The 121896-nt window shown below is 43.0% G+C and overlaps 1 protein-coding gene across 1 annotated transcript; it reads left to right on the top strand.

Annotated features, from left to right (window-relative positions):
- The first annotated feature begins 11380 nt into the window (after positions 1-11380).
- CYTH2 (cytohesin 2) lies at positions 11381-91799 on the top strand. The gene is made up of 12 exons (XM_073602766.1): positions 11381-11615; positions 45281-45428; positions 46267-46333; positions 56260-56378; positions 58929-59009; positions 63064-63176; positions 63798-63946; positions 66850-66961; positions 75426-75502; positions 79144-79215; positions 79314-79468; positions 86181-91799. The coding sequence occupies exons 1-12, from the start codon at positions 11597-11599 to the stop codon at positions 86290-86292; spliced, it is 1224 nt and encodes a 407-aa protein (XP_073458867.1). The 5' UTR covers positions 11381-11596; the 3' UTR covers positions 86293-91799.
- Positions 91800-121896: the final 30097 nt, after the last annotated feature.

Raw genomic sequence — 121896 nt, 5'->3', positions numbered from 1 at the left:
TCATTGATGCTGCCTTTGTATCGAAGCACTCGATTCCACTGCAGTTGCGTGACACTCCACTTGCCATTGAGGCTATTGATGGGAGACCCCTACAGCCTGCCCATGTGACTCATGAGACGGTTCCGTTGTCCATGGCCTTAGGGGCTCTTCACCATGAGATAATCCAATTCTAAGTTATTTCCTCACCTACATTTCCACTGGTTATTGTTAATCCTTGGTTACAGAGGCACAACCCCTCTTTTGATTGGCTCTGTGCTGAGGTTCTCTCCTGGTCACCACAATGCAGTAAGACATGCTTCCAGAAGGTAGCCAAAGTCCTGTGCACCTCTTCATTCTCCTCCCTGCCGGAGGAGTACCACAATTTTAGTGATGTCTTTGACAAAGGTCAAGCCGGTAGTTTGACTCCACACCGGCCGTATGATTGTGCAATTGACCTTCAACCTGGTACCATACCCCCTCGTGGCCAGGTTTACCTTTTATTGGTCTTGGAGGATAAGGCCATGGAGGAGTATGTTGCAGACGCACTTTCTCGAGGTTTCATCCGCAAATCCTCGTCCCCTGCTGGTGCTGGTTTTTTCTTTGTGAAGAAGAGAAGTGGTGAAGTTGTATTGATTATAGGGGTCTCAATCGTTTCACGATTAAGAATGATTCCGTTGATTACAGAGTTATTTGACCGTCTCAAAGGAGCAACGGTTTTCACGAAGCTTGATTTCAGAGGGGCATACAATCTTGTGAGGATTAAGGAGGGCGACGAGTGGGAAACTGCGTTTAATACCAGAACAGTCCATTATGAGTACCTCGTAATGCCTTTTGACCTTTGTAACGCCTCGGCAGTTTTCCAGGAATTTATTAATAATGTCCTCCGAAATTTGTTGCAGTTATGTGTGGTGGTTTATCTCGATGATATCCTCATATTTTCCAAGTCCCTGGAGAGCCACCACACAGATGTATGTTGCGTGCTTCAGAAACTAAGAGAGAACAAAAAAAAAAAAAAAAAACTAAGATAGAACAATCTCTATTGTAAATTGGAGAAGTGCGAGTTCCATCGTGAACAGGTTAATTCCTGGGTTATGTCATTTCTACTGCTGGTTTTTTGATGGACCCAGAGAAACTTTCAGCAGTCCTACAGTGGCCCCGACTTGTGGGTTTAGGTCCTCTGCAGTGTTTCCTGGGCTTTGCCAACTTTTATTGGAAGTTTATTCGTAACTTCTCATCTCTGGTAAAGCCCCTGTTTAATATGACCACAAAGGACGCTAACCCACAGAGTTGGTCTCCGGAGTCCATTAAGGCCTTTGAGAGTCTCAAGGCTGCTTTTTTTTCTGCTCCTGTGTTTGCACATCCTACGTTACCTTTTATCTTTGAAGTTGATGCTTCTGAGACTGGTGTTGGTGCCCTTCTGTCTGAATGTCCTACCTCTGAGAGCGCTTTGCATCCTTGTGGCTACTTTTCAAAGGAATTGTCACCTGGGGAGTGCACTTATGAGATTGGTGACAGAAAGCTATTGGCGATCATTTTAGCCCTGAAAGAATGGAGACATCCCCTCAAAGGTACCACTGTTCTGGTTCTCATTCTTACTGACCATATGAATCTCACATTCTTGTCTGAGGCTAAACGCCTCTCCCCCAGAAGGGCACGATGGGCTCTTTTCTTGTCAAGTTTCAATTACATTGTCTTATTCTTACCCAGTACTAAGAATGTAAGGGCTGATGCCTTGTCACAACAATTTTTCTCCACTTCCAAGTTGGAGATGGTTCCGGTTCCTGAGATTCTTCCTGAACGTATTCTGGCTACAGTTTGCACCAGTCTCACTTCTTTGGATGACAACATTCTTGCTGTTCAGGTCCATGCTCCTCCTGAGAAATCTTGTGACCGCTGCTTTGTCCCAGAGAGTCTCCGTACTGCCGTGCTCCAGACTTACCATTCTCCCAAGGCTGCTGGCCACCCTGGGAAGAATCAACTCTTTTGGGCCAATTCTGGTGGCCTAGTCTACGCGCTGATGTAACCGCCTTCGTAGCTGCCTGTTCAGTGTGTGCTCAGAGTAAGACTCCACAACATCATCCTGTGGGCCTCCTACAACCCATACCCAATGGAGAGATGCCCTGGACCCACCTGTCTATGGATTTCATTGTGGAGTTACCCAACTCCCAGGGCAACACAGTTATCCTTATGGTGGTTGACCGGTTCTCGAAAATGTCTCATTGTATTCCACTTAAGAAGTTGCCCACCTCTAAGGAACTGGCTTCCATTTTTGCTCGGGAGATTTTTGCTTACATGGGCTACCCAAGGTGATTGTCTCGGACAGGGGTAGTCAGTTTGTGTCCCGGTTCTGGCGAGCCTTTTGTGCACAGTTTCAGCTTGCTTTTTCCTCTGCGTATCACCCGCAGTCTAATGGGGCCACAGAACGAGCCAGTAAGTCCTTGGAGCAATTCCTATGTTGCTATATTTCTGACCATCATAACAACTGGTCAGACCTTTTACCAAGGGCAGAGTTTGCTCACAACAGTGCCTTGAATTCTGCTTCCTGATTGTTCCCATTTATGCCGAACTATGGTTTCCAACCTTTCATGTTGCCTAACTCATTTGTTCCGCAGAGTATTCCTGCGTTAGAGGAGCATCTCCGTGGTCTTCGTTCCACTTGGGCACAAGTCCAGGAGGCTTTGCGACATGCTAATGATAGGTACAGACTCCATGCTGACTGCAGGCGCCTGCCCGCGCCTTCCTACCAGGTTGGGGACAGGGTCTGGCTATCATCTCGCAACCTCCAACTTCGTGTTCCCTCACTGAAGTTCGCACCTCAGTTTATTGGCCCTTTCCGTATTCTTCACAGGATTAACTCAGTGGCTTACGCATTAGACCTTCCTTCTAACATGCATATTTCAAATGTATTTCATATCTCCTTATTAAAACCTTTGGTCTGCAACAGCTTTACCACCTCAGTGCCACGTCCTCACCCTGTACAGGTTGACAGCCATGAGGAGTATGAAGTACAGTCCATCGTTGACTCCCGTAGGTTCTGTTGGCGCATACAGTACTTTGTGCATTGGAAGGTGTATGGTCCGGAGGAGCGCTCTTGGGTCTCATCCTCGGGACCTACATGCCCCTGTCTTCCTCCGTGATTTCCACTTTCCCTCAAGCCTGATGGTCCTTCAAGGGGGAGGGGTCGTTGAGGAGGGGGTACTGTAAGGGCTGGGCTCAGCCCTTCCTTCTCAGAGCTGGCCGCTCAGCTGTCGGCTAATTGCCAGCTCCTATCTCTCCACAGTTGCTCAGCTGCTGATGATATCCTGCTCGTCAGTCCTACCTACTTAAGCTGTCCAGTCCAGAGGTTCTCTGCCCTTTGCCTTGGTCAACATCACAGAAACTATCTCCTGTGATCCTGTTCAAGACTTGCTTTGCTGACATCCCTTCTGGCTCCAGATCCTGCTTGCTGTTCCACTACATTGATCCCTGACTTCTGGCTTGGCTGACTATCCGTTCTGGTTACTGAACTTTGGCTATGTTTTGACTATGTTTGTTCTTTTAACTTTTTTTATTAAACAAGTGTGATTTAACTGTACTTCTGTGTCGGCCTGATTTCATGGTTTCTGACAATCTGCAATCTAGCCTATATATTTTCCAACAACATTTCTTTTAATGAGATTCCTTTTGAGGCTGTCGAGAGTGAACATGGTAGTCATATCCATTCCTCCATTTTGACATTGAGGGCCTTGAGTTCTCATGGCCATTCATCTCATGAGACAGAAACCAATGCCCCTTTGCACATATGCAGGCTGTGGCTGCAAACAGGATGACTGATAGGGGAAGCTTGAGAACCTAGCCTGCTTCAGGATGATCTCTACCTTGTGGAGTGTGAGAAGGCACTTTACTAACAACATCTATGCCAAAATCTGGAACAAGTTTGCGTTATTTCTCAGCAGAGCGAGATATTGATACTACTGCACTGGTGACAGCTGTTCTGGACTTCTTGTAGACCAGATTAGACATGAGCCTTAGCCTATATTCCTTGAGATTGCAAGTGTCGACTAGGTTGGCAATAGCAAGGCTTAAATGTGCCAGAAATCCTTTTGTTCGTACAAACTTTGAAGACAGTCAGGAGGTTTCGACCGCCACGAAAGAGGATTTTTCTCAGTGCAATCTATCGGTGTTGCTGGATTACAAATCACTTCGATCAGTTGCGCCAACAGAACAGTGTTCAGTTTGTGACATTACCTACTAGGCAGTATCTATCGCAAGATCTTCAAGCAGAAGGATGTCTGAGATTCAAGCTCAGAGAGCTTCAGAAAAAGATATTTCTTTCCAGAAGGAGTAGACTTGTATCTGGTAGATCATCTTGTATCAAGGGTAGCGATAGTCTTCCATCTAACAGTCATCTGGGCATTGCCTAACTTCCCAGAGGATCACTCACGAGGGCCATGTTCTCAGTATAGTAATGAAGGGTGATGGCCGTGTTCTCAGTATAGTAATGAAGGGTGAGGGCTGTGTTCTCAGTATAGGAATGAAGGGTAAGGGCCGTGCTCTCGGTATTGGAATGAAGGGTAAGGGCAGTGTTCTCAGTATAGGAATGAAGGGTAATGGTCATGTTCTCAATATAGTAATGAAGGGTAAAGGCCAGGCCCGGACTGGCCACAGGGCCTCTCAGGCTGGATATCCTAAGAAGAGCGGCCTGTTGTACAGCGAGAGGTAAGCGGCGACCATGGCCTGGACAGGGTTAACACAGACTGTGGCCGCCGCTCGCCTCCTGCTAAGTGGCCATGCCTAAAGCAGGGCCAGTGTCAGCAAACTAGGAGGTGCAGAATAAAATGGGGAGATGGTACCTGTGACACACAGGAAGTGCCTGCAGGAGAGAGACACCTCATGGGCCGGCCGCTGGAGCTATAGCTGCACTCAAGGGACAACAGCCCTCTTGTCTAACACCGGTCGGCACATCGTGACAGCTGCACAAGGAGGAAGGTGAGTGCATTGAACCCTAAACTAATCCAGTGTGTGTTACAGCCAAAGTCACACTCTGTACCGGTGGGGAAAGGGCTGGTCTGGGGCTGTCTCTTTTGCTGGACTGAGGCTGTCTCTCTGCTGGTCTCGGGCTGTCTCTTTGCTGGTCTGGGGCTGTCTCTTTGCTGATCTGGGCTGTTTCTTTGCTGGACTGAGGCTGTCTCTTTGGTGGTCTGGGGCTGTCTTTTTGCTGGTCTGAGGCTGTCTCTTTGCTGGATGGGGATGTCTCTTTGCTGGACTGAGACTGTCTCTTTGCTGGTCTGAGGCTGTCTCTTTGCTGATCTGGGACTGTCTATTTGCTGGTCTGGGGCTGTCTTTTTTCTGGTCTGAGGCTGTCTCTTTGCTGGATGGGGATGTCTTTTTGCTGGACTGAGACTATCTCTTTGCTGGTCTGAGGCTGTCTCTTTGCTGGTCTGAGGCTGTCTTTTTGCTCATCTCGGGCTGTCTCATTGCCGGATGGGGATTTCTCTTTGATGGATTAGGGATGTCTCTTTGCTAGTCTGCGGCTGTCTCTTTGCTGGATGTGGATATCTCTTTGCCATATGGGGCTGTCTCTTTGCTTGATAGGGGTGTCTCATGGGATTAATAACCCATCACCAACCACCCTCGCGAACGCCCACCCCCATCTCCGCCCTTCCATTTCCCCCCCAGGGATTGGGCTACCCAGTCTAAAATGCGCCAGTCCGGGCCTGGTAAACGCTGTATTCTCAGTATAGTAATGAAAGGTAAGAGCCATGTTCTCAGTATAGGAATGAAGGGTAAGAGCTGTGTTCTCAGTATAGGAAGGAAGGGCTCTCAGTATAGTAATGAAGGGTAAGGGCTCTGCGTATAAAAATGAAGGGTAAGGGCTCTCAGTATAGTAATGAAGGGTAAGGGTTCTCAGTATAGCAATGAAGGGTAAGGGCTCTCAGTATAGGGATGAAGGGTAAGGGCTGTGATCTCAGTATAGGAATGAAGGGTAAGGGCCGTGATCTCAGTATAGGAATGAATAGTAAGGGCTCTCAGTCTAGTAATGAAATGTAAGAGCTCTCAGTATAGGAATAAAGGGTAAGGGCTCTCAGTATAGGAAGGAAGGGTAAGGGCTCTCGGTATAGGAAGGAAGGGTAAGGGATCTCAGTATAGGAATGAAGGGTAAGGGCCTTGTTCTCAGTATAGGAATGAAGGGTAAGAGCCATGTTCTCAATAGTATAGGAAGGAAGGGTAAGGGCTCTCAGTATAGTAATGAAGGGTAAGGGCTCTCAGTATAGGAATGAAGGGTAAGGGCTCTCAGTATAGTAATGAAGGGTAAGGGCTCTCAGTATAGGGATAAAGGGTAAGGGTTCTCAGTATAGGAATGAAGGTTAAGGGCTCTCAGTATAGGAATGAAGGGTAAGAGCTGTCAGTAAAGGGATGAAGGATAAGGGCCGTGATCTCAGTATAGGAATGAAGGGTAAGGGCTGTGATTTCAGTATAGGAATGAATGGTAAGGGCTCTCAGTCTAGTAATGAAGTGTAAGAGCTCCCAGTATAGGAATAAAGGGTAGGGGCGCTCAGTATAGGAAGGAAGGGTAAGGGCCTTGTTCTCGGTATAGGAATGAAGGGTAAGGGTCCTCAGTATAGGAATAAAGGGTAAAGGGCTCTCGGTATAGGAATGAAGGGTAAGGGCCTTGTTCTCAGTATAGGAATGAAGGGTAAGAGCTGTGTTCTCAGTAGTATAGGAAGGAAGGGTAAGGGCTCTCAGTATAATAATGAAGGGTAAGGGCTCTCAGTATAGGAATGAAGGGTAAGGGCTCTCAGTATAGTAATGAAGGGTAATGGCTCTCAGTATAGGAAGGAAGGGTAGGGGCTCTCAGTATAGGAATGAAGGGTAAGGGCTCTCAGTATAGGAATGAAGGGTAAGGGCTCTCAGTATAGGAATGAAGGGTAAGGGCTCTCAGTATAGGACGGAAGAGTAAGGGCTCTCAGTATAGGAATAAAAAGTAAGGGCTCTCAGTATAGGAATGAAGGGTAAGGGCTCTCAGTATAGGAATGAAGGGTAAGGGCTCTCAGTATAGGAATGAAGGGTAATTGCTCTCAGTATAGGAATGAAGGGTAAGGGCTCTCAGTAGAGGAAGGAAGGGTAAGGACTCTCAGTATGGGAAGGAAGGGTAAGGGCTCTCAGTATAGGAATGAAGGGTAAGGGCTCTCAGTTTAGGAAGGAAGGGTAAGGGCTCTCAGTATGGGAAGGAAGGGTAAGGACTCTCAGTATAGAAAAGAAGGGTTAGGGGTCTCAGTATAGGAAGGGTAAGGGCTCTCAATATAGGAAGGAAGGGTAAGGGCTCTCAGTATAGGAAGGAAGGGTAAGGTCTCTCGGTATAGGAATGAAGGATAAGGGCTCTCAGTATAGGAAGGAAGGGTAAGGGCTCTCAGTATAGGAATGAAGGGTAAGGGCTCTCAGTATGGGAAGGAAGGGTAAAGGCTCTCAGTATAGGAAGGAAGGGTAAGGGCTCTCAGTATGGGAATGAAGGGTAAGGGCTCTCAGTATAGGAAGGAATGGTAAGGACTCTCAGTATAGGAATGAAGGGTAATGGCTCTCAATATAGGAAGTAAGGGTAAGGGCTCTCAGTATAGGAATAAAGCATAAGGGCTCTCAGTATAGGAATGAAGGGTAATTGCTCTCAGTATAGGAATGAAGGGTAAGGGCTCTCAGTATAGGAAGGAAGGGTAAGGGCTCTCAGTATAGGAATGAAGGGTAAGGGCTCTCAGTATAGGAATGAAGGGTAATTGCTCTCAGTATAGGAATGAAGGATAAGGGCTCTCAGTATAGGAATGAAGGGTAAGGACTCTCAGTATAGGAATAAAGGGTAAGGGCTCTCAGTATAGGAATGAAGGGTAAGGGCTCTCAGTATAGGAATGAAGGGTAATTGCTCTCAGTATAGGAATGAAGGATAAGGGCTCTCAGTATAGGAATGAAGGGTAAGGACTCTCAGTATAGGAATGAAGGGTAAGGGCTCTCAGTATAGGAATGAAGGGTAAGGGCTCTCAGTTTAGGAAGGAAGGGTAAGGGCTCTCAGTATGGGAAGGAAGGGTAAGGACTCTCAGTATAGAAAAGAAGGTTAGGGGTCTCATTATAGGAAGGGTAAGGGCTCTCAATATAGGAAGGAAGGGTAAGGGCTCTCAGTATAGGAATGAATGGTAAGGACTCTCAGTATAGGAAGGAAGGGTAAGGTCTCTCTGTATAGGAATGAAGGATAAGGGCTCTCAGTATAGGAAGGAAGGGTAAGGGCTCTCATTATAGGAATGAAGTGTAAGGGCTCTCAGTATGGGAAGGAAGGGTAAAGGCTCTCAGTATAGGAAGAAAGGGTAAGGGCTCTCAGTATGGGAATGAAGGGTAAGGGCTCTCAGTATAGGAATGAAGGATAAGGACTCTCAGTATAGGAATGAAGGGTAATGGCTCTCAGTATAGGAAGTAAGGGTAAGGGCTCTCAGTATAGGAATAAAGCGTAAGGGCTCTCAGTATAGGAATGAAGGGTAATTGCTCTCAGTATAGGAATGAAGGGTAAGGGCTCTCAGTATAGGAATGAAGTGTAAGGGCTCTCAGTATGGGAAGGAAGGGTAAGGGCCCTCAGTATAGGAATGAAGGGTAAGGACTCTCAGTATAGAAAGGAAGGGTAAGGGCTCTCAGTAAAGGAAGGGTAAGGGCTCTCAGTATAGGAAGGAAGGGTAAAGGCTCTCAGTATAGGAATCAAGGGTAAGGACTCTCAGTATAGGAAGGAAGGGTAAAGGCTCCCAGTATAGGAATCAAGGGTAAGGACTCTCAGTATAGGAAGGAAGGGTAGGGGCTCTCAGTATATGAATAAAGGGTAAGGGCTCTCAGTATAGGAAGAAAGGGCAAGGGCTCTCAGTATGGGAAGGAAGGGTAAGGGCTCTCAGTATGGGAAGGAAGGGTAAGGGCTCTCAGTATAGGAATGCAGGGTAATGGCTCTCGGTATAGGGAGGAAGGGTAAGGGCTCTCGGTATAGGAGTGAAGGGTAAGGGCTCTCAGTATAGGAATGAAGGGTAAGAGCTCTCAGTATGGGAAGGAAGGGTATGGGCTCTCAGTATAGGAATGCAGGGTAGGAATAAAAGGTAAGTGCTCTCAGTATAGGAATGAAGGGTAAGGGCTCTCAGTATAGGAGTGAAGGGTAAGGACTCTCAGTATAGGAATGAAGAGTAAGGGCTCTCAGTATAGGAATGAAGGGTAAGGGCTCTCAGTATAGGAATGAAGGGTAAGGGCTCTCAGTATAGGAATGAAGGGTAAGGGCTCTCAGTATAGGAATGAAGGGTAAGGGCTCTCAGTATGGGAAGGAAGGGTAAGGGCTCTCAGTATAGGAATGAAGGGTAAGAGCTCTCAGTATAGGAATGCAGGGTAAGGGCTCTCAGTATAGGAATGAAGGTTAAGGGCTCTCAGTATGGGAAGGAAGGGTAAGGGCTCTCAGTATGGGAAGGAAGGGTAAGGGCTCTCAGTATAGGAATGCAGGGTAATGGCTCTCGGTATAGGGAGGAAGGGTAAGGGCTCTCAGTATAGGAGTGAAGGGTAAGGGCTCTCAGTATAGGAATGAAGGGTAAGAGCTCTCAGTATGGGAAGGAAGGGTATGGGCTCTCAGTATAGGAATGCAGGGTAGGAATAAAGGGTAAGTGCTCTCAGTATAGGAATGAAGGGTAAGGGCTCTCAGTATAGGAATGAAGGGTAAGGGCTCTCAGTATGAGAAGGAAGGGTAAGGGCTCTCAGTATAGGAATGAAGGGTAAGAGCTCTCAGTATAGGAATGCAGGGTAAGGGCTCTCAGTATAGGAATGAAGGTTAAGGGCTCTCAGTATAGGAATGAAGGGTAAGGGCTCTCAGTATAGGAATGGAGGGTAAGAGCTCTCAGTATAGGAATGAAGGGTAAGGGCTCTCAGTATAGGAATGAAGGGTAAGGGCTCTCAGTATGAGAAGGAAGGGTAAGGGCTCTCAGTATAGGAATGAAGGGTAAGTGCTCTCAGTATAGAAATGCAGGGTAAGGGCTCTCAGTATAGGAATGAAGGTTAAGGGCTCTCAGTATAGGAATGAAGGGTAAGGGCTCTCAGTATAGGATTGAAGGGTAAGGGCTCTCAGTATAGGAGTGAAGGGTAAGGACTCTCAGTATAGGAATGAAGGGTAAGAGCTCTCAGTATAGGAGTGAAGGGTAAGGGCTCTCAGTATAGGAATGAAGGGTAAGGGCTCTCAGTATAGGAATGAATGGTAAGGGCTCTCAGTATAGGAATGAAGGGTAAGGGCTCTCAGTATGAGAAGGAAGGGTAAGGGCTCTCAGTATAGGAATGAAGGGTAAGAGCTCTCAGTATAGGAATGCAGGGTAAGGGCTCTCAGTATAGGAATGAAGGGTAAGGGCTCTCAGTATAGGAATGAAGGGTAAGAGCTCTCAGTATAGGAATGAAGGGTAAGGGCTCTCAGTATAGGAATGAAGGGTAAGGGCTCTCAGTATGAGAAGGAAGGGTAAGGGCTCTCAGTATAGGAATGAAGGGTAAGAGCTCTCAGTATAGGAATGCAGGGTAAGGGCTCTCAGTATAGGAATGAAGGTTAAGGGCTCTCAGTATAGGAATGAAGGGTAAGGGCTCTCAGTATAGGATTGAAGGGTAAGGGCTCTCAGTATAGGAGTGAAGGGTAAGGACTCTCAGTATAGGAATGAAGGGTAAGGGCTCTCAGTATAGGAATGAAGGGTAAGGGCTCTCAGTATAGGAATGAAGGGTAAGGGCTCTCAGTATGAAAAGGAAGGGTAAGGGCTCTCAGTATAGGAATGAAGGGTAAGGGGTCTCAGTATGAAAAGGAAGGGTAAGGGCTCTCAGTATAGGAATGAAGGTTAAGGGCTCTCAGTATAGGAATGAAGGGTAAGGGCTCTCAGTATAGGAGTGAAGGGTAAGGGCTCTCAGTATAGGAGTGAAGGGTAAGGGCTCTCAGTATAGGAATAAAGGGTAAGGGCTCTCAGTATAGGAAGGAAGGGTAAGGGCTCTCAGTATAGGAGTGAAGGGTAAGGGCTCTCAGTATAGGAATGAAGGGTAAGAGCTCTCAGTATAGGAGTGAAGGGTAAGGGCTCTCAGTATAGGAATGACACATGAACACGCTCCGTCGTACATTACACTGGGATCCACCTCAACTCAACTATTCCTGACTAATTCCAACAGCATTTCCTTTCACTATCGCCCGGAGTGCGCTCCGCCCTCACACCCATCAGGGAATGTGATTGGTCAGTGTCCTCTCCCTCAAGCACTGCTGCGCCCTCTGATAAGGAATCCGGCCTCTGATAGGGAGCCATGCCTGTCTATCACAAACGAAAGCACAGCCTCGAAACAAAGAGGTCCTATAGGACCGCCCACATTCCGCCCGGCCTGTTCTATGACCGGACTCTGGATAGGCGGAGGCCGCTGTCGGTCAGGGCAGTGGGTGGGATTGGAGAGTGGCTGCTAAGAAGCCAGTGGGTGGGATATGGGTAAACGGGGAGCTGGGTGTGTGTTCCGATGAATGTCGGCCGCTTTGAGGAATATTATAGCCGTTGTGCTTGAGGGGACATCGGTGAGGGGGATATCTGGCGGGGAGGTGTGATTGTCTGCCGAGTCGTTGGCCCCCATTTCTTTCAAAATGGACGAAACCATTTACGGTAAGTGGGCTACGGAGAGCACCAACAAAACGGGGTTATGGGGTGTGTATGACTTAGTGAATGGTCAGGTGTCCTTGTACGGACTCTGTTCCCGGGCAGAGCGCAGAGTGCTCCATGTTGGTGTCGGGGAGGGGTGATACTATTGTGTGTGGAGAACGTTCCATTTGTTCCTGGAGGGGGGAGGGTAATGGTGCAGTCCTGATGTGGTGAGGGAAGGCTGAGCGCTGTAACCGGCTAGCACACCTGATTGTGGGGGGGGCGGCTCGGGAACCCTGAGTATGGAGGACACAGTCCTCCCATCACAGAACCCCCCCACCCCATGGCTCCATCCGGTCCCAGCAGTCAGTGTGTGATCATGGCTGCTGTACAGACAGTCCACTGTGTCCATAGAGCATACACCTCAGCCAGTCCTGCCTCATAACCACTGACCCCAGTCATCTCTGTTAGGGGTCCTTCTCCTGAGTGGCTCATCACCAGGGGACTTCTTGCTTTACCACTATGGGCCCCCCCCCCTGTTTGCAGGTGATGCCATGGCGAAGGAAGGGGTCCCTTCTCGGGTTGATCACCATGGCGAAGGAAGGGGTCCCTTCTCGGGTTGATCGCCATGGCGAAGGAAGGGGTCCCTTCTCGGGTTGATCGCCATGGCGAAGGAAGGGGTCCCTTCTCGGGTTGATCGCCATGGCGAAGGAAGGGGTCCCTTCTCGGGTTGATGGCCATGGTGAAGGAAGGGGTCCCTTCTCGGGTTGATGGCCATGGTGAAGGAAGGGGGTTCTTCTTCCTTGGTAATGCCATGGAGAAGAAAGGGGTACCTTCTTCCCAGGTGTTGGCAAGAGAAGAGGGGTCCTTCGCCTCGGTTGACCTCCATGGTGAAGGAGCGTTGCCCTACTCCTGGTGACTGCCAGTATAAAGGGGCTTTATGGACCACTGATGTTAGGAAACCACACGTCTTTCTTTTTAAGGTTTATTCCCTACTGTTGAAAATAATGTGATATAGTGATATCACCCCGGTGTCATTTGTACAGAGTACACCACATGCCTTTTTTCTTATTCCTGTATCTCCACTTCCTATTCACACTAACATGCCGGTTCTAGTGTTTGCACCCATGCGATCTGATTCCTGTCCGAATTTGCAGTTCCCACTGCGATATGCAAACTGATTTGGGGGTGTCATTAATTTTTAATTGACACTCCCAGCAGTTTGCAGGGAGACATGTGATGCGGGAACCCGCAGTGGATTCGCAGGGTTTCCACATCGCTGCAGTCACAGTGTGAACCAAGCCTTGCACACAATTGTTTATTACGTGTTACCTTTCTGCCAGGAGGACCCAACATTTATTACATCAGTACCGCCTGGAAGGGCCCTCAAGCCGGCCGTAGACAGTTTGAATCTCTGCCGGTTCAGCAGGAACCAGCTGAGACTCGAACCTTGTGTGGGCAGGCTGAATGTACCCAAGTTAATCCATCAAATTAGGTACAAACAGCCTGCCTGATTTTACATGCGATTATCGCTAGTGGCTGTTATAGCCGCTACCAATAATCACTGTGTTCTCCCGGAGGGGTTGGCTTCCCCTGCTGGGAGAACACAATGGCTCGGTGGGAGGGTTTCTCCTGTCAGCACTGTCTGTGTTGATGGAAGAATCAAGCAAATTTCTTTCCTGTAACCCGGGGTTGCAAGAAAGAAATTCACTCTGTCTATGGCCGGCCTTATACTGTGTAGGGTCGGGTGTTATCGGGATCTGCTCTGGTAGTTTGACCAGTAATGATGGACATCTTTCTACAAAAGACTGCTAGCATTAGGTGCAGTAGGGACTTGTCTTTGGACGGCAGAGACAAAAGGCAGCTTTTCCCTTTTTACATTTTAGCCAGATGATGCCAGCAGAGGGATGTTACTTGTGGGGATAGAAGTAGAATGCCTACAGGCTCCGGTAATGAAAATCATCCCTGTTTTGTTGCACTTTCACAAGTTTCTATGTGTACTATCAATAATCTTGCCTTGTCACGTGCTGTCGTTGTCATCAGTAGGCCCTATTACAAGGATCAATGCATGACTTGTGCCAGTGTGCCGCACAGATACAGAACTAGAACTGCACACGATTAATTGTCAAGAATAGTTATCACATTTATTTATTTTTTTTTTTTTTCCTGTTGCGATCTTGACAAAAATGTTTCATGATTCTTGCTATGTAAAGAATTCTCTCTGCACTTCTGAAGCCATCAAAAGAAAGGAAGAAAAAAAAATGGGCAGTCTGCCAAGAATCACAACCTTCTTAGCAGTGGAACTAAGTCTAAACATTGTAACGATTTGCCAAAGGAATACACTTTGTGTGTAAGTGAGGAAAGTTTAACCACTTAAACACTAAACCTTTTTCTGACATTTGTTGGTTTCAAGTTAAAATCATATTATTTTTTTTTTTTTTTTGCTAGAAAAATTACCAAACATAATAAAAAAAAAAAAATATATATATATATATATATATATTACATTTTTTTTCTTTTTTAGTAGAGAATAAAATGGTGGTTGTTGGAATATTTTGTCACACTGTATTTGCGCAACGGTCTTTCAAATGCAATTTTTTTGGGAAAAAATTACTTTAATGAATTATAAAAAACTAACCAGTAAAGTTAGCACATTTTTTTTTTTTTTTTTTTTTTTTTTGTATAATGTGAAAGATTTTATGACGTGGGAATCGTGATCCTTTTTGTTCTAAGCAAAAAAATTGTGATTCTCCTTTTGGCCAGAATCGTGCACCTCTAGCTAGAACCATTTAAAACAGTGGCTAACCTGTGTGCGCATTGACATAATAAAAGCGTAGATGTAAATGGGCTTTAAGCCCCTCCTACACTAGCCCTCCTTCATGTAAGCTCAATCTCTCATTTTCATTCTTGCTGCTTTTGCAACAATATTCGCTACAGCAGCAGATGATGCACCATGGGATCTGTGGAATTCAACTCCATTTTCTATGGAAAGCTTTCAGGTTGCTTATATTGTGGTTTCACACAAACTTGTAATTTTTAAAGTGGAACTGTAGGCAGTTTTTTTCATTTCGGGTAGGTAAGGGAGGGTTATAACCCCTGTAAGATTTAGCTATCTATTATTTTTTTTTTTTTTTTTTTTTTTAACCGTTCGTGTCTCCTTTGGGAAAACTGCCATCGCTTCCTGTCCCATAGCTAAAACAGGAAATGAGAAGAAAGCACAACAAATTAAGGAAATCTCTTAAGGACCAACAGGTGACCAAAACTAGTGTGTCCCCATTGGAAGATTTCCCCTTTATTACTGTCCTGGGGGCAACCCAAAATTAGGGATTTTTTTTTCTTTTACATTCACTTTCAATGAAAACAGGACAGATAGAGAGGGTGAATTTCCCTAACTGAGGCACAGTCACCAATATTGAAGCGGAGTTCCACACAAAAATGGAGCTTCCGCTTTTCGGAACCCTCCCCCCCTCCGGTGTCACATTTGGCATCTTTCAGGGGGGAGGGGGGTGCAGATACCTGTCTAAGACAGGTATTTGCATCCACTTCCGGCATAGACTCCCACGGGAGTCTATGCCTCTTCCTGTCCCTCCGCGCTGTCTGCTGGGAAACGCACAGCTCCCAGGAGATAGCGGGGACCAGTTACGATGCGCAGCGCGACTCGCGCATGCGCAATAGGGAACCGGGAAGTGAAGCCGCAATGCTTCACTTCCTGATTCCCTCACCCAGGATGGCGGCGGCAGCTGCCGAGAATCGAGCGGGTTATCGGCGTCGGCTGCCGACATTGCTGGACCCTGGAACAGGTAAGTGGCCATGTATTAAAAGTGCAGTATTTGTAGCTGCTGGCTTTTAATTTTTTTTTTTTTTTTTTAGTTTATGTAGCTGGACCCCCTCTTTAACCTAATTGGTGCTCTAATTCATCTCCACTCTGTCCAAAAGTTAAAAAAAAAAGTGGTGTCTTTAGTTATACTTTAGCATGGAATTTTGGGTCTTCAGCTAGCTGAAAAATTGTTTGGGTTCAAGTAATTAGGGAGTGCAAAGAACAATTCTAAGCAAAGGGCAGCTAAGTCAGAGTTCACTTTACTGTTGTCAGAGCATGAGATACATTTTAATTGGTTGCTGCCCATGCCAACTTTTGTTAAGCTTGTTGACGCTGTTTAGCAGCCTACTCATTTTTCATTGTGACGTTTATTGCATTGCATTGTATGTATATGTATTGTGCATTACTAGGGGAAGGGAATGTTCCCCCAGAGTTGTATTGTTTGAATAGTGCTAACGTTTTGCGGAGAATGTGAACCTCCTATTGGGTACACATAATAATCTTCATTACAACATGGTTATATTGTGCTTCATTTGATACGAAATAATTGAAACTGCACCAGTTCGATGATGTGTCTATACTCCTCTCCCTCAGCCCTGACTGCCATATGAAGTAGGATCGTGTCCTGACTTATCATTTGTGTGCATGGGACAAGGATGACGCGCATGTGTTGTGTGCCGCCGCTTAGAATAATTTAAAGGGGTGTTCCACACTTTAAAAAAAAAAAAAAAAAAGAGAAAAAGAGTATGTTGTCACAATTTAAATATGGGTGGAATATGAAACCTGCTGTGAAAGGTGGACTTGGACTTATTTTATTTCAGGTACTTATATAGCGCCGTCAATTTACACAGCGCTTCACATATACATTCACATCAGTCCCTACCCTCAAGTAGCTTACAACCTAAGGTCCCTAACACACATTCATACATACAAGGGCCAATTTAGACAGGATCCAATTAACCTACCAGCGTGTATTTAGAGTGTGGGAGGAAACTCGCACAGGGAGAACATGCAAACTCCAGGTAGATGGCATTGAGGTCGGGATTCGAACCAGCAACCTTTTTTGCTGCTAGGTGAAAGTGCTAACCACTACACTACTGTGCCGCCCACTTGTTAATCTGTCTCAGAAGTACAGTTCCTGCGGGCAAGGTATCACAAATCTACCACATGGTGAGATAACTGCTGGTACCAAAGTGTGTACATTAATACTGAGAGGGCCTGACCCAAGCCATGTCCATAAAGTCGAAGAAGTACTGTAACTGAAAAGACAGCAAAGACATCCAGCAGAATACTATTTTGTTGCACCAAAATATTCTTGGGGCTTAGGTGGCCCATATGTTGGTCCATTTTTTTACGTTCAGCCTACAGTTAAATGAAAAACTGATCTGATTCCCCCCATCCACACATTTTAAGTTTATGGGGGAAGCCTTCCACTGAGCTATTGTATTCTGACAGAGGGGAGACTTCCCCACCACTAGAATACCGTATATACTCGAGTATAAGTCAAGGCCCTAATTTACCACAAAAAAATGGGAAAAACGTATTGACCCGAGTATAAGACAAGGGTGAGAAATGCACAGCTACTGTAAGTGGAAAAGAGGATCAACAATACCCATTTGCAGCCTCACTGTGCCCATTTGCAGCCTCACTGTGCCCATTTGCAGCCATAGTTCCCCCGAACTTCAAACTCGGTAGTTAAGGGTTCCTAGCAGCAGCTCTGAACCCAAAGGGTCCCGAAATGACATTGCTGCAGATGGACACAGTTGACCGACTTTGGGGCCCCGTATCTCGGGGCCACTTAGTGCTAGGAACCCCAAATTTGGTGTGCAAACCCAGTGGAACTAGCACCATAAAATATCCAAGTGCACCAAGTGGCCCCGAGATACAGGGCCCCAAAAATCGGTTCAGAAAATGTCAAGCACTTTTCTGCAGCAGAGAATGACATTTTCCGAACCGATTTTGGGGCCCCGTATCTCGGGGCCACTTGGTGCTAGGAACTCCAGCTTTGGATATGTTGTGGTACCAGTTCCAGCACCAAGTGACCCTGAGATACAGGGCCCCAAAGTCGGTTCGGAAAATGAATTTTTTTTTTTGCTGCAGAAAAGTGCTTGACTCGAGTATAAGTCGAGGGGGGCACTTTCAGCACACAAAAATGTGCTGAAAAACTCGACTTATACTCTAGTATATACGGTATACTGATCAGCGCTGCAGGCAATAGCCTGCAACGATGATAAAGCAGGTAAAATCAGACAGGGCGGTTGTACAGAGGTTGATTGACTTCTGTATAACCACAGTGCCCATAGGTGGATTGAAATTTGTCCAGTCCCTGCTGAACTGACCAAATTTTGATCCTTGTATGCCAAGCCTTACTGCACTTTGCACATTCTAGTTGCTCTTGGTAGATGATCTTTGAACAATATACATCCTTATTGAACAAGTCCTTGGTGTGATGCTGAAGGAAGGGTGTTTTTGCTTATGGTTAGTGTGTGTGTGTATATATAATGTGTGTTTAGTATTTTTAGCTTTGATGGTTGAAATGCCGCATACTGGGTTGAGGACTGGTATCACCCATTGTATGCTTTCTGTAAAACATTGGTGCGATAATGAGTTCCCCTAACAAGCATACCTACTTCATGTCTTGCCACCTCGCTGATTAGTTTACCTTGCAGTCTGGTATTCTCATGTACTCGTCTCTTTGGCAATTAGTTTTTTGCCTCCCCAATCACTCAGGGGAGAAAAGGTGCAGCTGTGTATAATTCGTGCAATCATTATAGCACTCAGATGTATAATATACCCCGAGGCTGTATAAAATAAACAGTATTACAAAATATTCCATAGTGATTCAGAAAACCAAGACGTTTATTGGCACCCGGGGAGCTGTGTCAGTATCTGGAAGCATGACCCAACCAGATTGTGCTTACATGCCCGTGTGCTCCAGGGTAGGAAGTGGTGAACTTCAGTGGATACCAGTAATATTTCTGACGTCAGGTTATGTAATCTTGCTCTTTGCAGCAAAGTAGTTAAAGAACATTGTCTCAATTTTCCTGGCAGCTGGGTCTGCTGGGATTTGAACTTAAAGCATTTGTTACTCCAACATTTCATATTCCTCATTTGTGCTTGCAGTACCATGTACTGGTATGAGAAAATATCCTGTTCTCTTTGTTTTGCTTCCTTTGTGTAAAATCCCTGGTGTTTTTGCCAGTCCTTCTGCTTTCCTATTAAAAACTGACCACACTAAGCAGGAGAGCACACTGCTCAGTTCTCTAGCTGTGCTAGGAACTATCCAAACAAAAATAATTTGCCCCCTTATCACGTGATCAGCTGTCAGCCAATGACAGCTGATCACGTGTGTAAACAAAATTTTGGTAATCCATTTTTTCTTCTCACGCTGACAGCGTGAGAAGAAAAAAATGCCGATCACCGGCCATTGCCACCTGCCAGTGCCACCTATCATCAATGCCCACGAGTGGTGCCAATCATTGCCTCATCAGTGCCACCTAGCAGTGCTGCCTTTCAGTGTAACTTATCAGTGCCCATCACTGCCACCCATCAGTGCCCACCAATGCCACCTATCAATGCCCTTCAGTGCCACCCACCAATCAGTGCAGCCTTATCAGCATACATAAATGAAGGAGAAAAATTACCTGTTTGCAAAATTTTATAACAAAATATATATATTATATTATATATAATTTTTTTAACAAAAAATAAAAACCGCAGAGGTGATCAAATACCACCAAAAGATATCTCTATTTGTGGGGAAAAAAATGATAAAAATTTAATTTGGGTACAGTGTTGTATGCCCAGTAAGCAAGTGGTTAAAGAAGAAGTGTGGGGTTTGGCTTTTTTCCGAATCTTCGATGTATGCAGCATAGGTCCAAAGTTGCATCTGTCCTCCCTGCTGGCTGTAACACTGAGAACTGATGCAATCAAACACTGCCGATTGCGCTATTGTCAGGGCTCCCTGAGCAGAGAGCTGGTGACTGTCAGTCACTGTTGTCTGCTCACTGAGAGGCGGATCCCAACTTCATTGTCACAATCTTGCCTGAGCGTGGACCGGCTCTGTGGTGTCAGCGGGCTTTAGCCCACTGTCTGCTGAAAATGGGTCACAGGAGTGCAGAATAAACTGCACTCCGCGACCGCGCAACTATCAGTTAAAGCGACACAGTGCCGAATTGCAAAAGGTGCTCTGGTCAGGAAGGGGGTAAATTCTTCCGGGGCTGAAGTAGTTAAGGAAAAAAGGGTTTTGTCTGAACACACAGTTTAAAAAGGTTGTAAACCTCTCTGTGGAAGTTGTACCTCTAGGTAAGCCTAGAATAAGGCTCACCTATAGGTACTGTAAATATCTCCTAAATGTGCGCTGTTTAGGAGCTATTTACTGTGATTTGTGCCAATGATATAATCGGTGCATTTGCTGTGAAGAAACGCCCGCCCCCCCCGTGCCGTTTCTTCACAAGCGAGTGCCATGACTGGCGGCACATGCGCGGGAGTAATGTCACACAGCTCTGACCAGTCTCAGAGCCGGAGTCCGCGGCCCTGGAAGGAAGAGGGGCGACCATGGATACGGCCTCCAGGGGGACAGAGAGGGCTTCGTTTTGTAGGTAAGTTTCACATAATGTGCTAGTATGTGACGCCTACTAGCACATTATGATTTTAATCTGCAGGGAAAAAAGAAAGAAGTAAAACCCATCAGGGTTCCTCTTTAAGGCTCCATGCACACTGGAGCTGATAAACTGCAGTTTATTGGAGTTTTTTGGCTTTTTTTTTTTTTTTTTTTTTAAAAAGCCCATAAACTCCATTCTATGTTATCCTATGTGTCCATGCACACATGGACGTTTTTTAACTTTAATGAGCAGTGGAGTTTATGGGCTTTTTTCTGAATGCCAGAAATTTGCGTTCAAAGTGCCGTTTTTCACCGCTAAAAAAAAGCTAAACGCGCATTAATTAGCGTTCGGCATTCTATTTATTCAATGCATTGTGTGAGTTTGGAATGCATTGTGGGATTTTTGGAGTGTCCTCTGTGTATTTTTATTAAAAACGCCCATAAACGCTAACGCTAAAAAACGCTAGTACAAAACGCTGTTATAAGCACGTTTTTCAACCTGTATTTTCTGCCAGCAATCTGGCATCCAGAAAAAGTGTTTTTGAGCTTCAGTGTACATGGCGTAGACAAGTAAAATTATTTTTTTTTTTTTTTTTTTTTTTTTTTGCTGAAAAGCTGCAGATTATTTTTTTTTTTTTTTTTTTCCTGACCTAATTCCATATTGTCTGAAAGGATTTCGGAGTGAACGTTTACTCATAAGACTTATTTTGTCTGTGGGTGGTCTAAAACCATCATATGACCAAATGTTCTGTCTGGGCTGTAGGATACCAGACAGGGATTAGATGAATTTTCAGCTCTGGGGCTCATCCGCAACCATTGTGGCCTTACCTGGCAGTTTTCGGGTGCAGACATTTCTGACCCCTGCCAAGTGCTCTGCAAATGTCCGCTCTGAAAACGTGTGTAGAGCCAGATGGCTTAGTTCAGGCAATGCTAATGATGCCCGAAACAGTGCGTTCGCCTACACTGGATCACATAGTACAGAAGTACCATGCAATCCAATTACAGCACATTTTTAAAAGTAGTGCAAGCTCTACTCTTGGTGCAGTGCAATTTCAGCTTATTCAAGTGGATGAGCTGAATACGCGCTGTACTCAAATCACACAGGAAAGCAAGTATTTTCCTTTGTGATTCCTGGTGTGAACCAACCCTAAACGCAGGAGGTCCATGTGCATGAGGCCTTAATGCTGCGTGCCGGAGGAAAGGGGTGAAGTCCACGTGCCCGCCATATCGAGAAATTCAGTATTTCCTGGGGGATCCGATGGGGCATGTCAGTGGGTGGGGAATTGTTCTTTCAATAGAACTTGTCAGTTTGCCCTAAGGCTCGGTTCACACTGGGACGACTTGGGATCCGACTTGTCGCCCCTCAAGTCGCCCCAAGTCGCCCCAGAAAGAGATTCACATGAGAGTGAATGGGAGCGTCTTAAATGACACTACTGAAGTCGCTCCGACTTCAGAGCGTACTCCCTGTACTACTTGGATCCGACTTGGTAGGCGACCTGTACCATAGAAATCAATGGAAGTCGCCTCCAAGTCGGATCTCTCTGTAAAGTCAAGCGACTTTGCAGGGAAAACCCCTCCCTCCCCCCCTCCCTCCTAGAGAGCTGATTGGCCACAGGCAAAGTCGCCTGTCATGCAGGCGACTTCAAGTCGCCTTGTAATTTGCTAAAGTCGCGTCGAAGTCGCGTCGAAGTCGCGTCGAAGTCGCGTCGAAGTCGCCGTGCAAAGTCGCGCTGAAGTCGTGTTGCCCCAGTGTGAACCGAGCCTAAAGGGCCAAGGTGTTGGTCTCTTTTAAGACCACTATTGTGTTTGGTCATTAATATGTGGAATATTTCAGGAAACTCTACAGACCTGTTTCTGTAACAGTGATCTGATGGCTACACCCACAGCTCAGGTATTGCTTTGTCATTTGTTCAGGAAAACATTGCTTTTGATATTTTAAGCAGATAACCCTTCCTATAATACATATTGTATAACGCTATTACCAGTAAAGCTTGAACAGATTAGATTCTTTGTTTTCACGTGTAACTCCTAGTTTAGGTCAAGTTAGAAATGTGAAATTTTACATTTTTAAAGGAGGGAGCTATAGAGTATAGGGTCAGTAAGTTCTGTGATATTTATAACATTCACCATAAAGTTGAAATTGTACTAAATGTAAGGTTCGCTTAAATGTGCCTTACAAAAAAGCAACTGTGTTATGGAAAATTGTACTTCTATGTACCTTTCCTCCAGTTTTTGTGGTACAGAGGGAAACCTCAATGTACCACCGTGCCAGGAACATCTTCTGAGTGAGATGTGGGCTACTCTACTACATTCACCTGATCTTGCCATAAGGAGAATGACTTCAACTTTGCCTAGGTGCTGTAGGGTGAAGCTGGAGGAAAGCAGAGTATAGGACAGTGATGGTGAACTTTGGAACCCCAGATGTCTTGGAACTACATTTCCCAAGAAACTAATGCATGCTGCGGTGTAGTTCCAAAACATCTTGGGTGCCAAGTTTCGCCATCACTGGTATAGGATCTAACACCCTTTATTGCTCCTTCTCTCAGCAATTCGCAAGTTTACCTTGAAAGTTTTTCCAATCTGCCTGGATACAGGGACCCTTTCTCATCACCATCTCCAGTTTGCCTCGAATTACCAATTGACAATTAAAGTCAGCCGGTTGATGAAAATAAAAGCAAAATCCAGCCAATGGAGAATTGAAGGAAGGTAGAAAGAAATTATGTTGTCAAGTAGAGCTGCATGATTCTGGCCAAAATGAGAATCACGATTTTTCTGCTTAGGATAAAATGATCACGATTCTCGTGACCTAAAATCTTTCACATTATACAAAAAAAATTGGACTTTTACTTGTTTTAGTATTTTTTTTTTTTTAATTCATTAAAGTAATATTTTCCCAAAAAAATGCATTTAAACGACTCCTGCGCAAATATAGTGTGACATAAAATATTGCAACAACCACCATTTTATTCTCTAGGGTCTCTACTAAAAAAAAAAAAAAAAAAATTTAAAATGTTTTATGTGTGTATATGTTTGGGGGTTCTAAGTAATTTTCTAGCAAAAAAAAAAAAAGATTTTAACTTGAAACCAACAAATGTCAGAAAAAGGTTCAGTGTTTAAGTGGTTAAACTTCCCTCATTTACACACCAAAGTGTATTCCTTTGACCTACAGGACAAATCATTACAATGTTTATGCTTAAGTTCCACTGCTAAAGAATGTTGATTCTTGGCAGACTGCCTGTTTTTTTTTTTTTTTCTTTTTTTTGACTGTTGGCTTTAGCATTGAGAATTCTCTGCATAGTAAGAATCAGGAAATACTTTGTCAAGATCGAAACGGGAAAAAATTGCGATAACGATTAATCATGCAGCTCTGTAAAGTTTTATTTTTATGGCTGCTGTCTAGCAGAAGAGCTGTGGAATGAAAAACAAAAAAAATAGGGGGTGGTTAAAGTGGAACTACACTGCATCTGAGCACCACAAATCAAAAACGCTTACAATTAGTTTTTTAATATCCAAAGCAAACTCACCCATCCATCATCCATGTCTCTATGCTTTATTTTGCTGAAAAATCACTTTGAAAACCACGCTCCTAGCTTTTCTGGCAGCGGCCATCTTAAGCAAGAGTAGATGATTATTGTAGCATTTACTTCCTGGAATTTACCTGACCTTAGCTCAGGCATGCAGACAGGAAGTTGTGCTTAGCTGAGAAAATCCCTCCTGAAGACTTCTGGGATGTGACTTTTTCCTAGACATGGAAACCAGGAAGTAACTGAAGAAATGTAAAGTTTAAAACCGGTACATATTAAATGCGTTCCTATCTATTTACTAATGCTAGCAGCATAAGGATTAAAACTCGTCAATGTTCACTGAGAAAGTAAAGTTCCATGTTAAGCACCTGTGTGTTTTTTTTTTTTTTTTTTTTTTTCTTTTGTGTGTCACTTTGGGGAACTTTCCCTTGTTACTGAGATGCAGCAAGGAGTAGATTTAGATGAGAGCCGTTTAACCTACCAACATATTTTTGGAATGTAGGAATAAAGTGAAATGCCCGGAGGAAACCCATGCCAACACAGGAAGAACATGCAGATGGCGTCCTGGCCGAGCTTCCAACAAAGGACCCTATTACCATAAGGCAGAAATGCTAACCACTAAGCCATGGGGCTGCTCATGGCTGTCTTAGAATGTGTGTAATCATTATAATTATCAATGTGTATATCTTTTATATTGTTCTTGACTCGGAACTTTGAGACGTTTTGACTCAGAGTAGTTCCTGTATTTTTAGTTGAGGCAGTTCCCCTGCATTTCCTGTCTAAATCCTTTCCAATCCTTCTTCTGCCAGTAAATGACACAGTAGTATTTGTTCCCACCATATGAATCATTTTAGGAAAACCAGCAGTTTGAAACTTACATTGCTTCTCTGGCAGTGTCAGAGGATGTCGGTTAGTTAGGACAAGAACATCTTTGGCCTATTAAAGGCTCATTGGTGAAAAGAGATGTTATATATAAATGTCTTCTATTTATAGTCATCAGTTAGTGAGCTATGCTGTAAATATCTTGGATAATGTCTGTAACCCCCTCCTAGGTCTTTCAGATCTGAATGGATATTTCCTTCACATGAAGCCGTCCTCAAGTAAAGAGTTGAAGAGGATAGTGAAATGTTCATAAACAAATGAAATACAAGTTTATCCGCTTGCGGACCGCCTACCGCACATTTACTGCGGTGCGCGCCCCCTACCCACAAGTGTACGTGATCCAGCGCTTCTGGGTAGGGGGTGCGCCCCTGCCACCCCAGCTGTGCTGTCATTCACAAGAGCACAAGCCAATCAGCCGGTTCCGATGATTTATGGCCAGAACCTGAAAGAATGACAGAAAAGTGCTCTGTCTTGGTAAACAACACAGGACTCTCTACAGACAGCGGTGATGTACAGTTTTTTTTTTGTTTTGTTTTTTTTTTCTTTTTCCTGCGAAGTAGGGATTAAAAACCACCACGTTGTTTAGTAAACATTATAGGCAAACCATTTTTAACCCCTTTCCAGCCAGTGGCGTTAGTACAGTGACAGTGTATATTAGCACTGATCACTGTATTAGTGTTACTGGTGATGTCAGTTCCCCCTAGCGTCAGTTAGTCAGATTGCCTGCTGCACTATTGCAGTCCCGCTATAAGTCGCTCATCGCCACCATTACTAGTATAAGAAAAATAAATAAAAATTCCAGGATATATCCAGTATAGAGGTGCTATAACATTGACGCAAACCAATCACTATACACTTATTGGGATTTTTTTTTTCTTTACCAAAGGCATGTAGCACAATACATAATAAAAAAAAATATATATAAATTCTAAATATAAAAAATGGCCTGGTCATGAAGGGGCTAAAATCTTCTGGAGCTAAAGGGGTAATAAGCCTAGTAATATGAAAAAATTCATCCACCCCCCTCAGTGCCCACTGCTTATAAATCATCTTTTTACATTAAAATACTGCCACTATATACCTTTTTGGCTGATCTGTATAGCATGGTCACATAATAAACTGCACGGTTTGCTGAGTGTTCAGGTAGGATGAGATTTCCACTATAGCCAATGATGTCCTCATGCTGTTATTGGAGGCGGATCATCCATCAATCAAGATGTGACATCCCAACCACTGTGTTCTTTTTTTAGTTACTGGACATGGAGGAGGGAGGGACTGGGCTGTCATTTAGGATCTGTTGTCTGTATACACGCCCACATGTGTGATGTCAATATCATGTGACCTGAAAAGCTCAGCTCAACAAGGAAATATTCTCTCCAGCACTGGAGGCCAAACTGAGCATGTGCAGGGAGAGCACTCTGTTTATTATCTGGCCTTACCCAGAGAGACCCTGCAGGAGGGGGTGGATCTGTGCATATAGGATCAAAGCCTTTTTACACAATGCAGAGGATTAACCCCTTAAGTTCCACAGTGAGTGAGTATAACAATCATGCTATTCTGCATATACAGACAGATTTTACTGTTGTGGGTTTAGTAACACTTTAACCACTTCAGCCCTGGAAGGATTTGCACCTTAATGACCTGGCTATTCCCCCCCCCCACAAATGGCGCTTTCTTTTGGTGGTATTTGATCACCTCCTGTGTTTTTATTTTTTGCGCTATAAAAAAAAAAAAGCGACAATTTTGAAAAAAAAAAAAAACTTAACTTTTTGCTATAATATCCCAAAAATTTTTTTTAAACAAATGTATTCATCAGTTTAGGCCAATATATATTCTACATGGTAAAAAAAATCTGCAATAAGCCTATATTGGTTTGTGTCTACAAAATAGGGGATAGATTTATGGCATTTTTATTAATTTTTTTTTTTTTCCTACTAGTAATGACGGCGATCTGTGGTTTTTAGTGGGACTGCAACATTGTGGCATACAGATCGACCACTTTTGACACCAGTGACATTTATACAGTGATGGAGCTAAGGCCCCTTTCACACGAGGTGGATCAGCTTCCACGGAGTCCGCCGGCTCAGCGGGAGATCAGTCCGTTGATCTTCGCTGAGCCGGCGGATGACAGGTCCCTCTCTGCTCACTGAGTGGGGAGGGGCTTGTCAGGCGCCGCTGCCGCCTATGGAGGGATCGGATGAAAACGGACATCGTGTCTGTTTTCATCAGATCTCATCCGATCTGCCAGCGACGGATCTGGACGTAGGGCCATCCGTCTGCTTTTAGCGGATCGGACCGGGTCGGATGTCAGCGGACATGTCTCCGCTGACATCCGTCGCTCCATAGGCTAACATGGAGCGCCCGTTCAGGTCCGCCGTCAAAACTGACAGGCGGACCTGAACGGTCCGATTGTGTGAAAGGGACCTAAAAATAGCCACTGATTTACTGTATAAATATTACTGGCGGGGAAGGGGTTAACACTAGGAGGCAATCAAGGGGTTAAGTGTGTCCTAGGGAGGTATTTTTAATTCTGGAGGCAGTGTAGTGACTGGTAGTGGAGAGACAACGCTGTATCTAATCACTAAGAACAGCAGATTCCTCTCCCCCTCTCCCTCTCCCTCTCCAAGTAGGACGGTGGTTATATACGTTTATCTGCAAAAAAATGTTGACTGAAAAACCTTACGCTTTGCCCTTTTAAATCGAAGAGTGCCTTAATTTCTCTATCACCTAGTCTATACTTGGCACCTCTTCAGACCTTGGATCCTTGGTTTGTTGCATTTATGCACATCATTTTTTTTTTTTTTTTTTCATAGGGATAATGTGCCTATTGTTAATGCAGCCTATTTATTTGAATGGGCTGGCAATGCACCAAAATATAAAAAAAAATTATTTCTCAACAGACATTTTGGCAACATGTGTGCTGCATTGCCATAGTTTGTTGGGGTACCATTCAAAACCAGAATATGTAATGTGCATTGCTATAATGCACTTTACTAGAAAGGGGAGAATGGGGCCCCATAGGTTCAGTTGTTTCTGGAGAAGGACATTATTTATTTATTTTTTTTTTATAAGTCATAATGTGTGTTTACATGCAGAAAGTGGTAAGCTGGCCATACATGGGTTGAAATTTTGATCCATGTATGGGTTTTCTCCAATCCCACGGGTAAACTTGCTTCTCATATAGCATGGGAAGCGGATCTGGGAATGAAAATTGAGGCGAAGGACTGGGCTCGATGGTCAGTCACAGTGCATAAGGGGTTCCTTTATATGATGCTAGTTGAAGATGATTACAAAGTGCTTTCCTGCTGGTACTTGGTTCTATCGAGACTTGCAAAATGTATCCTGATGCATCACACTTCTGTTTTTAAAGGCTGCAATCAGGAAGGCACCATGTATCATGTCTGGTGATCTTGTCCGAGGACCCATTGTTACTGAATTAGAATCCTTATTTCTCAAATTCCATCAGAGGTCTTAATATTGCTAAAAATGCCAAGCTGGTGCTCTTTAGTGACCTCTCAGATGGAACTCCTGGGCACATGCCCGCTCCCTAACTTTCTTTATTCTTCTGGTGGCCAGGATGACAACTTTACTGGATTATATTTTCCACTAAACATTAGCCAGTGTTTTAAACGATAAACAGGCTGAATTTGAGAGGGTTTGTAACCCTTGGTTTAAAGCGGGGTTCCACTAAAATTTTTAACTTAATCTTACCCCCTTCAGTTAATTGCATAGGTGTTCAAATGCTGCACGAAAATTTTTTTTATCGCTGTAATTACCTTTATATTGTACTTTATTGTGGCACTTCCTGTCTCTCCTCCCATGGGAGTAGGCGTGTTTATTGCCTTTCCCCGGCCCTGCACTGTCTCCTGGGAGCTTAGTGTCAGGCTTCCCAAGATTCAGTGCGGAAACAATGATCATGCGTGTGAACAAGCTGTGAATGAACAGCATTCACCACATCCAGGAAATCAATGCTTGTGGGCTTCACATGCCCACAAGCAAGATGGAAACAGCCAGCATCACATTTTTAAAGTTATTCTTCAGTACGAAAACAGACAGAGGCGGAAATATTACACCCAAACTGTGATTATTATTTTGGGATTAGCAAAGTGTCTCAATGACCTAAAAAAAAAAAAAGATTGGTCGCCGGACTCCCACTTTAATTACCTGCAGTCACCATCCTAGGGTGGGCTTTCTTGAGGGTGGCAGCGGTTGGGTCCAGTCTCATCTCTTTTCCTTCTCTTAAATTATCCTTTTTTTCTTCCTTTTTCTCTTCCTCCTGTTACTTCCTTCTCTGTGTGCGCAGAGTACAGGAACCTGGACACACTATTTTAAGATTTCTCGAACAGTTGTTACTTGATATTTCCATTTTTTTTAAACTTGGTATTCTGTCCCAGAAACATTTACCTCTTGTGTTAGCTCTGGATGCGGGCCTTACATTGACATATTTCTCAGTCAAGGGTTGGTCCACACTCGTTTTTGTTCTTGATTGTTTGTTTATTTTTGACATATACTATATGTTTGTAATTTTGAAATCTGGAGAAAGCAACTTGTATATAGCATTCTAGCGGTCAACCTGGTTATACTTAATGGCTCCTACTCAATATGTGCCGACCATTGTTTGTTGCCTTGACTAGATGTACTTGCCACTATGACATCAGAGATTGTACTATTGATCTGCTGTTCTTGCTGTTCTAGTTTTTTACATTTTTCTAAAAACCTTTTCAATAAAAATTGATTCAAAATGCAACGATTCAGTGGGGAGACTCCCCCCCCATCCACTTCGATTGTGTGGATTGGGCAGTCAAGTCAATTTTCCTCATTCAACCTGTGGGTTGAACGATTAAAACGAATAATCAATGGGCTGCTTTAGTGTGTGAATCTGCTGTGCTATTCACAAAGAGAATGATGATAATGTATGTGTTTTTCTTTGAGAATAGATTGAGGAGAGTAGAGAAACCACGTTGGAAATTGTGTCCTCCATACTTGCCCTTCAACTCTCCATTGCGATCTCCAGCGGATGTCAATAGAAAGTTACTGACACCCTAAACACAGTGTGTTTGCCCACACCTGCCTGCACCAGATCGCATGGTACTTTTGTACAGGGTGGATTTGATTTAAATCATAATTTTTAAAGGGCAACTGTCATCTCTGTCCCGCAGGGGCTCCTCCTTTTTACCCGCTGTTGACTCACCGACAGTGCCATTCACTTTAATGGGACGGCTGGTGATGCGGCAGTGACAAGACAAGGCAAGGGATGTTTGCCAACAAAATGAAGGTTTCCTATTTAGAATAATAAGCTGTCAGATTAGTAAAATAGCAATATCAGAACCGATTCAATCATACAGTTTGTAGTGTATATAGATTTGTAAAACAATGGGATAAAGGAATATTCCTGAACTTTGTTTTATCTCATGGTTACTGTGAAATTGTGTGAATGCATCAATGAAGTGCATGTTGTCTCAGCTTGCTGAGCTTGGATTCATTGAATAAGTTTACCAAAAATGTACATATTGCAGAATATACAGGCTCATACTACATAACTAAGCTCCATTTCATGCTAAATAAACTAATGTATCTTAAATAGAAAATTTATAATAAATTTAATAAAAATCCAAAAAATCGATTCAACCACTTTAGCCCCAGAAGGATTTGCCCCCTTAATGACCAGGCCGTTTTTTGGGATACAGCACTGTCGCTTGCGTGGTCATGCAGCGTTGATGTCTGTCCTTCTTTTTTTTTTTTTTTTGGTAAAAAAAATTGCAATAGTCGTATATTGATTGGTTTGCACAAAAAATTATCGCATCTACAAACTACGGGATATATTTAGGGACTTTTATTATTTTATTTTATTTTTTATTGGTAATGGCAGCGATCTGCAAATTTTTTTTTTTTTTTTTTTTTTTTGCAGGACCGCAACTTCGCGGCGGACAAATCTGATCCCAAATGACACTTTTTAGGGGCCAGTGACATTATTACATTAATCAGTGGTTAAAAAAAAATCGACTAATCAATGTAAAAATGACACTGGCCGGGACGGGGTTAACACTAGGGGCGATCAAGGGGTTAAATCTGTTCCCTGGGTGTGTTCTAACTGTAGGGGGATGGGCTGCTTGGGACATGACAGAGATCACTATTCCCCTATCAGTAGATCTCTGTCATGTTACCCGTCAGAACGGGGAAATGCCTTTGTTTACATAGGCAGCTCCCTGTTCTGCCTGTGTACCAGGTGATCGCGGGTCGCCGGCGGGCATTGAGTCCGCCTGACTCGCGGGTACAAGCTCGCGCCCGTCTGCAACTGTACGAGCCGCCATACAGGTACGCCGATTCGCACAGGAGAGCCGACCTGCCGCAGTATATCTGCGTGAGCAGGTCGGCTAGTGGTTAAAAAAAAAATCATTGCTTTTTATCCACCCTGCTTTTGTACCATGCAATACAGTTACAGTGCATTTTAAAAAGTAGTGCATGCACTACTTTGATGCAGTGCAATTTTAGCTCATTCAAAATGGTCTGAAATTGCACTGCACAGAACCGCCTGTGAATCACACAGAAATAAGCAGCGCATTCCTGTGCGGCCCTGAAAGCAGCTTTTTTTTTTTTTTTTTTTTTTTTGTACCAATGCGCATGTATCCTTAACACCCTAGAGCAGGGGTCTCAAACTGGCGGCCCGCAGCTATTGCAAAACTACAAGTCCCATCATGCCTGTGGGAGTCATGCTTGTAACGCTCAGCCTTGCAATGCCTCATGGGACTTGTAGTTTTGCAATAGCTGGAGGGCCACCAGTTTGAGATCCCTGCCCTAGAGAATGACGGTCGTTTCAATACTTTTTGTCACACCGTATTTGGTCTTGCAAGCGCACTTTTTTCTTTTTTGGAAAAAAATTTACTTTTCTGAATTTAAAAATAAGACAGCAGTAAAGTTAGCCCATTATATATATATATATATATATATATATATATATATATATATATATATATATATATATATATATATATATATATATATATATATATATATATATATATAAATAAATATTTTTAATATTGTGAAAGATAATGTTACGCTGAGTAAATTGATACCCAACATGTCCCGCTTCAAAGTTGCACCCGCTTGTGGAATGGCGACAGACTTTTACCCTTAATCTCCATAGGCGATGTTTAAAAAAATTCTACAGGTTGCACGTTTTGAGTTAGAGGAGGTCTAGGACTAGTATTATTGCCCTCGCTCTAACGATCGCGGCGATACCTCATATTAGAGCTGCACGATTCTGGCCCAAAATGAGAATCACAATTTTTTTGCTTAGAATAAAAAGATCAGATCCTTGCGATGTAAAAGCTTTCACGTTATACAAAACAAGGGGGCTAACTTTACTGGTTAGTGGTGTGTGGTTTTTTTTTTTTAATTAAAGTAATTTTTTCCAAAAAAATTGCATTTGAAAGACCGCTGCACAAATACAGTGCAACAAAAAATATTGCAACAACCACCATTCTATTCTCTAGGGTATCTATCTATCTATCTATCTATCTATCTATCTATCTATCTATCTATCTATCTATCTTAATGTTTGAGGGATCTAAGTAATTTTCTAGCAAAAAAAAAAAATGATTTTAACTTGAAACCAACAAATGTCAGAAAAAGGTTTAGTGTTTAAGTGGTTAAACTTTTTTGACTTACACACAGTCTATTCCATTGGCAAATTGTTACAATGTAAACATCCCTTGTAATAGAAAAAAAAGCATGACAGGACCTCTTAAATATGAGATCTGAGGTCAAAAATACCTCAGATCTCATATTTACACTAAAATGCAATAAAAACATTTAAAAAAAAAAATGACATCGCTTCCGCCCTGCAATGATATGGAGACGGGTGGGGGCCATCTTCCCCTCACTCGTCTCCATGTCAGGCTAGGGAGAGGATTCGATCGCCTCCTTGAGCTGTTGACTTTTTTTGATCAGACAGTTGTCTGGTATTAACAATTTGGTGATAATGTTTTAAAATGGTTTTAGCCTCTTTAGAATCTTTACTTGTAAATCTTTTAAAGGGATTGATTAAAATGTTTATTACCATTGGTGTTAGTGATCTAAAGAGATTATCCTTTCCAGACAAGGTCAAAATAACGATGTTAATTCTACCTATATACATCACAAATGTAACCGTAATAAACATTTCAAAGGCAATGTTTTTGTTTTTTTGTTTTTTTGTTTTTTTTTTAGTGGACCTTTCCCTATATTTCACATCAGCATGCTTTTCTTCTTCTTCTTTTTTTTTTTTTTTTTTCTACCCACTGATGACCCCCTGGGAGGGCATCACCACTGCATTCAGGGAAGTCCTGTACCCAAACTACGGGATCTTAAAACATTCTCATTCTGTACATGTGCAAGATGAAGCGCGTTATGCTATATGCTTTATCTCGTGTATGACACTACAGGCATGGGGGGGGGGGGGGACAAAATCATTTTGTAAAATCTTTTAAGAAGGTCCCCCCCCCAAAGCATCTCACAAATGTGCAGTTATCACAGCTGTTTAAAAAAAATGGCTGCATGGGAACGAGGACCCAGATGCACAGAGGCTGTACAAAATTTGTTACTAAGGATAAGTAGGAAATATGAAGAAAAAGTTATATAGAACAGAGTGATGGCAGAAAAAAGGCCACGTGGTCCATTGAGTCTGTATTTTTGAGCTACCTGAGGCCCAAGTCTTCCTTATTTTGTGGCTCTCAGCAGTTAAACCACTTACTGCCTATATACTAGATGGTGGCTTGTGTAACTTGGAATTTTCATAGTCATCCCTGAACTTTGGATGTTTTATTAAACTAGAATGCTGTGATATATTTTTTTTTCGCTTTAAAAAAAAAAAAAAAAAAAACACTAAGCATGATCAGATATTTTATTGCTGTATGAGAGCAAGCATGTGGCAGCCTGCTCCCTTGTACTGTACAATGTGTTCTGTTTAGTCACAATGTTAATCCGATGTCTGACTTGGGGGCATAAAGAGCAATATCTTAAATTTCTCTTGGGATGGAGCTTGCAGCAATATGTAGTACCGTTTCTTTTAACAATGAGCATATAAGTGCTGTGTAAATTAGACAAGCCTAGGAGAACCATCATGAGATCTCACCATTTGAGTTCCTTAGACAAAAGCTTAGTTATTCAGTCTGCTTAAGTCTGAGTGGATTACGTTTTACATAAGCCTAAGGCCTCATGCAGATTGACAGTTTGAGGCTTGAAATGTAACTTAAGTTTTCCCTGTCTGATACATGGCCTTACTCTGTTATGTCGATGTTTTCGGAATCTCTGCGTTTGGGGAATAAATAATTCATGTTTATGCAGGTGCGCAAAACTATTGGCGTATAATCAAGTATGGTCACGTACAGCCATTGACTTCTATGGCCAGCTAAACGGGCCACCTAGAGCTCCCCGGATGGGGAAAAACAACTGTATTTTAGAATAGAACCTATTTTAACCTCATGTATTATGGCTAGGAATTAAGCTTTTCAAACTCAAAGGGAAACTCTCTCGTCTTTCAGATCCACCTCCAGGAAAGCTGAGGGCACCCGTTTGTTGCTCAGTCAAGTAAAAAGCTTTATCAAATTTTGTTTTTTTTTTCTGAGACTGGGGAGCTTTGAGAATGACCCAACATTTTATCTTCATACAAAGCCTCTAGCATCTTTCCAGGTTTAATGGTTATCTTATGCTGTAGAAGAAATATGGAATGGGTGGTGCGCTATAAGATGTGACTTCAGTGGTAGACCTACATGAGGAAGAGGTTGCTTGGAGTGTGGCTGATGGGTTGGAAATGCTGCCAGTGACTGATTCCATACAACTCTAATTGGCAGCATCAACCACTGCATCCTTGGTGGAACTCAAAGCTGGCCTTTTGGATTCAGAACAGGGTTGTGCTCCTTTTTACTGCTCATGTAATGGCGAATCGCCCCTAGATACAAAAGGCTTCATTATTTCATGTGACTTGTGCCAGATCTCCAGCATTGTTGTTCAGTAATTGTAAGCATATCAGCCTGGAATTCGGTTTATGCCATGATAAAGATGGCTTTGTGGAAGGATTTTATTAGGCTGGTATTTGAAGTATCTGAGGCCACTGCTAATTTGCATTTTGATTTGTTGTAATGTACTTTTAGAGGTTTATAACAATGAAGTCTCTCATGCGGCTTTGTTGTTTGCCAAAGTTCTGAGGGATAAATGGTCTGACTCTTGGCGCCATTGCTGACATGTCCTGCTTCAGGAAGTTTTTAGTACTTTACAAGATGAGCACATTTCTTCAGCTATGGTTTGTGTTTTGCACTGCAGTGCACACAGTTCTTTTAGAGTTCTGGAGTCATTTTGTCCAAACTGTATTAATTATCTGGCCAGCCCTCTCTACCCAAACCTGATATTTTGGTTATGTATAGATGCTGGAAGTAGTCCCTGGGCTTCTGTCTCATAGGTATGATTTTCCTTTCAAAGTATCCTGCTTTACCACCAGACCCTGTGAAAGTCTCACCGCTCCTGATGAAGCAAGAGGAGGTTCAGTCCTTGTGCAGTACTAACAAATGAGAAGTCAAACAGTGAGATTTTCTTGTAATGACCATGGCTGGTGGGTAACTCTGGCAACATTGGGGATATCTCCTGGATACAGTCATTTTGATAGGTGTAAGAAGCTGGAGGGTGGGTTCCAACTCTGCAAAATATTGTTTTTTTGTTAGGCTTACCGATTGGGGAAAAAGTGCATGTTATAATGACTATACCCTGCCAGCTAGACCTACACTGAACCTCCATTGGCTATGCCAACTCCTAACCTATGAGGGTGTAAATTTTTGGTTGCAGGAAAGAGAATTGCTTGATTCCCCATCAACACAGTCATTGTTGACCTGAGAAATCCCTCCCGCAGAGCCATTGTAATCTCCCGACAGGGAACGCGGGGAGCCTTCCCTGCTGGGAGAACCCACCTTGGTTATTGCTAGCGGTAGGGGTGCAACGGATCAAAAAACTCAGTTCAGATCATTTTCGATTCAACAAAAAAAAAATCTGCCCCACTGTAATATCCACTATATCTTCCCCCACTGTAATAGCCACTATATCTCCCCCACTGTAATAGCCACGTCATCTCCCCCGCTGTAATAGCCACGTCATCTCCCCCGCTGTAATAGCCACGTCATCTCCCCCGCTGTAATAGCCACGTCATCTCCCCCGCTGTAATAGCCACGTCATCTCCCCCGCTGTAATAGCCACGTCATCTCCCCCGCTGTAATAGCCACGTCATCTCCCCCGCTGTAATAGCCACGTCCTCTCCCCCGCTGTAATAGCCACGCCCTCTCCCCCGCTGTAATAGCCACGCCCTCTCCCCCGCTGTAATAGCCACGCCCTCTCCCCCGCTGTAATAGCCACGCCCTCTCCCCCGCTGTAATAGCCACGCCCTCTCCCCCGCTGTAATAGCCACGCCCTCTCCCCCGCTGTAATAGCCACGCCCTCTCCCCCGCTGTAATAGCCACGCCCTCTCCCCCGCTGTAATAGCCACGCCCTCTCCCCCGCTGTAATAGCCACGCCCTCTCCCCCGCTGTAATAGCCACGCCCTCTCCCCCGCTGTAATAGCCACGCCCTCTCCCCCGCTGTAATAGCCACGCCCTCTCCCCCGCTGTAATAGCCACGCCCTCTCCCCCGCTGTAATAGCCACGCCCTCTCCCCCGCTGTAATAGCCACGCCCTCTCCCCCGCTGTAATAGCCACGCCCTCTCCCCCGCTGTAATAGCCACGCCCTCTCCCCCGCTGTAATAGCCACGCCCTCTCCCCCGCTGTGTAATATCAGCCACGTCCTCTCCCCCGCTGTGTAATATCAGCCACGTCCTCTGCTGTATATACAGTATGAGTATAGGAATTAGGAAGGAAGACTATTAGACTAGTGTTGTTTACTTTACAGAATAGAAGCTGCCAAGCCGGCCAGTTCAGATCCACGGGAGGGGTGATGACCTCAGCACGCACCGCCGCGTGTACCAAGATGGCCGCCGCCCTGGAGCTAGGCCGAAGCCGCGGCCTTTCCTAAGGCCGAGGCAGCGGCGTGCTCCGCGGAGCGCATGTGTGCCGATCCGAACAGGGTGAACCGTTGGGATCACGGATCGGTGACGGTTCGTTGCACCCCTAGCTAGCGGCTATAGTCGCTGGCAATAATCGCATGGAAAAAAATCAACCAGCTGGTTGTACCCAACTTAATCGATCAACTTGGATGCAATCGGCCTGTCCATCCATGGTTTCAAATCTCGGCTGGTCCCTGCTGAACTGGCTGAGATTTGAACGGTCTATGGCTGGCTTTAGGCTGCTCCTTAAATGGTACTATCAAAACCTGACAAAGGGATTGTTTAGAATTCCGTATGAGCAAAATTATATTGTTGTATAGTCAGCTTAAGGCCCCTTTCACACGACAAGCCCGCTCGGATCCGCCTGAAAACATCCATTGACTCCTATGGGCAGGCCGATGTCAGCGGAGATGTGTCCGCTGACATCCATCTACCATCCGATCCGCTAAAATCAGGCGTATGGCGATGCGTTCAGTCATCCATCTGGCAGATCGAATGAGATCTGATGAAAACGGACATGCTGTCTGTTTTTCGTCCAATCTCTCCATAGGCATCAGCAGAGCTCTGACAGGCCCCTCCCTGCTCAGTGAGAGGAGACGGACCTGTCATCCGCTGGCTCAGCGGAGATCATCGGAGCAATCTCCCTCTGAGCTAGTGGACCCGCCCCGTGTGGCAGGGGCTTTAGACTTGAATTGTGAGGAAGAGCAATAAAATTAAGCCAGTTGTAGAACTGCAAACCAGTAACCCGAGCCTGTGTATACAATGTGCAAATATGGCTGCACCTATACTGTACATGTATGTTTGTTCAAAGTTGTACATAAAAACAAGACTTTTGAAGTGTAAATCATACTGATAATCCATAGCAAGCTGTTTACATGTAAAAAAAAAAAAACCCACTATACTTTGATATATTTTTTTTTTTTTTTTGTTTGTTTTTTGTAATTCCTTTTTTTTTTTAAATAGTGCATTTTACAGCCAAAGTAAAATAACAGAGCTATATAATAAAGTCAGATTGCAGAAAGTAGGGTTGTCCGATACCGATACTAGTATCGGCACCGATACCGAGCATTTGCCCAAGTACTTGTACTCATGCGAATGCTCCTGATGCTTCCTCCGATACCTAAACTGTCAGCAGTGATCGGCGCGTGGGGGAGTTACAAGCTTCTCCCCCCGCGGCTTTCAGCTTCTTAGTGACATACACTGCATCCTCCATCCCCCCTCCCGTTCCGCTGTCCCCCTCCCGTTCCGCTGTCCCCCTCCCGTTCCGCGATACCGAGCATTTGCCCAAGTACTTGTACTCGGGCGAATGCTCCCGATGCTTCCTCCGATACCTAAACTGTCAGCAGTGATCGGCGCGTGGGGGAGTTACAAGCTTCTCCCCCCGCGGCTTTCAGCTGCTTAGCGACATTCACTGCATCCTCCATGCCCCCTCCGTTCCTCTGTCCCGTTCCTCTGTCCCGTTCCTCTGTCCCGTTCCTCTGTCCCGTTCCTCTGTCCCGTTCCTCTGTCCCGTTCCTCTGTCCCGTTCCTCTGTCCCGTTCCTCTGTCCCGTTCCTCTGTCCCGTTCCTCTGTCCCGTTCCTCTGTCCCGTTCCTCTGTCCCGTTCCTCTGTCCCGTTCCTCTGTCTCAAGGGGGAGATATCAGGGGTCTGTTAAGACTTCTGATATCTCACCAAAGCCCCCCAACAGGGCTGATTAAAAAAAAAAAAAACACATATTGCAATAAATAATAAAAAAAAATATTATTTTAAAAAATAATAAAAATGTAAACAAAAAAAACACTGTTCTCCACAGCTGGTGCCATAGACAAATACATGCTGTGTAAGCAGTACAATGAGAATGACATTTAACCAATCAGCATTTGCACTGGAATGCAACAAATATCAGCTTCATTGTGGTTAATTACTGTAAATAACAGATGCAATGAATAATGTATTCACATTTAGATGAATATCAAATTATTTTGCACAATAGACATCAGAGTAATCAACAGATTTGGGACCTTTAGGAAATCTAATGTTAAAGTGTAAAGGCAAACCATCAGAACACAATGAGAGGGGAAACCTTCCAATTGGAACACTAGTTCTGAGGACCCCGGAGACACCCCGCAATTCCCTCACTTTGGAGGGATTTCCGTCCCCTGTTTTGGCTATGAGATAAGAAATGAAGAAAAGTATCCCTAATGGATAAAAAAAGGGTTGGGGGTTATAACCCTCCCTTACTCTAATCTAAAATGGAAAAAAAATAGCAAAAAAAAAGTAGATTTTACATGTAGAAGCGAAGTGTCAGAAATGGCCGGGTACGAAGTGGTTAAAGAAAAAAAAATGTTAAGACCTAACTTGCTGTATGCTGGCCATACACAAACAAATTTTTCCTTCGAAAATTTTAATTTAAAGATTGTTCATTCGATTCTCTAATCGTTATTGGGGCCAATTTGATATTTAGTTTTCGACCACTGTGACAGAAAAATTTGAAGGAGCAGAATAGAGAGCTTTTCCCAATCAAACTAATTTTCGGACCGTGTATGTGGTTTTCGTTCAGAAAATACATTTATTTAAATATTGAATGTTTTTAAAAGCAAGTTAGGTTTTTTTTTTTTTTTTTTTTTTAACGACATTCATTTATTTATCGACTGTACAAAGAATTTTCATACGACTTTTCGTATGAATATTCTCGTCCACAAATCTATACATGTATGGTCAGCATAACACATTTTAGTAGCAGCAACTGCTCTTCTTTTTTTTTTTTTTTTTTTAATTTTTTTTTATTCGCCTTTCATGATGGTGTTGTCTTGGCGTCCATGCTATACCTGAATGATGGCCTCAGCGCTGAAAGCTGAAAATTGGTCTGGACAGGAGGGGGGTTTAAGTGCCCAGTAAGCAAGTGGTTAAAAAAACAAATAGCCCCTTTTATAGTACAAAAACAGCAGATACAGTATATAGATACAAATATATATATTTTTATTTCTCTATCCAGAAGTCAGATATGCAGAGTATTTTAACTGGGAGTCAGTCATTAAGCTACTTGAAGGGTGGCTATAAATCTTACTTTTTTGCATGGATATAATAGTTTTAAATATAATGTACAATACTGGTAACCTTTATCTTTAATTTTAATGCCTTTTATATTACCTCCAGTCTATCAGTTGTCGATCTTCCCTGCCCCTAAATTGATTATAATTTTTATTTTTTTACCACTTGCTTACTGGGCACTTAAACCCCCCTCCTGTCCAGACCAATTTTCAGCTTTCAGCGCTGACGCACTTTGAATGACAATTACTCAGTCATACTACACTGTACCCAAATTTTTATCATTTTTTTCCCACAAATAGAGCTTTCAAAAATGTAAAGAACGAATTAAAAGAAAAAAAAAAAATTATATGTGTATATGTGTGTGTGTGTGTGTGTATATATATATATATATATATATATATATATATATATATATATATATATATATATATATAATTATAATATAATTTTTTTTTTTCTCCTTCATTGATGTACCTGATGGGTGGCAATAATGGCACTGATATGCAGCACTGCTAGATGGCACCACTGGTGGGCATCGATAGTTGGCACTGTGGTGGGGGCGCAGGGAGCGTGCACAGGGGATACACATATGACTGCCTCCTGGAAATTCAGGTCTGCTCTGTGGCCCTCATTCGGCTATAGCGCGGACGGCAAGTGGTTAAACAACAAGCTTGTCACACTTATGTGTTCTGTGGAATGGTTTTTCACACAGCAGCCCCAACCCCCCCACCAGCTCTTCTGGTTCCTCCTGTCCCTATAGAAAACCGCAAAGTTTAATATAGAGTGCCCCTATAACAAGAGAAAAAAAACTTCTGCCTTTAGCATCACTTACTTCCTTCTCCTGCCCAGGACTACATGTTCTATGAGACATAAATTCTCACACAGTCACATTCACAAGTTCTCAGGCACTTACTGATATGGTCGGTGTTCTGAACTGTATGTGTGCTGCATTGTATTGTCTAATATGCAAATAATGCATTCCGTATGCTGGCCAACTGATCGATTATGAAAATAGTTGACAACTCATTTTATAATTGATTAAATCGATTATGTCGATTAGTTGTCTCAGCCCTAGGTAAATTACCCCATAAAAATTGTGAGTGAGAAGGCAAAGTGTGAATGGAGCCTAAGACGAGAAGTTTAATTTTAGGTTTAAAGTGTCACTAAACCCACATCATAGACTATCAAATGGTGTATTACATGCTGTTCATACTCAGTCTATGAGATTAGTTTTCTGTATTCTGCAAAAAAAAACCTTGTTGATCCTGCTATTCTCTGTCTCAGTGGTCATCAACCCTGTCCTCAGGGCCCACCAACAGGCCAGGTTTGCAAGATAACTGAAATACATCGCAGGTGATATCATTTGCTGCTCAGTGATTGCAGTTAGTCTGCATCTCCCCAAGGTAATACATAAAACCTGGCCTGTTAATGGGCCCTGAGGACAGGGTTAATGACCACTGCTCTATCTCCGCCTTCTGTCACCAAATCGGGTAGGGATTTTGCAGAACAGTGTTGGCAGTTCTGCACATGCTCAGTTTTCAGTGAGTTTCTATGCTGACCATTTCCTCCCTATCACACCTGAGCAGCCCATGTGGGTATAGAGTCACACATGGGGGCCTATACACAGTGGTAAATTACAGCCCTCTCCCTCCTCCATGCCTACTAACCAGGGGAGATAAATTACATGTAGCTTGATAGAGGTTTCACCTCCCTATTCTAAGACACAGGCTGGAGGGACGTGACACAGCCTGTGACTGGCAGAAATCCGCCCACATCATGTTTCCAAAAAGTAATAAAGATTTGATTTCAAATATATATTTGTATGGCAATTTTTAAAAGTTTACTGATAATATATAGTTTTACTCTGTATTCCAAAGACTTTTTTTGAAAATGTCACCATCAGCAGAGGACTAGAAGCTCCTCCTGCTTAGGTTTCCCTGCGGACAGACTAGGAAAGAGCTGGGTCATGTGACAGCTGTATATGAATTAGGAAAGAAGGTACTTGTGGTGTGTGGGTTTTTTTTTTTTTCCTGTATCTTTCCATATACAGAAAGAGAAGGGACAATGTAAATGAAACAGTGTGTTTAGTATCACTTTAATGATGCTTTAAGCCCCCCACCCTCTTCCCTTTTTTTTTTTTTTTTTTTTTTTTTTTTTTTTTCTCCTTCCTGTTGATCATGCCAACAACACACTTCTGTCCTAAGGACAATTCTGAGGAGGAACAGAATTGTCACCCTAGGCTGCTCTCTTGATTACACTCCTCCCCCTTTCATTATTCACAATATGTACAGTATGTGGGGGGTTGATTTGTGATTAACAGAAGATTGTTGGGGGTTTAACTGTGAATGTGCCCTAAGAGCTGTACAAAACACAATTAGAAATGAGCAATGTTGCTTTTTTTTTTTTTCCCCACATAGGTAAAGTTTTCTTGATGATTTTTTTTTTTTTTTTTTTTTTCAAGCTCCTCATTTTGATACACAGGCATGGTTTTTTAGGAAGTGACCCCTTTTTATGACTGTGTGTTCTCATAGGAAAAATCACACCAAATAAACAGCGCTCAGAGCCTTTGGTAGGAGTGGGGCTAGTTCAAAGCCAATTGCCTATCATACCGGAACCATAGCCATTCCGGGACTGCCATGCAGGTTGGATTTGATTTACATTTAAGTCAATTTTAAATCACTAGTAAAAAGGCTTTATTTAAATCAACTTGATTTCAGCCCAGGTTCACACCAGTACGATCAGACATCGCATGTGATTCGCACCTGTGAATGGTTGTATGGCTGAACGCATTAGATTCGCAGGGAAAAAATCGCAGGGACTTTTTTTTCCCCCGCACTGAAATCGGATCACATGGGTGTTCTCACCTATGCGATCCGATTCCTGTGCGAGTTCACAGTTCGCACTGTGATCTGTGAACCGATCTGGAGGTGTCATTAACAATGTCATGACACCCGCAGCGGTTCGCAAAAGGCAGTGTGAACTGCCTGGAGGAGAGATGAGCTGGTTCCTGCATCGCATCAGTGTGAACCTAGGCTAAATCATAATTTTTAAAGAGCAATTGTCATCTCTGTCCCCCGGCGGCTCCTCCTCTGACCCGCTGTTGACTCACCGACAGTCCCATTCACTTTAATGGGAAGGCTGGTGATGCGGCAGTGACAAGACAAGGTGAGGAATGTGGTTGCTGCACAGGCACTGCCATGATGGATCTGAAATGACAGGAAGGTTTCCTATTTAGAATAAGAAGCTGTCAGGTTAGTAAAACAGCGATATTCGAACCAATTCAATCATACAGTTTGTAGTGTACGTAGATTTGTAAAACAATGGGATAAAGGAATATTCCTGAACTTTTTTTAATCTCATGGTTACTGTGAAAATGTGTGAATGCATCAATGCAGTGCATTTTATCTCAGCCTGCAGAGCTTGGATTCATTGAATGAGTTTACTAAAAATGTAAATATTGCAGCATGTATAGCCTCATGCTACATAACTAAGCTCAATTTTATGCTGAATAAACTAAATTATTAATGTATCTTCAATAGAAAACTATCTTTTAGATAGATTTTTACTCCAAAAGCATTTTATTAAAATAAATTTGATTTAAATCACACAATCCGATTTTTAATAAAATAAAAAAGGTTTGTTTTTTTTTTTGTTTTTTTTTAAATCATTGATTTCTTTCCATCCTGTTGCCATATAAACTTCAATGAACATAACATGAAACAGTCAGCGAGCCATAAAGACCATCAGTAAAATGGAATATAGCAGGGCCAGTTACCGAGCACCTGGGCTGTGATGTTGCAGTATATCCCTTAGTGGAGGAGATGGTTCCTGTTATAGTCACGGCAACCACCAATGATTGCTGTCCATGCCGGTGTTCTGCCGAGAAAGTTCCGCTCGGCGGATTAGTTCCCCCCTCTACTGCGCATGCGCAGTAGAAGGCGGCGGAAATAGCCGAAGCGGAACAGCTGAAAATCAGCTGTACACGGCGCCTGTAAGAGGGCCCCTCGCGGGCTCGCTTCGCTCGCCACGCTTCGGGCACGGCCTCGCTGCGCTCGGCACTTTTAGATTCCCCCTCTAGGTCCACTTGGATAGTGGGGAAGGAACCTGGACCCAGAGCGCAGGCGCCGTGTACAGCTGATTGAAGCGTTTGAGCTTCGGCTATCTCCGGCGGCCGACAGTAGTACGTACTGCGCAGGCGCTGCGCCTGCGCAGTACAGGGGGGGAACCTATCCGCCGAAGGAACTTATTCGGCAAGACACCGGCTCTCTGCAGCTCTCCCTTGATTTCCTTCCGGAGTCTGGTGGTTGTCATCATCGGCACGCCGAGTCCACACACTGACTATTTACTGCCATCCTTCATCCCCACACCAGCTCCTCCACTGAGGGATATACAGTACTCTATCCTTCATCACAGCCCGGGGGCTCGATAACTGGCCCTGCTTTATTCAGTTGACTTTACTGATGTTTTTTTTGGCTCGCTGACTGTTTTATCTTTTGGAATAAAGTTATGTTCATTGAAGGTTACATGGCAGTCCCTGAATGACTATGGTTCCAGTATGATGTGGTGATTGGCTTCTAATTAGCCCCACTCCTATCAAAGGCTATGAGCACTGTTTTATATTTGTATGTTTTTTTTTTCCTGGGTTACCATTACTCCATGGTTTTCATCTACAGCAGCCCAGAGCAATCCTCTGTTTCCTCCCACAGGCCCGCATGGTATTATGGACTTAGCGCTCGGTACTTAAAGTGTTGGTAAATCTTCAGTAGTAAAATCGTTCTGTATATGCAGTAAAGCATGCTTGTTATACTCACTGTGGAACCTAAGGGGTTAATCCTGTGTATTGTGTAAAAAGGCTCTTTGAACCTATCTTCTCTGATCCACCCCTTATTCCACTGCCCCCAATCCATTTCCTGATAAGAGCCTTGGGGGCACTCTGCACATGTTCAGTTTTGTGCGTATTGCTAGAGGGGTTTTTTTTTTTCCCTTGGGAGGGTGCATGTGATTGGCCCTGTGCCAATCGGCACTATCCAGATAGAGGGTTAGGGTTCCTGCAGCCTCATAGGACAATCAGAGGAGAATGAAAACTCCTCTTACAAGCTTTAACCAGACACTGATAGAAGTCATGCGACTGCTTTATACTGCTGATGAGAAAGCAGTTTGTATTTACTAAAATAATTGCATTCCGTGTACTGTGGGAGACCAGATAAAGTGAATGCGGGGTCCTGGGTTTGGTAACACTTTGTTTTGAGCTTGTTCTCATAGATAACCCTAAAATGATATAATTTCATGAAATGGACAGCCAATGGTGTCCACTGTCCGGTGTTATTTGTACAGTAAAGGGCTGTCTCTGGTTGGGGAGTTACAATGTCTTGTTTGTTTCCAGCAACAGCTGCAAATGTTTGAATCTAGTTAAACAAAGCATCATTTCTTTTGACTGAGGTTATGTATGAAACAATTTCTAATAAGCTCTTAGAAATCCTTCACAATGGTGGTTGTTAACGTCTGCCACACTGAGGAACATTGGAGTTGTAAAGTTTGCAATAACTGTCACTGTTCTACAGAATGATTTACAGCTTTTATTGTTAATGGAAATCATATTCGTTAGCACAGAGCAGTCTGATCCTCGTGTTAAAGGGTTGCGTATCAAGGGGATGGTTTTGCTGAAACAGCACTGAGAAATTTCACCAAGTTCCTCCTTGCTTTCACCATGAGTAATGCGCTGCTGAGTATGCGAAGCCTTGAGAATGTTTGTTTTGTTGCTTCCTTTGCAGTCCCCGCTGACCTGACTCCTGAAGAGCGCATAGAGTTGGAGAATATCCGCCGGAGGAAACAGGAACTGCTGGTGGAGATCCAGAGACTTCGGGATGAGCTGAGCGAGGCCATGAATGAAGTGGAAGGCCTTGAGGCCAATGAAGGAAGGTATGACTTCAGCATCCAAGTGGACATTTTGTGCTTTTTTTTTTTTTTTTTTTTTTTCATACACATGCCAAATAGCCTTGTAGATTCATCCAAGCACCTTGTTATAATGGGCGCTGAGTCCTGCTGGATGCAGGTTTTCATGCTATCACTTGCATTAGCTAAGATCTTTTGTAACAGAAAAAACAAGCCATTTTTTTCCTGTAAACTTCAGCAAGTATACAAATCAGCAGATCATCCTAAACCAACATTTTCCCAAGTGCATATACATCTGATTACCCTAACTCAGGGATATGTAATTAGTGGACCTCCAGCTTTTGCAAAACTACAAGTCCCATCATGCCTCTGACTCTGGGTGTCATGCTTGTGGCTGTCAGTCTTGCTATGCCTCATGGGACTTGTAGTTCTGCAACAGCTGGAGGTCCACTAATTGCATATCCCTGCCCTAACTGTTCTTTCAAATGACCGTAATTTAATTTGAGGTTTTTCAGCTTTAAATTTTGAAAGCTCTTTAGGTCTAGTTTTATGTTCCCTTTTTTTCCCCAGCATTCATTTGGGATCATAGCAGACCTTTTAGGTATGTGCTTTCCGGTCAGTCCCAATGAAAGTGATCCCCCCCCCCTCCTTTTTTTTCACATTTGGCTGTTAGAATAGTCATATAGGTATTGGGACTTGTATTAAGAAATAAGGACAACACTAAAACCACAAATGCATGATATTACCCATTGTTTGGCAATAACAAGTTATCAGTTTTTGTCAAGAACTGTGTGTGGGTATTTATGGATATATGGTAATTATGGTGTTTTTTTTTTTTTTGTTTGTTTGTTTTTTCCATTGGCAGTAAAACTTTGCAGAGGAATCGAAAAATTGGAATGGGCAGAAAAAAGTTCAATATGGATCCTAAAAAGGTATTTTTTCTTAATTTTCTGGGAGAATGTTTTATAATAGCTGTGATTGAAGTGGAACTACACTGCATCTGAGCACCACAAACAAAAAGCACTATTTATTTACATTTTAATATTCAAAGCAAACTCATTCATCCATCCATCCATGTCTCCATGCTTCATTTTGCTGAGAGATCACTTTGAAAACCACCCCCTAGCATTTCTGGCTGTGGCCATCTTGAGTAAGGGCAGAGAATTCATGTAGCATTTACTTTCTGGAATCCATCTGCCCTTTGGCTGGGGGTGTGCTTAGCTGAGAAAACCCCTTCTCCCCTCTTGAAGACTCTCCTGGAATGTATGACATCTTTTGCCTAGGCAAGATACCAGGAAGTAACTGAAGAACTAGCAGTATAAGGATTAAAAATAGTGTTGATTGAGAGACTGAAGTTCTGCTTTAAAGTGGTTGTAAAGTCTCAAGGGTTTTCACCGTAATGCATGCTGTCAATCAAAAGCTGTGACACAGAAGCGGGGGGCGAGGCCGAGTCCACTCCACAGAAGTGGGACTCGGGAGTGAGCCTGCTCGGGTGCCCCCAGGGTAAGCGTTTTTCTACGGGGGCACCTGATGAAGAAGAGGGGCTTTGAGCATCGGCAGGGGACCTCAGAAGAAGAGGATCGGGGCCGCTCTGTGCAAAAATATTGCACAGAGCAGGAAGGTTTACAATCACTTTAAGCTTTACTCCATAAGCACTGATTTTAATGTACAAGTCTTAAAGTAAACCTATCGCAGACCTGGGTAAGTTAAAGGGGTTGTAAAGGTATTTTTTTTTTTTTTTTTTTTTTTTTTTTAAATAACAAACATGTTATACTTACCTTCACTGTGCAGCTCGTTCTGCACAGAGTGGCCCCGAACCTGGTCTTCTGGGGTCCCTCGGCGGCTGTTTCAGCTCCTCCCCGCAAGCATTTACCACCTTAATGCGAGCTCCCTCGCATGGTGGTGAGTGCTTGCAGGCGCGCTCCCGTGATACAGCCGGCGGCTATAGCCGCTCGCTGTATCACTCGGCCCCGCCCCCCCGGCGCGCCGCGTCATCAGATGTGATTGACAGCAGCGCGAGCCAATGGCTGCGCTGCTTTCAATCCATCCACTGCAGCCAATCAGCGACCAGGCTGAGCTGCAATGAAGATGACGAGGACGAGCAGCGAAGATTCGAGGCGTCAGGTAAGTAAAACGGGGGGGCTGGGGGCGGCGGTACTGTCAAAAGTTTTTTCACCTTAATGCATAGAATGCATTAAGGTGAAAAAATTTTTACCTTTACAACCCCTTTAAATTAAGGATATGAAGAAAAATGCAAAAGCAGAGGACCAGCTCTTTGCTCTGCAAGAAAGACCAAAATAAAGAGTGGAATAAATTCATACAGGGCTCACACTTTAAGCAGCTTTTCAAGGTTTACCGAAGAAAAACTTCTGTGTTAACGACACAATGGGATTGATTTATTAAAACTGGAGAGTACAAAATCTATTGCATCTGTGCATGGGAGCCAATCAGCTTCTAACTTCAGCTTGGTTGATTAAACTTTGCCAATAAAACCTGTAAGCTGATTGGTTTCTGTGCACAGCTGCACCAGATTTTGCACTCTCCAGTTTTAGTAAATCAACCCCACTGTGTTGTATATGCACACAATGTTTAGGGCCATTGCTCCATCTTCTGCTAACCACCTAATTTCAGAGTGCACCTGGAAACTTCTCTGGCTAGGATATGTTTGGGTAGTAGTGATCCAAAGTTATTTCGCCACAATCCGCCTTCCTTGCTGGTGTCTGCTTGCGCATGCAACAGGGTGGATTTGATTTAAATCACTAGTAAAAAGGCTTGATTTAAATAAACTCTCTTTAAATCCTATTTTTTAACCACTTCAACCCCAGAAGATTTTACCCCCTTCCTGACCATAGCACTTTTTACAATTTGGCACTGCGTCGCTTTAACTGACAATTGCGCGGTCATTCGACACTGTACCCAAACTCAATTTGCATCCTTTTTTTTCCCCCACAAATGGAGCTTTCTTTTGGTGGTATTTGATCACCTCTGACGTTTTTTATAAACAAAAAAGTGACAATTTTGAAAAAAAAAAAACTATTTTTTACTTTTTGCTATAATATCCCCCAATTTTTTTTATTTTTTTTAAACACATTTCTTCATCAGTTTAAGCCAATATATATTCTTCTACATATTTTTGGTAAAAATCGCAATAAGCGTATATTGATTGGTTTGTGCAAAAGTAATAACGTCTGCAAATTATGGGAAAGATTTATGGCATTTTAATTTTTTTATACTAGTAATGGCGGTGATCTGCGATTTTTAGCGGTATTGCGACGGACAGATCGGAGACTTTTGACACTTTTTTTAAAAAAATTTATTTATTTTTTTTTGGCATTTATACAGCGATCAGTGCTATAAAAATGCACTGATTAATGTGTAGGCAGGGAAGGGGTTAACACTAGGGGGCGATCAAGGGGTTAATTGTGTTAAGTGTTCCTTAGATGTGTTCTAACTGTATGGGGATAGGATTGACTAGGAGAGGAGACATATCATTTTTTTTCCTACTTAGGAGGAACAAATGATATGGCTCTTCTCCTCTGACAGCACAGGGATTTGTGTGTTTACATACACAAATCTCAGTGCTGCCAATCGTGCCCGCTGACCACATGCATCGGGTCTCCCGCCGTGCAGCGGGCGCGTGAAAAGGGAAGGACGTCCCCATATGGGATTTCGCCCAGGGGAGCCATTCTGCCGCAGTATATCTGCGTGAGCCGGTCAGGAACCGGTTAAAGAGCATCTGTCATCTTTGTCCCGCAGCGGCTCCTCCTCTGACCCGCTGTTGACTCACGACAGTCCCATTCACTTTAATGGAACAGCTAGTGATGTGGCAGTGATTCAACAAGGTGAGCGACGTGGCGGCTGCAGGTGAGTGGATGCCCGTTAATGGGCGCTGCCATGATGGCTCTGAAATTGCAGTGCTCTTTAAATGTAAGGACATAGTCTTGCTGGTAGTTAGAATCTTTAATATTTGCAAACAAAATAAAGGTTTCTCTCCTCATCTTCCAGGACAACTACTTGAGAGATAATTGTCTCCGCCCTCTACAGGAAACACAAATCTGACACAATTTAAAAGGTCCCTTCCTCCCCTCTGACCCTCCAGTTGTTTTGTTTTTCCCGACCCTCCAGGAGCACACCGTAATGTTTATTTTTCATAGGTGTGGTAACTGTGGTTGGTGGACCCCCCTTCTGTGGTAATATCCAGGACTGGTTGTGGCCATGTCTGGGATGTTTTTCTATATTTTTTAGACCAAGAAGGGCCCCCTGTATGTTTTGGGTTACTTGCCTCCCTGGTGGTTTAGCTGCAGCAACTCCCTTCCATGTCCAGCGTCTAGCTGTATGGAGAGACATCCGCCTCGTGTCTTCCCCGCGTTGGGTGTACAAAATGGCATTGGTGGACTTGCGCTGTTGTGGCAGGATGGTGCCCGCACCGGAAGTCACATGAGGCACTTCCAGGGCGCTGTTTCTTAAGGGATCTCAGCGTGGTACAATGCCGGGGACTCGCTGCTTTGGAAACAGTCTGCCAGATGCAGGGCAGGCTAGTTTAGCGGTGCAGCGGCAGTCAGAGGAGTCTCTCCAGTTGGTCTTCGTTCTCCTCTATGGAACTTTAGGACAGGACTGAGGATGGAGCACCTGCTCGAGTTGAGCCAGTGGTAGCATCTGTGTTCAATACTGCCAAGGTAAGCCCTTGTCTGTGGATAAAGAGCTACTGCAGCAGGGGGGTCTGTACAAGCCTTTTTTATGGTTTTCTGTTTTTTTCTGGGTTGACAAACCTGTAAAGAAAAAATGTGGGAACTATAGAGCCAGGCTTTCTGATATCTTTTAAAAAACTATTTTGTGAAGATTGTATTCCGTCAAAGGCGGGTTCTGGGTCTACTGCTTCTTTTAAGGAGTTGATGACTTTACTATGAAGGAGGTAGTGGCCTCTTTTTGGTCCTTTAACGACAGAGTAGCCAGGCTTGGACCTTCCACGTCTAAGCCTGTGACTCAGGAGCCTTCAGCATCAGCTAAGTCTCTGCCTCTTTTTGGACCATTAGTTCACGTAATGTTTCTGACCTGGAAGAAGGTGAGAATCCGGTATCTTCATCTGATGAGGAGTCTGCATCAGAAGATGAGGATACTGGTAGCTCAACTGGGTATCTTTTTCCAGTTGAAGATATTGACGAACTACTAAAGTCAATATATACTTCTCAACAAATCTAGATGCCTCAGCAAGCTCAATCTGTTCAGGATAAAATGTACAGGGGTCTCCTGGGACGGAAGTCTAGGTCTTTTCCTGTGCATCATTCACTCAAGGACATAATTCTTTCTGAGTGGAAAGAACCTTAAAAAAGTTTGTTCCAGTCTAGAGGGCATAAAAGAAGCTTTCCCTTTCAGTCCGATTTTGAGGAAGTTTTCTTCAAATGTCCTAGATTAGATGCTCCTAAGTCACAAGTGTCCAAAAAGTCAGATCTTCCATTTGAGGACTCTGGAGTCCTTAAGGATTAGATGGATATAAAGGCTGACTTGTTATTGCGTAAGGCCTGGGATGCTGCTGCTTTTTCTTTAGGGCCAGCTGTAGCTTCCACCTGTGTGGCTAGGAATTTTAGCTGTGTGGGTCCAACGTCTGGATGACCTTCTTTCCTCCAACACCCCCATAGAGGAGATCAAGGATTCTCTTCCACTTATTGCCAAGTCAGTTGCTTTTTTGGCTGATGCGGTGGCAGATTCTGTAAAATCTGTAGCCAGAACTTCAGCACTCATTAATTCATCTAGACGGGCCATCTGACTGAAATCTTGGGAAGGTGAAGGTGACCCCCAGGAATAAACTCGGCGGCATACCCTTTGAGGGCAAGCTCTTACTCGGTTCTTCCTTAGAGGAAGTCCTAGCTTGTTCCTCCTAGAAGAGTAAGCGGTTTCCATCTTCTCAAAGGTGTAAGCCCCAGAATAAGAGGCCTTTTCGTGGCTTCCAAAACAAAGTTAAATTTAAGGCCAATAGGCAACAGGCAAAGAAAAAAGTGGTCTTTTAACAAAGACAAGCAAAAAGGGGGGCACTCTTTGCTCTTTCAGCCCCTACTAAAAATCCCCAGTGAGGCCAGAGCAGGGGTAGGAGGGAGATTGTCTGTCTCATTTTGTCAAGGAATGGGCAGAGATTTCCAAAAATCACTTTATCCTCATAATGATAGAAAGAGGTTACAGGTTGGAATTCAAAAGCCCCCCCTCCCCAGAGGTTTTTTCTTGCCCATCTGCCGAGGGACCAAGAGAGACGGCAGGCCATGGTGAATCTGATTACAATGTGGGAAACGGGAGGAGTTATTTCTCCTGTTCCGGAAGATCAAAAATCCAGGGGATTTTATTCTCACGTCTTTCAGGTAAGGAAGGCTTCCAGCGTTTTTTTTAGATGGTCATCAATTTAAGCGTCTTGAACAGATTCATGATCTACAGATGTTTCCGGGTGGAAAACATTTATTCTGTAAGAAATCTGTTAGGGGTTTTCATGGTAACCTTGGATCTTCAGCACGCTTATCTTCATGTAACTATCTGCCGGAGTCATCAAAAGTTCCTCAGATTTGCAATTCTCATGGAGAATGGTCCAAGTCATTGGCAGTTCAAAGCCCTCCCTTTTGGTCTCTCGGCAGCACCAAGGATTTTCACGAAAATCATGGACGAAGTCGTGGCCTATTTTCGAATACAGTGGGTATTTGATCGTTCCATATTCAGACGTTTTTTTGATCTTTGCCCGAGAGAAAGACACTTGTTCAGGATCTACAATTGATCTTACAGATCTTTCAGAAATTGGGGTGCAAGGTCAACCAGAAAAATTCTTGCCTGGTTCCCTCCCAGAACATGCCCTTTTTGGGTTACCTAATAAACACTGTTGCCCAAAAGATTTTTCTTCCAGAAAAGATTTTAAAGATTCTTCTCTCTATGCAGAGTCTCAAGTTGCTCCTGCAGGCCTCCCATCGTCAGATCATGCAGTTGTTGGGCTTAATGACTGCAGCCATCCCTGGGATGCCATGGGCCCAATTGCACTCCAGGCCCCTTAAGGCGTTTCTTCTGCACCATTGGGGTTGCAGAAAAAGTTCTTTGGATCAGCTCGTACAGCTTCCAAGAGGATTTTCTCAATCTGTCCTGGTGGGAGCAGCGAGAACACCTGCAGGGACTGGGCACAGCATTTCCCAATAAAAATTACTACAGTCTGTAGGCCTGGGGTGCGAACTGGTTGCCAGAGGAGGCGTGGGGAAGGCTTTAATTGCTCTGGAGGAGAGGGTCAATTCAAAGGACCTGTTGATTTTTTTCGGACAATGCCAGGACCTTGGTGTACCTAAACAAGCAAGGGGGCACTTGCTTCGATACTCTTCTATTGTTAACCCAGCAGATTCTGTCCTGGGCAGAGGACAATGTCTATTCAGTCAGGGTGGTGCACATCAGTGGGACAGCGAATGTTCTGGCAGACTATCTGAGCAGAGTAAACATCAGTGCCAGCTGTTGGGAACTGAATCAAGACACGTTACAGGAGGTCTAAAGTGTCGTCTTCCCACAGTGGATCTTTTTACATCCAGTCTCAACAAAAAACTACTGGCTTTCTTCTCACTGGAAAGAGAGACAAAGATGCACTCTCCTTCCCGTGGGATTTCACTCTGGCCTACTCCTTCCCTCCATTTCCCTTCTTACCGCTAGTAGTTCAGAAGATTATTCAGGACCAAGCGTAAGTTATCCTGATTGCACCTTGGTGGCCCAGGAGGAGTTGGTTCTTGCTGAGAGCTCTCTCAATAGAACCACCCCCCCCCCCCCCCGGTGCTGCACCCAAACCCTCAAACCTTCCATTTGACGGCCTGGAGGCTGAGCGGCGCATCCTACAGCTAAGGGGGTGTTCAGAGAGGGTTATTAAGATTATCTTGGACACTGTAAGTTAGTCACAAGGAAGATTTGTGGGAAAGTTTTTGGAGGACTTTTGTCTTCTGGCAGAAGACAGAAATAGATTCTATTTCTACTCCCTATATATTAGATTTTTTACAGAGGGGAGTGGAGAAAAGACTTTCTATCAACACCCTTAGGGTTCAGTATGCTGCCCTATCTTTGCTTACAGAAAAAAAAACTAGCTGAGAACCCTTTGACCAGGAGGTTCCTTTCAGCCAGATCTAGATGTACACCCAGGGCTGTTAAACAGATTTCTCTCTGGTTAATATTGCTCTGACTAGGGCTCCTTTTGAGCCTTTGCATGAGTCTTCTTTGAAATTGATTTCCTTAAAAATTTCCTTTCTTTTGGCTATAACGTCAGGGAGAAGGATTTCTGATCTAGAGTCCCTTTCCTGAGGATTTTAGAGAACAGGGTAGTAATTAGGCCCGATCCTTTGTACTTACCCAAAGTTGCTTTCACAGGTCCCAGGAGGTAGTTCTTCCTAGTTTTTGTTCCTCTGCCAATGCGGAAGAGGAAAGATGTCTTCTGCTTTATCTAGAAAAATCTAGTGAGTTTTGGGGATCCTCCCAACTCTTAGTGTTGTTCAGCGGCCCCAAGAAGGGGACCAAAGCGTCTAGAAGTTCTATTTCCAGATGGATTAGGGAAGATATTTGTGATGCTTACAGAGCGTCAGGTCACACCCCTCCTTCCAGAATTACAGCTTATTCAACACAAGATCCATGGCCACCTCATGGGCAGAAAGAGCAGGAGCATCATGGGAAGAAATTTCTAAAGCTGCTGTCTAGTCCTCCTCTCATGCGTTTATCAAGCATTATAGAGTCTAGATGCTCTCCAGCCAGGACCTCTCCTTTGGTAGGAAAGTACTTCAGGCTGTCGTCCCTCCCTAAGCAAGATTCTATACCTTATCAAGTAGCTGTCCTGGAAGATGAGGGGGGGGGGGAAACCCCTGTTAGACTTACCGGTAACGGTATTTCCATGAATCTTCCAGGACAGCGTCTATATTCCCACCCTATTCTGTATTCACTGGTCTCCTTTGTTTACCTGGTGGTGGTGTTTTAGTGAGTTTCTGTTATTCCTCTGCCGTGTGCACTTTTGGTGGAGGTTTATTTGATCTTCAAACAACTGAGGGTCAGATGAGAGGGAGGGACCTTTTAAATTATGTCTGATTTGTGTTTACTGTAGAGGGCGGAGCCAATCATCTCTCAAGTAGCTGTCCTGGAAGATTCATGGAAATACCATTACCGGTAAGTCTTAACGGGGTTTTCCTATTTCGAATAATAAGCTGTCAGGTTAGTAAAACGGTGATATAAGAACCGATTCAATAATAGTTTTTCGTGTACATAGATTTGCAAAACAGTGAGATAAAGGAATATTCCACAACTTTGTTTTATCTCCTGGTTACTGTGAAATTGTGTGACTGCATCAATACAGTACATGTTATCTCAGCTTGCAGAGCTTGGATTCATTGAATGAGTTTTCCAAAAAATGTAAATGTTGCAGACTATACAGCCTCATGCTACATAACTAAGCTCCAATTAATGCTGAATAAACTAAATTAGTTTTCTATTTAAGATACATTACTATCTTTAGATAGATTTTTACTCCAAAAGAATTTTGATAACATTTTTATTCAAATCAAAAAAATCTTTTTTTTTTTTTTTTTTTTTTAATCGTTGACTTTTATCCACCCTGGCCTGCAACCTCTCTATTCCATACCATAAACCTTAATCTTTGGCCTGTCTTTCTGTTGAGACAGTTCTATAAGGCTCCGTTCACATCTTGGCGTTTTGAATCGCAAGCGGAATCGTTGCGATTTCTCTCCCACGATTTGAATCGGCAGCAAATCGCGAGACTCCCGTGCATTCACTGTCACTTCCAATGGCACCCCAATCGCGGCGCAATTTTGCCATGATTCGTCGGGCAACAGTCGCTGTAAAATTGCGCAAACAGAATCGCAGGACGCCTGTCCCCCAAAAGAACACCAAGATGTGAACAGAGCCTTAACGTTTACTCACCAGCTCTTCATGCTGCATGTCTTGGCAACAGCTAGATGTCCTGAAGGGTTTTAGTTCACGTTTATATATCCAGTGACCTACTGGGCCCATCTTCCAGTCTATAGTGCCCTGAGGTGCAAAAAGCTTGAAATTCAGCCAGTGCCATGCCAGAGTTGCCACCAGACATTGGACAGAGAGGCTTTCTTTAAAAATGTGGCCAAAGATTTTTTGGACATACTACTTTTGTGGGTCACAGGCAGCATGCACTTACTATTACTCATCTGTGACCCAGAGCTGGCTAATAGTGGGCTATCCAGGCTCTAGAAGGATCCTCACCATGTTGTCAGGATCAACCCAGCTGCGTGATTGACTGCTGGCTCCAGTTCTCAGCTTGCCGCTGATTGCCAAAACCACCTGCGCCCGCCCCCTGTCCTGCCTGGCGCTCCAGTAAACTCTGGAGGGGCAAAGGGGTGACTGGTGGTCAGTGCTCTCTGCTCCAAGCTAACAGAGAACTGAGTTATCAATGGTCATGTAATCGTTCAGTTCTGGGGCTTGGAACTGGCAGGGGTCAGCCTCAGAATCAGACCAATGCTGCAGTATGGAGGTGAGTTTGTTTGTTTTTTTTTTTTTTTTTTTCATATAAATATTTTTCTCCTTTTTAAAAGGGGGGAAATAAATGCTAGAGGTATGTAGCAGGCATACATTTATTTTGGGCTGAAATTGCCACCTGTCATCTTACCTTGGCACTGGCTTTGTGGAGCGCTTGTGTTCTCCCACACTGTAACTTCTAATGTGCTGTGCAGGAAGGAAGGCCCAAAGCTTGCATACCTTTCAAATAAGGGGTGATGGAATCCCTTTCAATCAGTAGTGTGACAGAAAATGATGTATATAAATTGTACACTTTTTTTTTTTTTTTTTTTACCGTTTTGCAACACAATTTTTTAATTTTTTTTTCTCATAATTTTAGGGGATCCTGTACCTTCAAGAGAATGATCTGCTAAGAAACACTGCAGAGGATATAGCTCGTTTTTTATACAAAGGCGAAGGCCTAAATAAGACAGCCATTGGAGACTATCTAGGAGAGAGGTACACCCATATTTGTACTTACACCTTTTCTTGTTTCTGTAGCAGCCACTCCATTAATCATATTCTCTCACCTGCAATAGAACAATGACAACTGGAAACTATGGGCATTTCAGATTGTTCCATATGTTAGGCCAAGTGTACCATAGCACAGTTGTTACTTCTCAGTTGCTGGACTATAGAACACTCCCAGTATCCTTATCTCTGGAACATAAGGGGCAGAATTCTGTAGTCTAGAGGAGAGCTTGGGCAGGACCAACAACACTGCTAAGGAATTTCAGTGCAGCAGAGTTGAGAGAAAACTAGTACTTTTTCACTGTGTATATGTATTTTTTGTCCTGACCTATGCTTTAATGTAAAGAGGAAAATGGCCCTGGAGTTCCTTGAGCACGGGCCATGTCTTATTCTGTTATGTTAGAATTCAAGTATGTATGTGCTTTTCTTCCACGTTCAAGCCAATGTAAATTCAAAAACAACTCAAATATTAGCCAGATATGTACAATACATTTACTTAAAGGATAAGTTCACCTTTTGGGAACATGTTACATATTCCATGCGATTTTGGGGTGGAAACTTCGCCGCACATGAGCCATAGCCTTTATCTGTGCGCACAAAGATTTGCGTCATATGCGAATACAGCCACGCCCGTTCGCCGGGACCGCACACGTGCACACATATGCGCAGAACGTTCCTGCGCACAGCTCTGAAACAGGCATTTGCAGCGGTTCTTTTCTCCTTACCCGGGTCACGTGAGTCGCCTGGTGTTGCTTGGCAGGCTTAAGGTAATTAGCAGGATTGTTGCATAGGAGCTTGGTGAGCCCTATTAAAAGGGTCTCCCTTCTGAGGTGTGTTAATACTACACCCAGGAACTCTCTCTTTTTGTGGGTAGTAGATGTCTTCAAAAAAGAGGAGCGGGACTAACACTACAGAGAAGGGCACACCAATGTCATCAGTAGTTCCTGATGAACCTAGTCGTATCCTTGGTGTTGTATCCCCTAAAACACCAGAGGCTTCCGGGCAGTCTGAGCCGCTGCGCCTATCTGGTGTTCTGCCTACAGTCAACGCTGCTGCTTCACCCGTTATCACCAAGGTTGAACTGTCCTCGACCCTAGCCGGGTTAGAGCACAGGATTGTTGGCGTGATTGCCTCCATACCACAGGGTGGCAAGATGCGTTAATCCCCCTCCCTGGAGCCTCCTAGTTTGAAACTGGAATGGGTTGAGGATGGGGAAGAGCTAAAAGCTGAGAATTCTGTAGAGGGCCTGGGTCTGCTTTCCAAGCAATCTGGACAAGAAGATATCCAGTTGATGTCTGCCTCTCAGTTGCAGAGCCTTTTGATCCTGACTCTTACTGAGATGGTTCGTTCTGCCTTTATGTTGTCTCTTGCAGAGGTTACTGAGCCCCCCTGGTCCTCTTTGGGGGTCCCTGAGGCCTCTTCAGGCCGCAAAGGCTTTCCCCTTACACCCTCTGTTGGAACAGGCGGTGTATGCTGATTGGAAACGTCCTGACAGGATTTTTGTTCCTCCTAAGAAGTTTTCCCTTTTATATCCCATTGATGAAAAGTTTGTTAAGTGGAGCATGCCAACCGGAAGATGTCTCTTCCTTAAACAAGAACTTAACTTGTCCGGTAGATAACGCACAGGGCTTGAAAGACCCTGTTAAAAAGAAATTGGAGTCATTATTAAAGGCTTCCTTTTCTTTGGCCAGTTAAAGTGGAGGTCCACCCTAAAAAAAAATTGCATAAAAAAATACCTAAAAAAAAATTTTTTTTTAACTTCCGTGAAATGGCTGTTGCTAGGCAGTCTTCCTAATCAACCTCTTCCTAGGCCGCGTTGATCTTCAGTCTTCTCCTCCCCGCGTTGTCTTATGAGAACTGTGTGTGTCCCACAACACATCGCGTCCCATTCACAAAGCACTGTGCGACTCGCGCATGCGCAGTTGGAAACAGGCAGTGAAGCCGTAAGGCTCCACCGCCTGTTTCCCTTAGTTAGGATGGCGGTGCCGGGAGCCGAGGGACGGGTTGGCCTCGGGCGGCCGACATCGTGGGCACCCAGGACAGGTAAGTGTGCTTATTTAAAGTCAGCAGCTACAGTATTTGTAGCTGCTGACTTTAAATGTTTTTTTTCCCGGACGGAATCCCGCTTTAAGCTAGTCAGCCAGCTGTTGCAGCAATTGGTATCTGCCAGTCCATAAAGGATCAGGTCAGACGGCCTGACAGGCCTAACCGGAAGGATGATCTGGCTGAAAATAAGACAGATATTCCTCGAGCTCTGTGTTTTGCTGTTGACGCCTTAACGCTCAAGGAATTTTTCTGTTGATGCTGTTGGTCCGACGGACATTAATTAATGTCAGGGTCCCTGGTGGGAAAATTGCTCTCAGCATCCTGTGTGTCATGGAGACACAGAAAGCAATAACAGTTTATCACAGGTCATCACTCAATTGAAAAAGTTGTGGCCATATTTTGTACTTTTATACTTTGTTCAAATCTTAAAATATATAGTTAATCAAAGTATGCAGTACAAAGAAAGCTAATTCCTTTTTTCTTTATTTCTAGGGAGGACTTCAACATTTCAGTACTTCATGCTTTTGTGGACCTTCATGAGTTTACAGACCTAAATCTTGTTCAAGCTCTCAGGTCAGCAGCTTGTTTCTATACATTTTGCTGTAAAACCACCAGCTGGTTCCTTTTTCGTCTCGCTTATGTGCAAAGAAACAGGAAGGCTAATCTAAAAGAGGAAGTGGTCAGTTTTACCGACTAGAATAAGTTGGTCTATTCAGGAAACTGTAAAACAAGTGATGGCGATGAGAAACTCCGCCACTATGCATAACATAATATTTTGAAATGTAGATAAGGTGTGCTGTGCAACACTTCTTAAATAATTTTTAGTATAGATGCAATGCAAGGCTTATATGGCTGGTTTGTCTGGAAACCCTGAGTACATTTGAGCGTGCAATTAACATGTTGCAAGTGGCTGACTGTTTACGTATACAATTGTGGTAGTACTTTGAGGTTTTAGCTGGCCACCCACGTACATGTACATACTGTTCTGTGTAATCAAGCCATTGCGATTTATTTAAAGCTTTTCTGCTAGATGGTCTTTCAAAGCAAGTAGTGCCAATTCACATAGGATGATTGTTAGATGATTATTAAAGGCCAACACTGCTCATAAGTTTAGTCTTCCATGGCTGCTGCCAAGTTAAATCACAAGCACTTTTTTGTATCTCCTGGGAGTTCTGTTGAAGGTTATTTCCAGTCACTCCAAAGGCACACCTGAACATTTAATGACAGACCTAGAAATGCAGAGGAAAAAAATGTTAGCAACAGTAAAACTTTGATCCCATCATAACATTTTTAGAGGAAAAAAAGAAATACGAGGGTGCCACTAAGAGGATCAGTTTGCTACAGTGTGGGACACTAAATGCTATAGGCCTTACCCAGATTATGTACTAGCAAAACACTATATAGTATATGATGACAAACAAGCTTGTAAAGATCATGATTAGGTTGATGGTCTCCCCCAATTTGATGGATGTACACAAATGCAGGCTCTTTAAAGGGGTTGTAAAGCTTCATGTTCTTTCACCTTAATGCATCCTATGCATTAAGGTGAAAAAACACCTTGCAGTCACAGGCCCCCTAGCCCCATCCCCCCCCCCCCCGTTTTACTTACCTGAACCCCTTCATACAGACAGGGACGCGCTGTCTCTCTTTCCATGGGCTCCCATCTCTTGATTGGATAGATTGATAGCAGCGCAGCCATTGGTTCTCGCTGCTGTCAATCAAATCCAATGACGCGAGGGGCGGGGCCAAGTCCTGCATTCGGCCTCTATGGACGCCGAATGCTGGACTCAGGAGCTCACCCACAAGGTAATCCCCCAGGAGAGCGCTTCTCCCAGGGGCTTATCTGATGTGGGGAGGAGCTGCGAGAGCCGCTGGGGGACTCCAGAAGAGCAGGTTTGGGGCCACTCTGTGCAAAACGAGCTGCACAGTGGAGGTAAGTATGATATGTATGTTTAAAAAAAAAAAAAATACCCTTACAATCACTTTAAGTACATCTACCTGTTCAGTGCTGCAAAGGAAAGAATTGCCTAAGAAAAGGCTCATCTGTTCAAGAGTATGATGATACTCCATTCCAAATAACACCCTGTTTTTTTTTTTTTTTTAAAGCCCGTACTCAACAGCAGCAAGCTGTGTGGCTTTAACAAAAGCATAACTGACCATGGAGTTTATGCATGCTACCTTGCTTTTTGAATAAGTGAGCCTTTCCTTGTCATCAATATTTCATACTGAACAGAGAAGCCTGTATTTGTCAGAGCTATATTTATCACAGCAAGGAGATCACCAAATTGCACTAGATTACATGTTTGATTCATGTGGTACGCCATATAGTGTTTCCCAGCTTTTAGTCCAGGTGAGCCTACACCATTTAGTGCCTTACATTGCACTGATCAAAATGACATTATTAGAGGCACCCTTGTAAATGTGTGTTTTGTTTTCTCTTCATACATGAGGACCAGTGTTCACTGATGTGGAGGATTCTTCTTTGTCCTTACCTTTTAAAGTGGTTGTAAAACTCAGACCTGAAATATAAACAAGCATATCCCACTATAGTGTGTACTTGTCTCAATCCAGAGCACTAAGTGTCATTTCTCTCTGCTGCTTCCTTCCTCTGCTATCTGCGTGAGTTACTTCTGACACGTTTTCCTGACACCAAGAGCAAAATGGTGACACGGGATGGAGCTCCAGCACAGCCTTTGACTGACATCCTCTGCTCTGTTTGTGTGCTGTATAAAGGGGGCGTGTCTCTTCCCTCCAATCGCCTCTCGGCGGTCCCCTCACTGATGTAAATTAATCTCTCCTCCCCCAGCTTTTTAGAGCTGAGAGATCTTGTGTAAATTTTGCACTTGAGTTGATGTAGGAGAAAGATAAACAACTTGTGCAGGTGGATTTGTTTCATCTGTGTATCACCTGAGGCCAGTCACTTCACTAGGTATATGTAAGGGTTTACAACAACTTTAAGGTATTTGGGAGAATCCTACTTTTTTTTTTTTTTTTGCCATTGTCATGGTGGAGAGGGGCTGTAATGCCAGGAATGTTTAGTGTGGAGGTTTTGTACCGGAGCCCCAAAAAGAAGCCTGTGGGAAGTTTAGAATAGACCATGAATATTCACATTGCACTTCTTTCTGGATAAAGCCTGGCATATGAGGGTGCTATAGAAATGACCTGTTGGTTAAATGGTGATTACTGTACAAGGAGAAAGATGTTGCCAGCACACAATAGTCCAAAAGATTTATTCAATATTTATTCAAAAGTCCAAAGATTTATTAAAGCGATTGCATCACACCAGGGTTTAAGTGCAGCGTTTTGGAGTTGAGCAAGACACCTTATCGGGCATGTGTGATGATATGCCATTTAAATTGGACCCACCAATTAAATGCTCTGAAGTTAAACAAAGTCAGAAGTTGGGGTTAGCTATATGAAATACCCAACATATAAAAGATCCAAAGGCTGCCAGTAGCTGTTTAATAGAAACCTGAACAGTCTATAAAGCATTGAGTAACTAACTGGCTGTTGGCTGATGGAGACTTGATTAACATGTAAGCCCCGCAACCTGTATCTTTAAAAACCAATGAAGGGCTGCTTCCACATCTCTTAACTCAGATGACTTTTAACATGTAGAAAGTAAAAAAAAACCTGAGCTTAAAGTGCTTAGTACAAATTTAAATTTAAGGCAGAAGCATTTACTATTGTTTGAATGTCAGCAATGCAAAGCATATGAATCAAATAAATGTGTTGTGCTATCTCATTAAACTCAATTATGAAAAATCATGTTTAATAACAAATCAACAATAAAATAAAAAAATCATCCCTACAGTGTCTAAACACAAACGCCTAAATGTCCGTAGGTGGCGACACACCATGCTTCAAAACCCGTTACTTGTGTTTAGAGAATAATCCTGGTGCCCCTCCACCATCACATCAAACCGTTTACCAAGACTGATGAACCCCACAGATCAAGAGGTCTCACAGAGCTTCAATATGTGATCCAATGAGGAGCCAGGAACCAAACGGTCTCATCACAAACAGCAGCTCTATCGTTAACAATTCAGCCATGTTTTAGGAAAACCAACACAGAAAGTGCCTCCGTAGTTTTTAGGTTGAAGCATTAAAAAAAAAAAAAAAAATTAGTACTCTCAAAACTATAATGTACAGCATGGTGTACAAATGAGCATTTAGGTCACCTGAATGCTTTTGGAAGACCACTTTCGAGATAACATACGTCAAGCATAAGTGGCATCACACGTTGTGAGAAGTGGCGCATTTTCATACAATGCTCATTTTGCAGCTCTGTACTGCATTGCAGTGTGAATGGGGCACGCAGGAAACCATTGTTTGTTGCGTGTCCTTGCAGTTACTGGTGCTTTACAATGCAGTATGTGTGAATTCACCCCAAGGCGCTCCGCCCCCCCCGCCCCCCCTCCCTTTTTTTTTTTTTTTTTTGAGGGTTTTCCAATAGAATTTATGTTCTGGTTTATGAGAGAAGCCTATTTTCCATGAATGTATCAGTGGCCTACATGAAGCCTTGTAAGGAAGTAATAATTTCTGCTTGTATTAAGCGTTAGTATATACTGTCTTTTTAACCTGTGGTGTTTGGTAGATGCTTATTTCTTGTTCATTTGTTCAACAGGCAGTTTTTGTGGAGTTTTCGTCTACCAGGTGAAGCCCAGAAAATTGACCGCATGATGGAGGCATTTGCTCAGAGATATTGCATGTGCAATCCAGGAGTGTTCCAGTCAACAGGTATTGCATCATAATCACGCTGACTTGATGTGTCATAAGCTGCTTTACGCCAACATGCCATAGAAATACAGAAAGGAGCACCAGAAATAAACCGAATAAGAGATTCCAAGATCATTTTAATTGTTGGTTGAAGTCCTATTAAAACATCCAACGCATTTTGGTGCATTGCTGCTTGGCAGCTGCTATCAAGCCGTTACTCCATGTGGAGCATTCTAATCTAGATCTGTGAAGTCACTGCTTTCTCAGTCCATCTAAGTTTTATCCTGTTTTGAGCCCTGATGAAGGGGGAGAGGCGTTCCCCTGAAATGCGTTGGATGTTTTAATATTTAATTTTATTTGTTGGTTAAAAGAAAAATATCTTGGACTCTTTATTCCCATTTTGCCCTGGTGTTCTTTTCTGTATTTTCTATGGTTTGAGCTACTGTTGAGTGCCTATTGAGGGAAGCTGTGTTTTGGAGCTGCCTCACCAGAGCCATTAAGCTTGTTTGAAATTTTCCCTCATCTGAATACACTGGCAAGCCTAGAAGTTCCCAGCGCCTCTTTATGTGTGTTGTTCTGGAGTCCTTATACCAACATGCAACTTCTAATTCAGGAAAATTTGTTTTTTCTCTTTTTATACAGATACGTGTTATGTCTTGTCCTTTGCGGTCATCATGCTGAACACTAGTCTACACAATCCCAACGTCCGTGACAAGCCAGGTGTGGAGCGGTTCATCTCAATGAATAGAGGGATTAATGATGGAGGTGACCTACCTGAAGAGCTTCTACGGGTAAAAAAAAAAAAAAAATGTTCCATTTCTTTGTAACTTGATTGGAAACTGAGTTTTTCCCTCTCCTAATGTATGTCCTAAACATGGCCATCTGTGTCCCAGTTGGGAGATTCCCCTTCACTTCTTGTCCTGTAAACACAACAAAGTGAGAGAAAATCTCTCCAAAGTTAGGAAAATCCTGCCGAGGTCCAGTGTTGCAGAGACAACCAAATCACCAAAAGCTTCAGAGTATTGATAAGGAAACCAGTTTCTTCTGATATCCAAGTCTCTTGCACTGACAAGATGCTCAGGACTCCTCCCCAGCCCAATAGGCTGATATTTGTCGGGATGTTTCAGAAGGTCAGAAGAAAGTACTTTCTTAACGCCAAGGGGTCTAGAGTGGAACTGGGCAATTGGAACTGCTTTGAAGGATGCTACCATTAGTCCCAGGACTCTCATGGAGAAGTAGAAGTCTGGCAAGTCCTGGACTGAAGATTTAGTCTGGGAGCGGAGAGCTTGTAGTTTCATAGTGATGCAGGGCGGAGCAGCTCTAGCGTCCCCGCTGGCTTGAATGCTACAGCTTACCCCACCTTTACCTTCCAGGGAGTATTAAGAAGAGAAGAAAAGATTGATCGTACACTGGAATCCAAAAGATGCTGTAGAATTTTCTGTATTGTCATGAGCCAGACAAAATTGCAATGATGATCAGTTGATGCGTTTCACATGAAAAGAACCGTGCTTGTTCACAACAATTGAAATGCTCACAGTACAAGCTATTTAAAGGCGTATATCAAATCAAACACCTAACACAAAACACATGTAGTTAAAGAGCAATCAACACAAAACTTCACCAACATAAAAACATTTCTTGAATGCTAAAACATCTGATCACAAAATAGTCCAAACAAAATTTATTTATTTTATTTTTTCTCTTCATCTCCTGCTCCTATTTTCTTAAACCATTTATATTTTATTTATACAGATTATGCTTGGGTTATGGAATCCATGGATGTGAAAAGACTCCCTCCCCCTATGCTCCTGTCACTTCTTCTTGGTCCTCTTAATGTTCTTAATGTTAACTAAGTGCAGTTGGGGACAAGCTGCCAATGCTTCCCTAGGAACATATGGACAATGCTAAAATGCCTACTGATCAGACCATTTTGTATACAACGCCATAAGGGGATTACTATTTATTCAGTAGGCTGCATGTGCAATCCTGTTCAGAGCTTGACTTGACAAAAAAATAGGCGTAATATGCTGCCATACATCATGGCTACAAAAGATAAAATATTTACATACAGAGCCAGTATTCTAGTGCAGTGAAACAATTCTCTAGGAACTAAAGACAATGCTGGGTCTGCAAAGTCCCATAACCATCATTTTACTTGGAGTAAAGTGCATTTCCTGGGCAATTCTTGTTTTTAATTTAGGCTTTCAGTTGGGAGAGCTGCTGGATGACCTAGGGATATTTGAGCTATAGGGCACTGATTCTAGACTCTTTTGTGCAATTCTTAATTGATCCTACCTGCTGCTTTAGAGCTGACCTAATGCATGACATTAGGAAGTCCATGGCTGTTCTGTTTGGGAGGTCTCAGGAGAGTTTTCAGTACTGTTGGGTTTGTCTGGCGACAGTGTTGCTAGAATTATTTACTGTTATGTGGGGGTCCTCTTGGCTAAGTCGAGGGGTCTCTCTGTGATCCAGGTGTGCCAGACCTGCTGCTCTGTGTGGAGACAGAAGTGGGTGAGCTGTCTACTGAGGAGCTTGTTATTGTAGTACAGGGGTCTCCAAACTGCAGCCCGGGGGACAGGTGCGGCCCTTTGCTTGTATTTATCTGGCCCTTGGGGCACTATTTCCCCTCACCGACACCAATGAAGGGGCACGATTCCTCCTAATCACACCAACGATGGGGCACAATTTCTCCCAATGATACCAACAATGAGGGCCAAGGACACAAATCCTCCTGTTGACACCAATGATAAGGCACAATTTCTCCCAATGACACCATTCATGGAACACAATTCCTCCCAATGACACCAATGATGGGGCACAATTTTTCCCAATGACGCCAACAATTTGGCCCAATAACACCAATGGTGGGACACAATTCCTCCCACTGACACCAAAACTGATGTCTGGACCTTTTCTACTCTCAGTGGCCACAGTCGGCCCCCCTAAAATCTGAAGGACTGTAAACTGGCCCTTTGTTTAGAAAGTTTGGAGACCCCTGGTGTAGTAAATAAGAGCTTTTTCTTAGTCATGACCACTGAGTGATAATTGGCTGAAAGGCAACATATGGGTAGAAGACGTGGAGCTCTGCAGAAGAGATCCGTATGTCTCCGCTGCTAAGCCATACCCCTGTTTTGTTGGTAATATGATCTGAGAACACGTGTCGGTGATGCTGAAAATACCATTCAATCAAACGTGACTCCAATATTATTATTCCTAACTTTTTGTATTAAAAGGGGAATTCTTGGTTCACAGCTCTATAAATGTTTAAAGGAACTAAGAGGCTTATGGATGCTGCCTTTGCTAACCTTGTTCTGAAAATCTTGTCTTGGCTGTTATGAAGTCTAATTTGTATAGTTCCAAGTCACGGAACAAACTATTGATGTAAAAGCCAAATGTCCTGACTGGCCCTGGCTTCAATAGTTTGAGACCCTAACCTGGAACATAAAAATAAAATCAGAATGAAGTCCGTTCTACCCTGCTGATCAGTGACAGAAAGTACTGAAGTCACAGGATAAGCATGATAGCCAGGCACTTGGTATTTTCAGAAGTGGTTAATGCCTGACTCTCTGGCCTTTCTCTACTCTACGTGCAACATGGCAAATGCATAAATATGCTGTGTTTTAAATTGGACTCAATACTCTAATTGGATTGTTTCCTGGAACTGGCCTTTAAGATGTTTTGTTTATTATTACAGAACCTCTATGACAGTATAAGGAATGAGCCATTTAAGATCCCAGAGGATGATGGGAATGACCTCACACATACTTTTTTTAATCCGGATAGAGAAGGTTGGCTCCTCAAACTCGGTAAGTCTGGCTGCCATGGTTTGGGTATAGCAGACATAAATCTAGCCTTGCTTTCTTCTGTTTTCAGCTGCTCCTTCTCTTGCAATCCCACCACATAATTCTGTCCAGTTGAGCCCCACAAGTAACCACATCTTAAGTCAGTAATCTATGTTGATCAATGGGTATTAGCCTGGTGATAGAATACAGTATCCATTCATCTTTTTTAATATTTAGGCTTTGAAGGTGAATGTCCGAAACACAGAACAATTGCCTTCTGCGCTCCATTCTTTTTTGAGACCGTTAATCTGCCCAGGGTTCTAAAATGTGGTCCCTCTATCAGGTTGTTGTCCTGTGATATAGACTATATGCAGCACATGCCTGGAACCGACCTGTATAGATTACCATTCTTGTTCCTGACGCTTAAAGATTCCAGGATAACTGCAGATTTGCTGATTTAAACTTTTTTTTGTTTTCCTATAAGAGTTCAGCCAGTGATCTGCAAATGCAGTCCAATAAAAATTTTAGCTGTGCCAAAGTAAAGAGCTCTGTTTGTAAGGCCTCTTTCACGTGGCCGGTTTGTTGCGGCTTCCGGATTCCTATTGCGGTAATGACCGGGTTATGCAATTTAGCATCAGCCACTCAGCTCATTTAAACAAATGGGATAAAAGCGGTCGCTGCTGATCGCACGTAGCTGCACACAGAGCAATTAGCTGCGGTTCCGAGACAGATGTCCAAGCCTGGATGCAGCTGATTGCTTCTGAGTTATGCTGGGGGTGGATCTCTACTTTTTTGTCTTGCAGTTCTCTGCAGCTTCCCTGTCTAGGCGTCAGACTGTAGGGAGCAGGCAGTACATGGGATTAGGAATACCTGGTCTGTATATTCACATGGCTTAGCAGTTTGTGGAAATTTTTTATTTTCTGATTAATCAGGTCCTCTTTAAACTTGTCCCTTTAGTGCGGAACTGAATTTTCAGTGAGCAGTACATCAACATTACATGTTTTGATAATTGTAAGAAAATTGAATCTCCACTCTTAAGATGTGGTGTCTGTAATTTTAACTCTGAGGGATAAATCTGTCAAGGCTAAAATGTTTCCAGACAAAGTGCACTTATTCCTTTTTGCCCCTGTACCCTGACCTAAACTGTAATAGCCCCCCTGTGCAGCAGACCAGCTCATGAAAAACTCTGAAATTTAATGTCAATGATAGTCAACGTCCTAACAACGTTTTTTTTTTTTTTTTCTTTTTGAAGTACAACCAAAGGGTCCTGTGTATAACAGTGTAAACAAGTACCCGTCCAGTTGCTCTGTCATACACAAGCCTCCTGCGGTAAACAAAAAAGTCATTTTTTTAATCATACAATACAGAACACAGGTCTTCAATCACAACAGAAGACTTGCATGCTACACGTTCAGGTAATTGGATGCTGGCAAAGCCACTCAGCTTTAGACACTCCCTTTATATACGTATTTGAAGAAGTGTCTAAAGCTTTGAGTGGCTTTGCCAGTGTCCAATCACCTGAAGGTGAAGCATGCAAGTCTTCTGTTATGATTGAAGATAGGACATTTTCATGCCAAATTATGGTTTTATTCCAAGCGGTTAGTGTACTATTTTTGTTGGCACTGTAACCCCTCCCACCATGTGATCCTCCAGATTTTGGCCAGTGTCCTCAGGTGATGGATGCATCTCTGTAGAAGAGAAAATTAGTCTTGATAAAAGAAACTCTTAAATCTGTTACTATCTTCGGCAGTGTGTCATTGCTTTGGATCCGTGTCTCCTGATTTTGTACTGTGGAGACTGTATCTGAACCCAGCGTCAAGATAGGAGCAGGGCTGGTCTGTAAGCAGCTGCTGCACTGCACCCAGTGCTAAGGTGATTCACCATGGTAGGGTGTACGCTCCTTTGGTTGTTATACAGGTCCAAGGCAGTGGTCTGCCTGCAGGGGAGTCCAGTTTGGTAGGCTTAAGCTCTACCTAAGCTGAAGCAGGTAAACTCTTCCTGTGGGTCCAGCGGGTCAACTTTGAAGGATCAGTAAGCAGGCACTGGATTTTTGGGGTCTTTATTCCCCTCCTCTTCCTCAGCTGCCTATTAGTGCAGTCTGGCCTGGAGTGGATGCGCTACCAGGACAGCTTTATATGCAGGGCCGATTTGGAGGGAAGGGACACATCCACCTTCACACAGCACAAAGGAACCGGACTGAGGCTGTCAATCACAGGCTGTGCCCTCCCGTCACCATTTTTCTCTTGGTGTCAGGAAAACTCGTCAGAAGTGATTTGTGACTCGTGCTTATAGCATGTTTCAGGTCTGAGGTTTACAACCACTTTAACTGACGCTTTTTTAAACCTGCCTGACTAAATAGCATTTTGGTGCCGTCTTGCCCCTCACTGCACATGTGTGGGCACACAGACCGACAGCAAGTTACAGGCTTGTGGCTTTCTGTATACAGTGGACAGTCCTCATCTGCAGATTTGGTGCATGATCCACTAGGAGAACCAGTCACGGACATCACAGTTGTGACACCCAGAGGTGTTCGGCAAACGTCGGTGATTGCAGACAGTCATTCACTTACTGGGGACTGGACGCCATGAAAACCTGCTGTCTATTCAGGAGGCGTGAGTATCTTATAGGGACAGCATGGAGGGGGAGGCTAAGCTTGGTCCAGCTGACCTCCAGTCTCTTAATACTTTCCCGGGCACTGTTTGTTTTTTTTTTTATTGTTTTTGGCCCTCCAAAGGAGACCAGGGCACATGGGCTTCTCTTCCTATCCCTCAGTCATGCCTCCCCCCTAACTTCCGACTCAGGATAAATGTCGTCAGAAAGAAAATTCATTCTTGTCTGAAGAATTTTCCTACAAAATCTCTAAGGCTAGGGCCCACAGCCACTCTGTTTCCTCTCAACCGTCTGACTCAGAATCTTCCAACTGGTCAGACTTAAGAAAAGTATTATTAGTTTGGTTGTTTTTTTTTTTTTTAACCCATCATATTTACCTAGGTGGATGCAGCATGGGATCAAAGCTGCATCTGTCCCCCCCTGGCATCTCTGCAATGAAAACCAAGCGATCCAACATCGCCCATGGCTCGGTTCTTTCAGCTCACCACTCTTCCCCCCTCCCCCCGCTCTCACTGGAGCACTGAGCTGTAGCAGGGTGGGGAGCGGCCATCTCAGGCTCTCAGCACCTGACGGATCTAGACATTATTGTCGTGATGATGCGGTGCCTGGACTGATTCCTGCGACGTCAGCAGAGAGTGGATTTCAGACCACTCTCTGCTGAAAATGGGTCACAGGAGTGCAAAACAATTGCACTTCTGTAACCCATAGGAGAAGCCCAGCCAATTGAGCTCAGATTGGACTTCTTTAAAAGAATGAGTATGTAACCAGGACAGAATCTTCCACTGACTTGTGGGGAAAAAAAAGGCCTGCTAGGGTGTTGTCAAAACATCGATACTATTTCAGTGCTGATTGAGGTCTGCAAATGTCTTAAGGTAAAATCCACGGTGACCAGCATGGGCTCCAGAAAACCTACTAATGCCTTTCCGGTTCACGCCTTAAACAAAGGTGTTTTGTATGGGGATTGGAAACATCCAGGAAAAATGTTGGCCTGCTGAATTGGCCTATAAGAAGCTGGAAAGGATGTCTTTTATTTTATTTTTTTTTTTTTTTTTTTTTTTTTATTTAGGGTGAACATCTTTTTTGGGGAGTCTTTGGACATCTATATCAAGAAGATTACAGGTGGAAAGCATATGCTCCTTCCCAATAAAATGATGAGGATCTCCTCTGGAAAACTGGGTCCCTCAACACAGAGGAAACGATCCTTTCCCCAAAGGCATCTACATACAAAACTAAACCGGGCAATTCCTTTTGCTGCAAGTCTTAGTCCTGCAGGCCCTCTAAACGAAGTCCCAAGCACCCTTTGCAATAAAAGGGGCATTCCCACTGGTACCAGTGAGGATTTTTACTGGCCTTTAAACATCTGGGGCCAGGAGACTCCTGGGTAAAGGAGGATATATTCTCCGGACACAAACTGAAATTTCAGAACCGTCGTCCACCTCATTTTTGGCCAGCATATGTTCCTTCATCTCCTCCATGCAGAGCAAATTTGTTGAAAGCTGTATCCCAACTTCAGACTCGGGAAGTTATGGGTCTCAGAGGAAGAGGGGTATCAAGGGCTCTACTTGAACCTTTTACAGTTCCCAAACCAAACAAAAAGGTCAGAACCATTCTGGACTTTAAAGTGGAGGTCCGCCCACCTCACGGAAAATTAAAAGCCAGCAGCTGCAAATACTGCAGCTACTGCAATACTGGACTTACCTGTCCACAAAGCCCGCAATGTCGACACCCCAGCCGATCTTCGGATCGGCTGTCGGGTGCATCCGCGGCCATTGCTGGTAAGAGAACCCAGCAGTGAAGCATTTCGGCTTCACAGCTGGTTCCCTACTGCGCATGCGCGCTTTCTAATTATCTCGGTGACGGAGGAGGGGGCGGAACTTCCGAGAGACGGTGCCACGGCCCCGTTCCCCCCCTCCCCCCTGAAAGGTGCCAAATGTGGCACTGGAGGGGGGGGGGGGGGCGCGACGAACAAGCGGAAGTTCCACTTTTGGGTGCAACTCCGCTTTAAATTGGTAAATCTTTTTCTGAAAGTCAAGAATTTCTAGAAGGAATGGAAGACCATGGCGACACTTCGCCCAGGAGAATTCTTAGCATTGATCAATAGTAAAGATGCGTACTTGCACATCCTGATCTTTCCACCACATCAATGTTTCCTAATCTTTGCAGTGGTATACATCTCAATGTTTCCAATGCCTTTCAGTGGAAAATCCCTTTCAGTTTGAGGCGCTTCCCTTCGGCTTAGCTTCTGCGTCCCGAGTCTTTTACATGGCTCCAGTGTTGACTTTGCTGCTATTGAAGGGGATTCATATCCTAGGATATTTGGATAATCTGATTTTCGTGGTCAGCTCTTTCATTACAATCCCAGTCTTCTAGAACTTCAGTTGCATCCTCAACCCTCAGAAATCTGTTCTGAAACTGCCCCAGTGTCTAAAATACCTAATTTTACTGCTGGTTACCATTCAGAACAGTGTTCATTCCACAGAGGAAAGTTGTCTTCCTATGGGAGCAGGCTCTGGCCTTTCAGTCTTTTTTGTGAATTCCTTACCTCACAGTGCTCCGGAGGGTTTCAGCAAATGAGGCAATTCTGTCAATCCACAAAGCAGTGGGTAGGACTAGGTGTGGTCAGATGCTGATTGGCAATCCTGTAGTTTGTGAATATGCAGTGACAATGCTGATATCCACATCCCCTGCAACATTTTCTCATCCTAGTCTAGTGTAAGCATGCATAGCCTATGTGAGAGTGACAACTCTCCTTTGAATTTAGAGGCAGTGCAGCATTGTTGCCACACCATCCCAGGAGGCTGCATTAGGTGGACTTTACTGGCATTCGTGGGACTTTGGGGAGGACTAGGAGAAAACGAAGTGTAGGCAAGGACAGTGTTGGCTGAAGCCATAGATCTATTTTGATTCCTTTTGGCCATTCAGAGCCTGGACTTTAAATGAGCCATGACACCCAGAGCTGGTAGGTAGGGCTCTAAATCTTGTTGCATTGGGATTTGCTGCACAGTGCTGACCTAATTAAGCCATGGCTACCGGGCCCCGATCGTAAGCAGTTCTGGGGACACTGATGGAGCACACCCCAGAACAAGGCAATAATGCATATATGTGATAGTTAAGCTTATAGGCCCACTCACCCTGCCACAACATTTATTTGTAACTCTGTTGTAAAGGGGTTAAATGTTTTGGATATTGAGGAATGACTTGAAACTTTGAGATTTTAATTTATATCCTTTACCAAATGACAATGGAACAGAAAGTGAAGGGAATTCTTCCAAATGGAGATAGGAACTTCAATAAAAATCTGACTGAGGTTCTAACTCTTCCCCACTCTAGCTATAATTAAAAGACATGTTTAGAAATTCAGCTTTAATCCCCCTCAACCTTTCCACTTTCTCTACTATCCATGCATTATTGCCTGCAGTGAATAGTTGCCTATATGTGGCTGTAGCTGACAGTTTGCCATTAGTGTGTTTTCAGAATGGGAATGGGAATGGGCTGTGACATCTCAGGTGGGTAGAAAAGCTGAAGGGCTCTTAGGACATGCTTTCCTATAACTTCTTAGCATTTCAGTTGGGATACAGGATGTGATGACCAGTGGTATCTATACAGAGGATTTGAATGTAAACAAATGTAAACAAACCCTGACATGTTGCACAGATAGGCTAATTGCGTGTATTGAAATAATGTTAACTCTCCCGATAATTGGTGTGCTGTTGATTTTGAAATCTCTACTGTACTTTTAATAGAATATCTGCCATTTTAGCAATAACACCACTTTTGTAGCAAAGACAGGTTTCCCTCCACGTCCAGTACATGGCTCCTACCTTATTTTTGCTCTACTGATTCTCTTATTTAGTACTTGAATGCGCTAAAAGTGCACTGTGCCTAGTGGATGTGTATGAACCTTGATTTCCACCTTTTGTTTATGTGACTTATTTTTCCTTTTTTCTCTTTTATCCTCACTTGCCTGCCTGCCCTCCCTATCTTGTGTGCACCTTCTTTCTTTTTTTCCCTGACTTTCTGTTTTTCATACCTTGTGTGCTCCGCCGCTGATGACATTTGCTCTTCCGTCTGCTCACAATAATTGCTCAGGAGGTAGGTGTTACACTTGACCCTCATCCTAGTTTTCATGTAATAACACAGTGCACATTTTGTCCAGTGATCGGTGAATTGCAAACATATTTCAGGTTTTATGTGTAATGCAGGGATCCATCATTTCAACTGATTGCTGGAAAATAGTTTCTACCACACCTTTGTTGTTGCATAGTAGCCTGGGGTTATGTTACTCTACAACTGCCCAGCTTATGCACACAGTAGTTTTTTGTTATGTATGGAAAGCTTAACTGGGGGTCTTAGGGTATTTTATTTAGTCCTGAAAGTAAAAGCTTTGGTGTTTTGAGATAGTAACTTGGAAATTTCAATCTAAAATCATCTTCAGATTGCACTAAAATGACAGCAACCAAGTTAAAAGTAATTCAAAGATATATACAATCCCCTCTCTAACAGCCTGTTTGTCCCACCTTCCCTTTGTTCTAGCACTTCTGTTTCCCTCAGTTTAATTTGCTCTCGACTCTTCTGGGAGTGTCAGGTGCCCCTGTCTTCCTGCCACGTGCTGTGGTTCCATCCTCCAACCTGCTAAATCACTGCTGAGTCCCGTAGAGACATAGCGGTTGGTAGAAGGAACCACCGCATGCAGCAGTAGACACAGGCATCGGACCCTTTTTAGAAATGTCAAATGCCGAAGGGACTGATAGAGGCAGCCGTGCTGTAACGGCCCCCCACAGAGGCACCTATAAGGCTCTTCTCTTGCATGACCCCTAAATCTGTAGGGCGCTTTTGAGCATTACTAGATCACATGATTATTTTGAGCAAGAGATTGACTTTTTTTTTGTACCATGATTGTATAAAAAAAACATTCGTTCTTGAACTCCCTATTGTGACCTAAAGCTTAGGCAGCCTCGATCATAGTCCCTGGCTACAACAAATGCTGTGGGTGGTTTAACACCACTACAGACCATAATATCCATTATTTAACTGTCAGAACCTCTTCCGGCTCCTGAAGCTCTGTCATTTGAAAATCCCAATGGCAGAAGATGGCGCTTAGGTTTGATTTGGCTAGAAATCAAAGTCCTGTGTACGATCTGCAGACATATGTGGAAGCCATAGTGCCTTGTCAAGGCTCCTCTGTGAAGTGTGATCCTAACTCTAATCTGTGAGAGCCTCCATGTTGGAGGCAGCCTAGTCCTCCTTTAAAGGTGCATGGACACCAGAAACCCTGCTGAAAGCTTCCAGTGTGTCATGCCATTTACAGAAAGCTAAACAAAAATGGCAACTATGAAGACAAAACAAAATGTATTTCACTAGTCTCCTAGTTAACTTTTTTTTGCTTTCCTACACTGGTATAAGTTGAACGCCATTTTCCAAACATTAACGAATTCAAATTGCTAATTTTCAGTTGCATCATAATCATCCAGTTTTAATGATGGATCCCTCCTCTGCCAGTAGTTATTTTTTCTTTATAGTGCAAAACTTTTGCATCACTGCAAAATGACTAATTCCAGAAATTAGTACCATCATTCTAGACTGTGATTGGATAAGGTAGTTCATGTGTTTGTATGTGTGTAACATTGCACTGACTTGAAGGAAGGTCAGTAACAGTCTATTGTACTCATCACGCCATTTAGAAAATTGTTAACTCACTTTTTGGTTTGGGTTGGGTCACCACACGTGGTTTTTTACTTATATGTGGATGTTCACTTTGTACGTTACAGTGGAATGAAACACGAGGTGTAGTTAGATCATAGCAACTCTTGCAGCTCTGTAAATAAGTGTTGACTTTTCTTCTATCACCCCCTCCCTACATTTCCTGTTGTCTTGACAGGTGGGCGTGTGAAGACATGGAAACGGCGCTGGTTCATCTTGACTGACAACTGCTTGTACTATTTTGAATATACTACAGTAAGAGCATGGTTTTGCTTTTTAGAATATAAATATATATGGTTATAGGAAACCTTTCTTGAGAGAAACTTGAAGGTTTCTCTTGCCTGACTGTCATGTTGAACCTTTTGGCCTCTACAGTTTAATCACAGACCCAGAATATGCAGATCAGGACTTCTTCTCTGACTATAGTTGTATGGGACAATGTGTCAAAAAATATTGAAGTTGGTGGGTCAGCATTATAGTCAGGCTGATGTTTGCCCTGCATCGGCAAAGCACAGGTTCAGTTTAGTCTTTGGCTTCTTTCATCTCTCTTGGTCCAGTGATTATTCAGGGTTTTGGGCAGGAGTGAGTTTGATTGTTTTAGAGCATCTTTTATTCTGCCAGGCATAAAAAAATATATATAATGCATGATATGTGAGTGAGCTACATCTAAATGTAAAGTATATTCAAACAGAATTTTAATGAAGGCACACAGTGAGCAGCACATTTAGATCATATCCCCCCAGATCTGTGGGCCATTTGTATAAGTAATGACAGCAGAAAGCTAGCAAGAACAGTTCTTCAGATGTAATAGGATCAACGCCAATCCGTTTACTGGCATAAATTCAGAGGTTGTGTGCATAACCATTTCTCACAATAGCTGTATGCTAATTGTAAGAGTTTTTGAGATGTTCATAAAGAGTTTTGTGTTGCAGCACATTCATTTGAATGGTCTGCTAATGCACCAACGGGGGGGGAGGGAATGTACCTGCACCCCCAATCCCTTCCCACATCTTTCCCCTGTTGGCTCCAGTTTTTGGCTAGATACTTGAAGTAGTAGGACTAAAGACCAAACTACTTTTTTTGTTTTTTTTGTTTTTGGAATGATTAAGGGATGGTTATAACCTATGTCCCATAAGCAAAATGGGAAGTGAGAGGAAGTCCCTCCAAAGTGAGGAAATTCTTGGTTGTCACAAGAGCTAATGTCCTCATTGAAAGGTTTCCACTCTATTACTGTTCTGGTGACCACCAAAAATGTGACTTTCTTTCATTCTGCAGTAACGGTAAACAGGTCAAATGGAGAGGGCAAATCTCCCTAATGGGGGCACAGACAGCAATAAAAACTTGACAGGGGTCTCACCTCTCTCCACTCTATCCAAAAAGGTTTGCCTTTTGATTATACTCAAATAATGAGTTAAATGTGCTAGTGAAATACCGTGAAGTGTGTTTATTAGAATTAAGTTGTCAGTCTTTGTAGTTGCAGTACAGTGTTTGATTTGTGAATGTTTAGTATGACTGGAATGTGTTTTGTGTGGTTCACAGCCTATATTACTCTACTGTGCAAGACGACCAGTAGACTCCCTGACATTACCATACTTTCTCTGCACAGCCAAAGCCATGCACCTCAAACAAGCCTGCATACAAATATTTGAACAGAATGTGCTAGAGAAGTCAGGACTAAACCCAGAAATCCGTCATGATTATGCAATGTACATATTTACCTGTGTTCTTTACTTTGACATGCATTACTTCCAGCATTTTGTGCACCAATGTTGTGTGCCAGTAGAAAATTCCTGGGTAATGTGGTGACACTGGTTCTGTATGCTGTGAGTATATAATGGCTAATGCATGTGCCATAGATCCATTTGGGTATGAATCCTCCCTTTTCAACAGATTGCACAACTGTTCTCCTGTGCCTGGTATTTACTTGTGACTGCAGTGCAGGTCTCTGTTTAAAGCTGAACCCAAGGTAAATACTTGGTTAAAAACACATAAGTGTACGTTTTTTTTTGTTTTGTTTTTTTCTTTTTGTTGTTTTTTTCTTTTTTTTTCCTGCAAATTCTTTTTGGCTGGGTTTGTGATCCAGACATCCATGCCATAAAGCACTGTAGAGTCTGCAACCTCTACTGCAGCTTTCAGAACCACAGCAGGGCCTAGACACAGGACCAGCTTACTGATTGGACCATAAACAAGAAGCAGGTTTGACAGCAATGTGTAATGCTGCAGAGTCTGATTGCTGCTAGTGGAGGTACTCCCATTCCCTACCTGGTTGAAGAGGCTGACAGGCTTGTGTGTTTGCTTTGCTGTGTGTATTTATTTTTTCTACATTGCTGCACCAGTTGGTGTTGCCTGAACTTCTTCATTTTTAATTTCTAAGATTACAGATTGTAAATTCATTGGTAAATGTCATTGTATCTGGGTTTCTTCTATAATAAGAATTGTATATTTTTAATGCTAAATTTCTGCTATGGCTATTTTTGCATAGTTACACTGTCCAGCTTGGACCAGTGTAGCTATCCATGTTCCATGCCTTTCTGATCCCATCGAAACGGGAAAATCGCTGTATTAGGCATACGCTGGGTTCCGGGTTTGGTGCTACTGCTTGGTGAACACAGGAGGTTATGCTTCAAAACAAGTTGAGCAGTGCTATCCTAAAAATGTTGGCACTATTATAAATCCTGTATGTTAAAAACAATAGACCTAGTGACAAAGTGCTATCGTGGTGATGTGAAACACATCAAAATGTGTCCAAAAAGCTTAGCGGGACTTTTTTAGTTGCTAGAAATAAACAATTCATTACATACATAAAAGTTGTCTTTTTATGTATGTAGTGAATTATTTATTTACTAGTTCCACTAGTCTTTATATATCTGTTTTTCCAAGGGATGTGGTGTTGATGATGATATCGCTCACTTGCACTATCACTTGAAAAAAAACATCAATATGCAAGCGTATTATGATTAAAGTGCAACGGTGCCATGAACTTGATAACTCACAAATATACTAGTACATGTGCACTGGTAAAAACCTGTGTCTGTCATGAATCAATAAAATGAACATATCCTCCTAAAGCGTAAGAAAAGGTACGAGAGCGTGACCAGTATGTAAATTGGAGGCAAAAAGTCCGTCCACCCTGGTGGAAACGCGGTGCCAAATCTTCACCACCTCCTGATGATGATTATATGTGCTCCAAAGTGCTCTTTAAGAGCTCTGACCAGATCACGTTGACCCCTTTATATTATATAAGCAGGTCAAACTGCACTTGTTATGAAGCTCCAGTATATGCCAACTGCAGGGGTACTTTATTCCTCCTCAATAATGGTGCCCTTCCGGCACCCAAAAGAAGCAGCTGACTACTTGGGTATATAGGAATTGCCTCTGCTCCACCAAGCTCTGCAGCCAGCATGTGTTCCACTAAGCTAAACTGACATTCTAACCACAAAGTCAGGAACAGGAAGTTGCTTGCTTGGCACAGACGTCCTTCAGAGGGCATGTTGCATTTTCTCAATGAATGCAAAGTGTTCTCTGGCTGGACGAGGTAGGGAGGCGGGGTGGTGACATCACAATCTTTACCTCTTCTAAGCAGAGAATGCTTTGCATTAATTGAGAAAATTCTAAGTGTTCTCTGAATGATGCCCATGGTAAATGAGCGACCTCCTGTGCTACAAAGCATTAGGGCAGCCACTCGGCAGGGGACCCAGGAAGCTAGTGGCATTCACTGTAGTAGCAGTGTCAACTACATTGATTTCAAGCTTCCATAGGGTTTGGCCAGGTATGACACATGCATGGGTCCAAGCTGGACCAGTGTAACTTTGCAAAAATAGCCAGTGCTGGAATTCAAATCTAAATATTTACTTTCTCGCAAGCTTTTTTTTAACAAGTGTTGTACACCTCTTCAGGATAAGGAGCCTCGAGGGATCATCCCACTGGAGAATCTCAGTATCCGGGAAGTTGAGGATCCCAGGAAACCGGTATATTTTATTGTATTTTAGGATGCTTGGCTCGTCATGGAAATATATCTCTAATACGCTTGTGTTCTGAATTACTGATTACATTTGGTTTCTCACAGAACTGCTTTGAGCTGTACATACCGAACAACAAGGGCCAGTTGATCAAAGCTTGCAAAACGGAGGCTGACGGGAGAGTGGTGGAGGGCAACCATAATGTCTACCGAATTTCAGCACCAACCCCAGAAGAGAAAGAAGAGTGGATCAAATCTATAAAGTAAGAAGTCCTGTACTGCCATCCTGTGGTTTTAACTGACTTTACAGTGCTGACAAAATACTCGCTGTCTCTCTGTGCAGTAGAGGAAGTCTGCTCAACTGTGCTGAGCTGATTGTATGAGCAGAGTAAAGCTGTCAGATCTGAACATCTCTAAACCCTTTTTATTTACTTGCTATCTGCTTAAAAAATGAGCCATATGGCTGTTCATTGCAGTTTTAAGTTTGCTTTCCAGGAATGAGGGATATATGTTCAATTTTTTAAATCATTGCCTGGTCTTTAAAGTGGATGTAAACCCAATGTCATCCTTTCTAAACTACTGCCATAGGGGTTATCTATAAGGATATACATGCCTTCTGCATGTATCTTTACCTGTCAAATGTCTCCCCTCTGTCTGTTATGATACCCGAAAAACTGCATATTCTGTGGGCGGATCTGTTGTCTGGAGTTCAGTGGGTGGAGTCATGATGTCAGTAGGCTCCCCGCCCACCTCTACACCCCCCTTGTCAATATGCATTTCTCCTGTGTATTTCTTACACTGAACTTCTGCTATGATCTCTAACATCCAGCGAAAAGACAGGAAAGTAACCACATGACTTCAGCATGCCAAATCATGGTGAGGTGTGGAACAGCCAATCCTTGCAGAGCTGCTGAAGAAAGGAGTGGGGGAGGGAATTAAAAGAATACTGCATGTCTCTTAGGCTAGTGCACAAGATATGTAAATCACCTGTCACTCACAACAAGGGGGAGGATTTGACAAAGTTTTTTTCTCTGTTTGTCAAGTTTATCTCACTGAACAGTAAAAGAGGATTGCTCAGAGTTGGATTAACTCTGTGGCAAGACTGGGCTCAAATGATAGGAAATCTTTATACTCTACATTATGACATTAAAAAAAAAAAAAAATTTGGGGTTTACATCCACTTTAATTGTCCTTTTGGAGCACTGCCATATAATTCCCAAGACCGGTCTATTTTATAGTGTTTTTTTGAAATGACCTAAATGACTTAAAAGAAACCTGTCGTTAAAGGAATGCGGGGGCTGCCATTACTGACCCCCTGTTTCTGAAATTGCTAGTTTCCTGCCAGTCATACTGACTTTCTTGCGTCAGTACTTTCAGACACTGACCCAGAACAAGTATGATGAGCAGTCCTGACTTTCCCGGACTTTCTTGATGTGCATACCGTGATTTAGAAGGTATTGATGCCACAAACAGCCAGGAAACTAATATTTTCAGAAGTCCAAAAATGGCATGGTTCATTTTTACTAAACCGTGTTCTAGTAAATATTTGTACCATTTTTTTAAATTTTTTTTTTTTTTAATTTAATTTTTTTTGATCTGGAAGGACCAGGACCAAAGTGTGTGAGCAGTTATAAATTCCTGTACCAAAATACATTAGCATTTAACTGTGGAATCTGTTGTCTAATAACAGAAAATGGAGAACTAAAGAGCAACCAACATGGTTGTTACATGGTTACATAATGCCATATAGTTTTTGCTATAAAATAGGTCTTATAAACTTACCCAAGGCATTCAGTGATAATGATTTGGGACTGAAGATTTGCTGTATATTTAATTATTCCAGGTACTTTATATAGCGCTGTCAATTTACGCAGTGCTGTACATATTCTGTATATTGTACATTCATCTCTCCCTGCCCTCAAGGAGCTTACAATCTAAAGTTCCTAACTCTCATTCATACACACACATACTAGGGCCAAATAACCTACCAGCATGTCTTTGGGATGGATACCGGAGTACCTGGAGGAAACACACAGGCCCAGGGAGAACATGCAAACTTCAGGCAGGTAATGTCATGGTTTGGATTCAAACCGACGACCCTAGTGCTGTGAGGTGGAAGTGCTAACCACTTAGCCACTATGCTGCCCGTTTTATACAGGTGTTTTCTGTTTCATCTGTGGATTTTCTTGTATTCGTTACAAGATGAATGTACGCCGTTTTGTTACAAGTGGCACCTTTCAGGGGGGGGAGGGGGTACAGATACCTGTCTACTACAGGTATATACACCGACTTCCTGGTGTAGACTCCCGCAGGAGTCACGCCCCTTCCCGCACCTCTCTGCTGTCTCCTGGGAAACACACAGGTCCCAGGAGATAGCGGGGACCACTTAGGACGCGCAGCGTGACTCACGCATGCTCAGTAGGGGACCGGGAACTGAAGCCACAACGCTTCACTTCCTGATTCCCTCAAAGAGAATGGTGGCAGCAGCCGAGAGCTGAGTGATTGATCGGCTTCGGCTGCCGACATCGCTGGACAGGTAAGTGTCCATTTATTAAAAGTCAGCAGCTGCAGTATTTGTAGTTGCTGGCTTTTAATAATTTTTTTTTTAGGTGGACTCCCTCTTTAACCGGTTCAATACCGGGCATTTTCACCCCCTTCCTTCCCAGACCAATTTTTAGTTTTCAGCGCTGTCGCACTTTATACGACAATTGCGCGGTCGTGCGACGTTGTACCCAAACAAAATTGACGGCCTTTTTTCCCCACAAATAGAGCTTTCTTTTGGTGGTATTTGATCACCTCTGCGGTTTTTATTTTTTGCACTATAAACAAAAGAAGAGCGACAATTTTGAAAAAAACACAATATTTTTTACTTTTTGCTATAATAAATATCCCAATTTTTTTAAAAAAAAAATACATTTTTTCCTCAGTTTCGGGCAATACGTATTCTTCTACATATGTTTGGTAAAAAAAAATGGCAATAAGCGTATATTGATTGGTTTGCGCAAAAGTTATAGCGTCTAAAATACGGGATAGATTTATGGCATTTTTTTTTTTTTTTTATACTAGTAATAGCGGTGATCGCGATTTTTTTTTTTTTTTTTTCGTGACTGCGACATTATAGTGGACACATCGGACACTTTTGACACATTTTTGGGACCATTCACGTTTATACAGCGATCAATGCTATAAAATTGCATTGATTACTGTGTAAATGTGACAGGCAGTGAAGGGGTTAACCACTAGGGGGCGGGGAGGGGTTAAATGTGTTTCCTAGGGAATGCTTCTAACTGTAGGGGGAGGGGACGTACAAGGGGAGGAGACCGATCAGTGTTCCTCTGTTCTGGGAACACAGATCGCTCTCCTCTGAACTGACAGGACGTGGATCTGTGTGTTTACACACACAGATCCATGGTCCGGCCCGGTTAACGGGCAATCGCGGGTGCCCGGCGGACATCGCGGGCACACGCACCTGGTCCTGAGCAACGCGGCGGGCCCGCGCGCCCCCTAGGCGGCCGGGAACCCGAGGCCGTCATATGACGTCCACCCAGGATGGGAGATCCCATCTGTGGACGTCATATGTCTATAGGCGGGTAGGGAAGTGGATAAGAAAAGCCGAAGGATATGCATCTCTTGAATGGGAGTGTTGGAAAATAATTTTTTAATCAGTGCTGCAGCAAGTCACTTGCTGCGCTGATCAGTGGTTCATACAATAGCACAGCCTCGTTTTGTGTGAATGAGGAAATCGATAGTTTTTTTTATATTTGTTTGTTTTTCTGATCAGCCGGCTGACTGATCAAAAAAATTGATCTTTCTTTATCGTACATCATGGGACACCGAGCCTTAAGTAATTACTTAATGGGTTATAGGCCACCTTCAGGTGTTGACACTGGTAAACCCAATCAAAGGAAGTTTACTCCCCTATATAACCCCTCCTCCTTCCAGGAGCACATCAGTTTTTTTGCCAGTGTCTAAGGTGTTGGTCACGAGTGAAGAAGTGCTCTGAGGAGCTCCAGGAGGGTTCCATGCTGGATTTAGATTCCTCCATAAAAAGAAGATCCATCCAGAAGTGCCACTGAGGCCTAAAGTGGATGGTACCTGGGACCTCGTATCAGAAGCACGAGGTTTTGCCTGTAATGCCTCTTTGTAGGGCTGGAACCCAGGGCTTAGGTCTTGTCACATTACCTCAAGCTTCCTCATGAGGTGTTTATACAAGGCCCAAGGCAGTTGGACCCCGTTCTTACGGACCCAGTCCTTGAAGGTTTGCTAAACGTAACCCACCGTGATGAGTGAAAGTTGGATTTTCTGTTAATTCAGCAAAATCCTATGGTGAGGACAAAGTTAGGGAAGAAAACTTAGATATTAAAAACATCTATGCATTTTTTTTTTCATTTAAGGAAAAGATGTTGTCATACCTTAAAATCTCCACTAAATGGAGTCTATGCACATACCTTACTCTGTTGTCTCGCTGTTTGCTCAGTTCCGTGTCTGGCTGCTCAGCATGTGGAAGGAGATTTTTGCAAGGTAAAAAATCTGCAAAAAATGTCTTTTTCTCTTCCCCTGATGGGACCAGAGGGTTAGGGGGACAGCAGCGCTGCACCCCCCTTACATTACCGCCGTGGGGGATGAGGAAGGTCCCCCTGTTTTACCACTAAAGTCTGTTACTGTGGCTGTATTTTTTCACATGTCTGTGCCTCACTGCAGGAGGCTCTGCCGCCCCTCCCCCCCTTCAGCTTTGCAAGGGGAACAGTGGGCACATGATGAGGTTTAACCCTTAATCGATCAGGAAGAGAAACAAACCGATGATTCTTCTGCTGAGGAAACAACGGTAGATGAACCTTTTTTCAGCTTCTCAATCTGAAAAATTACTGATACAATCTCGTACAGAGGTGGATCTTCTAGCATCCAGATTCAACACAAAGTTGGTCAACTTTGTGGCCAGAACAAGGGATCCATTCGTATGTGGAACGGATGTGTTTAGTGACCCCATGGGATCAGTTTTCACTGATCTATGCATTCCCTCTCTATTCAGTTGCTGCCTCAACGACTTTGCAGGATCAAGCTGGAAAGAAAGCCGATAACTCTGGTGGCACAGCATGGCCCAGAAGATGATGGACGCAGAAACCATAAAGATGGCAGTGGAGGGCCCATGGACCCTCCCACTACGGACAGATCTGCTCTCTCAGGGACTGATATTCCATCCTTCCTTACGGTCTCTAAATTTAACGGCTTGGCTATTGAAACCCACATTCTAAGGAAACGTGGGCTTTCCGAGTCAGTTATCTCTACCCTGATCAATGCTAGGAAGCCAGCTTCCAGAACTATATATTAAAGAGTCTGGAGGGCTTATGTTTCCTGGTGTGAATCCAAGGGTTGGCCTCCTCGGAGATATATCATAGGCAGAATTCTTGCCTTTCTACAATTAGGGGTAGAAATTAAATTGGCCTTAAGTACTAGTAAAGTCTCAGCTTTATCGGTCTTATTTCAAAGACCACTTGCTACTCATTTTCTAGTCCAGGGGTTTATACAAGGGGTGACATGGTTTAATCCGCCCGTCAAACCTCCCTTGAACCCTTGGGACTTAAACTTTAGTTTTGTCTGTGTTACAAAAACAGCCATTTGAACCAATACAACAGATTCCCCTAGTCCTTCTGACAAGGAAGTTGGTATTTTTGGTTGCTATATCCTCAGCAAGGAGGGTTTCAGAATTGGCTGCTCTTTCTTGTAAAGAGCCATATTTGATTTTTCATGAGGACAGCGTGGTGTTACGCCCTCGTCCAGGCTTTCACCTGAACCAAGATATTGTCCTGCCATCGTTTTTTCCAAAACCATGTTCCAGGGAAGAAAAATCACTACATTGTCTTGATGTGGTGAGAGCAGTGAAAATCTATTTAAAGAAAACTGCTCAGATTCGTAAGACTGATGTCTTATGTATTCTGCCAGAGGGTTCTAAGAAGGGACAGGCAGCGCCAAAATCCACTGTCGCTAAGTGGATTCGGCAAGTGATAATTCAAACTTATGATTCAAGAGGTAAGATTCCCCCGTTTCAAGTTAAGGCGCATTCTACCAGGTTGGTTAGTGCTTCTTGGACAGTGCATCATCAGGCCTCCATGGCTCAGATCTGTAACTTGGTCTTCAGTGCATACATTCACAAAATTTTATCAGGCGGATGTAAGGAGGTATGAGGATATCGCCTTCGGGCGCAGTGTGCTGCAAGCAGCAGTATAGCTCCTCAAGTCTGGGTGCACCCTGCAGGTTGTTTTCTCCCACCCCTCATGTGGCATTGCTATGGGACATCCCATTAAGTAATTACTTAAGGCTCTGTGTCCCATGATGTATGATAAAGGAAATCTGTAATAAAAATCCGCTTACCTGTAAAATCCTTTTCTTGAAGTACATCATGGGACACAGAGGTTCCTCCCCCCTTTTTTGGGATACAAGTATATTGCTTTGCTACAAAAACTTATGTGCTCCTGGAAGGAGGCGGGGTTATATAGGGGAGTAAACTTCCTTTGATTGGGTTTACCAGTGTCAACACTTGAAGGTGGCCTATAACCCATTAAGTAATTACTTAAGGCTCTGTGTCCCATGATGTACTCCCAAGAAAAGGATTTTACAGGTAAGCTGTAATAAAATCCTATTCTCTATGGCCAGCTTTAAGCCAATGGAGGTGCGTTCATCCCCTTTCTCTTCCTTCACGTTTTTGTTATTTCTATTAGTGCTGAGCAGATTTAATGCAGCATTTTATTGATTATGGTTGTAGAGAGATCTGTAACCCCCCTTCTTTTGTGTGATCGTTCTTTAAAAGACATATTTTTATATACTGGAATTTTTAAGCCATTTCTGAAGTTATACTTGCATTTTACCAAGTAATATAAGAGGCACATAGAATAGTGAGTAGCAATGTATTATGACCCTAATACCTTTTTATAATGCATTAAAAACAATGACTTTGCATCTTTCTATTCACATGTTTAGAGCGGCTGTAAGCGTGGATCCCTTCTATGAAATGCTGGCTGCCAGGAAAAAACGGATCTCCGTCAAGAAAAAGCAACAGATGCAGCAGCAGCAGCAGCAAGAACAGTCTTAAACGACAGATTTGACGTTGGAGCAGTTTTTCCTTTTGTGGTTTGCAGCCACTCCTGAGCACTCCTTGGAAAGATTAGGACAGCAAAGAGCTTTGTATTCCATTGGCTGTGTAATGTGAAAACCATGAGGGCTATGGCATCAGATACGGGATCTTTGTGGCTGCAAGTGATACAACTTTCAAGGTTCTACTAGTTTTCTCTTTCGAGGGTCCTGTGTTTAGCAGTGGTAGCCACAGTTTTGTGAGTCTGCCATTTCTTCCTGTGTAAAATATTTTGGTTAACTAGGACTCTAAGCCACGTTGGCAAGTTAGCTTTGTGATAAATTAAGAAAATAAATAATTTGCATGGAAGAGCAATACAACCCCAACCTAAGCATTTCAACGGCACAAAATGTCAAGGACTGTGTGTAACTCCACACTTTTTTGAAAACAATATTTTGTTCTTCCAAAAAAAAAAAAAATGAACTCTTATTACCCATCATTGATGGTGCTTGAAGGTTCTGAAAGACCGTTGTCATTCTACCCTACAATATCTTTACTTTAGTATTATAGAAACAGCTTGTATCCATATATAAAATTCTGGTGTTAAGGTCATAGAACAGTTGCTGTGGAAATATGTTTAACAACCTTGATTGCTTTGTATGTGAGAGGGTAGAGCGCTATATCTTCTGGGAGTCCAACCATTTTTCATGTCAAGACACCATGTGGCCATATCCTTCTAATTCTGGCTCTTTTGGAAACCTATACTGGGGCTGGATAGACAAGATATCTAGACAGCTGATGGAAAAATGTGACCCAATGTGTGAGGACCAAGTCCTAGCTGTATTAGACCTGTCAATGGCCAGAAACGGGATCACTTCTACATAGTACCAGCTAAATTCATGCTCTAGTAAGCAGATTATGGCCACTGTGATTTGTGCAGGTTTTGTTATTTATCAGGTCAGCAATGTCAGCCTACGAATTTCTTTCAGTATAGATACCTTTTTTTTAAAGCATGCATAGATATTGGATTGCTACCCAGCTTGTTGATTTCAGTAGGAATGACTAGAATGTCTATGGGTATTCTCAAACCATGGTGTGCTTTGCATCGAAGGCCTCAGTGACCAATAGGAATGTGTAGGAAGGGTCGGACAAGCTTCAACGCTACTAGGAGTGCTAAGCTTTTCCCACCAAAACAACCTGTTATTTTGGTGTGACAGAAGAGTTTGGTTTGGCCAGCACCCATACCTGCAGCAGTTTGTAGTCTGGTTCCCCTATGCATGTATAATGGTATAGATCAGTGATGGCGAACCTTGGCACCCCAGATGTTTTGGAACTACATTTCCCATGATGCTCATTCACTCTGCATTGTAGTTGAGCATCATGGAAAATAGGTGGTTGAACCTACATAAGCTTTTCACAACATTTTTCTTTACAGTAGGTCTAAATATTTGCTCAGAGAGGTCATAGTAATGGGAAACTTGCCTCTCCCAGATAATGTGGCCGAGCTGAGTAAAAAGTTCATGCTAAATGCTTTTGGGTACAGTTGGATGCACAGTCAGATCTAAATGGTGTTGTAAAGGAGTAACACAACACTATGGCTAACGTACAGCTGGCCACGCATTGACTGCTCTGTAAATTGAGCCCAGTAGTCTTATAGCTAGGTCTCTGCCAGATTTATTTATGTATGTTGTTATATTTAAAATGTACCACCTGTTTAACACGAAAGACAGACATCTGATTCAATGAGAATAAGAAGTGTGGTCAGATATAACGCAACACACTGCTGATGTGACCAACCTCTGATCTACATTGAAATATCTTCTGCTATGTGATATTTGAATGTCACGAAACCTATTCAATTACTAGCATAATGTCAATAATGGCATGTTGCTATTTTGCTATTTGCATTTTTTTCCACTTGCATCTCCTCGTTTGTTGTGTCTTCAGGACAAGAATTGACGGAAAATTTTCACAATGGGAACCAGACGGCACAAACTGACAGGGATTTAACTATTCCCTACTCTGTGTTTACAATTAAAGGGTATCTATATCCAACCTAAGCTTTGGAACAAATACTAATGTAATTCTAAAGCTTCTTACCTCTCAAGGACATTGGCAGCAAGATATCCGCACCACCTACCTGGTCATTATGTGGGGTCTCTCCAATTTGGATTCTCCATTTTCTTTTCAATGGATTCAAGTGAAAAATCCATTGCTTGCAGATTATGATGGTCCATGCTGGAAAGTTACTACCCTTTTGAGAAGGAGACGGGACCACCAGTGGGAGATTCTCCCTCTGGGGGGGGGGGGGGAGAATTTGTTTACTGAACTGTGGTAGGGCAAAGAGAAGTGCCCCTGTGTGCATGTAAAACCTTAGTCTCAGTTACGTGCACTGGAATTTTGAAAAACTAGATTTATTTCTTCAAGATTGGTTAGTTGAAGTGAACATGCGTGCACGCACTTTAGAAAATTTAAACTGTTGTCTGTTGGCTTCTAAGGCTCGATTCATACCTATGCATGTTGCTTTTGAGCGTTTTTGGAGGTTTTTTTTTTCATGCTTGCCACGTTTTTGAGCAGCGTTTTTGCCGCGATTTGCGTTTTGCGTTTTTTTTTTTTTTTTTTTACAGTTTTTTTTAGTTTTTTTTTTTTTACAGTCTAAAAAAAAAATTAAAAAAAAAAAAAAAACGGCAAAAACACATCAAAAACGCTGCAAAAACGGTGCACTTGCGTTTTTGATGCTTGTCCATTGAATTCTATTACATGCAAAACGCTGCATTTTGCATGAAAAAAAGTCCCCGACCCTTTCCAAAAATGCAGAGAAACAAAAAGGCATTGATGTGAACATGTTCCATAGGAACCCATGTTAAAAAATTCCCGTGCATTTCTGCAAAATGCATCAAAAAACGCGCTAGTGTGAATGGAGCCTAAGAGCATTCAAAAAAAGTGTTAACCCTGTACAAGGGGGTATTTTTAGGCTGAAAAAATATTTATTCCAGCAATCCTTTAGGAATGTTTTGTTAGTTCTATATGGCCATCTATCGTGCATGGGCACGACGTGCATTTTTAATTTCTTTTTAAGAACTTTAAATAGAAATTTCCCTTTCTATAACTGTGTCTCCTCTATGTTAAACAGAAACCTCTACCTCACCGCTTCTGGTTTTACCTGGATCAGGAGGTAAAGTGACTGTTTCAGGGCCACCGGACATCTGACCATTCACACTTCTGTATCTAAAAGTTGTGCCTTTTAGACTTTCCAGTAATGTGATGCTAGTGTGACCGGGACTTTTTAAGGGTGATGTGGGGTTCTGTGCTGCTACATTGAGGATGCACTGCAAATCTTTAGTAGTTCAGGAATGTAAAGAAAAAATCCTACATACTTACCTAGGTGGATGTAGCATTGGTCTGATGCTGCATTTGTTCCCTGCCACCTCTAAGAACTGAGCAATCAAAGTCCTGCTAATCGTTAGGTTATCGGTCTTCAGTGAGCGTGGAGCTGGTGACTATCGGTCACCAGCTCTCAACTCTACCCCTCTAGCGCTCACTGGGGTGGCGGAAGCGCCCCTCGCTGAAAGGCTGAGCCAGCTGCCAATCCAGATTATGGGTGGATCCTGACTTTTATAAGCTGGGATCTCTCGATAGTCTTGACTGGCTCAGTGACTTCAGCAGGCTTTAGCACACCTTTGGCTGAAAATGGATCACAGAAGTGCAGAGCAAAGTGCATTCCTGTGACCCACGGGAGAAATAAGGCCAAAAGGAGCTTTCCTCCTTTTAAGGTACCCACACACCTAGAAGCTACTTTCCTCCTGTGTGACTAATCCAAAATTTAGAAGGTCTTCTTTTTGCACCCACCGTACACTTATAGGAAGTGGCACATTTCAGACACTCTCCATAGTCCTGGAACATGTGGTCTGGATTTCCTTTGCCTTGTCACCACAGGAAAGTAGGCTAAAATTTTCCAGCCATGCTCAATAAAGAATTACCGGAGTTGTGCTGTGACCATCTTCACTCCATACACTGAGAATTTTGCACTACTGTATATAAATTTGTATTGTACAGTAATTTGCCTCCATGCCAGTGTATCCAAAGGCATAGTGAATAGCTGTATTCTTGCTGTACTGCAAATAAGGGGTCAGCTTCTTGATTATTTTTTTTGTAATCGAGAACTAAAGCTGGCCATAGATGTTGTTTTTTTTTTTTGTTTTTTTTACTCATACCGAGGTGGATTGAGGAACCCCCCACTGGGACATTGAATTCTGCCCGTGGGACTCGCTGTCAGAATACACTGATCGGCAGCTGCAGCCACTGATCTATAAAAAAAAAAAAAAAAAAAAAAAAAAAAAGACGTTTCCAGCCTGTCCTTTTGACAGAGGCTGATCAAACAATCGGCTTCTGTCGAGCAAGGGTGGCCTGCTGAACCAACCTAAGTAATGTACAGGTATGCTTTATATGGCAGCTAGGTAACCCATGGCAACCAAAAAAACATATCCTGTATTCCTTTTGAATTGGTGAAGTCTGATTGCTGTGATTCTGTACTTCTAATCAGCGCTGTGTGTTTAATGTCTGTATTGGGCTTATTAAATAAATCCATACAGTACTCACAGCAATCAGACGGAATCTATTTTGTACTGGGGTGACTTCAGTAGATTGAATTCTGTTGGGTTTCTGTTGTTGGCACTTGGGCTTTGTTCCTTGTACTGATTATTCAGCAAGACTGCTTGTGTCCATTGTTCTGCTATTCCCAAGCAATAACAGCAGTTTGATTATAAAACAGCAGTTTTGGTTAAAAATTACAGTAATTACCGGTATTCATTTCTGTAAATCAAATCTTCCATATGAGAGCAAAGTTTTAGGCCCATTCCCCATATTGCGTTGGTATGGGTGCAGGTAGCATTTTTGTCAGCACAACGCGTGTCCATAAGCCAGGTGTGTTGGGGTGTAATTAGAGATGAATGGCACAGAGTTGCACACATGCAGGTAACATGCAATGCACTAGTTTGAATGGGCCCACCAGACCAGAGAGACAGATTTTCCTCTGAGGATGTTTTTGGTGTTCTGGATTTGCTTTGGGGATATTTAATACCCCCACACAGAGCTTTCAGACTGCGTGTCACAGTTTACTTATGGCAATAAAACACTACGGTTGGTAAAAAGTGGTTTACACTTGATCAAACACTGATAAAGCACGCTTCTCTTATCCCAGTGTGACAATCGAATGGAATCTAAAGCACATCTTTTTGAATATGTAAGCTATAGGGCATTAACTTTAAACTGTTTTGAGTTTTGTAGCGTGGTATGTCTGGCAGGTTTTGTAAATTGTTGTGCCAAAGTGGGGGGACACCCCACCGCACTGTGCCTGTCTGTTACCTTCTATTAAAAGGAAGTACTGTGAAAATGATTCAGGACTGAATACCTCATCTTCCTTCTACGGGGTAAGACTGGGTATTATTGGGTTGGTTTTTGTTGTATTTTTTTCTATTTAATATTATAATGTACACAGATTTTGCGTTAATAAAAACTTTCAAACTTCACTATGAAGTCTGTTACTGATTATGCCACCCTGATCCAAATCCTGAGCATTTGTTGCCAAGATGCGGCTCTTCTCCTCTGCAACCAGGTTTAAACAAGTGAGAGTGAATGGAACTTGCTAAGTTCCTCTCCTGGACCCACAGTTCAGTGTGCACAATGATTTGTATGGAAGAAAAATGTAATGAGTCAGTGTGTAAAGGGAAAAATTATAGCATGAAGAAAATACTGCAGTTAGGATGCAAGCTTTGTAAACCACCTTGTATTGCCTTTCCCATTTTCCCTACCTGCACTAATTCTTTTTCAGAAATTCAAAACCTGCATTCAGAAAGTTCCTCTGCCCCATGTGACTGGTAGGCTGGATGGAATGTCATGTGTGACAATAGCTGGAAGTACTGCATTTTTTGGGACTGAATCAGCAGGCCTTTGTAACACTTTCTACCTGCAACACATATTTTTAAGCAGATACACTTTAGGTTTTAGGCCTCATTTATGTCCATATACCAATGCGAAGGGCTGTGTTTGCCCATTTGTGGAGGTTTATGTGCTCCATTCATGTCTGTTTTTTATCTGTACACCTATGTGACGTGCCATGTGTATTGGGATACAGCTGCGGGTCCCAATTTGGCAGCCGTGTGGGTGTGTTTGAGGATAAATTGGGACTGTCTGTTCTGCCACTGCATCCCAATACACATGGCACTTCACATATGTGTACAGATATAACTGGATACTAACATACAAACGGTCTTGCTGCAGTTTAAACTGTGAGATACCCACAATCAATATAATAATACAATAAAAAAACCGCGCTAGGTGAGACTGGTATAGAATAGATACTATATACCTTAAATAGAAGGTTCAAATACCTGAGTAAAATTGATATATTTAGCAGTGTTTATAACTCTAAAAACATGTACAATAATCACATCACAAGATAAGAAAGGGAGCACATCTAAAATGGAGTACATGAGGAGGTTGTTATATATCAGGGGGAAGTAATCTGGTAGTGTAGTAAATCACATTATAGGAAAAGTCTCTTTTTCATATAAAACAGTGACTTCAAACTTGAAAAACACCATAGAAAGTAGTGATGTAGGATAGAAAAGTCCTTCCACCTGGAAAATCACAGCCTCTTACCAGCTGCCCAGATCTCTTGTCAGGAGATCAATTCCGCTTTAAGGCTTATGACCCAGCCACAGTCTCTTGATAAACTGATAGAATAACACCTTTCCTCCTCTCCAGTATTTCCCAAGTTTCTCTCAGCCATCAACCAAGTGAGAAAGAGAGAACTCACATAGTGTAAAACTCCTTTATTAGTAATAAAATGATTGCACTTACAGGAAAAACGAAAACAGAATGGCATCTGAGCCGGCCGGCCCACTGGAACATACGCCCGTAACTTCCGGGACTGGATGCTGTGTTGGTGGTGTCAGCACACCGCTCACCCTACGTCGTTTCGTCAAAGGTGGCGACGTCCAGGGGCACAGGCGGCATGCTGACTCACCACCTTATATGCTCTAAATTACAAAGGAGGAACGCCCAGTCCTGAGCTGCAAGCGTCCATGACGCAACAGCCGCCATCTTAAAAGAGGGCTGTTGCCAGTGATTAGAGGGAAACGCTAACTATCGGCTTGTACCCAGATATGAGAAAGTGTCATATATACAATAAATATTATCTTGTTGGATTTTATCTCAAGGAATTGTTAAAGCGAAGTTCCACACAAAAATGGAACTTCCGCTTTTCGGAACCCTCCCCCCCCTCCGGTGTCACATTTGGCACCTTTCAGGAGGGAGGGGGGTGCAGATACCTGTCTAAGACAGGTATTTGCACCCACTTCCGGCATAGACTCCCATGGGAGTCTATGCCTCTTCCTGTCCCCACTGCGCTGTCTCCTGGGAACACACAGCTCAGAGGAGAGAGCGGGGACCACTAGGGACGCGCAGCGCGACTCGCGCATGCGCAGTAGGGAACCGGGAAGTGAAGCCGCAACGCTTCACTTCCTGATTCCCTCACCTAGGATGGCGGCAGCAGCTGCCGAGAACCGAGCGGGTTCTCGGCGTCCCCTGCCGACATCGCTGGACTCCTGGACAGGTAAGTGGTCATGTATTAAAAGTCAGCAGCTGCAGTATTTGTAGCTGCTGGCTTTTAATATTTTTTTTTTTTTTGGCGGTGTGGGTGAACCCCCGCTTTAAAAACATTTTAACCCAAACTATTGATTTGATAGATTAAATCCAGAGATATTTGTTCTTGCTTGCTACAGGGTCCATAGGTAACTAAGGTGACCTCTAGTGGTCGATCACTATATATTGTGACAGTTTGCAAGTTTATCGTACAAGTAGATAGCCACTAAATTAACTGAATATATAGATTGTGTACAGTGAAATTAAAAGAAAAAAGAGAAAAATTACTACAATGGAGGAAAAAACTATGCCTCTGTTCATACAAAAAAAGAAAGGGAAAAGGACAACTTAACTCCAAAGTTCCTAATGGCTAATTCAAAAATAATTGAATAAATTTTAAGGTCCTAAAACCAAATAGAACCCAAAGCGGCTTCCCTAACCCTTATGAGGAACCAGTCATCCCCCATTGGTTAAAACGGTAGATATACATAAGGGACCCGCCTCATACCTAGTAGCTGTACTAAGAAGTCACAACGGTTATCAGCCCTGGGTCAGATGTTTAAGCCCATGTAACCCACCAGCTGGGGACAACTAGGAACCCAGGACTGGTTCACATATACGAATAATTGACTGTTATCTATAAAGTCGATAACCTTCGTGTCCACATTAAGACCGTACGGCACATTCCGTACGGATGTCTCACTTGGTTGATGGCTGACTGAGAGAAACTTGGGAAATACTGGAGAGGAGGAAAGGTGTTATTCTATCGATTTATCAAGAGACTGTGGCTGGGTCATAAGCCTAAAAGCGGTATTGATCTGCTGACAAGAGATCTGGGCAGCTGGTAAGAGGCTGTGATTTTCCAGGTGGAAGGACTTTTCTATCTTACATCACTACTTTCTATGGTGTTTTTCAAGTTTGAAGTCACTGTTTTATATGAAGGAGAGACTTTTCCTATAATGTGATTTACTACACTACCAGCTTACTTCCCCTTGATATATAACAACCTCCTCATGTACTCCATTTTAGATGTGATCCCTTTCTTATCTTGTGATGTGATTATTGTACATGTTTTTAGAGTTATAAGCACTGCTAAATATATCAATTTTACTCAGGTATTTGAACCTTCTATTTAAGGTATATAGTACCTATTCTATACCGGTCTCACCTAGCACGGTTTTTTCTTGTATTATATCTTAAAACGACTCCAGCAGCAAATTCTCACTTGGTGAAGCTGAGTGAAACATAAATGAATCTTTATTGCCTTTTAAAGCAAGTTCTCCCCTTTATTTTGCCATATTTAACTGCTTGCCGACCAGCCGGCGTCATACTGCAGCAGGTTGGCTTCCCTGGGCGAGCCGTCGTAGCGGTACGTGGGCCGCCTTAAGAGCACTAGGGGGCGCGCGCGGTGCAACGACTGAGCCGATGCGTATGCCTGGCAGTCGCGATGTCCACCGAGCACCCGCGATCACTCCTGAGAGAGACAGAACGGAGGTCTGTCAATGTAAATAGACATCTCCGTTATGTAAGGGGTGAGGAGACTGATCAGTTGTCCCTACTGCTTAGGAGCAACGATCGGTCTCCTCCCCCAGGCAGTCCCATCCCCCCCACAGTTAGAAACACTCCCTAGGTAACACTAGGGGCGATCAAGGGGTTTAAATGTGTTAACTCCTCTTCCCTGCCAATTACATTTATACAGTAATCAGTGGCTATTTTTAGCACTGATCGCTGTATAAATGTCAATGGTCCCAAAAAAGTGTCCGCTCTCTCCCCTGCAATGTCTCAGTCCTTCCTTTTTTTTTTTTTTTTTTTTTTTTTTTCACACACCAAATATGTATACATATTGGCCTAAACTGAGGAAGAAATTTTGTGTTTTTTTTTTTTTTTGCTTATTTATATATTATAGCAAAAAGTAAACAGATTTTTTTTTTTTCAAAATTTCTTATTTTTTGCGCTATATACAAAAAAAAAAAAAAAAGTGCTGAGATCAAATCCACCAAAAGAAAGCTCCAAAAAAGACATCAATTTTGTTTGGGTACAGCGTCACATGACCGCGTAATTCTCAGTTAAAGCAACGCAGTGGCGTATCACAAAAAATGGCCTGGTCATTAAGGGGGCAAATCTTCCGGGGCTTAAGTGGATAAAGTGTATGAAAACCTGAGAACAAACATATAATTTCTCAATTGTACATTACAGGAGAAGTATTCAGGTATGTAGGTTTATGAAACTTTGGAAGATGAATGCAGTCTTGGACAGCCATGCAATCCAGAATGTGAGCTAGAGCTGTGGCTACACCAGCTGCAGTTATGATATGCTAAGCTAGGCTTCACCCCCTCCACTTTCAGGACAGCTGTCAGCTGGGTGGCTGTGTTGGATAAGACTGCATCTGCTGTGGATTCCAAACTGGAGCTTACTTGAACCTTTGGGACTAACCACCGCCTGTAGTGAGCTTCTGCTTGGGGTCGCCACAGCTACAGTCTTAGTGGTAAGCATCTCTGCAGCTCTTGCTGTCAGTAAAGGCTTACACTTGAGACTGCATGGCTGATCAACACTGCACCCATATGCTCTGCTTTCCATGAGTGTATTTTATGTAGTATTTAGTGACCCTTATTAAATTGTTTCTGTTGCTGCATTGGACACTGGCAAACAAGAGCTGCGAGGACAGTCAAGTATAACCCTTTCCACTTCGACCATGCCTCAGATTTTTTGCTAGCATCTTAGAATAGATATCTTATCTTCTCTTCCCTGAAAGAAGCAAACCTCTGTTCTCTTTTGTTTACTGAAGGGCACAACTGGATCACTAGATTGCTATCATTTGGTATTGCGCCACCTGCAGGAGTAAGATGCTAGTTTAAACCAAAAAGAGACAACCCAGGGGCACCCTTGCTGGTAGGAAACCCCTCCCGTGGCAATGTTGGCATTGCCGATCAGTTAGTTGAGGGTCTGCAATATCTTCAACATGCCCACTAACAGGGGCTGCCCCTGGATTGTGTTCTAATGTTTTGGTTGTACATCCTACTCCTGCAAGTGCCACAGCACTAAATGATCATGATATACTGATCCGGCTGTGTCCTTCAATGAACTCCGAGAAAGATCTTACGTTGAGTACAAAAATCCAATTTTTACTTTTCTTTACTAGCAAGTTTCTATAGACCCATTGAAGCTCATTTTTGAGCTCCTACATTGGATAATCTTCCTATTAGCCCTTAAAGGGCATACCCAGAACTTGCTGTGAAACAGCGGAGCCTGCCTGTAATCTGCCCCCTGTTCACTAGGCAGTCACCCAGGCAAGCCTAGTTGGACAAATGTAGAATTATACCCTCGCTTGATGAATAAAAAACAGCAGCTTTACAATATAACCCAGATATTGGGCACAAAAATGTAATTCAAAATATAAAGTGCAGCGCTAAAATTAAACAATTCATGATGACACAACGCATATAATAAACATAAAGTGCATACGTGCAATGAAACAATATATTGTGCCAACTATGACTGATATGTAGTATCAATACAACTGTGAAAAAAAAATTCTTCTTTTCCTCCTATTACGTGGCTTTTGATCATCGCCCGGTGCACACAGAGGCTTCTGGCAGGAGACGTTTGGGCACCTCTTCAGTGGATCTTTGATCTAACAAAGCACTTACTCCCACAGGTAAGGGTGGTCGCAGGCTTTCTGGTAAGCCTTTAATCCTACTATGGTGATGGGTATCACACTGCCAAGTACCTGATCAATGCTTTACTCTTATATGGGATCTTCTTTACTGAATATCAGCTACTGCACATTAGTCATATATGAACTTTTTGTTTAAATTTTTGTGTTTCCTGTACATTGGTCACAGTTGTTGCACATTTGCACTTTACAGTTCATCATATGCATTGTGCCATTTACACATGAATTCCCTTTTTTTCTTTTTTACTATATATTTTTTCACAGTTGTATTGATAATGCATATCAGTCATAGTTAGCACTATATATTGTTTTATTGCACGTATGCACTTTGTTTATCACATGCTATATGAATTGTTAAGTTTACTTGTAGCTCTGCACTTTATATTTTGAAATCTAGTTAGGTGCTTTACTAGTTTACCCAGAGCCGCTGTCCACCTGTCTGAGGGAGTCTTGCCACTGAAGACTACTGAGGGAGTATGCCCATTAGGAGGGAGAGGACTGCTGGATGGGACATGCCCCCTGGATCCTGCTTATCGTGTGGGGACTGCAAAAAGCAGTTTTGTGAGCCTGGATGTGCTTGTCTGAAATCCTTCATGGGTTAACTTTAGGAGTACTGGCTATAACACTTTTTTTTTTTTTTTAATTGTCACCTTTTGGATGGGGATTACATATTATATGGCTCCTTCTGGTTGTACTCTGTATGCCATTTCTTGAACAAATGGGTGGACTGGTCACTCTCATCCGCCATCCTCTAGCAGTTTCTCTTATAAATCGTAAGTTCAAGGGGACAGCCCTGCAGGCCTTACCTGCCTATGATCTGCTAACAGCTTGATGTGAAGGATGGCGGGTGGAAGAAACTGAGGTTTTCAACATACCCCCTAAGGGTCCTCACACAGTCCTGGAGAACTGTCCCCTGCATGAGTCGTCCTCCTTAGAGGTGTCTATAACCCCTTCTGGGATGGCCCCCTCCTCCTCATTATCAAGCGAGTTTTCTGCTGCTATGTCTGAGTCTACAGGAAGAATTTCAGCCATGTTGGCTATATAAGAACACAGGGGCAGCAAGCAAGCACCCACACCCTCTACTCCAAAGTTCAAAAAAGCAGCTGCTTTTATTTATTTGGTGTCGGAGGATGAGGGTAGTACATAGTTGGTTTTTGAGGACCTAGTACACAATGAGTTTACAGACCTACTGTATTTCCTAAACTTAAGGATGGCATTTTGGTCCTTATTGATGCAGTGTCCACTTGCCTTTACCTGAAACAACCTGTATCCAAAGGTCACCAGTCTGCTAAAACCCTCCCTGTACACTTGCTTTTACAGCTTGGTTTTTCTACAGTGACACGCCTAATGTTGAAAAAAAAAAAAATCATTACCCCGCCCAGCAATGCTCTATTGAGTAGGGGTTATTTAAAATCGTTGACCCAGCCATATACTGTCTTAATATAAGACATTCCAGTGTTTCAAGACCCTGTGGATAAAAGGCAGAAAACCCTAACCAAGACTTTGTTCTCGCTTGCAGAACCTGCCCTGCAACCTGCCATTGCAACTGTGTCCATTTGCCAGACCTTAGCTCCCTGGTCCAAGGACGTGTCTTGGGATCCTGGTTCTATCCTGATAGACCTTGTCAGTCCTCCAACAACTGGAGCTTTTGCCTGTGGCCCTGCTTTCTTGTGATTCCAACGCACTATGCCTAATACACACATTCCTGTAGCAATGGCTGTTCATATAATTGGGTGCTGAGTGACCACTGTCTGGAACGGTGAAAGACGGAGCGGGAGAATGTCACCAGAACACCACGGCTCTCCAGAATGGGTCCAAAGCTTTATGCAGCGATCACATTGTTGCAGCAAATACAGGATACCTTCATGTTACATGCTTGATGAAGGGGTCCTGCGAGGCTCCAAAATGTTGCGATTTGCTGTAACAATGATTCCTGAGTAAAGCTTAGGACCCATTCTGGAGATCCTTGGTGTGCTGGTGACATTCTTTTGCCCTCCTTTCTTATGGTGACAGAATAGCTGATAATATTCGCCAAAATATCCTGATCGGGCCTCATTTTGGTGCACATGCAAGGGACCCTTTGCCTCAAATGTTTGATTGGAAATACATTTTTGGCAAATCCTTAGACGGTTTTATCAAGGGATCTCCGAAAGTCAAAGTACCCTCTTGCTCCAAGAAAAGAAAGCAAAACCCTCTTCCTGGAAACTTGCTTCGTCTGAGCCTAAGAGCGTTCCTTTAGTTTCTCACAGCCTCCAAGGCAAAGCCTAGAATGCAGTTTTGCTATAAGTCCTATACCCCCAAGTCCCCCAGCTCCACAAACAAGTCCTCCTTTAAATAAGGGGGTGCAGCTACTCATAAAAATGTGTGGGGCATCTGCTGTCCTTTGCCATTTGGAACCAGAACATTGCATCGTTAGGCTACAAGCTGGAATTTTGTTAAAGGGGAACAACGCTGTATTAGCACCACAAACCAAAAAAGCAATTTGATTAATTTTCCAAAGTAAACCCCATCCATCCATGTCTCCATGCTGTATTTTGCTGAGAAATCACTTAGAAAACAACCCATAGCGTTTCTGGCAGTGGCCATCTTGAGTAAGGGCAGATGATCTGAGGCGGCTCTAGGCTTTGTGAGGCCTTAGGCAAAACTTAGACATGAGGCCTCACTCACGCCCATAATGTGAAAAATAATTTAAGCAATTAAAATGAACTGGGGTATGGGTAAGGCAACCATTGAGGGTTCAGGAGTGGGGCTAACAATTTAGGTGTGCTGTAACCCATAGTGTTCAGATATAAAGGTCACGGAACATTGGTGTGATCAGTGAGCTGTGATATAAAAACTATTATTTTAAGAATGAGCTTTAAATAATAGAAACAAATATTAGAACTTACCTATTGTATGTGACACTTGTGCTGTTTTTTTTCTGCACAGATGCTCAGTTCTGGGTTTAACTTGAGATAAGCAGTGCACAGGGGACAGCAGGGCAGAGCACAGGAGGTCAGGACACAATATAGTTGGTGGGGGGGCATCATTACAGGGGGGCACAATAGGGCACATTACATGGGGAACAGCAGGGCACATCATGGGGCACACAGAAGAACATGGGGCACATCAAGGGGCTCACAGAACATGGGGCACATCAAGAGGCTCACAGCAGGGCATGGGGCAAGCTGCATAACATGGGGTACACAGCAGGGCTGATCACAAGGCACACAGCAGGGCATGGGGCACACAGTAGGGTAAAGGACACACAGAAGGGTACAGGTAACAGCAGCGTACATGGCACAGTAGGGTACATGGCACAGTAGGGTGCATGATACAGCAGGGTACAGGGCACCGCAGTGTACAGGGTAGATGGCACAGCAGAGTACGGGCACAGCAGGGAACAGGGTATGGTGCACAGCAGGGTAAGAGTCACATCAGGGCACAGGGTATGAGGCACATCAGTGTACGGGGCGCAGCAGGGTATGGGGCACATCAGGGTACTGGGCACAGCAGGGCATACTTTTTCCTATCGGTTTCTTCCAAATGCAGAATAGCGTGGGAAGCGGCTGTAAAAGCTCCTCTCTCATGTCGTGCTTCTCCCCAGCGGCCCCTCCCCTCCTCTTGTCATATGCTTGTGACATCACCTGGAATTGAGGAGAGGAGGGACCACCAGGGAGCAGCGCAACATGAAAGAGGACTTATTACTGCTGCTTCCCACGCTGCTCTGCATGTCGGCTGATACTCTATCTACTCGTCAGCTGTCTGTGATTGAAGGTTATATCACCGCGGACCTCCTGGTGACTTCGCAGGAGAACATCTGGGAAACCACAGTTAGGAGACACTGCAATAGGCAAATTAGGTGGCAGCGAGGCCTTAGGCGACAGCCTAATTATAGAGCCACCTCTGGCAGATCATTCATGTAGCATTTACTTCCTGGAATCCATCTGCCCTTATTTCAGCTGAGAAAACGCATCCTCCCTTCCTGAAGATTCCTGGGATGTATGGCATCATTAGCCTAGGCATGGAAACCAGGAAGTAACTGAAGAAATGTTAAAAAAAAAAAAACTATTTAAAACAAGTACATATGATATGCTTTCCTATCTATTTACTAATGCAAGCGGCATAAGGATTAAAAATCATCAATGTTGACTGAGAGGGTGAAGTTCTTCTTTAAGTTTTACCAGGTAGAAGTTCAGTTCTCAGCTGATGCTGGTCCTTCGGGTGGCTCTGTTGGCTGTTGAGCCCCCTTTATTAACCTGCTGCTTCTCATGGACCTGTTACATGTCCTGTAACACAGTGGTCATCAACCCTGTCCTCAGGGCCCACTAACAGGCCAGGTTTGCAAGATAACTGAAATACATCACAGGTGATATAATTTGCTGCTCATTGATTGCAGTATTCTAGTCTGCATCTCCCCAAGGTAATACATAAAACCTGGCCTATTAGTGGGCCCTGAGGACAGGGTTGATGATCACTGCTGTAATGTACAATTAAGAAAATAGGATTTTTGACTTTGCCATAAAATCTTTTTCTTTGAGTATATTACAGAACACAGGTCCCTCCCCTTTTTCTGTGATCTCTCCTACTTTTGATTGCTGCAAAGTGAACCCATGCTGGGAGGGGTTATACTGGGATGTTCTTACAGCTTTTGTTTGCCAGTGTCCAAACTCCTAAATGCAGCAGCATAACCCTATTTACCTGAATACTTTTGTTGTGTCCTTAATGTACTCCAAAAAAAAAAGTATTTTACAGTAAGCTTATTACCAGTCCTTGACCTCCGGAAGATTTACCCCCCTTCACGACCAAGCCGTTTTTTCGGATACAGCACTGTGATACTTTAACTGACAATTGCAACGCTGTACCCAAATAAAAATGTATGTCCTCCCCCCCCCCCCCCCCCCCCACAAATAGAGCTTTTTTTGGTGGTATTTGATCACCTCTGTGTTTTTATTCTTTGTGCTATAAGCAATAAAAGACTGATAATTTGAACAAAAAAATCCCAATATTTTTTACTTTCTGCTATAAAACATATCCAATAATAAAATGTAAAAAATCTAATTTCTTCATCATTTTAGGCCAATATGTATTCTGCTACATCTGTTTGGTAACAAAATCCCAATAAGCGTATATTGATTGGTTTGCACAAAAGTTATAGCGTCTACAAACTATGGGATCTTTTTATTTATTTTTTCTTTTTCTCTTTTTTTTTTTTTTTTTTTTTTTTTTACTAGCAATGGCGGAGATCAGTGAATTATAGCATGACTGCGATCTTGTGGCGTATAAATTGGACACCTAACTGACACTTTTGACACTTTTTGGGGACCAGTGACACTAATACCGTGATCAGTGATAAAAAATATGCACTGTCATTGTACTACTGACACTGGCTGGGAAGGAGTTAACATCAGGGGCGATCAAAGGATTAACTGTGTGCCTAGCCTAGGCTTTCTCACTGTGTGGGAGGTGCTTTGGCTAGGGTAAAGCATTGATCCATGTTCCTGCTTTGTAAAAACACAGGATCAATACCTTCCCTTCTGACAGAATGGCAATCTGCCTTGTTTACGTAAGCAGATTGCCATTCTCCCTGTGTACTGTCTAATGGGCAGGTGCCTGCGGTACCTGCCGCTGGGCTCCCGCTGTGTGTGATCTCAGTGGGAGCGGGTCGCCGGCAGTGCGCGCCCCAGACCCGGAAGTGTCAGATCACGTACTAGGTACATGATCTGGCACAGAGAGACCGCCCTGCTGCAGTATATGTAGGGTGGGCGGTCCACAAGTGGTTAAAGGCTAAGTTCAACTTTTCAGGCAGAATTAAATTTTTCATAATAAATAGAAGCCTTTTCTAATGTCCCTTCTGTCCAAGCCATTCCAATGTGCCTATATGTCATTTACCTACTCCTTGGCAGCTTGCAATCTTCACCTCTCAGTTCAAAATTGTAAAAAATGCTTTTTGCACCCTAACTTCCTATATTATCATATCTCATTGTGCGCTGCCTTACTGCATCACAGAATAGGACACTGTGGACCATGGCTCCCTCATTACTATGCCACCTCTTTATTTTATTTCCCCCAACTTTCCTACTTCTTTCTTTAGGGTGACCTACAATACAATCTCCATTGTAACTACCATCAGCTATGTGGTGCAAGGGCCTTCCCGATTTGTTCAGGTGGGGTCCCCCTTTTGCATAATTTTGGTGAATCTAAAGGAAATTGTTCAAAGATTGTACAATCACATTGTATAGTGTACATGGAAAGGAGACATTCAGCTGTCAATGTACTTGTAATCCAGGTCCAGCTCAGGGAGGGGAAGGGTGTAAGCACACCAATTTCACTTTCAGGCTCCATTCACATAGTGTAGCGGCAGCACGTGTTTTTTGGTGCGTTTTATTTCCCATGACACGCATGATTTCAATGGGCTGCTCTACGTGTGACCAACGCAAGTAGCTCATAAGAAATTTTTGCATGTTGCAGTTTGCACCTTTTTTTTTACTGTGTTTGTTGCACATTTTTGCACTTGACAAAGTGTACATTTGCGTCCATGTTTGGGGTGCTGTTAACAAATAATGGCAACGAAAGTGCAACTAGGTAATTTTACGTATATAAAGGTAGCCATACAATATACAATCTGATTGTACAATCTCCTTTTAGATTTACCAAAACTATATAATAGGAGGACACAATTATCTAATCACTCTGTATCCAATCAGGCGGGCCCTTGCACTACATAGTTGATGGTAAATCTAAAAGAGATGTATAGTGAGCTTTACAGAATTCCAGGGACACACTTCTGTTTTTAATACTACAGCTCTGCTCCATATAGGCTGTTATGTGATCGCTCAGCTCCTGCACACTCTGCTAAATGAACAATCTATGCAGCTTTTTCTTTTCTGCAGCAGAGGTACATTATAAGTATGTTGGTGCATAGGGAAGTAGGAAAGCTGGAATTTAGAGAAATTAAAAAAAAAAAAAAAGATGAACATAGCTTTAATGGCTCATGCACACAGGATGTTTTTACAGCTGCTGTTAGGGGCGTCTGACATTTTTTTTTTTTTTTAACTGCCTCTAAACGCCCCTCTATGTTAGATTATGTGTCTATGCACACATAAACTGTCAGAGGTGTTTGGAGGCATGAGCATTTAGGGGCAGTAGAAAAAAACGACAACCTGTGCATCCAGGAGCAGAGGCTGTTGAGCTGTGAAAAACAATAAACACCCCTAAATGCTGCTAAACACTGTAACAAGCTTTTAGCCGTGTTTGGGGTTTTTACATTATAGGGAGTGTTTTTACTTAAAAAACGCAGCTAACAATACATTTTTAGCACTGCTTTTTCCTGGCAGCAGCGCTGGCGTTTTTTAAACGTCCTGTGTGCATGAGGTCTTGAATGTGATGGTTGCATTAGATAAGTCTTTGTGAATTTTGTTTTTATGCTTTTTCACAGAATGATCCTGTCAATAACGTGCTTCCTCGGTAGACTGTATTTACATACAGTCCTAGTTAATGCCTACATCAGGGTTGCCAACCTCCCACAACATTTTTTTTTTACTGACAAAACATGTAAAATGTACTGGCGGAGCACATATTTTTTTACTGACAACCTGAGAAATTACAGAACTGATGATCAGCCCCTGATATTTACTGGCAGTTGTAAAAAATCAATGATTTTTACAAACGGTCAGTAAATTTCCTGGCAATTGGCAACCCTGGCCTATATGTGATACTGGGCCTTCTTGATTGAAAGAATTTAAATCCAATGAATAACAGGGGCAGGCCTAGGACAATAAGGCTAGGGGTAAAAGAGCTAGATAATAGTTGATGTCCTCTGGCCTGCCCTAGGGTAACAACACTCGCTTACTGAATCTATGGAGAAGCAGCATTGTCACCCTAGGCTGCTCTTCTAATTTAGACTACTATAACGTCCTCTTCTGCGTAACATAGAGAGTAGGGATTCTGTAGTCCTCAGATTGCTGAACTTTTTCAGTTACATTGTTTTCAGCTGACAGCCCAGGAAGTTATTGGCAGACAAGATTATTGTAATTTATTTTGCACTTATTGACCAGATATAATTAAACCCATTTAATGGTATATTTAATAGACCAAGGGCCCTATAGGTGAAAATCATGGCTTATCTTTTAATGACCTTATTGTAGAGCTACCTATACACAGGAAAGGCTGCTGGAACTCACCTTGACCTGACTGCAAGTGCAACTTATGCACTGTGCACCTAGAAGCAGCTGCAGTAGAGAAGTCTGAAGGCCACTTTATTTTCTATGTCTAAGTATTGTCCATATTTAATCAACCCTTTCATCAGGACCAGAGTAGTGATATAGGGGTCAGTGGGAGAAAGCACTGAGCCCTGTGTAAGATACAGGAAGTTGACACTCTTGAAAATGACTTTCTGCACAGACATCAGCTGGTGATTTTGCTTGAGCGGAGTGTTGTTCCTTGGCCTGGGCAGCACATTTTTTCCTTTTTTTTTTTTAATTATTTTGGAGATGGGGGTTTATGTTGTGCTGACATGGTCACTTTAACTTTAGAATGTTGATTTGCAGTTTAGCTGTATAACACCTACAATAAAAAAAATATTATTTCCGGGTGGCGCCAGGTACCTTCTTCTAGTTGCAACAAATGGAGTTTGGGAAATGCAGAGTAGCTTACATGGATATATTGCCTTGACCTTGTCTTTGTCATGAGATGACATCAGCACTGATCCTCTTGCGAACGGGATAATCAGCACAAGGTTTTGCTTTCAGTGAAGGATAAAGCCAAGATCTTAAGTAGACGTTGATCCTACAGTTTGATTCCCTCAGCGTTACAGCTGCCAAAGCAGGAATATGTCCAAAGGGGTTCCAACATAGCCAAATTGCAACTTTCTGTTAAAGGGCAATTAAACCTTATTACCACAGTAGGCTTATGTTTAAAAACCATGAATACTTGTAAATTTTGTAATGCCTTACCACACTGAAGAGTTTTAAAAATACAGCAAACACTAAAAAGGGCATGCACATCTGTAAACATCTCTAGAGCTTTCAGAAGCCCAAAACCAAAAGCACCCTAATATTGATATCTCTCCCCTATGTAGGTTGACTTTTGACCATACCCCCCTCACCACCTGCACCTCTTGGTCTATGAGACTTCCCATTGCAGTTATGACCCAACAGAGAGATCTCTAAGTAAATGGGACAAAATGCCAACCTCCTAGATCAGGGGTGCCAAACCCAATCTCATTGTGGGCCACATCAGCATTATGGTTGCCCTCAAAGGGCCAGTTCTATTTGTAGAACTATATAGATTTATCTAGGGCTTTTTTTCCTCAGGGAATAGGTGCAGGGTGTAATAAAATTGTACAGTGGGCTGATCTTAAACGGACAATAAATACCAGGAGTGCGGTATGTGCAGAGTGCAGAGTTCAGGGGTATGCTGTGTACAGAGAGCAGGGTTGAGGACTGTGCTACATACAGAGTGCGGGGTTAAGGCGTGTGCTGTGTGCAGGGTTCAGCCTTCTTTCACAGGCTGTCCACATCTCATTTCCACCCCTCCTTGGCTCTGACTTCTGCACATCTACCTCCACCGCTCTCATCTCTCCTTCCCCGAAAAAGCTTCCTCGCATCTCACCTACCTGGCCCAGCTCAAGAACCTCCCTGCAGTGTAGGCAGAAAGAAAGCTGTCCTAGTAAACACAGTGGTGAGGGGGCATAGAGGATGAGAGCTGGATGTGGTGGAATGGAATCCCACCACGTTCCATCTGACAAAAAAAAGCACTGGGAGCGAGGACCACATGAAATGGCCTGGCGAGCCGAACTCAGCCCTTGTGCTTAGTGTTTGACACGTGTCCTAGATGAACTGAATATTGCATACACTTGATTATGTTGATTTTTTAAAAATAATTTTTCCTATCTGCCACATTTAATTTTAATCTTCACTAAAGCTCAGTTCCAGCTTAAGCAAAAGTGAAACAAATGAATGCCCTACAGCATTTTAAAAATAAAAAAAGTAGCTCCGCCTGCTAAAATCACCTAATCCACATCAGTGTCCCCCTACAGACTCAAAACCCACCATCACAAAACAAATCTCCTGTGAGCACAGGGCTTCAAGGCTCCATCCTGGAGAATGCTGCAGCATTTAGGCTGGATTCGCACCTATGCATTTTTAGTGGTTTTTGCATTTTGCAGATTTGCACTACAGAACGTGTTCTATAGGAAACCATGTTAAATGGGCTGTAGTGCAAATCTACAAAATGCAATAAGCACTAAAAATGCATAGGTGTGAATCAGGCCTAAGGCTCGATTCACATCTATGCATGTTGCTTTTTGATCGTTTCTGCAGTGTTTTTTGTGGTGCTTGCTGTGTTTTTGCCGCGTTTTGCATTTTTTTTTTTTTTAATACTGTATACAGTGTAAAAAAAAAAGCCTCAAACGCAGCAAAAACGCTGTAAAAACGCTGTACTTGCGTTTTTGATGCTGGTCCATTGAATTCTATTACATGCAAAAAGCTGCATTTTGCATGAAAAAAAGTCCCTGACCCTTTCCAAAAAAGCAGAGGTACAAAAATGCATTGATGTGAACATGTTCCATAGGAACCCATGTTAAAAAATTCCCCATGCATTTCTGCAAAATGCATCAAAAGACGCGTTAGTGTGAATGGAGCCTAAGAGTCTGCTCACTGCTGGAGGAAGAGGATCTGTGACTGGACCAAAGACATTGGTCTAAAATGTAAGCGTTTAGATTTTATTCTGTGAATGGTACTACAGGAGCTCCAGAGACAACAAGAGCTAGAAGGGCAAGAGGAGGACTGGAGCTGGGTTTAGAAAAATGTTTTCTTTGGCAATATGAGTGAATAATGTTTCAAAGTCTGGTTTTGAGATATCAGATCTTTCCTGACTTATATTCCTGGAAGGGTGATTAAAATAGTTTTCCATAAGTTTGGAAAAGTATTTGCATGTAAAAATGCAGAAAAATCAGTTTAAAAATGTACATTTTTTCTGTTGACCTAGTTTATAAGTAAATTATTTGCTTGTATTCCTTACTGCTATTTAGTAATAAATAACATTTTTTTAAAAGGTTTCTATTTAATAAAGTAGAGGTCTGGCCAAGAATAGATAATAGTTTTTTAATTTCTTATTTCACCTTCAGAATTATGTGTACTGATTTACTCAGGCTCAGTTCACATCTATGCATTTTTTATTTGCTTTTGTTGCTTTTTGCAGAAACACTACAGTCCCTTTAACATGGTTTCCTCTGGAACACGTTCACATCTATGCTTTTTTCCGCTGCTGCATTTTTGGAAAGGGTCGAGGACTTTTTTTTAAAGCAAAAGGAGGTATCTTTGGTTCAATATCCTTCAATGGAGAAGCTGCAGAAATGCATGTAGTGCCATTTTGCAGCAATTTTGCCACAATTTGCATTTTTTTAATCTGCCTGACAACAAATTGGCCAAAAAAAGTATTAAAAAATGCTAAACGCAATAAAAAACTGTGCGTGCAAAAAGCACTGCAGAAACAGGTCAAAAGCAAACTGCATAGGTGTGAACCAAGCCTAAATGAGAATATTCACTTTACTTTGAACACATAATCATGTGCAGGTGCCTGCGTAAATGAACAGGAATTTTCTTTACAAGACTACTAATTGAAATTAATGTTCACACAGCTTTTCAGTGAAGATTCTCAACTTCTTTAGCAATTCAGCCCCATAGAGTTTAAGCTGGCTATAGATGGATCGAAATTTGGCCAGTTCAGTAAGGACCGGAAAAATTTAGATCCACGTGTGTGGCAGCCCCTGCTTGGCAGAAGTCAGTCGTTAGATCAACTTCTGTCAAAGGGGAATTTCGGAAAACTTTTCTCATTAATCGGCTGTTGCTTAACCTCCCTGGCGGTATGATTCTTTCGGATTTTAGGTGCTGAAAGCGGTACAATTATTTTGCATGGAAATTTAGCGTTTTATATTGTAGGTCTGTAAATCTTAACAATAACGCACTTAAATCTGTCCAAACCAGAGTCTAGTAGATATCCCGGGTATGATAAAGTTTGAAACACAAAAACATAAATTATAATATAATAAATTAAAATAAATAATTTAAAAAAATAAAAATAAATCAATTCTGCAAGTGTTCTAATTTACTATCGCTGTTTTCTAGCTGGTCTAAAGCCACTTTTGACGTAAAGGGACACTTTTTGGTTGCTATGGACAATCTCCAGTTTCCAGGCAGAAAGAACAGTGTATATCATGTAAAACTGCATGCAGGGCATGCGCCAAAGCACTGGGGACAAAAGGGATGTGAAATCATTTCATACAGTACTGTAATCTGTAAGATTACAGTACTGTATGTGTTATGATTTTTACATTATTTTGAATTTGCCGCCAGGCTCCGCCCCCGTGCGTCGCGACGCTCGCAGGGAACGGAGCCTGGCACAGAGAGGCTTCGGAGGAGGAAACAGCCCGCGGACACTGCGGGGGACATCGCAGGATCCCGGGGACAAGGTAAGTAAGGAGGCACCAGGATCCTGCAATGTAATCCCGAGTGTGGTTCGGGGTTACCGCTAATGGTGCTGAATTTTAACCCCGAGCCACACTCGGGAAAACCGCCAGGGAGGTTAATAAATGTATTCTGACACCAGAGTGTCCTGCTGTCAGACTACAACGTTCCACCAGGGGATTTCTCCATCCTCACTTGTGTGGGTGGAGGAATCTGCTTGTGTTTTTTTTTTTTTTTTTTTTTTTTTTTTTTTTTGTTCGGTCCGCTGGCTAAAGAAAAAAAAAAAAAAGAAATCTATGGCCAGCTTTAATATTTTGTTAGCTATGCAATGGAATCACCAAAGGGTCACCAGAGTTGGGCTGTGTTTTGGGCATCAGGGTTGAATGACAGTAGCTGACTGTAAAAGATGGTATAACTGGTTACTCCTTAATGTATTGTGATTTTTAGTCTGAAGGTTTTCAGGGCAATCTGAATTAACCTCCCTGGCGGTATGATTATTTCAGATTTTTGCATCTCAAAGCTGTACAATTATTTTGCCAAGAAATTTGGCGTTTTTATATTGTAGGCTTGTAATTCTTAGCAATAACACACTTAGATCTGTCCACCAAGATTCTAATAGATATCCCGGGTATGATGTAGTTTGAAACACAAAATCATGAATTATAATATAATAAATAAATATAAATAATTAAAAAAAATAATAATATAATAATAATAAAATACATTTTCCTACGATTCACTATTGCTCAATTCTGCAAGTGTTCTAATTTACTATTGCTGTTTTCTAGCTGGTCTAAAACCACTTTTGACGTAAAGGGACATTTTTTGGTTGCTATGGACAATCTTAAGTTTCCAGGCAGAAAGAACAGTATATATAATATAAAACTGCATGCAGGGCACTGGACATAGCACTGGGAACAAATGGGATGTGAAATGATTTCATACAGTACTGTATGTGTTATGATTTTTACAGTTTTTTTTAATTTGCTGCCAGGCTCCGCCCCCATGCGTCGCAATGCTCGCAGGGAACGGAGTCTGGCACACAGAGGCTTCGGGAGGAGGACACAGCCCGCAGACACAGCGGGGGGACTTTGCAGGATCCTGGGGACAAGGTAAGTATACTGCACCAGGATCCTGCAATGCAATCCCGAGTGTGGCTGGGGGTTACCACTAATGGTGCTGAAATGTAACCCCGAGCCACACTTGGGAATACCGTCAGGGAGGCTACACAGACACCTTCCAATTTAATTAGAGGGTTTATTGGTTGGGTTGCAATTTAACATGAAGTCAAATATAAGCAAATTTTTTCAGTCATGGTGAGGCCCACATAAAATTAATTATCTCTGTTTCTACAATATATATATATCCATTTTTATATGCTTATGGAAGTATATTTAATGAATGAATAGAATATTGAGGTGAATAAAGATTGTCTGACAACCGGAGAAAAAAAGTTTTTCATACAAGTACATTATTGTTACACCAGGTCGATGCTTGACCAGGATACAACCTGCCAACCTGACCTCTTTAGTGAGTTACAAAATAGTATTTTTCTGAACTTTGTATTAAAATAATTTGAACCAGGTAATTGGGTCAGTGGATCCTACTGAGGGTTATTTAGGGCTTCAAATACTTACTTTGTGAGTGTCATACCTACAAACATTGGCCAGTTTCCCAGGTGTCAATAGCCCTATGTCTGCCTGTAGGGTAAAGGTCTGTGTAGAACAATGACTGTATCACTACAGGCCCACTCCACAGTGGACAGAACGAAGCACCTGAAAAGCGCCTCAGTTTGAAAGGGGTTTTATGCAAGTAATTCAGTCACCTGGTGAATAGAGATCTCCAGATTGCTGATGCGGTCTGGATCCAAAGACTGGATAAACAGAATTGCAAATCCTTTGAAGTTTAAAAGTTTTCATAATGTATTTCAATTAAGTATTTATCTGTCTGACTTGAGTTCTGCTTTAAAATAAAAAGGGCTGATGTTCTAATGGTGGTGATGGCTCAGGAAAACCAAAAATTTGTGATTCGTCTCACAGGGGTTGATTTACTAAAACTGGAGAGTGCAAAATCTGGTGAAGCTCTGCATAGAAACCAACCTGCTTCCAGGTTTTATTGTCAAAGCTTAATTGAACAAGCTGAAGTAAAGCTTCGAATATCAGGCAGCATCAGCTGGTTCAATAGAAACCACCTGACATTCGACCTGTGTTTACAGCAGCCAGTCCAACACGGCCGACTTGTATCAAAGGGGCATGACCGATAAAGGTCTGCTGATTGGCATCTTCAATCTGCGCTGACCGGTGAGATGGGGGGGGGGTGTCTGCGTCCCCCTGTCAGAACCCAATAGCTCAGAGGGGGATATCGCTGTACTAACATTGGATAGTTATTACAGTCGCTTCTTCTGAGCTCTTCAGTTTTTTTTGTTCAACCCAGCGGTACATCATGGGACACAGAGCCATAGTAGTTACTATGTGGGTTATAGGCCACCTTCAGGTGATGGACACTGGCACACCCTAAAACAAGAAATCCACTCCCTATATAACCCCTCCCACTACTGGGAGTACCTCAGTTTTTTCGCCAGCGTCTAAAGTGTTGGTCACAAGTAAAGATGTGCTGTGCTGAGCTCCACTGGAGCAATCCTTGCTGGGGCTAGCTATGCAGCTAGATCCATTCAAATTGTCTTTTAGGCCGAATTGAATGGTACCCGGGCCTCGTATCTGAAGAAATGAGGTTTTGCCTGTAAACGCTTCTCTTTTTAGAGAGCTGGACCCGTGGATCCAGTACTTTTGGTATTATGGCCATAAAGTTTTACTGGTGGTGGTGCTATTCCAGGATTGTGGGTTCCCCTGAAGGTTTGTTACGGAACCCACCATGAAGGGTGAAGATTGGGTCTGTTGGTTTTACCACAGAGAACCCTGCGGCGGTAAAGGTAAGTGGAGTTTTCTAAGAAATTTTAGAATTTTCTTATGAATGTCTCTTTTAAATTGGTAAATGTTGTCATGCCTATGTGTCACCACTGGGGGCTGTATGGAGCACATACCTTCTCATGCTTCCTCAAAGGTTCATGATGAGTCTGGTGCAGCAGGCTTTTTTTCTCTCCAGCCAGCAGCAGACCTCCAGTAAGTCTGGGGAGGGGGTTTCCTCCTCACCAGACGCCCCCCACCTGTGCGGTTTCTCCCCCTCTTCACGAGGAAGAGTATCAGGAGAAAAACCCCCCCAAAAAAAATGACGGCTTCCAGGCTCCCTCCTCGCCATCTTTTCCCCTCACAGAACGATCCTGTAGGATCAGAAGCTCGCGCGGGAAAAGCTTTTTTTAAAAACAAAGGGAGGGCGGCCAAAGGCGACGGAGGGGGCGGGGCTTAGTGCGGCGTTGATGTCCTCCAACGTCCAGCGCTGGAATGTGTGTTTTAAAAGCACCATTATTGCTGCAGCAAGCTGACGGAGGGACACAAGCAAGAGGGGCATGATAGAAGTTTGGTGACACAGGCATTCCTTTCGACACATTTACTATTGCAACAGGCTGAGCACTAATAGCAGCGACGGGGCTGGACTATTGCTCAAGCAGTGGATGCGTTCCTTCTGGTAGTTCCTCTGCTTTGTGCATCGGACTATGGTCGGAAAGGGGGGTAAAAATACCTCAAAAAAGGGCTCTAGAAAGACTTCTACAGCCACAAGGAAGCCTAGAACCATCTCAAAAAGATGGCTTCCTCCCCTGAGAGTGATTTGGCTGGTCAGAGTGAGCAATCAGGGATGTCGGGTGTTGCAACTGCTCTTAACACTGCAGCCCCTGTATATATTACTAAAGAGTTTTTTTCCTCAACAATTTTAGGCTTGGAGCAAAAGATTGATGCTTTAATCGCATCCCAGAGTGGGACTAAGCGTAACAGGCCCCCATCCATTACTCAAAACCCTCAAACTGAGGAACGGGGAGGAGAGATAACGAATTTCTCTCAGGAGATAAGGAAGAGGCTGGTGACTCCTCTTCCGAAGAACCTAATACGGTAGGATCAGGTTCACAAGAAAGGTTGTTGGTACAATCTCTCACTGAATTGGTCCGCTCCACATTTTTGCTGCCAGTAGCGGAGTCAGTCGATGAGCCCACTTCTGGTTTGGGTTCGCTAAAGCCTCCCCAAACTATTCATGCTTTTCCTATCCATTCATTACTAAAAATGCTTATGTATTCTGAGTGGGAGCACCCAGATAAACAGTTTTTCCCTCCAAAAAAAGTTTTCAACACTTTATCCTATGGAGGAAGAGTTTAATATGAAATGGGGGATTCCAGCAATTGATGCTGCTGTATCCTCGGTAAACAAAAACTTGACTTGTCCAGTAGACAGACAATGCTCAAATGCTGAAGGATCCAACAGATAAAAAGTTGGAATTCCTATTTAAAAACTATATTTCGCTGGCAGGTTCGGTGGTTCAGCCTGCCCTGGCAGCGATCGGGGTATCTCAGTCCTTAAAGGACCAGTTTAAAGAGGTACTCAAGATTATTCCTGATCAGCAGGCACAGGATTTGGCCGGGATATCAGAGGCGTTATGTTTTACAGTAGACACTATGAGAGATTCTCCAGGCCTCATGACTTATGCTAGGGCTGGTACATGTGCGTAGAATTTTATGTTTGAAAAATTGGTCAGCTGAAGCGCCATGCAAAAGCTCTTGGCCAGTTTTCCATTTCACGGTGAACGGTTATTTGGGGACGATCTGGATAAATACATCCAAAGAATTTCTAATGGAAAAAGTTCCCTTTTACTAGTTAAGAAGAAGTTTAAGCGTTTTTCTTTTAAACAAGCTTCTTCTCTAGTGCCAGGAGCATCAGCCTCCAGGCAGTCACGACGGCCTCCACCATCAGGTTCAAGAGGTAAACCCCAGGGTCAGCTCCAGGGTCAAAAGAGGTCCTGGGGGAGGAAACCCACAAAACAAAATACTAAAACCTCCTTATGAAGGGGTGCCCCTGCTCACTCGAGGGTCTGGCAGGAACAGTGTCGAGACAAATGGGTGGCCTCCTCAATATCTCTAAGTTACAAACTAGAGTTCCGAGAGTTCCCGTCTCCTCGTTTTCTCAGATCAAACGTTCCCAGAGATCCAGAAAAAAAGAAGTCTCTCTTTCTAGCTTTGGATCATCTCTTGTCTCAAAAAGTGATATCGGTGGTCCCCTTGGAAGATCGAGGATTAAGGTTTTATTCAAACCTTTTCACGGTACCAAAACCAAACGGGGATGTCAGACCCATTTTAGTTCTCAAAGATCTAAACCGTTTTTTGAATATCCGCTCTTTTCGCATGGAGTCAATCTGATCAGTGGTCTCCATTCTACAAGGTGGAGAGCTGCTAGCGTCAATCGACATCAAGGATGCTTATCTCCATGTACCTATTTTTCCCCGCTCACCAGAAATATCTACGCTTCGAGATAGAAAATCTTCTATTTCAGTTTGTATCTCTGCCTTTCGGTCTAGCTACTGCACCTCAAATGTTTACAAAGGTCCTGGCTCCTCCTTTAGCCAGATTAAGGGTTCAAGGTATAATGACTCTAGCTTACTTAGACAATCTACTCTTGATAGATCAGTCGGTAGCCCGTTTAAACCAAAGTTCCCCACAGTCAGCTACCTGGAATACCTAGGTTGGATTCTCAACCTAGAGAAATCCTCCTTAAAACCATCAAGGAAATTGCAGTACTTGGGTCTGATCATAGATACAGCTCAGAAGAGGGTGTTTTTGCCCCAGGCAAGGATCAGTTCCATAAGGCAGTGTTTCTCAACTCCAGTCCTCAAGGCGCCCCAACAGGTCATGTTTTCAGGATTTCCATTGATTTGCACAGGTGATTTGATCAGTTTCACTGACTTAGTAATTACCACAGCCGTTTCATCTGAGGGAAATCCTGAAAACATGACCCGTTGGGGCGCCTTGAGGACTGGAGTTGAGAAACACTGCCATAAGGGAACTGATTCAGTTGGTCAAAGCAAAGAAGAATCCTTCTATTCGACCTTGCATGAAATTGTTGGGAAAGATGGTGGCTTCATTCAAGGCCGTTCCTTATGCGCAGTTTCATTCGAGACTGCTGCAAAACAGTATTCTGTCAACTTGGAACAAGAAGGTCCAAGCTCTGGACTTCCCAATGCGTTTATTTCCCCAGTGCGTTTATCCCCCCGTCAAAGCCTCAGTTGGTGGTTGATATCCAAGAATCTTCAAAAAGGAAAATACTTTCTACCAGTTACCTGGAAGGTGGTAACAACAGATGCCAGACTTCTGGGCTGGGGAGCAGTCCTGGAGGAAGCGTCTGTCCAAGGAAAATGGTCCAAATCAAAAATGACCTTGCCCATCAATATTCTAGAGATTCGGGCAGCACGCCTGGCCCTGAAGGCCTGGACGCTTAGATTACGGAATTGTCCTGTCAGGATCCAATCCGACAATGCCACAACAGTGGCCTATATCAATCACCAAGGAGGCACGAGAAGTCGTGCGGCCCAGAGAGAGGTGAATCATATCCTATCTTGGGCAGAAGATAACATTCCTTGTCTATCGGCAGTCTTCATTCCAGGAATAGAGAATTGGCAGGCGGACTACTTGAGTCGCCAACAGTTGTTTTCAGGGAAAATGGTCTCTTCACCCCGACATCTTTCTGTCAATATGTCAAAGATGGGGAATTCCAGACGTGGATCTGTTTGCGTCCAGGTTCAACAAAAAGATTGACAACTTTGTGTGAAGGACAAGGGATCCGATGGCATGTGGAACAGATGCCTTGATTTTTCCGTGGGATCAGTTTTCACTGATCTATGCTTTCCCTCCTGTTCTGCTGCTTCTGCGCCTTCTTCGCAGGATCAAGCAGGAAGGGAAGCAGGTGATTCTTGTGGCCCAGGAGATCTTGGTATGCAGAGATTGTAAAGATGGCGGTAGGAGACCCATGGACCCTACTACCACGACCAGACCTTCTCTCGCAAGGTCCGGTATTCCATCCTACCTTACAAACACTAAATTTAACGGTTTGGCTATTGAGACCCACATTCTGAAAGACCGTGGGCTGTCAGCTTCAGTAATTTTTACTTTGGTTAATGCTAGGAACCCGGCTTCCAGAGTCATATACTATAGAGTCTGGAAGGCATATGTCTCCTGGTGTGAATCCAGGGGTTGGCACCCCAGGAAATATGTCATAGGTAGGATCCTTGAATTTCTACAGATGGGATTAGAAATGAAGCTGGCCTTGAGTACTATCAAAGGCCAGGTGTCGGCCTTATCAGTCTTTTTTCAATGACCACTTGCTTCACACTCTCTGGTTCGTAGCTTTATTCAGGGGGTAACCTGGATTAATCCTCCAGTTAGGTCACCCCTGAATCCTTGGGACTTGAATTTAGTCCTGTCGGGGTTACAGAAACAGCCTTTTGAGCCAATACGAGATATTCCCTTGGTCCTTTTGACAAGGAAATTCGTTTATTTTTGGTTGCTATATCTTCTGCAAGAAGAGTATCAGAGTTGGCTGCTCTTTCTTGTAAAGAGCCATATTTGATTATTCATAAGGATAAGGTTGTATTGCGTCCTCATTCTAATTTCCTACCGAAGGTAGTGTCAGGTTTTCATTTAAACCAGGATTTTATTCTGCCTTCATTTTTTCCAGAACCTCGTTCTGCAGAAGAAAGGTCACTACATTCTCTTGATGTGGTGAGAGCAGTGAAGGTGACCGCTCAAACTCGTAAAACAGATGTTTTGTTTGTGTTGCCAGAAGGTCCTAAAAGAAGACAGGCAGCGTTGAAAGCCCGTAAAACAGATGTTTTGTTTGTGTTGCCAGAAGGTCCTAAAAGAGGACAGGCAGCGTCGAAATTTACTATTTCTAAATGGATTTGTCAAGTGATTGTTCAAGCTTATGGTTTAAAAAGGAAAATTCCAACTTTTCATATTAAAGCACACTCCACCAGGGCTGTTAGTACTTCCTGGGCAGTGCATCACCAAGCCTCCATGGCTCAGATCTGCAAGGCCGCAACTTATTCTTCAAACCATACATTTACCAGATTCTATCAAGTAGATGTAAAAGGTCATGAGGATATTGCGCAGTGTACTGCAGGCTGCAGTATAAGTCCTCTAGTTTCTTAGTGCCCTACTTTTGTTGTGTCTCCCTCCCTTCAGTTGGCATTGCTATGGCACATCCCACATAGTAACTACTATGGCTCTGTGTCCCGTGATGCACGATAAGAAAATAGGATTTTTAAAACAGCTTACCTGTAAAATCCTTTTCTTTGAAGTACATCAGGGGACACAGAGGTCCCTCCCTTCTTGGTATACACCTGTATTGCTTTGCTACAAAACTGAGGTACTCCCAGTAGTGGGAGGGGTTATATAGGGAGAGGACTTCTTGTCTTAGGGTGTGCCAATGTTCATCACCTGAAGGTGGCCTATAACCCACATAGTAACTACTATGGCTCTGTGTCCCGTGATGTACTTCAAAGAAAAGGATTTTACAGGTAAGCTGTTTTAAAAATCCTATTTTTTGTTCAACCCAGCGGTAGTAGTAGTGTGTACCAGGCTTTAGAAGGTGATTGGCTACCAAGTACATCTGCACCAGATTTTACCCTTTCCAGTTTTAGTAATTCAACCCAATGGCGTCTTTGTCCCCAAACAAACAGAGCTAACCCTCATTAATATTCAATGCAGGGTGGTGGTTTCTAAATTTCGAACCCCTTGTTGGGATAGACCGTGTTCAAATCCAGTTTACAGCTGATAATGAAGAACTGCGAACACAGTTCAGACAGGGTTAATTTTGTTAAACATTACTCCACAGCCCCCTCCTAAACATTACAAAGCAGGAAGAGCATGTAATGCTTTTTAAGCAAGTAAATAGCACTTAAAAAGGTAACCAGCAATTTTTAAATATTTTTAATGTATGCTATTAATGGTAACATTTAACAAACATAAAGAAGATGTTGTTATTGGGCTGCAAAAGTGGCAATACACTTTAATGAGTAATGCAATGTGAATCAAAGCTGGAGTCCTCATTCATTCATATAAACTGCAAAGCAAACATTTGGCATAGGTACCACAGAGCCTTTTGGATGAATAAAAATATTATATAAGAAGTGTGCAGTGCATGGTATACATAAGGCTATGTTTCAATCTCCACATTTTAATGCTTACGGCATATATAGTGCATTTACCAGTAAAATGTACCTTCCATAGAGAAGAATGGTAAGGCATGTAAAATGCATTAAAAATGTGGCTTAAGCACATTGCTATGAAAAAAGCAAATGTGTAATGGTACCTTTATGAATGCTATCTGCTTTGTTTTTAAGTTTGCCTGTAGGAAGCTAGCTTTAGAGCTGTCCTACAGTTATATGCTAAAATCTAAACCAGTAGCCCCTGTAAAAGAAGGTTATTACTTTTGTGTTCAGCTATCCAGTACACATCTTGGGTAGCAGCAGTGTTTGGAGCTGCATAAAAATAAATATTCTTTTACATGGGGGTGTCAAGCCTCGTACACACCAGTAGTTTTTTCCATTCAACCAAGCAGGGCTGAACAAAACAAAACTGACAGCTCAGGAGGAGCCGCTGTACTAACTAACCTATGCTAGTACAGCGATATCCCCTCCTGAGCTATTGTGTTCTGACAGGGGATGCCAAAGCCAGAACACTCCGGTCAGCGCTCTCAGCTATTGACTGAGAGTAGTGATTGGGAGCTGGTCAGCAGACCTTTTGCAGCCATGCCCCATCGGCAGAAGCTGGCCAAATGGCCGGCTTCTGTAGGACCAACTCCAGTACACACGGGCTGAATGTCAACCAGTTTCTATTGAACCGACTGATGCCATCCGACATTCGGCCTGTAAGTACCATGCTTAAGTTTAACTTTTTGCATCTACCCGCATTTTGCTTTTAATTGTAGATAAAAGAAACTGGATTCTGCACATAACAAAAGAAAACTAATAGCACATAATATTTACAGATACAGGACCTTCATATACTTTCATTCTCATCATAGAACCAGGAAATGACTAATTGTTATTGAGGAAAAAATGTTACTTAGATAATATATGCATATAGAGTGCCTTGGAAAATTATTCATACCCCTTGAAATTTTCCACATTTTTTCATGTTACAACCACAAACAGAAATGTATTTTATTTGGATTTTATGTGATAGACCAAAAAAGGGTTTATACTTAACTGTTTCCCTATCTGCTCTTCCAATCCTTGCTTTGTTCAAGAGCAAAGGTGGCCTGAAGAATCTTCACGGTCAACACTTCTAGGAGTGTTGGATGCCTGTATCCCCACCAAAAGAAAGCTCTATTTGTGGGGAAAAATTATAAAAAATTCATTTGGGTACAGTGTTGCATGACCGTGCAATTGTCATTCAAAATGTTACAGCGCTGAAAATTGGCCTGGGCAGGAAGGGGGTGAAAATGCCCTGTATTGAAGTGGTTAAGAGAGCAAATTTTCCAAGGATGAGGACTACTCTCCAGGACTTAGATTGGGAGGGAATATTGGCATCAATGGACACAGAATAGAAATGGGAATTCTTCAAAAAAGTCTGTATGCAAACTCACTGCAAAGTATATTCCCATGGGCAATAAGTTTACAAGGCTAAACAGCTCACAAGCAAAGTTAAAATGGCTATAAATAATAAGAAAAGAGCTTTTAAAAAATATAAAAATGAAAGAACACTATCATCGTTCACATGCTACAAAGAATATAACAGAATATGTAAAATGGAAATCAAGGACGCAAAAATTCAAAACAAACGACAGATTGCAAAAGATAGTAGGACAAACCCCCAAAAATTATTCAAATATATTAATAGTAAAAAGGTCAGGTCTGAGCATGTAGGCCTTTTACAAAATAATCTAGAGTGGGTGACTGGGGACAAAGAGAAGGCAAATGTATTAAATATTTTCTTCAGCTCTGTGTATACAAAGGAGCATAGGGAAGCTCATGTGCATAATGGGGGTGGTAGTGACACAGCCCCAAATGATCCACAATGTCTCAAAAGTTATATGGTCCAGAAATATTTAGACAGAATAAAGGTGGATAAAGCACCTGGACCAGATGGCATCCACCCACGGATTCTAAAAGAATTGAGCGCTGTCATTTCAAAGCCATTGTTTCTAATATTTAGTAACTTGTTAACGACTGGAATGGTACCACTGGATTGGTGTAGGGCCAATGTGGTGCTCATATTTAAAAAGGGATCAAAGTCTTTACCAAGTTTAGTATAGACCTGTTAGTTTAACTTCTATTGTCGGGAAGATACTGGAGAGTTTAATAAACGACCACATAGACGAGTTTTTGCTGGAAAAAAAATATTTTAAGTAACAGACAGCATGAATTCATGAAAGGCAGATGTTGTTAGACAAACCTGATTTCATTCTTATGAGGAGGTAAGTAAAACCTTGGACAGAGGGGTGGCTGTGGACGTGGTATACTTGGATTTTGCAAAAGCGTTTGACACAGTTCCCCACACACAGCTAATGTTTAAGGTAAAGTCTACAGGCTTGGAAAGATCAATTTGTAAATGGATAGAAAACTGGCTAAAAGACAGAATTCAGAGAGTAGTGGTTAATGATTCTTCTGAATGGTCTAAGGTTATCAGTGGTGTACCCCAAGGTTCAGTGCGGGACCCTTACTTTTTAATATATTTATAAATACTATAGGGTCTGGGATTCAAAATAAAACTTCTGTCTTTGCAGATGATACCAAGCTATGCAGTGGAATAACATCCTTACAGGATGTCTCCAATTTACAAGACGACCTCAATGCACTGTCTAATTGGACAACTAAGCGGCAAATGAGGTTTAATGTTGATAAATGTAAAGTTATGCACTTTTCGGCTAAGAATATGCATGCATCATACATACTAGGGGGAGTACAACGGGGGGAATCAATGGTGGA

The sequence above is a fragment of the Aquarana catesbeiana genome, linkage group LG10 (assembly GCF_042186555.1).
Source record: "Aquarana catesbeiana isolate 2022-GZ linkage group LG10, ASM4218655v1, whole genome shotgun sequence".
In the NCBI taxonomy this organism is placed as follows: domain Eukaryota; kingdom Metazoa; phylum Chordata; class Amphibia; order Anura; family Ranidae; genus Aquarana; species Aquarana catesbeiana.
Note: the sequence above shows the minus strand (reverse complement) of the source record. Positions and strands in the feature narration are given on the sequence as shown.

Bases quoted from the DNA above. Each gene is read 5' to 3' on its own strand.
- CYTH2 (XM_073602766.1), top strand. The intron at 63,947-66,849 runs GTAAAAAAAAAA...TTATTATTACAG, and splicing joins TACCTGAAGAGCTTCTACGG to AACCTCTATGACAGTATAAG. The intron at 66,962-75,425 runs GTAAGTCTGGCT...TTGTCTTGACAG, and splicing joins AGGTTGGCTCCTCAAACTCG to GTGGGCGTGTGAAGACATGG.